The 125,803-nt window shown below is 45.2% G+C and overlaps 2 protein-coding genes and 1 pseudogene across 6 annotated transcripts; 2 read left to right on the plus strand and 1 right to left on the minus strand.

The window, feature by feature from the left end:
- Positions 1–10,209: 10,209 nt before the first annotated feature.
- On the minus strand, positions 10,210–17,380 carry LOC137776173 (thimet oligopeptidase-like; annotated as a pseudogene).
- A 7,438-nt stretch (positions 17,381–24,818) lies between these two features.
- LOC137776849 (unconventional myosin-XVIIIb-like) lies at positions 24,819–99,183 on the plus strand. Of its 5 annotated transcripts, XM_068563547.1 has the most exons (10): positions 24,819–25,138; positions 51,253–51,451; positions 53,476–53,618; positions 54,439–54,536; positions 55,587–55,650; positions 64,531–64,675; positions 77,636–77,741; positions 78,936–79,016; positions 86,895–87,058; positions 97,650–99,183. In XM_068563547.1, exons 1-10 carry the CDS (start codon positions 25,058–25,060, stop codon positions 97,802–97,804), a joined length of 1,236 nt encoding a protein of 411 aa, XP_068419648.1. In that variant the 5' UTR covers positions 24,819–25,057; the 3' UTR covers positions 97,805–99,183. The 5 variants fall into 5 exon arrangements, with proteins under 5 accessions (XP_068419648.1, XP_068419649.1, XP_068419650.1 ...); XM_068563548.1 differs by lacking the exon at positions 97,650–99,183 and having other exon boundaries at positions 86,884–87,036; XM_068563549.1 differs by lacking the exons at positions 77,636–77,741; positions 78,936–79,016; positions 86,895–87,058.
- Positions 99,184–100,074: 891 nt separating this feature from the next.
- LOC137776174 (solute carrier family 5 member 4-like) lies at positions 100,075–110,259 on the plus strand. Its single transcript, XM_068562422.1, has 7 exons — positions 100,075–100,088; positions 101,374–101,397; positions 101,495–101,644; positions 103,775–103,943; positions 105,618–105,833; positions 108,766–108,868; positions 109,253–110,259. Exons 1-7 carry the CDS (start codon positions 100,075–100,077, stop codon positions 109,465–109,467), a joined length of 891 nt encoding a protein of 296 aa, XP_068418523.1. The 3' UTR covers positions 109,468–110,259.
- Positions 110,260–125,803: the final 15,544 nt, after the last annotated feature.

The raw sequence follows: 125,803 nt of genomic DNA on the forward strand, positions 1-125,803 counted from the left end.
GCAGGGGTCCAAGAGAGCGAGCAGGAGTGCTCAGGGCCCCTTGGGACCGAGACTTGGAACTGGCAACGTCACCTCTGCTGTATTCAGTTGGTCACAGCAAGTCCAAGGCTGAGCCCTGACTCACGGGGCGGGAAAATGGCGTCCACTTTTTGATGGGAGAAACTTCCATATCTGTACAGAGAGTGTGGATACGGGGAAGGGGAGAGGTGGCGGTTATTTTCACAATCATTTTTACCGTACTGCCTAAAGGCGCTATTTGGAGCATTTGATGAAGTGGGATAGAAAATGCGTAATCTGTATTAGGCATTCCACATATGGTAGCAGCCATCATATTTTTTTTCCCATAATATTTCACTTATTTCTGATGATCAAAGTAAAACATGTTTTTTATTTAAAAACTGGAAAGTGCGTATAAGTGTCAAGAAGCAGAGAACACAATCTCTTTTAGCCCCACCACCCAGAGGCAACCACTGTTACCACTGTCTGTATCTTATACCAGCCATTTTTCCATATATGGTCTTGTCTACAGATTTCCCATCCATCTGTACACACGAGTTTGTAGTGTTTTTCCTCGTAGCATTATGTTATTCACATTTCCTCACTCCATTCACAGCTCTTAGTAAGGATGCATGTTTGTGGTTATGTCTGATTCTATCTGAACTCTCTTTTGGCCGTCTGGGTTATTTCCACGTTTATGCTGTTATAAACAACACTGTGATGAACATCTTTGAGCATAGCATTATCTGGATGTTTCTGGTTACTTTTATATGCCAACTGTTATTATCCATAGTTTTTTTGCTCCATCCAGCACCCAGCACTCAGCCCAGCACTTATTAGGTACTCAGTAAATATTAGAAAAGTTTGCCCTGAATTATCAGTTCCTGATAAAGCTCTCACCATGATTGCTGACCACCCTGAGGAACAATATTAGGATGTTATTGGGATGCTGGTCTGTATCCTTTCTTCTCACACAAAGGCTAAGGGGTGATGATAAAAAACAAATAAACAAAGAACCCGATTAAAAATGGGCAAAGGGGGCTTCCCTGGTGGCACAGTGGTTAAGAGTCCGCCTGCCAATGCAGGGGACATGGGTTCACGCCCCGGTCCGGGAAGATCCCACGTGCCGCGGAGCGGCTAGGCCCGTGAGCCACAACTGCTGAGCCTGCGCGTCTGGAGGCTGTGCTCCGCAACAAGAGAGGCCACGATAGTGAGAGGCCCGCGCACCGTGATGAAGAGTGGCCCCTGCTCGCCGCAACTGGAGAAAGCCCTCGCACAGAAACGAAGACCCACCACAGCCTAAATAAATAAATAAATAAATAAATTTTTTTTAAAAAATGGGCAAAGGAGTTGAATAGATATTTCTCCAAAGAAGATATACAGATGGTCCATAAATACACGAAAAGATGTTCAGCATCACTAGTTCAGGGAAATGCAAATCAAAACCACATTGAGATACCATTTCACACCCACTAGACTAAAAAAAGTAAGAAGCGTTGGGGAGGATGTAGAGAAGCTGGAACCCTTGTGCACAATAAAAATGGTGCAGCTGCTGTGGAATACAGTATGGTGTTTTCTCAAAAAATTAAAAATAGAACTATCATTTGATCCAGCAATTCCACTTCTGGGTATCTACCCAAAAGAATTTCAAGCAAGGTCTTGAAGAGACATTTGTACGCCCATGTTCACAGCAGTATCGTTTGTCATAGCCAAAAGGTAGGAGCAACCCAAGTGTCCATCAGTGAATGAATGGATAAAGAAATGTGATCTATTCACACAAAGGGCTATTATTCAACCATAAAAAGGAAGGAAATTCTGACACACGCTACGAATGGATGAACCTTGAGGACATTATGCTAAGGGTGCAATAACCCAGTCACAAAAGGACAAATCCTGTACGATTCTGTTCATACGAGATATTTATAGTAGTCAGATTCATAGACACAGAAATAGGGAGAGGGAAATGGGGAGTTAGTGTTTAATGGGTGCAGAGTTTCAGTTTTGCAAGGTGAGAAACGTTTTGGAGATGGATGGTAGTGACAGTTACACAACAGTGTGAATGTACTTTACACCAATGAACCACGCACTTAAAAATGATTTAAATGTTAAATTTTATGCCACGTCCACTCTTACCACAATTAAAAAATAATGATAAAAAATGGCCAAAGTGTGACGATGAAAGTCCTCACTTTTCTTTCCTCCTTCAGAAGTTTCTTCCCCTTCAGCTCATGGAAGGAGCTAACGCTGAACTTCTGTGACTTTCTAGGAAGATGTTGCTGTGCAGTTTGACCTCCCGGAGCCGTCCCTGGGGACCACGGTGGCTGCTGTGGATCAGAGTCCCTCGCAGGTAACACGGCCTCTCAGATGCCGCACGGCCTTTTTAGAAATCCTGGCAGATTTGAGCCTTTGAACTACTAGATCTCAAAGCTGCCTGCACCTAGCATGACCCAGGGATTGTTAAAAACACTGACGCCTGGGACCCACTCCCCGATTCTGCATTGATTGGTCTGGGGGGTGTGGCCTGGGCAAAGAATATTTACATCCCATCAGGTTGAGAATCTGAGTCTGCGTTTTAGAACGCACCCCACACCTGGGCTGTGGTCTGAGCTGAGGGGAGTCCAGGGCCGGTGCCCAGTGGTCTCCAGCCACTGTCACCTGGAAAGATGGGGTGTTCAGACGAAGGTGCTGTGCCCAGCAGAGACTGGGACAGTAGGGGCCCCTGGGGGATGGAGAGTGGGGGTGATGGTGGATCCAGGCTCTTGAGCTCCTTGGAGGCAGACAGGCTTTAGTTTGGGGGATACCTGAGTCTTTATCTCCCTTTCCCCAGCCCCAGAACCCACTGTGCTGACCCCAGATCTGCACCTATGCTCAACCGTCTCCCAGAGCTGCCCTCAGCCATTGCACATCTTGGTGTGAAAATGCTTGGGCCATGGAACTTGCTGGGCTCCGGTCCGATCTTGGTGACCTTGGGCACATCACTTAACCTCTCCAAGCCTCAGCTTCCTCATCACCCAAGTGGGAACGATAGATGGTATAACCTGGGTTGTCGTGAACGCCCGTGGTATCTGGCACGTAAAGCCCCTGCAGGGTGTGTGGCACACAGTAGGTGTCCCGCAGGTTGCATTTCTCCTGCACTTGGACACCTTGTCCTGGTCCCTTGGCTTCTCTGGGCTCACAGCGGGCTGTACCTGCCCCTGTAAAGCTCTCTCAGTCTGTGAGCCCAGCCGGCCCTTCACACCTGCTGCTGCTTCTTGCTGGCACCTCTCGGGCTGGTTCCCCGTCCCTGTCCTGCTTCCTCACCTGGGAGGGGCAGGCCTGAAGGGACCACCCGGGCAGTGCAAGGAGGGAAGGACCATGGTATCCCCAGGACCCCTGGGCAGTGGCTGGAACAGCTACCTTCTGGGGATGGGCTGACTGTAGGTCTCAACCCCAGCAAATAAGGCCAAGGTGAAGATTCAGGATACCTGGGGTCCAGGTCCACTTCTGCCCCTGGGCCTCTCTATGTGACCCTGTACATGTGCCTTCCCCTCTCTGGACCCCTCTCAGTGGGGTGTGGACTAATATTCCTGAATTAGGGTGACCAACTGTGCTGGTTTGCCAGGGACTTTGCTGGCCTCAGCACTGAAATCCTTACGTCCTGGGAAGCCCCTGGCCCCAGGCACACTGGGACCGTTGGCCATCATATGCATCACATTCCCACTTTAACCACTTGGCACCATTTTCAGATGTGTCAGCCCACTGTGGGCCCTCGGGTAAGTCCCGCAGACTCTCCAGACCTCTTTCAGTTTCCTGTATGCAAAGCGTCAGGGTCGCCTGGATGGTCTCTGACACTGGTGGCTAGATTTAGAATTCCGCGTCTGTGCCGCTGAACCAACTTCACCTTCTCTAAGACATGCTTTGGGAACTTTTTTTTTTCCCTCAAGATTTTAGTTTAAAAAAATACTAAGACTTCTAAGAGGACGTGATGCGGATGGGATTAATCCTTTCATGTTTGGCTGTGCACGAATAGACCAGCTGCCTGTGTGGAGCCAGAGATGTGTAGTTTACAGAGTGCTTGCCCTTATTAAACCCTCACGACAACCCTCGGAGGAAAGTATTACCAATCTCCGTCTTGCAAAAGAGGAAAAATGAGGCTCAGAGAGGTGCAGTTAAGTTGCCCAAGGTCACCCTGGAAATGAAGACAGAGGCAGGATCTGGACCCCTGGTAACCAAGAGATTGTTAGTTTTGTGGCTTTGACACTGAGAGTCTTGCAGTGAGTGGGAGTGTGGGGTGTAGGGAGTGTGGATCTAGGCCTGTGGTGCCTGGGAGGCAGGTCCCCCGACTCCCACGGGTGGGAAGAGAAATGGCCTCCGTCAGGGGATCAGGACTCCTCAGGGTATCCTGATCTCCTGCCAGGTCCGCTTGCCAGCCGGAGGAGGTACTGAGGATGCCACAGGCCTCTTCTGGGTCCTGGATGAGGAGGTCCAGGTGGAGGGCTCCGGGGACGGCGTGGTGCTCGAGCGCCTCTGTGCCGCCTTTGAGAAGAAAGGTGCTGAAGCTGAAGGTGAGGGAGCAAGGGGGGGCGGGGTGCTGAGTCCAGCCTGGGGTTAGAATCTGTCTTTGTCAAAGCCCTGACAAGGCGTGCACAGCAGGGTGGGGGAGTCTGAGTGCAGAAACGTCTGTGCATGTGCCTGGGTGAGCTTTCATTCATTTGTGTGTTCATTCGTTCATGTATTCCTCAAGTGTCCTGAGCAGCTACCGTGTGCTGGGTACCATGCTATATGGCGGCAAACGCACTGATGGGATCTGTGTCCTTGCTGGGGGGAGTCGGGGACGGGGGAGATGACAAGCTAACACATAGCGCATGTGTGGCCGCTGAGCCTGAGATGGCAGACTGGGGTTTGGTGGTGGGCAGCAGGCAGACCTCATTCCTCTGGGAGCCGGGGGCCCCCAGGGGGAGAGGCGTGCCGGTGAATCTGACAGAGAGCAGGGAGCGCAGTACAGGACAAGGCGGGAGATGTCATCTGGGCTCAGACCTCAAGCCCTTGCAGGCCTCACAGAAAACGTTGGTCTTAACCCAAGAGCAATGAGAAGCCATGAAGGATTCTAGGCAGCAGGGGGTATGGTCAGATTCATGTCCTAGAAAGTTCACCCAGACTGCAGTGTGGACACACGATAGGAAGGAGGCCAGGGAGGTGAGAGCGGAGCTGCCTGCCCCGGGGAGGTGGGCAGACTCTGGAGGTACCGAGCAGGCAGCGTCCCCGGCACCGGGTGATGGGCTGGATTGGCAGGAGGAAAAGTACGAGGGGAGATGGACACTTCGAGCTGGGACAGTGGGATCAGAGACCACAGGGTTTGGCACGTGTCAGCCTCAAGTTCAAGTCCGGCTATTCGTATTTTCACCAACGTGGCACCGAACAAATCTCACGTAGTCTTGAACAATGGTGTTGGAGCTCGCCCTGGCCTCCCTTTCACCAGAATTTCCGCTGCTGTGATTGGGTGAGAGGATGTACCTGTGGAGCTTTGTCGTCAGCTGCCAGGTGTGATGTCATTGATGAGGCCGAGGCTGTGGATGCGACGAAGAATATCATCCCTGTCGTTCCAGGGGCTGGAGGAATGCTGTCCGCCCTCCACGCAGGGCCCATGCTCTGAGCTTTGTGCAACGTCTGGTAGAATTCTGTCACGTATTTGGAGGTCGATATTCTTACCCTCCAGGATGAGGAAAGTGAGCTCCAGAGAGAGGCTTGTAGAGACGCTTGTCTAAGATCACCCAGAGGGTGGGTGTCAGAAGGCAGATTCAACACAAGCCTTGTCTGGATCTAAACCTCTGTGAGCCCCCCTCACCTGGACGCCCCCAGGCACGTAAGAAGACAAGTACACTCTGAGGTCTTTTAAGTCCTAAGTGACATGGTGGTCAGGATGTGGGCTCATTCATTCACTGGTTCATTCAACAGATATTTCAGGAGCACCTAAAACGTGGTGGCCACTGCCCTAGGCCAGGAAATACATCTGTGAACAAAACAAAAATCTCCACCCCAAGGGACTGACATTCTAGCAGAGGAGATGTATGATAAAGCAAAAAAAAAAAAAAAATCTGTAAGATGTTGAGGACCACAGTTCTGGTTTAGATCACTAAAGGAATGAGGGTTGGCAGTGAAAATGGCCAAGGATTCAGCCCCGGGATGGCTCAGAACCTTCACTGCAGTGGGCGGACTTCTGTGGTATAAGTGTTCGCCAGTCTGTGAGTCACCCACCCACCAGTTATGGGATTTGATTTTACTCTGATTGCGCCCCTCCTACCGTCTCATTGTGGCTTCTCCTTTGTCTTTCGATGAGAGGGTGTTAGAACACATCCCTGGACCCAGGGCAGTACGAAGGTATTATGGTTAGACCCAAGGACTCAGCAGGCCCGTAACTTTGGTCTGTTCGCTCCTGTCTACCTTCCTACGTCCCCAGCTGTCAAGATTTGACAGTCGAACCAGCAGATGTGATGTGTTCAAAGCATTTGCTTCTGATGTCAGATAAGCTCCTTTCCCACATCTAATTTCTCTGTAAAAGCAGAATTGTCGTGTTATTATGTGTATTGTAATAATGCTGCTTAGACTTTTTAGGTTAGAAAACTGGTGGCTTGCCAAAGACCTCCAATATAGAAAATGTCAGTCTCTAGCACTGTCCCATGTGACTTGAGGGGCAAACCTAGATAATACCAGATGGTCACACGCTATCTATTTCATTCCTGCCACAGGATTAGCTGTGTAAGTCGGGAAGTCTGTAGGTTTACAGGTGGGTAGTAAATGCCCTGTTACCTGCTAAAGATGAGTATCCGTGGTTTGCTCTAAGGCAGGGTTTCTCAACCAAGGCATTGACTTTTGGGGCCAGATAAACCTTTGCTGTGGTGTGTGAGTCCTGTGCATCGTAGAGTGTTTAGCAAGGTCCCGACCTCTACTCACTAGGTGCCCGTAACATTCCCTCTCTCTCCTCCCAGTTGTGACAACCAAAATCACCTTCAGACTTTCCCAGGTGTCCCCTGGGGGGCACACTTGCACTCAGTGAGAAGCAATGGACTCAAGGCTACCAATATCTTTGAGGTAGACTTGACGTCCTGTTGTAAAAGACATACTCATTCTCCTGTTTTTATTTTGGAAATTAGATGCCACCGTTCATGATCCTTATTCAGATGTCTGTAATTAAGTTTAGTCAGACTACCCACTCACAGGTGGGACACTGAGACAGAGGGAAACAGCTTGTCCAAGTCACATGGCCACATCCCTTGCCTCCTAAGAAAACATGTCACAAGTGAAAGCAAGCTGGCTCTTGTAATGTTGACAAGTCTTTTTTTTTTAAAACAAATGTGCCAGTTTTAGAGTTGTTCTTTGCCCTCTAACCTTTTGGAGGGCTTACATAGCCTTCAAGCTTCTAAAGAAACGAACTGCGGCACTCTTTCCCAAGCAGGAAGCAGTTTCACTGGCAGTGTGTGAGAGGCCTTGGGGACTTGGAGGATGAACACTTGTCGAAACAGGGTTTATCCCGATATGCTAGAGTAAGGCTCAGTGCACCACACCGGTGTTATCAGGTGGTGTTGGTCAAATAAGTAGTACTACAGAGAGAATCTTACTTTAGCCAATTTAAAGTTTTGAGATCTCACTATGTTTTTTAAAACAGGTATTAAATACATGCATTTGGTAAAACAGTACAAAAGGCTGTTTGTTACATAGCAGCCAAAGAAAAACAATGTGGCTATTCCGTGCTGAGCTATGCTGTGAGCATTATCAAATAGATACTGGATTCTGAGACCTTTGTTCAGGAACAAAAAAGAATATAAAATATCTCCTTACCACAACTAAGGAGCTGGCCTGTGGCAACTAAGACCCGGCACAATTAACTAACTAACTAACTAACTGACTGACTGTTTTTTTAAATCTCATTAATAGGTATTTAATATGATTTTTAAAAATTTCTTTATTTATTTTATTTATTTATTTTTGGCTGCGGTGGGTCTTCCTTGCTGCGTGCGTGCTTTCTCCAGTTGTGGTGAGCGGGGGCTACTCTTCGTTGCGGTGCGTGGGCTTCTCACTGCGGTGGCTTCTCTTGTTGCGGAGCACAGGCTCTAGGCGCGCGGGCTTCAGTAGTTGGGGCACGAGGACTCAGTAGTTGTGGCTTTTGGGCTCTAGAGCGCAGGCTCAGTAGTTGCGGCGCACGGGCTTCATTGCTCCGCGGCGTGTAGGAACTTCCCGGACCAGGGCTTGAACCCTTGTCCCCTGCATTGGCAGGCGGATTCTTAACCACTGCGCCACCAGGGAAGCCCAGGCTCCAACCTTTTTAAAAATGTGTTCCTTCCACCTTCATGGAGCAGGCGTAGGGGATGGGGAGGAGTGAGAACCCGATTGGCAGGGGTCCGGTCGCAACCCCGGAAGGGGACGGGGGAGGATCTAAGAGGTGGCACCGGGCCACAGTCGACCCCCAGTGACAGCTAACAGCTGCACTGCTGCCCCTTCCTGCCCCAGGACCTGAGCTCAGGTCCCGGGGCGGCTGGAGAAACGCACTGTTTTTGGTGAGATGCTCTTACTTACTGTGTGGAGCTGCTCCGGCTGCCCCGGCGCCCACACCCCTGCAGGCCCTGTGCCCGTCCTCCCTGCCCCCTGCCCAGGGCTCGGGGAACAGCAGTCTCTGTGGGGCAACCTGCTTCCAAGTCCTTCAGTGACCACGGAGGACTGGGAACGGGCTGGGCTGCCGGGGAGCCTGGGCATCCAACACCTGAGCTCAGCCCTGGGGGCTCACGTGAGGGCAGGGGCTGGGGGGTGCGGGCGGTGAGCGGAGGGGCCTCCAGCCGGCGTCAGCCTGGGCCCTGGACCCAGGGAGAGGCCTCACCCTCTCAGTCCTGACCTGCCGCTCGGGAACCCTGTGGCCCACCAGCCCAAGGCCTGTGGCGCCCGCCACGGACTGCCTGGCACACGGCTGGGGTGCCAACGCCACACCTGGATTTTGCACGGGGGCCATCTGGGGGCTCGGTGCACGGGAAGACGAGCAGCCCCCAGGCCCTGACACGCCCCTTCCATATCCATCGAGAGGTGCCTGATGGAAGGCCGGCTGTGCTCCTTTTCAAGCCGCAGGGAATTCACACAGACAGCCCTCCCGGCCACGGGGTGCCTGCCCACTGGCTCTGGTCCTGCGACCAGCCCAGAACACAGAAGGCACAGAATTGGGTGCAGGGAGCTGAGCCGGGTCTGCAGAAGGGCAGACATCACAGCCTGGTCCACAACCGACTGGCCTAGGGCGGGTGAGAACGGGCGGGCAGGCTGAGGGGAGGACAGAGCGTGGCACGGCCTGACCGCCTGGGCCACGGGGAGAAGGTCGAGGCGCCGCCCGCGCCCTCGCTCTGCTGCCTGGCGTCCTTTGTGGGGGCGAAGGGCCGGAGGCAGGGCTCCCGAGGAGCTCAAAGGCCCGGGAAGGACACACGGGACGGTCCAGAGCCACCCTACCGCTCCAGTGGTGCAGCACCCTCTCCGAATTCCTACTGCCGCCAAACCGCATCCCTAAGGCCTTTGGGAAGAATCGCTAGGACCCAGGAAGGCGGCCCCTTGCTGTGGTCCAGACTTCAGCAGCTGCCGATGACCAGAGGGAGCCAGCGGGCCGGCCGTGAGCAGGAGGACAGGACACGGGGACAGGGACAGCCACAGCCGGGCTTCCCGCAGCTGTGCCCACCGCCAGAACCAGCTCCAGCCAATCACAGCCCCCGAGATGCCCAACAGTGACGGGCAAGAGGCCGGCAGGAAACTGACACCCCCTCACTGGAGAGCCTGCCCGGCCAGGGTGCGGGGCACCATCCCCGTCTGAACTCACCCCACAGCTCAGCCGTCTCCCAGTGACCCAGACGCGTCACCACGGCCCCAGGGCTGATCCCCAACCAAGGTCAGAACTCCCCCCAGTGTGACGGCCCCCATGCCACTCCTGTGGTGGAAGGGACGGCAGGCAGAGACCAGGAGTAGAGTCTTTTTATTAATGGCTGCGTTTTCAAAGAACCGTTTTGTTACCAGGAAAGCTCCCCAGGAAGGGATTGCATTAGTGCAACAAGGGGGAGCCTTGATGCCAGGCTCTCCAGACACTTCCAGGTGGAGACTTTTGGCCTAGGCCGGCCTCCGGGGACTCAGGGGCTGGGAGGACACGCGGCCCCTCCCCCGCCCCACAGGGCGCTAAGGCACCCGGCCCGCCTGAGGGGGCAAAACCCCGTGCCGTCAGCAGGCTGGCGGCTTGCAGCCCTCAACCTGCAGCCCTTTGCTCAGGAGGAAGGCGTCCTGCGTGGGCTCACAACCCAGGAAGAGCTTCACCATGCCCTTGGCATCCTCGGAGCCCCCTGGCCTCAGAATGCAGCTTCTGTAGTCCATGGCAACCTGAGGAGAGGGGGCGGGGCTGCAGGAGGGTGGAGCACCCCCTTCACTGAGGGTGTGGGTGTGGCCACCTCTGCTGTGACTCAACAAAGGGCAGGGGAGCAGGGGGTCCAGGGCAGGGCCCTCAGAGCCTGGCAGGCCCAGGCGGGCGGCACAAGCATCTAGGCCCAGGCCAAGGACCTCCGTGTTGGTCTGCACGGCAGGCCGGCCTCTCACCTTGCCACTCAGGACGCCCTCCTGCTTGAAACGTGTGTGGACCGTGTCCGCGGAGCACACCTCGCTGCACAGGTAGCCATAGGACTGGGCGTCGTAGCTTCCTGCCAGGTGGCCGAAGGTCGCAGGCAGGTGGGTCCCTGGGACACACGCGGAGAGGCTCCTGCCCGGCCCCCTGGCCGCTCCGTGCCCCTTCCCCAGAGCCCAGAGCTTGGGGCCTCAAAGCAGCCCTGTCTGAGTCCCCTGCCACCAGAGGGAGTATTGGCCCAACACTTCTAGAAAACGGGGACCTTGCTGGCAACTCAGTGGAGGGACACAAATCAATCTTTGCCGACTTTCTGCTGAAGCTCACGAGGGTTCACCCCTAAGCCTCTTACAAGGACAGCTGCCCGAGGCTCCGAGGGATGAGTCAGGGCTCGCCCTCCAGCACGGGGAGGGCGCGGGTTAAAGCGCTCATGAGGGAGTGAGCTGCGTCTCCGCACTGACACGCACGGGCAAACCTCGTCGACGCGTTCCGTCCGGGGTATGAAGCCCTCTCCTGCCTCTTCCAGGCTCTCCAGAAAGCACGTGCAGATACGCCCACCCCACCCTCGGACTCCGCGGGCCACAGCTGGAGGGACCAGCCCAGGAACCCAGGCAGGAAGAGGCCAGAGGTCAGCGGGCCTCGGCCAGAGCCCGTCAGTCGGTCCCCCTTCACACACCACCAGAGGATCCTCTTGACCTGGGCAGTAGCCGCCAACCGACCGCTAAGGTGGGCCCGGCGCGCACTTGGCTACCTGGCGTGGCTGGGACCCCGAGGATCTCTTGGCAGAGGCGGGCATTGTCCTGGGCCGGGTCCGAGGGCGTCTGCGTGTGCAGGGCCTGGTCCACCTTGGCCAGGACGATCTGGCGCAGGTTGAAGAGGCCTGGAGGGTGGGAGGAAGGAGACGGGGGGCTGGCACTGTGTCCAGGCCACGCTTTCCAGCCGGGCGGTCCGGGAGCCCCTTTCCTTTCCCTCGGCCCGGCCGCACCGGGGTTGGCCAGCCGGCAGTTGATGAGCTTGTCCAGCAGCTCCTGGGGGACGGCGCTGCCCGTGCCCCGCCGAGACTGGCAGCAGCGCCAGGGCTTCACAGGGCGCGGCGCTCCCGGCTCCACAGCCTTCCCTCTGGTTCTCATCACCGGCTGTCACCAGAGTCGCAGGCAACGTGCCTTTCTTTTCGTTTGTCTTTTTTCCGGCCCTCAGCCACGCAAAGGTGTGAAGCCCTGACACTCGCTGCCACGTGGATGCACCCTGAGAACGCGATGCTCAGCGAGAGAAGTCAGACACAGAAGGACACACAGGGTGTGACCCCACCGAGGGGAAACGTCCGGAACAGGTAGATCCACAGAGTCAGAGTGGGTTCCTGGTTGTCAGGGGCAGGGGAGGGGAGGGAATGATAACTAAGGGCGTGAGGGACATTTTTGGGGTGAGGGAAATGTCCCAGAACAGGGCAGTAGTGACGGCTGCACAGCTCAGTAAAGTGTCCCCACGCGCTCCAGTGCAGCCTGTGAGAGCATCGCTCTCAGGGCGAAGGGCTGACCGCAGGAAGACTGAACGAGCACTGGGTCCTGGGCCCAGACGCTCAGCTGGAGACCCCCCCCCCTCCGTAGGGAAGTCACTGGGACTTGCTGAGCCTCCATCGAGACTGGCAGCAGCCCCAGGGCCTCACAGGGCGCGGCGCTCCCGGCCCCAGAGCCTACCCTCTGGTTCTCATCACGGACTGTCACCAGACTTGCATGCAACGTTCCTTTCTTCTATTTTGTCTTTTTTAAAGGCAACTCTTGTATTGTACATGTATTTCACTTGCAGGGAACCAGTCCTGACTCCTTGATCTGGGACTTCCAGCCTCCAGAGTCTCGAGGACATCCACTTCCGTTGTTTACGCGCCCAGTGCGTGGGGTTTGATGATGGCAACTGACACCGAGGGCGTCGCCACGTGCGGGGTGACATCAGCGGAAGAATCCCGTGGCGAGGGCCTGCCTGAGGACCACGGGAGAGCCCGGGCCCTCCCCGCCCCCTGCCTGCAGCCCCTCGCCCGCACCCTCGTGGGAGCGGAGCTGGTGCATCGCTTGCCAGAACTCATGGAAGTAGGTCTCCAGCTCATCATGCTGCAACAGGGAGGGCGGGTTGGGCGTAGGCTTGGTGAAGTTGGCCACCATGGCCGCGATGGCGATCTGGCGCCTCCCATCCTGCTGCAGGCAGCCCGGCTGCAGGCCAAAGCAGGCCATGTGCCCGGACTTCCCTTCCCTGGGGAGGGACGCGGGTGAGGCCCCGCTTCCACAGAGGAGCCCTGGCCCACGGCCGACAGGTTCCCCCACGCATGCACCGAGGGTAGAGGTCCAGGTAGAACTTGCTGATGGATGACCTTGCCCGAGGCCACGTCCCGGACCGGGTAGAGCCTCACATCTTCATGTTCGTGACACATGTTGGCGCCTTCCTCCAGGTCGAAGGTCAGCCCCAGCAGCTCCTGGGAGATGCCCAGCCGCCCGCGCGTGACCACCTGCATGGGGAAGGACTCATTGAGCAGGTACTGGTCCACGTGGTAGCGCGTCTCCTCCCCCTGGTTCATGTAGTAGCGCAGGTCCTAGACGTTGATGGGCCCGTCAAAGTGCAGGCCCCGCCTCTGGCACTCAGCCTTCTTTAGCTCCAGGATCACGGCCGCTCCTGCTCCCCGAGGGGCTTCAGCTTCTGGGTCAGCTCATCTGCGGGCGGAGGGGAGAGTCTCGGCTATGTCCCTGTGGCAGCCCCCCAGCTGCCCCCCACCCCACGCCCCTCGAGGCAGAATGAAGGGTTGGGGAAGGCGACCCCCAAGGGCTGACACAGTGGGGTCTCAGGCAGCACCACGTCCAGTCAAGGTCTTCCTGAGCCCCGTCCCCACTGGGACTAGGGGAGGCGGGGTTACCTAGGGAAGTGGCCACCACCTGGCTGGTCTTGGCCGTGTTCATCTCCAGCACGGAGTCGGCACGCGTGCTGAACCCCAGCAGGCGGGACTTCTGAGCCTGCAGCCTTACCAGCTCCCCGAGGATCGCGCAGTTCTCCTGGAACCCAGAGACGGCCGGCACTGGGGACCGTGGGCCATGCACTCCCCGTGGGGCCCCGGGCCAGGTCTCTGTGGGCGGGCAGGGCTCTCAGGCCACTGGTGGGCACAGCCAATCCCCCTCCCTCCTCCTCCTGGCCCGGATTTCTAGACACTTTGGTGCTGTCCTAACACGTGGTCTTTATGAACACAGGTCCTTTTGGAACCAGAAACGGCGTGAACCGTGATGAGCTCTAAGGCCAAGGGCAGGAAGAAATGGGACCAGGCTCTCCAGGAGCCACCCAGGGGCCTCCCCGGGCTCAACAATACAAACTCGGCTGCCGTGCAGACAGCAGCTCATCCCCACGGCGCCCGAACACCCAGCGCCTGGACGGCGAGAGGCCTGTTGCTGCAGGTGGCCCGTGGCTGGCTGGTGAGGCCCGGCCCCAGGCGTACGCCACCTTCTCTGGGGCCACCTCTCCGGGTCTGCGGTGGGGTTCTCCTGGGAGCCCCCAGTCACCACAGGACCAACGTGGCCTGTCTGCAGCCCAAGAAGGTGGGGACACAGGACTGTCCCCCGTGCCCCCCGCATCACCCGCGAGGCCGAGCAAGCACCAGTGGTGTCTGCGGGGAAGATGAAGGGCTCATGCACAGCCCCCAGCTACTGAAGATGCTAAACGGGAGAAGCACAGACTGCAGCCACACGCGGTATGGACCAAACGCAAGTGTCCTTGCAGGAACCGATGTCTGAATGTCAAGGCTGTACCCGGGCCACAGTGAGAAGGCCCAGACCCCACGCAAGGCACAGAGAGGGGATGGGGGGAACATCTGCGAATCTGAGCTCATCGGGCATCACCCCAGAGGGAGAGAGTCAGAAGGAGATACGGAGGGAGAGGGAGAGAGAGGGAGGTACAGACGTCTCTCCCATCCCTGGGGGTTCTCTAGTGCAGCCAAGGCTGAAAACCACTGCATTTCGGGAGATGGGTCCTCGTGGAAAAGTTAAATAGTAGCTCATGGCATTATCGACACATATTAAAAAGGCCCCAAATCTTGGGGAGTCAGGGAGAGGAGCTGGCGGCTGCCTCGTAAACGAGGAGAGACTGGGCGTCAGAGGAGGTACCTGTGCAGCCCGCCGCCGCCGCCGCCGCCGCCGCCGCCGCCCAGGGCCCCGCAGACTTCATCTCCCAGCTGTGGTCCTGGGCTGGAAGGCAGCGGGGAGGTCAGGCCGTCCAAGCATCAACGTTGACTTCAGGGCTGATCTAAAAGGCGCCTGGTGTTTGTTGAAGCAGAAAAAAGAGAAAGCAGTGGGCAGAGGATGGGAGGGGGAGGGAGCCCCCATCAGCCCTTCTCCCTGTCTCCCTCTCTGTCTCCCTCTCTCCCTCCCTCTACCTCCCTGCCTCTCACTCTCCCTCCATCTCTCCCTCTGCCTCTCTCCCTGTCCCTCTTGCCCTGTCCTGTCCCTCTCTCCCTCCCTCCATCCCTGTCTCTCTTTCCCTGTCCCTCTCTCCCTCTCCCTCTATCCGTCCCCCCTCCCTCTCCCCATTTCCCTCTCCCTCTCTGCCTCCCTCTTTCCCTGTCCCTGTTTCCCTGCTCCGCTCTCCCTCTCCCTCTTTCCCTTTCCCTCCACCTCCTTCCCTCTCTGGAGAGGGAGACAAAGACGTCTCTCCCTCCCTCCCTCTATCCCTCTCTCCCTCCCTCTCTCCCTCTCCCTCTCCCTCGCTCCCTCTCCTCCCTCTCCCTCTCCCTCCGTCTCTCCATCTCCTTTACTCCCTCCCAGAGATGGAGAGACGGAGGAAGAGGCAGAGACAAGGGAGAGGGGGAGAGAAGGGGGAGAGAGGGGGGAGAGAGGGAGAGAGAGAGAGGTCTCTTCCTCCCTTTCCCTCTCTCCTCCTTCTCTCCCTCTCTCCCTCTTCCCTCTCCCCCTCTCCCTCTGTCTCTCCCTCTCCCTCCATCTCTCCCTCTCTGGGAGGGAGTGAGGGAGAGGGAGAGACAGAGGGAGGGAGAGGGAGAGAGGAAGGGAAAGGGCGAGTGAGGGAGAGGGAAGGAGGGCGAGACATCTTTCCCTCTCCCTCTCCCTCCCCCTCCCTCTCTCCCTCTCCCTCCCTTCCTCTCCCTCTCCTAGAGGGAGGGAGGGAGAGGGAGAGACAGAGGGAGAGGAGAGGGACGGAGCGAAGGAGAGGGGGAGTCGGAGAAGGAGGTAGGGAGAGGGAGAAGGAAAGAGGGTTCCTGCTTCCCTCTCTGTCTCCCTCCCTCCCTCTCCGTGTCCCTCTCTCCCCCCCTCTCCCTCTCCCTCTGTCTCTCCCTCTCTGGGAGGGAGAGAGGGAGAGGGAGGGAGAGTGAGAAGGAGGGAAACTGATGGAGGGAGGGAGAGGGAGAGAGGGTGAGGGAGAGAGGGAGAGAAGGAGGAGAGAGGGAGAGAAGGAGGAGAAAGGGAGAGAGAGGGAGGAAGAGACCTCTTTCTCTCTCCCTCTCTGCCCCCTCCTTCTCCCTCTCCCTCTCTCCCTCTCCCTTGTCTCTGCCTCTCCCTCTGTCTCTCCCTCTCTGGGAGGGAGTAAAGGAGATGGAGAGACGGAGGGAGAGGGAAAGGGAGGAGAGGGAGGGAGGGAGAGAGGGATGGAGGGAGGGAGGGAGAGACGACTTTCCCTCCCTCTCTCTATCCCTCTCTCCCTCCCTTTCTCCCTCTTCCTCCCTCCCTCTCCTTCACTCCCTCTCCTCCCTCTCCTCCCTCTCCCTCCAACTCTCCCTCTCCCTCCGTCTCTCCATTTCCCTTCCTCCCTCCCAGAGATGGAGAGACGGAGGAAGAGGCAGAGACAAGGGAGAGGGAGAGAGGGAGAGGGAGAGAGAGGGGGGAGAGAGGGATAGAAGGAGGGAGGGAGGGAGAGATGTCTTTCCCTCCCTCCCTCTATCCCTCTCTCCCTCTCCCCCTCCCTCTCCTGCTCTCTCTCCCTCTCCCTCCACCTCCTTCCCTCTCCAGAGAGGGAAGGAGGTGGAGGGAGAGGGAGAGGGAAGGAGAGGGAAAGAGGTAGAGGCACAGCGGAACAGGGAAACAAGGGCAGGGAAACAGGCACAGGGAGAGACAGAGGGAGAGAGGGGGAGGGAGAGACGGAGGGAGAGAGGGGGAGGGAGAGAGGGAGAGGGAGAGGGGAGAGGGAAGAGGGAGAGGAAAGAGGGAGAGAAAAGAGGGAGAGGAAAGAGGCAGAGGAAAGAGGCAGAGGGAGAGAGGGGGAGGGAAGAGGGAGAGGAAGAGGGAAGAGGGAGAGAGGGAAGAGGGAGAGAGGGAGAGGGAGAGAAGGAGAGGAAAGAGAGAGAGGGAGAGGGAGGGAGAGGGAGAGAGGGAGGGAGAGAGGAAGAGACAGGTGGGGAGAGAGAGAGGGAGAGAGAGAGAGGGAGAGGGAAAGAGGTAGAGGGAGAGCGGAACAGGGAGAGAGGGACAGGGAGAGAGGGAGGCAGAGAGAGAGGAGAGGAAGCAGGGAGAAAAGAGAGAAAGAACACACCATCTACATTTCTGTCAAATGACACCAGGGATCCTTACACAACCAGGAGAAAATAACACAGGGAGGCTCTTTCTCAGCTGGAACTGGAACTGCAGACGGGGCCAAACACCACCAGGCTGGCCACACGTGTCCAGCCGCCGCTCCAGCCCCGTCAGCCGTGAGTCCGGTCACCAGGGCTCTGAGTGTCTGCTCCAGGGAGCTGGGGTTCACCCTCTCACCCGGGAGGCCGGGCCGAGACAGCAGGGTCCCGGGCTGGACACATAGGGGGAAACGCATCCCCACAGGACAGCTTGTGCGAGCAGATTCAGCTGCCAGATTCTAGAGGCCCGGGACCACCCTGTGGCCCGTGAAACCCAGGAGCCGCGAGGGTCTTGCATCGTGATTCCTGTCCGTTGGACTGTAAAGTTTATGTAGCGAATCTTGGAAACAGTGGTAACAAGGCTGAATTGGAACGAGCTTTAGGCTATTATGGACCACTCTGAAGTGTGTGGGGTTGCTAAAAACCCTCCCGGCTTCGCTCTTGTTGAATGTGAAGATCCCCGAGATGCAGCCGATGCTGTCCGAGAACTAGATGGGAGAACACTATGTGGCTGCGGAGTAAGAGTGGACCTGTCGAATGGGGAAAAGAGAAGTCGAAATCGTGACCGCCTCCTTCTTGGGGTCGTCGCCCTCGAGATGATTATCAGAGGAGGAGTTCTCCACCTCCCACACATCTCCAAGATGGAGAGCCTTCTCCGTCAGCCAGAGCAGGTTCCTTTCTAGATACAGGAGAAGAGAGAGATCACTGTCCCAGGAGAGAAATCACAAGCCGTCCTGATCTTTCTCTAGGTCTCCTAGCCGATCTAGGTCAAATGAAAGGAAATAGAAGGCCAATTTGCAAGAGGAGTGGTATACAGGCAATAACTTCATTTGACAGGAGTATGTACAGAAAATTCAAGTTTTGTTTGAGACTTCCGAAGCTTGGTGCACTTTTTAAATGTTTTAGTTGTTCACATTTGTTTGCCTCTTGGGACAGTGACACATAAAGGTGTCATTCTCTATGGTTTGAAATGGGTCCTATGAGGCATGTGATATGAAGAATTGTTACCTTACAATGTTCCCTTAAGCAAAATTGAATTTGCTTTGAATTTTTGGTCTTGCCTAGACTGATAATAAAACTCTAACTCCTGCCCACCTAAAGTGTGATGTTTACTATTATGGAAACAACACTGGCAAACATTGAAAAGACTTTCTGTAGCTGGGATATGGTATGCAGCTGTAGTTAAGCAAGCAGTCTTTAAAAGGTGCTGTGAACACAAGCCAGCAGGTAAAATTGAAAGCCGCACCCTTACCCTAGATTAGAGGTTTAAAAATTCCACTAGTCTTCACACCAGCCAAGAGGTTGTCCAGGGAGTTTAGAATCTAAGAAGTTTCAAGGAAGTTAGTTTACCTTTGAGTTAGGTCATAAGTCCCCTCTGTGATTGCTGTACATGAATACATAGCTCTTTGTAATATTTTTTGGAAATTTGAGATTATCAAGATACCAATGTCCTGCCAGATTAAGAGTATATTGTAGAGCTGAACTTTGAGTTACTGTGCAATTTTTTTTTTCATGCTGTCATTTGTAATATGTTTTGTGAGAATCCTTGGGATTAAAGTTTTGGTTGCAAAAGAAAAAAAGAAAAGAAAAGAATCCGCCTGCCAATGCAGGGGACACAGGTTCAAGCCCTGGTCCGGGAAGATCCCAGGTGCCGCAGATCAGCCTAAGCCCGTGGGCCACAACTACTGAGCCTGCGCTCTAGATCCTGGGAGCCAGAACTACTGAGCCCCCGTGCCACAACTACAGAAGCCCACACGCAACGAAGACCCAACGCAGCAAAAAAAAAAAAAGACGATACTGGCCAGGTGATCAAGGGTAAAATCGTTTGTCATAAGTCCCGTTGATGGTGTGTATCCTTGATGTGACCTGAGGAGAATGGCATTTTTATCTCTGTCTGGGTCTTCCGCCCCAAACCCCATAACTCCAGACCAACCATAAGAAAACATCAGAAAACAAACAGACAAACAAATTGAGGGACAAAATACCTGACCAGTCCTCCTCAAAACTTTCAAGGTATCAAAACCCAGGGACGTCTGAGAAATGTCACAGCCGAGAGGAGACTGGGACAGAAAAAGGATGTTAGGGGAAAACAAGGGAAATTCTAATAAAGTGTGGACTTTAGTTAACAACAATGTATCCATCTTTGTTCCTTAGTTGGATAAACATGTCGTACTAAGGTACTAACGTGTTGGAAATAGGGGTACTGGGTCAGGGTCCACGGCACACTGTACACTCTGTACAGATCTTTGCAACTTTTTTGTAACTCTAAGCTATTCTAAAATTAAGCGAGTACGGAACAGAGACAAGAATGTTATTTCCCTGATTTGAACATGCCTGAGTTTCTTTTCAGGGTCACATTTTTGCTATCTGGATGTGTCTTGGAATCAGTAGCAAAGGAGAGTTGCCAGCCCCTGGGAAGATGTGGGTGGTTTGCAGGTGGCTTGCTCTGGAGCTGAAGACCACGGTGGGAAGTCTGCAGCCTCGGGCTGCACTTAGAACCATGGGAGGGGATGGGCCAGCTCAGTTAGGGATGGAACCTATAAATAAAACTTTTTTCTTTTCCATTATGGCTTATCACAGGATACTGAATATAGTTGCCTGTGCTAGACAGTAGGACGTTGTAGTTTATCCATCCTATATTTAATAGTTTGCATCTGCTAACCCCAAACTCCCAATCCAACCCTCCCTCACTGTTTCTCCCCCTTGGCAACCACAAGTCTGTTCTCTATGTCTGTGAGTCTGTTTTTGTTTCGTAGACGAGTGCATTTGTGTCGTATTTTAGATTTCACGTATAAGTGAGATCATATGATACTTGTCTTTCTCTTCTGGCTTACTTCACTTAGTATGATAATCTCTAGGTCCATCCACGTTGCCGCAAATAGCATTATTTCATTCTTTTTATGGCTGAATAATATTCCATGGTATATATGTACCACATCTTCTTTATCCATTCATCCATCAGTGGACATTTAGGTAGCTTCCATGTCTTGGCTATTGTAAATAGTGCTGCAATGAACATTGGGGTGCATGTATCTTTTCTTTCTTTCTTTCTTCCTTTCTTCCTTTCTTTCTTTCTCTCTCTTTCTCTCTTTCTTTCTTTCTTTCTCTCTCTCTTTCTCTCTTTCTTTCTTTTTTCTTTCTTTCTTCTTTTATTGTCACACGGCATGTGAGATCTTAGTTCCCTGACCAGAGATGGAACCCATGCCCCCTGCACTGGAAGCGCGGAGTCTTAACCACTGGACCACCAGGGAAATCCCAAGGGTGTATGTATAGTTTTGAATTAGAGTTTTCTCCGGATCTATGCCCAGGAGTGGAATTGCGGGACCCTATGGCAGCTGTATCTGTTCCTGCACGTCTCACATCAACCACCTGCACTGCAATCCTTGCTCTCAACGTCATCTTCGGGGAACCCAACCTGCGACAGGGACCTTGACAAGAAGAAACGGCTCAGGGAAAAGCTACCTGCACAGGGAGGAGATAGAGGCCATCGCCCCTGGGGTGCGGCGGGGAGAGTGGGCACAGAGATTTGTCATTTCACCCCCGATACTCATCTCAGCCCTCCTGGCTGCCCCACTCTAGGTCACCTCGGGATACAGAGGTGACCCGGTTAGAGTCCCTGCCTGTGCAGGTATCTGGGGGCACCAGCGTGTCTGAATAATATTAGTGCAGGGTCTCCCCCGCGGCACTGGGGTTATTCTGGGCGGGTCATCCTCTGCTGAGGGCCCCTCCTGGGCACTGTGTGGGGTTTAGCAGCATCCCTGGCCGCACCCATTTGATTCCAGGGGCCCCTCCTCCCCAGTTGTGACAACCACAGATTTTCCCCACACATCACGGAAGAACTGGGTGAGGCGGGGGCAGGATGGCTCTGGGCGAGGACAGCTGTGTTGAAGCAACCAGCCTGGCCCAGGGCAAGGTCTGCCCCAATCCCGTCAGCGCCTGCATTTAGAACTGCCCCTTTCCTCTCCCACCTCCCCTGCCCTGCAGTGGTCTCTGAGACATCATCCCCATGTAATAAATCACACCTTCTCAGTTTACTGTTTGCTGCCCTCGCTAGAACGTGAGCTCTTTGAGGACAGGGATGCTGTTATGTCCCCAGCACCTAGAAGAGTGTCTGCTGTGTAGTAGATGCTTCATAAATACTTGCTGAATAAAGGAGTTGAATAAAGGGATGAGTGGATGAATGAATAAAGGTTACAATGGAAGGAGGGGGGAGATTCCCTTTCTGGCTCTCGGGGGTTGGGAGATCAAGTGAAAGATCCGTCCTAAATAGGCTGACCAGCCTTCTGGGGTTCCCCGGGACTGAGGGTTTCCCCAGAGTTCCAGCGCTCAAACCTGAGCGGTCCTGGGCAAACTGGGGGCGGGTGTTGGTCACCCTATCTAAACACAGTAACAATTCCAGCTGCAATAGCAATGGCCAATGACCTCTACGGTCTTATTGACCATGCACAGTTCTTTACCTGGCGGGGAAGGGTGGGCCGGGATTGGAATTCTGGTGATCCAGGGCGGGTGAGGGCACACCCCGGGCTTGTGGAGGGGAGTCCAGGAAGGTTCTGGAGGAAGTGACAGTGACACAGGAGGGAGGGAGGAGTCTAAGGAAGAACGTCCCACATGACAACGTGTGCCAATGGCCCTGGGCCCAAGGTCACACCTGACCAGGGCTTGCTTTTTTTTTTTTTTCTAATTTACTTTTTCCCACATGGATATGCAATTGTCCTAATGCCATTTATTGAAAACTCCTTAATTTCCCCACTTTCTGTCATATCAAGTTCTCATATATCTGTTTCTGGACCTTTATTCTATACCATAGAGGTATACGTCCCATCCTTGCACCACTAGGGCTGTTTCATCACTATAACTTTATTTTTTATTCATTTATTGTTTTTGGCCGTGCCCTGCAGCATGTGAGATCTTATTTCCCTGACCAGGGATCGAACCCGCGCCCCCTGCAGTGGAAGCTCGGAGTCTTAATCACTGGACCTCCAGGGAAGTCCCCAGGGCTTGCTTTGACATCCATCTGAATGGTGGCAGGTGGGCACGGGGAGCAGCTGTCTGTGAGCCATCCTATGCAGAAATGCAGGGTGGAGGGGAGGACAGATGGAGCGGGAGGGGAAGAAGCGGAGGAGGGAGGGAGAGACGGACGGAGGGCGGGCGAGAGACAGACAGAGAGTTTCCGGAGACAATAGCTCTGGCCGTGTCCTAGGGCATGAAAGCTGAAAATAGCTCCTAGTGCCGGGAGCCTTGGAGCCGGAGCCTGGGAGCCAGGGTGACTGGCTCTCCTCCCTGGTGTGTGTGTGTTGCGGGGGGGGGGGGGGGGGGGGTGGGGTGGGTGGGTGGTGGCTCTGGGCTTCTCAGGCTGGGAATGGGGTGCACAGAGCAGGGACGGAGCAGGGACCCTTCTCTCTGGGACCTCGTGGGCCATCCTCGGCTCACAAAGCTGAGCCACTCCTGGCCCTACGAGTGGGGGGCTTCTCCTCCCTGTCCCCTGGATCACACCCCCTCACACACAACATCCCCGTGTGTGTTCCCAGCAACCAAGAGAATCTGTTTTCAAAAGATTTGGGCGAGGGGGGTAACCATACAAACAAGAGCAGAATGGATACTTTTTCAGAATGTGACTGGCTCTGTGTAAGCCCACCCCCAGGGTAACCACAGTCCTGACCTCTAACACCCTTGACGAGTCAGCCTTGGTCTCGGCTTGCGGACCCACGGAAGCTTCCTCATCCCCTCCTTCAGATCCCGTCTCTCCCTCGGCGTCTTTGTGAGAAGCACCTGGGGAAGTGGGACTGCTAGGCTGTACTGCTGCTAGAACTCCACCTGGTCTCCACCAGGCTCCAGCCCCCCGCCCTGTGCACCTCTCTGACCCTGAGGCACCTCAACTGGTAGGAGCCGCATCACCTTCCCTCCTGGGACTTGTGACACTTAAGGGAGACACCGAAAGGACAAGCCTTTGGCTCCCTGGCTGGCAAAGAGCAGGTACTCAGTTGTCATAAGTGTCCGTATCAGTGAGGGTTCTCCAGACAAACAGAATCCATAGGGTGTGTGTGTGTATATACACACACACGTACATATGTACACGCATACAAAAATATACAGCTGTGTACATATGCGGTATGCATACACACATATACACATATAGTATAGACAATACACACATACATATATACACACATATAAAATGCATAGTTTGTATATATACAGTATGTACACACACGTATAACATATGCAATATACACACCTAGGTACATATATATCATACATATATACACACAAAGATATTTAGGTGTGTATATAGACAGTATACATACATACACATATAATATATGCAATACATACACGTACATACATATAGACACACATATACACCTACATATAAAAGCATATAGCATAAAAACATATATGTACTGTATATATAAATTCATCGTATATATACATACATATATCAGATATATAAGATATATACACATACATATATACAATGTATGCACACACATACACACCCATATGTAAATATGCGCATGTACATACACATATAAATACACACGCAAGTGTGTATAAATAGTATATACATATATACATATAATACTTAGAAACATATACACATACAGGTATACAACATATATACACACCTATATATAAATATACACTGTATACATACATACAGTGTACATATACTGTATATATACACACACCCATATATCAATATATGGGTGTGTGTATATATACAGCATGTTCACATTTATAATATGTATACTATATATATACACACAAATATATAGGCTTGTATGTATACTGTATATAGTATTTACACATATACTACAAACACACGCACATATAAACATATGTGTATACATATATATAATATGCATACACACATATACAAATTAATAGGCTTGTATATATTCAGTAATTTTACATATATAGTTTTGTTTTAAGGAGTTGACTCATGTGACCGTGAGGCAGGCAAGTCAGGGCAGGACTCTGGGCTGGAGACACAGGGAAGAGCTGACGTCCCAAGGCCACTGGAGGAACAGTTCCCTCTTTCTAGGGAACCTCATTTTTCTCTCCAGTCCTTCAACTGATGGACGAGGCCCACCCACGCCGCGGCATTGACAATCTCCTTTACGCAAAGTGGACCAATTTCAGTGTTCATCTCTTCTGAAAAATACCTTCCTGGCCACATCTGGAATAATGTTTGTGGTTGCTGGGGCCCCACGCAGTGCGCACATGAGATTAACCATCCCCGTGGCGATGATGACACTTTATTTTCTCCCTTGACCATTGTCACTACTATGCCAATTAAAATGGCAGCGCCATGAGGGCAGGGCATTTCCTTTTTTGCCAGTACTGAGCGTCCAGGGTCTGGTGCCTAGCATAGGCTAAATACACGGCATTTTTGTGAACAGAAGCCGGGATTCCGGCTGTCATATTTAATGAGGAATTACAGTCTTATTATTTGGGGTGGGGGTTGGGGTGTCACGGTACGTCAAGGGCGGGAGTCGAACTCCCCACCCCAGGCCCCGAGGGGTCTCCCCGGGTCCCCACTTCGGGCCGGTGGGGGTGGGCGGGGGCAGCCGAAGACGTGCGTGCGTGCGTGCGTGCGTGGGAGTCCACGGGGCGGACGGCGCTCGCGCCGCGAGTGAGTGGTTCAGCCCGGCCCCGGCTCCTTGTGCTCGCCTCACGCCGGCCCGAGTTGGCGGCAGCGCTGGAGGCCCCGGGCCTGTGACCACCAAGAGGGAGCCGGGGGCCGGACGGGAGCGCGGCGGCGGCGGCGGCTGAGGCCCAGGCCAGGCCCCCTCCCCTCAGCCGCCCGCCCGCCTGCCCCGCCCCTCCCCCAACCGCCAGACTAGCCTGGTGCGGGGGCCGCGCGCGAAGACATGGGGGAGAAGTTAGAGCTGAGGCTGGAGTCGCCCGTGGGAGCCGAGCCCGCCGTCTACCCGTGGCCGCTGCCGGTCTACGTGAGTGCCGCCCGTCCCCTCTTCCCGGACCCCCGCCCCTCTTCCCCCACGGCGCGCGCTGAGCCCACCGAGAAACGAAGCTACTCGAGTCGCCAGACCCTCTTTGGAGCCCCCCTTCCCGCCCCGCCGTGGTTCTCCGCGGCCGTTTCCAGCCCCCGCGCGCAGGGTGGGCAGAGGGGAGCCGGGGTCGGCCGGGGGCGCAGGCTCGGCCGCGGGGACCCCGCGCTTCCGAGGGGCGCCCGAGCCGGGCTGCCGTTGGCTCTGTAGGGCTGGGGACCCCGGTCCCCCCGGGCCTGGCCTGCCGGCGGGCTTGCCCTTCCGTACTTTATGATCTGACACGTCGGGTTTCTTTTTCCTGACCAGCTTTACCAGCGTCCCCTGATAATGTGTTAGATATTCAAGTGTTAGGGCCCGGTCCCATCGCTATGGAATCAGCAACTCTAGTGGGGCTCAGTGATCTCTGTTATAACAGGCCCTCCAGATGATTTTTATTCACCTTAAAGTTTGAAAATATCTGCATTGTCAGCTGGCCAAAGCGTCCACCAGCAGGTGAAGGGGAGTGGCGCCTGGAAAAGATAGGGACTAGCCGAGGTAAGTACAGTAGCATTTGCCGTGGTAGTAATGGAGAATGCCTTTTCTCCACTGGTTGGCACAGACTAGTATCTGGGAGCAGTGGCAGGGTTATTTAGGATGCTTTACATTTCAGTGTAGAGTGACCGCTGTCCTGGTTTGCCAGGGACTTCCCCTGTGTGAGCACTTAAAATCCCATCCTGGCAAACCCCTTAGCCTTGGGTTTGAAAAACTTAGGGCATAACATGAAATTTAGGGGAAACATGATCTAGGTTTTGGGCAAGTCACAAGTGCTAATTAAAGCTAAGCAAGTATGGACAACATCTAGCCTTCTTTACCCCTTTGCGGGGAGGTAAATCTTGATTGGGTGGAAGGACTTATTGTTAAGAGATCTTTGTAGAAACATCCCCTTCTGCTTAGTCCGCTGGTTCTCAGTTCTGGCTAGACATTGGCATCATCTGAGGAGATTTAAAATGATTTTATTGGTCTAGGATGACCAACCGTCGGTGTGAGGGTTTTTAAAAAGTGCTTCAGATGATTCTAATGTGCAGCCAAATTTAGGTGCCACTGCTTAAGCTTTTGAACCGCTGCTACATATTTTCACCTCATCTTCCTATGAGAATATCCAACTGTAGTTGAGGTTTGTTTTTTTTCTTTTTCTTTTTTTAACTGTCTTATTATAAGGTTTACTGTCTTAAATAAGATTGAATGTACAGAAAATCCTGCTAGTCCATCTGGTATAGCTGGATACCCAGAATACTATCGTTAAGATATGTACCATTTAAGTATTGTGACTGGCCTTTTTAAAATTAACATATGCATTAAATTAGTATTGATAGTATAGATCTCTTTCGAAGTTGTCATGTTGGGGAGCTATACCTCTAATCTGCTGCCATTGCTAAATATCTGGACACCTCTTATTAGGAATTGCTTTTAAAAATCTTTCGGGATTAAAACCGAGATTGCTGTATTATTTGTACTGGGACCACAAAAACCTCACAAAGTTCCCCCGCTGTACCTTCTACCCCCATCTCTAACCCTTGGCAACTTCTAATCTGTTCTCCATCTCCACAGTTTTGTTATTTTAAGAATAATATGTAAACATAATCATGAATTACTTAATCTTCGGAGATTGGCTTTTTAAAATTTTTCCCTCGGCATCATTCCCTTGAAATTCATTTCAATTTTTGCATATATTAATAATTTGTTCCTTGTTGTTGCTCGGTAGTATTCTATCATCAGGTTTTATCACAATTTGTTTCAACATTCACCCATTGAAAGACACTTGGGTAGTTGCCAGTTTTTGGCTATTAGAAATAAAACTGCTGTGAACATTTATGTGTAAGTTTCTGTGGGAACTTCATTAAGTTTTTGTTTCTTTTGGATAAATGCTCAAGAGTACAATTACTGCATTGTAGGGTGAATCTACTTTTAGGATTAAAAGAGACTGTCAAGCTGTTTCTCAGAGTGGCTAAACCATTTCATTTTCCCACCAGTGATGTGATGTAATTTTTCTACGTACTCGCCAGCATTTGATGTTGTCACTATACTTTAATTTTAGTTATTCTCTGATATCTCATTATGGTCTTAATGTGCATTTCCCTAATGGCTAACGATGTTGAACATCTTTTCATGTGCTTCTTTGCCATGTGTATATTCTCTTCCATGAAATGTCTGCTCTTGTCTTCTGCCTATTTTCTAGTTGGATTTTTTCAAGTTGTTTGGAGAGTTCTTTGTATATTATAGATACAAGTCATTTGTCTCATGTGGGATTTTCAAATATGTTTTCCCACTGTGTAATTTGAGTTTTCATCCACTTAAAAGGATCTTCTATGAAGCATTTTTAACTCATTTTGATGAGATCCAATTTATCAGTTTTTGCTTTTATTGATCATACTTTCGGTGTCAAGTCTAAGAACTATTCACCTAGTTCTAGATGCCAAAGATTTTCTCCTATTTTTTTTTTCTAAAAATGTCCTGCTTTTACGTTTAAGATTATGATCCACTTTGATTTAATTTTTGTGTAAGGTGTGTAAGGTTTAGGTTAACGTTCATTTGTTGTTTGTTTGTTTTTGTTGAGGGATGTCCAACTGTTTGAGTACCATTTTTTGAAAAGTCTATTCTTCCTTGATAGCTTTTGCACTGCTGTCAGAAACAAGTTAAATGTATTTATGTCAGTCTATTTCTGGGTTCTCTGTTCCATTCCATTGATCTATGTATCTACCCTCCATCATTACTGCAAAATCTTGAAATTGGGTAGATTAATTCCTCCCATTTTAATCTTCCTTTACAAATTGTTTTAGCTATTTTTCAGCCTCTTCTTACCATATAAATCTTAGAATAAGCTTGTCTATATCCACAAAAACCTTGAGGGCATTTTAAGAGTAATTGTGTTAAGCCTCTTAACTTGGGGAGAACTGACATCTTTATTATGTGGTGTTTTCTAATCCATGAACAAGGTATGTCTCCCTATTTGTTTGGGACTTTTAAAATTTTCTTCATCAGCATTTTGTAATTTTCAGTATAGAGGTCCTATAAATGTCTTATTGGGCTTATATTTAAGTATTTATTTAGGTCAGGTGTAAATGGCATCACATATTTTTAATTTAAGCTTCTACACATTTGTTATTAATATATAATTTGATAAAATTGTGTTGATCTTGTACTCTAAAACATTTACAAACGAATATTATTTCTCAAGCTTTTTGTGGATTCCTTGGTATTTTCTCCATTTAGATTATCATCTCATCTTCAGATATAGACAGTTTTACTTTTCCTTATTCAATATAATAGGATATATTACTATGCAGCATTCAGTAGGATATATTCCTTCCTATTCAACATAGTAGCAATAGGCCTTTTATCTTTTAAATAAACTTTTTAAAAATTTAACTTTTAAATTTACGTATTTATTTATTTTCGCTTTATTTTCTTACTAGAACCTCCAGTAATATATTTAATAAAAGTGGTGAGAGCAGATATCGGTGCCTTGTTTCTGATCTTACAGAGAAAGCATTCAGTCTTTCACAGTTAAATATAATGTCGTAATAGGTTGCTTGTAGATCATCTTTATGAGTTTCAGGATGTTCCTTTTCTATTCCTAGTTTGCTTGGAGGTTTTTTTCTTCTTTTTTTAAAATCATGAATGGGATTGGATTTTGTCAAATGCTTTCTCTGCATTAATGGATAGGATCCCATGACTTTTCCCCCTTAATCTATTGGATATGGTGGATTACATTGTTTGATTTTCAAATATTTAACCAACTTTGCATAACTGGAATAAATACCACTTGGTCATGGTATATTATTCTTTTTATATATTTCTGGATTTAACTTGCTAATATTTGGCTGAGGATTTTTACAGCCAATTTCATAAAAAATATTGGTCTGTAGTTTTCTTCTTTCTATACTATCCCTGTCTGGTTTTGGTATCAAGGTAATACTGGCTTCATAAAATTAATTAGGAACTGTTCCCTCTACTTCTATTTCTTATCAAGTCATGTAAAATTGGTGTTAATTCTTTAAGTCTTGGGTAAAAGTGAAACATCTAAGCCTGAATATTTCTTTTGGGAGTTTTTAAATGAAAAATCAGTGTTTCTAATGGTTATAGGAAAATTGAGATTATCTATTTCATCTTGGCTGAGTTTTGGTAGTTTTGGGTGTAGAAGCATTGGTCCATTTCATCTACATTTTTGAATTTATAGTGTAGACTTGTTCATAATAACTTGTCCCTTATTAACCTGCAGGATATGTCATAGGATCCCTGGTTGCATTTCTGATATCTGTGATTTGTGCCAATCTCTCTTTTTATCTTTATCAGTCTTGCTACATCTTTATTGATTAGATTGTTTATTTCAAAGAACCAGCCTTTTGTTTCATTGATTCCCCCCCCCTATTTTCCTGTTTTCAGTTTCATGGATTTTTGTTTCATCTTTATTATTTCCTTCTTTCTGCTTGTTTAGTGTTTTTTCCTCTTCCGTTTTTACTATTTTAATATAGAAAATTAGATTATTGCTTTGAAATATTTTCTTTCCCAATTTAGTGCTATAAACTTCCCTTTCAGCGTTGCTTTCACTTCATTCCACAAACTTTGATCTGTTATATCTCCATTTTCTTTTATTTTATGCATTTAAAATTTTTTCCTTGACTTTTTACCCATGAGTTATTTGGAATTGTGATGTTTAGTTTTCATGTGATTGAAGATTTTCCTGTTGTCTTTCTGTTATTGATTTCTAGTCTGATTCCATTATGGCTAGAGAACATACTCTCTATGATTTTAATTCTTTTAAATCTGCTAATGTTTTTTTTATCACCCAGTGTATGGTATATGAGTGAATGTTCCATGGACACTTGAATATGTATTCTGCTTTTATTGAGTGTGTTCTTTAAATGTCAGTTATATCCTGTTGATTGATGATGTTTTCAGTTCTTCCATATCCTTGCTGATTTTTCTCTCTGGTAGTTCTATAAATTGGTGTGTTGAAGTCTCAAATAATAATTGTGGATTTAAAATTTTCTCCTTTTACCTTTTTCAGTGTTTGCTTCATGTGTTTTGAAGTTCTGTTGTTTGGTGCACACACATTTAGTATCACTAGGTCATCTAGGTGGATTATTCCTGTTACCTTTATGTGATGACCCTCTTTACCCCTAATAATTTCCCTTGCTCTGAAATCTACTTTATCTGATATTAATATAGCCATTCCTGCTTTTTCTGATTAATGTTCATATGATATATCTTTTTCATCCTTTTACTTTGAACTACCTATATCATGATGTTTAAAGTAAGCTTCTTATAGACAGTATATAGTTGGATCATGCTTGTGATTTTTTTCATCTAATCTTTCAATCTCTGTCTTTGACTTGGTTATTTAGATCATTTACAGTTAATGTAATTATTGCTATGTTAAAGATTAGGTCTACTATTTTATTTTTTGTTTTGTCTTTTACCTTAGTTTCTCAATCCTGTGTTTCTCTTATTTTGCCTTCTTGTGGGTTACTTAAACATTTTTTAATAAGTCCATTTTAATCTAATTTATTTATAATCATTTGTGTATACTGTTTGTATAGTTTTCTTAGTGGTTGCTTTTGGCATTACACTATACATATGTAACTTACCATAGCCTACTGTAATCAGTGTTTTATTGTTTCAAGTGAAGTTTCGAAATTTTACTTCCGTTTAGGTCTCTTAATATTCCCCAGTTTTAAAGTATGATTTTCTGTAGTATTTCCTTTATATACATTGAGAACCACATCAGATGGTGTCATAATTTTTGCTTTGACCGTCATATAGAATTTAAGAAACTCATGAGGCTAATGATAGTCTCTTATATTTACCCCATTTGTTTTCACCCATTCCATTGTTCCCCTTTTCTTTCTGAAGTTCCCAGTCTTCTGTTATTGTTTTTTTATGTTTTCATAACAGTAGATGATATCTGGGCTTTCCAGTGCCATTGGATATGAGTTTCAGGAAACACTGAGCCTGGCTCACTTCATGCTACTGAGTTGGAGGGTTTGTATATGTTGGGCCTGTTGGCACAGCAGATGCTAGCAGATTAGACTAATGTTGATGGGACTAGTGCCACAAGAGGATGCATTCCCATTCAGGCTATGCTGCTGCTACAGTAGATCAAATCCCCCTCTACCCCAAGTGTGGGGCAGTGACCTGCTGCTGTCACTGCTTCTTTATTAGGCTGCTTTCGCCTCAGGTGTGTGGTGGGATCCCTTGGAAGCTGCTGCTGCTGTCAATCACAAGGTTAAATTCATTTTAGAAATACTTAAATATAAATATATAGCCTGGCTCTTGTAGGACCTCTGTATTTGTTTTTTATTGCTTTCATACGAATTACCACAAATTTAGTGACTCAAAACAACGTAAATTTATTACCTTACAAGTCTGACATTGGTCTCAATTGAGTAAAGTAAAAGTGTTGGCAGGATCGACAGATGAATGGATAAAGCTGTGGCACATATATACAATGGAATATTAGTCAGCCATAAAAAGAAATGAAATTGAGTTATTTGTAGTGAGGTGGATGGACCTAGAGACTGTCATACAGAGTGAAGTAAGTCAGAAAGAGAAAAACAAATACCGTATGCTAACACATATATATGGAATCTAAAAGAAAAAAAAGAAAAAAAATGGTCAGAAGAACCTAGGGGCAAGACAGGAATAAAGATGCAGACCTACTAGAGAATGGACTTGAGGATACGGGGAGGGGGAAGCGTAAGCTGGGACAAAGTGAGAGAGTGGCATGGACATACATACACTACCAAACGTAAAACAGATAGCTAGTGGGAAGCAGCCGCATAGCGCAGGGAGATCAGCTCAGCTCGGTGCTTTGTGACCACCTAGAGGGGTGGGATAGGGAGGGTGAGAGGGAGGGAGACGCAAGAGGGAAGAGATATGGGGACATATGTATATGTATAACTGATTCACTTTGTTATAAAGCAGAAACTAACACACCATTGTAAAGCAATTATACTCCAATAAAGATGTTAAAAAAAAAAACGGCATCATATAACACGTGGCCTTTTGCATCTGGCTTCTCTCAACATAATGTTTTCAGGGTTCATCTACGTTGTAGCGTGTGTATCAGTACTGCCTGCCTTTCTGTATCTGATAATATTCCCACGTATGACTATGCCACATTTCGTTTATCCATTCATCCGCCGACTGTTTCCAGTTTTTGGCTCTCGTGAATAACGCCCCTAGGAGAAGAAGGTGTTTTTTAACGTGTAATTTGAGCAAGTGGTTCCGTGTTATTAACATGCCCTGGGGGGGGGGTGTGTGTGTGACAGGCCTGCCCTCCCCTGCAGCTCTGGTTCCAGTCTCTGAAATGCATTGAGGATTCTGTTTGAGGATTCTGTCTTCCTTTGTGTTTTCTGCTCCCCACTCTCCCTCCTGTAACCCCTTTCTGCCATCCCCACTCCCCCCACCCCCCCAGTCACACGTTGCAAGCCCCAGACCTGTTTTTTCCGTTGTGATTAAGCCGTCACCTGAAGCCGCCTCCAGGAGCCTCTGATCTGAACCCCCTAGTGGCATTAACGTGGCCCTCATGCTATTAACTTCAGCCTCACAGATTTTCCCCCACTGAGAACAGCTTTGCTGGGCACTGCGGGTCTGTGACTTTTATCTCAGGCCATTAAAAAACTGAAACATGGTTTAGATAAATAAATAACTCCTCCTTCCCTTCCTCCTGCCTCTGAGCTTGGAGCTGGTGAGCTGGCTGGGGAGACGGTCATGGGATGGGGGCTGGGGGATGGGGAGAGAGGACAAGGTAATCGTGCTTGACACGGATCTGTAACTACACGTGGACAGAGCTCTATACTGAACGTATCTGGTCCCTCCTTTGCTCCGAGGGGTTCCCGTTTTCTGGTTGGTGTGAGGGGTGAGGCAGAGTGGAAGGTGGACCAAGGTTGCAGTAGCTTTGTCTGACTCTCTAGGTCTGTGACATCCCCCTTCAAGCGCATCCCTCTTCCCCACTGTCTCCCCATCTCTTCCCTCCGCCCCTTTCCGTGACTGTCTCCCTGTGTTTCCACCTTGTTGCTTTTCTGTGGTCCCTCTGTTTCTCTTTCACCCTCTACCTGTCTCCGCCTTTTGTCTCCTTCCGAACCTTCCGGCATCCCCTGTGCTGCGGTTGGTGCATGGTTTGGGGGATCGCCCTCCAACGCGGGCTGCAGCCGACTTGTCAAACTGCTTTGTGAAACAGAAAATGTAGAAATCTTTCATTTACTTGGCCTCTGAGGCTTCGCTGGGGTGGCGGGCAATTGGCAGACCTGTCGGCTACACCCCACACTGGTCGTTGTTTCATATTCTTAGCTATAAAAGTGGGGATTCAGATGGTACCTGCTTCATGAGGCCGTAGTGAGGATCCAGCAGGAAATGGATGCGAAGCCCTGAACACAGTGATTGATTCTCAGCAGATGCTCAATGAATGAAATCTCTTAAATGAAATCGTTTATTATAAAAATTTTTAGTCCTGGGTAAAAATGGACCAGAACAATGAGCCCCCATGCATATACATCACCCAGATTCGATATGTTTCAACATTTTGTGTACCTGCTTTGTCCATCCCCTCTCTTTGTGGTTGCCGGAATATTTTAAAGCAATTAGCAAACCCCTCATAGCATTTCAGCCCTATGTGCATCTCTAAAAAATCTGAATGTTTTCTCATACAACCTTAAGACCTTTATGCCAGCCAATGAAAATGATGATTCTTAACTTTAATACTGAGTCCATATTCAGTTTTTTCTGATTAACTTTAAATTGTCCTTTTACTCTTGTGTTTTTTGAATCAGGATCCAAATATTGTTCTTGTATTGTAATTGGTAATAACATCCCATTAATCCAGAACAGTCCCCCACCCCACCCCCACCCCCAGGTAAATGACGTATTGAAGAAACTGGGCCGGCTGTAGAGTGTTCCACATTCTGGATTTCTCTGTTTGCTTTTTCGTGGTGTCATTTAAATTGCACTTCTGCTTCCTAAATTTCCTGTGAACTGAAAGCCAGCTCCAACAGCTGGATTAGCGTGCTAGGTTCGGGCTTTGTAGCAAGAGGCACGTGACACGTAGGTGCCGCTCTGCCGTCACTTCTCTAAAGTGGGCTCAGGTGCGGTCAGCTCTCCGGCTCCTCATTCAGCTGTCATCTGCCATTCGTTTCATTTTCACTGACGATCTCTGCATAAATCGATTATTTTATTAGGAAGTTAGGAAGCGGTGAGTTTGCTAATCATGCCATTCCTTCCACGTTGACTGCTTTTACTCATCCACTTGAGCTATGTATTTGCCTGTAAAGACAGTCAGGTGCGGTTGGCAGATTTCTCCCGTGACTTTTAAAAGCCTCCAGGTGTTACTCCCAGGGGTAACCCGCTGATAAGAGATTTTGCAGATATAATTAAGGTTGTGTTCTAGGTGGGTTGAATTTGCTCACACCAGCCCTTTAAAAGCAGAGAATGTCCTCAGGCCGGCATCAGAAGTCAGAGAGATTGAAGCAGGAGAAAGGTGGGACGCACCCTTGCCGACTTTGCAGGTGGAGGGGGCCCTATGAGAAGGATTGTGAGTGTTGTCGAGGAGCTGAGGGTGACCCCTCCTCCTTGGCAGGCAGCAAGGGAACAGGGACCTCAGTCCTACAGCCCTCGGAACTGCATTCTCCCAACAGCATGAATGAGTTTGGGAGCAGATTCCTCCCTGGAGCCTCTAGATAAGAACCCAGGTTGCCAGCACCTTGATTCTGGCTTTGTGAGCCCCTAAGCAGAAAACCCAGCAGAGCCAGCCAGGACTTCTGACCTCCAGAACTAGGAGGTATTTATTAGTGGTGTTTTTAAGTCACTGAGTTTGTGGATATTTGTTACACAGCAATAGAAGACTAATAGAGCAGGATCAATGCTTAACTTCTTTATTTTTTTATTTTTTTAAATTTATTTTATTTTTTAATTTATTTATGGCTGTGTTGGGTCTTCGTTTCTGTGCGAGGGCTTTCTCTAGTTGTGGCAAGCGGGGGCCACTCTTCATCGCGGTGCGCGGGCCTCTCACTATCGCGGCCTCTCCTGTTGCGTAGCACAGGCTCCAGACGCGCAGGCTCAGTAGTTGTGGCTCACGGGCCCAGCTGCTCCGCGGCATGTGGGATCCTCCCAGACCAGGGCTCGAACCCGTGTCCCCTGCATTGGCAGGCAGACTTTCAACCACTGCGCCACCAGGGAAGCCCCTTAACTTCTTTATTTTTAGTTGCCGGTTTCCAGAATAAAAAAGGTTAAGTAAATGACAGCTGCCTTTATCTTCCTCATCCTTACATAGAAATCATACGTCTTAACGGACATCAATGAAGTTGATTCCTAATTTGCCGTCAGTAAAACTTACTCATTTAGATATTGACAAATGTCCTGGGTTTGGCTCATTGAAAGAATGGTTTTAAAGGGATACTGGTTATCAAATAGACAGTAAAATCAATTTGTCGGTTAAAATCAATTTGTATGGTTAAGATGTTTTGCTACCATTTTCTTCTGTGATATACTGAAATAATTTCATCATATGCAAGTGGGGCACATAACATTTGATAAATTCCATCTGTCTGTTGACAATCTACTCACTTCTCTGACTGCATACCCTCTCCTGTTAGAGAAGGATGTTTCCGATTATAAGGAGACTCCAAAATAGATGCTTAATTCATAAAGTATGCAAATGTTCCTCTCATACATAAAGAACATCGTGGTTAAAATACTATGACGTCACATCGTTATTGCCACGGAAGACATTTCATTTTCTCACACTGACTTCAGAGCTTAATCCAGAGTCTGAATATTAATCTTTTTGAATTCGTGTGAGAATTGGTGTCTTTGAAACATGGTTTTGGTCAAAACAAAATTTTGCAACTTTTACTCTTTTTAAAAACAGCTTTATTGAGGCATGATATTACATGTTATAAAATTCACTCATTATGAGTGTATAATTTGATGAGTTTTAGTAAACTCTGAGTTGTGCAGCCAGCACCACAGTCTAATTTTAAAACATTTCCATGTCTCAAAGACTTTGACACCCTGTGCCCACTTGTAGTCACTTCCTGCTCCCATCCCCAGGCAACCAATAATCTGCTTTCTGTCTCTATAGTAATTTTCCTTTTCTGAACATTTCATATGAGTGGAATCTTACAGGCTGTAGACTGTTAGTCTTTTGCATATGGCTTCTTTCATTTAACACCAGGTTTTGGAGGTTGATCCACGTTGTGTGTTCCGGTCTCTCGTTCCCTTTTGTTGCTGAATAATATTCCATTACATGGATAGACCACATTTTGTTTATCCCTTCGCCAGTTGATGGACATTTGAATTATTCCCACTTTTGCTCTATTGCAAACGATGCTGCTGTGTTCACATTCACGTACAAGTGTGGATGTATGTTTTCATTTCTCCTGGGTATGAAACTAGGAGTGGAATTGCTGGGCTGTATGGTGAATTCGTGTTTAACTTTCTAAGGAATCACTAATTGCTTTCTAAATTATACTGTATTTCATAGAAATATTGCTAAGCAATACTATATACATTCTCACCATCATTTTGTGAGAGTTCCAGGTTTGCCATAGCCTCATCAACACTTGCTGTTGTCTTTGATTCTGGCCTTCCTAGTGGGTGTGAAGTGGTGCTTCATTGGGGTCTTGATTTGCATTTCCCTAACAGTTAGTGATATTGGACATGTTTGTGGTGATTAGCCATTCTTATATCTTCTTTGGTGAAATGTCTGTTTAAATCTTATGCCCATTTAAAAAATTGATTATCTTTATTTATGTTATTTATCATATGTATAATTCACAAATACTTCCTCCCAGTCAGTGGCTTCTTTTTCATTTTCTTCATAGTGACTTTTTAAGTACAGAAGGTTTTAATTTTGAAGTCCAGTTTACAAATTTTTAGAATGAGTTTTGGTGTCTTATCTAAGAACTTTTTGCCTAACTGAATTCCCCAAAGATTTTTTTCTCTTTTTCTTCTAGAAGTGTTTTAGCATTTTCGCTCTTAGGTCTTTGTTTGATTTTTGAGTTGTCATGTATAATGTGAGGTAAGGGTCTAAATTCATCTTTTTTTGCATGTGGCTATCTAGTTGTCTGAAAAAAGTTTGTTTTTTTGTTTGAAGAAAAAAACGTTTTCTTCCCCCATTGGATTGTCTTGGCACCTTTGTTGAAAATTAATTGACCATAAATTTAAGGACTTATTTCTGGACTCTTAGTTTTGTTCTGTTGATGTATATGTCTGTCCTTATGCTGGTTCCACACTGTCTTGATTACTGTAGCTTTATAGTAAGTTTTGAAATCAGGAAATAAAAATCTTCTCACTTTATTCTTTTTTTTTTTTTTTCAAAATTGTTTTTGGCTCTTCTGGATCCTTTGCATTTCCATGTGAATTTTAGCATCAGTTTTTCAATTTCTGCCAAAAAAAAAAAAAAAAACCTACTCAGATTTTGGTAGGGATTTTGTTGAATGTATAGATTTGGAGACAACTGTCATTTTAACAACATTAAGTCTTCCAATCCATGAATGAAATGTCTCTACAGTTGTTTACGTCGTCCCTAATTTCTCTCAGCAGTGCTTTGTAGTTTTCAGTCTTATGTGTCTTCTTAAATTTATTCACAATTATTTTAATGTTTTTGATGCTATTATGGATGAAGTTGTTTCTTTAATTTCATTTTTGGTTGTTCATTGCTAGTACATGGAAATAGAATTGGTTTTTGTATGGTGATCTTGTATCCTACAATCTTGCTGAACTAATTTATTAGTTCTAGTAGATTTGTGTATGTGTGTATGTGTGTGAGTTCTTTAGGATTCTCTACATGTAAGATCCTGTCTCTGAATAAAAACAAATTTACTCCTTTCTTTCCAGTCTGGTGCCTTTTCTTTTCGATTTTTACTTTTCACTTTGATTTCTTAAATATTTATTAACGTTGGTCTCAAACATATTTAGCATGATTTCAGAGAACATTCGGGTTGAAAGAATGCATAAATTATATTTGGCATTTGGGGCTAAGGCATAAGAAATATACTTGCCATGGACTTTGGAAAAAAAAGTACGTTTCATTATAAAAAGGATACATTGGAAAGACAGAAATTGCTACCTTACAAAGTTCTTTTTTTTTTTTTTTTTTTAATTATTATTTATTTATTTATTTATTTTTGGCTGTGTTGGGTCTCCGTTTCTGTGTGAGGGCTTCCTCTAGCTGCGGCAAGTGGGGGCCACTCTTCATTGCGGTGCGCGGGCCTCACTATCGTGGCCTTTCGTTGCGGAGCACAGGCTCCAGACGCGCAGGCTCAGTAGTTGTGGCTCACGGGCCTAGTTGCTCTGCGGCATGTGGGATCTTCCCAGACCAGGGCTCGAACCCGTGTCCCCTGCGTTAGCAGGCAGATTCTCAACCACTGCGCCACCAGGGAAGCCCCAAAGTTCTTTTTAAAAGGATTTTCTGAGCAGGCCTGTAGAAAGAAAGATGGACACAGACATGACATAGAGACCTCTTTTTTTAATTTGGTAATTATATGCAAAATACAGGACCACAGAAGTACTGAAAAAAAAATAAGCGACACAGAGGAAAACATTTTAGGATTACTTTTTTGTCAGTTTCAAGGAACAAAGTTACCAGCCTATTTTATGATTATAAAATTATTGCTCGAAGTGCTTTGTGCTTCAAAACATGGTAGATGGCTAAAATCTGCAAATACTTAACCTCTGTGCAACTTCTGACTTGAAGACCAGAGTTAAATGATAGAACATCGAGCCCTTTTGCATGTGGTCGTAGAGAGGGAAGTCTTAACCCGGGAACCCCCCTTCAGGCTTTGTTTTCTCTTTTGTTTCCACCTTTGTTTGGAAGAGTTTGTTTGTGTCCCTGTGCAGGGCCTTCCCCAGACAAACAGCCTCCCTGATTGACAGTCACAGATGGCCGCCGTCCCACCCTGGCTGATGTGTAAAACTTCCTCCAGCTGAGAGCCACCAGCCCCAAAAGAGAAGAAAACCTGAGGCCCCATTCGACCCCGCATCAATTATCCATGACTTTGTGGAGCCTTCTAGTGAGGGAAAGAGTTAAAGATCCATTTAAACTTTCAAACAGCAGAGGTAAACACTTGACTAAGCACAGCTAATTGGATTTTCAATTGGAGAGGCCAGGCAGCCACAGGCAACGGGTGGTGAGGAACCCACAGAAATGATGGACCCAGATTCTGCATTTTCAACTTGCATCTCTAAACAGAAATGCCGCCTAGAGAGGAAAGACCCTGAAGAAGAGGGAAAGGCTGTTAGTCCAAACCCCACTGGTAGGCAGTCCTTTGGGCTGACTCCTTATCTGTGTTGGCTCCCACAAGCCTGGGTATTGGCGCCCCGTGTTGGAGACGCCACCTGCCCTGCCACGCAGCCTCTGCGGCTCTGAAAACTGGGGACATCTGAGAAAATTGTGGCAGCTTTCAAAGAGAGTAAAAAGGCTTAAACCAGTCCTATGAGAAATTTAGTTGTCTTTTTTGTTTGTTTGTTTATTTTAAACCAGTTTATTTGGGCTGGTTTTCCTTTTACAAGACATCATTCAGGTTCTAAGATCAGCCATGATTATCTCTTCCCAGAAAAATTCAGAAGAGCTACACTTTTACTGGAATGGCACAATCCTTTTACATCTGCTAATCACTAGAACTATAGGAACCCTGGCATGTGACCACCAGACCCCTGATCTGCAGGCTGGCAACTCTCTCTCTGATCTTTTAGGTGGTTGCTATTTAATTTTCCCTGAGCTCTTCTGAGCCCGTGGTTGATGGGAATTACTATTGGTTTAAGACAGTGATGGCCACCTGTGTACTAAACACAGCACTAGTGTTCTCTATGCTAGTTAAAATAATGTGACCAAGTTTGCCCATCCCCCAAAAAGCAGAGCCTGAATAGGAGGTAGGCACTTCACAACTGCTATTTTCTGTCTGTCACCAGGAAAAGTTAGTGGGGAAATGAGCACGCATCGGGTTTTTTTTGTTGTGTTTTTTTTAATTTATTTATTTATATTAATTTTTGGCTGTGTTGGGTCTTTGTTTCTATGCGAGGGCTTTTCTCTAGTTGCGGCAAGCGGGGGCCCCTCTTCATCGCGGTGCACGGGCCTCTCACTATCGCGGCCTCTCTTGTTGCGGAGCACAGGCTCCAGACGCGCAGGCTCAGTAGTTGTGGCTCACGGGCCTAGTTGCTCTGTGGCATGTGGGATCTTCCCAGACCAGGGCTCGAACCCGGGTCCCCTGCATTGGCAGGCAGATTCTCAACCACTGCGCCACCAGGGAAGCCCTGGGTTTTTTTTTAATGGAAGTGTAGTTGATAGAATGTTGTGTTAGTTTCAGGTGTACAGCAAAGTGATTCAGTTATATGTATGTATATTCTTTTTCAGATTCTTTTCCATTATAGGTTATTACAAGATATTGAATGTAGTTCCCTGTGCCATACAATAGGTCCTTGTGTTTATCCATTTTATATATAATGGTGTGTATCTGTTAATCCCAAACTCCTAATTTATCCCTCCCCACCTTTCTCCTTCGGTAGCCATAAGTTTGTTTTTCTATGTCTGTGAGTCTATTTCTGTTTTGTAAATCAGTTCATTTGTATCATTTTTTTAGATTCCATGTATAAGTGATATCATGTAATATTTGTCTTTCTCTGTCTGACTCACTTCATTTAGTATGATAATCTCTAGGTCCGTCCATGTTGCTGCAAATGGCATTATTTCATTCTTTTTTATGGCTGCATAATATATCATTGTGTATATATTGATATATACTGCATCATCTTTATCCATTCATCTGTGGACGGACATTTAGGCTGCTTCCATGTCTTGGCTATTGTAAATAGTGCTGGAGTTTGTTTTTAAAAAAACATATAAACTATACAATTCCTAGTTAATATATCATGATACTAAAATCCAGAATTTAGGGGCAGTGCACAGGTCTCTGCTTTATGTGCTTTGTTGAATGAGACATTGAGAATCTAATATATTTTAAGTGCTCCATTGGAAATGTCTTATTAAACAAAAAGGCACATAGGGGAGACTAGAACAGCGTCAGGCCACAGAGGACTTTGCACCTGCCACCAGCTCACTCTGCAAAAGGATGGATGTGAAACCCACAGACCTCTGGCATGCCAGTATCAGACAGCTGTAAGGAGTGTTTACTACTGCCCAGAAGTGTCTGAAATTCTTGGAAGGGGCTACTGGTGATGTTTCAGAGCCATGAGTTTAGATCCCACGGCAAGTGTGGGGAAACCACTCTTAGCCAAAAGGAAAGTCTAGCCAATCAGCCAACATCTGCAACTGACTCAACTTTGTAGCTGTCTCGTTGCCTGGGCCCACATAATTAAGGGAAAATACTACATGCTGTAGCAATATTAGCAAAGCTGGGGTCTTAATATATATTCCTGGAGAGTTCTAAGGACCTAGGAAACATCACCTGTACTGGAAAAGTTGACCGTCAGCTTTTTGAACTGACAGTAGAGGGATGATTGGGCGGTTTTAGGACTTCAGGAGCCCCAAACGCCTGAAATTCCAGGTGGCAGTGCACTGTCATAATATCCCCTGGTTTTAGCTCTTTTGGAAATACCTTTTCTGAGGGTTTTATACATTATCTTTGATTTATTTTAGTATTCCTACTTCTAGTCAAAGTCAAGACCAGGAAATGTAGAGATATGCTATGAGGTGGTTCTCGGGCTTTGTTTGAAATCTACTAAAAATTCAGTCATTCATTCAGTAAATTTCACCGTGTACCATGCATCCGTGAATAGTACTGCTATGGGTGCCCCTATGGAGCTAACATTCTTTGTTTAATATATTTATTTAATTATTTATTTGGCTGCGCTGGGTCTTAGTTGTGGCACGCAGGATCTTTTAGTTGCAGCATGCGAGCTCTTAGTTGTGGCATGTGGGATCTAGTTCCCTGACCAGGGATCGAACCCGGGCCCCCTTGCACTTAGCCACTGGACCACCAGGGAAGTCCCTGGAGCTAACATTCTACCGGGAGCGGGGGTGGCGCGGGAGACAGACCAACGAATACACACTGTCCGCACAGTAGTAAATGTTGTGGAGAATTTTAGAGGCCAGAGGGGGGCAGGGCTTGCCGGTGTGTGCGGCAGTTTCAAATAGGGTGTTTGGAGAAGGCACCACTTATAAAGGGACGGTTGAACAGCGTCCTGGGGAGGTGTGAGGGCTGAGCCCCTGTGTACTGGGGGGAAGTGGGTCCAGGCAGAGGGCTCAGCAGGGCAGAGACCCTAAGACTGGAACCACGTGGTGGAGGAACAGCAAGGAGGCTGCAGCCAAGGGGCTGAGTGCGAGGGACCGCGAGACAGGTGGGGGGTGGTTGGCGAGGCTTTTTAGGCAATCACGAGGATCTCCACTTTTACTGGTCCTGGGATGGGACACAGGAAAGTTTGAGCACTGGGGCGGCACACCCTGACTCAAGTGCTCACGCAGCATCGTCTAGGTGCTGTAGAAGCCAGAAGCAGGAGATGCTGCAGCGCTCAGCAAGAGATGATCCCGACTTTGGGACCAGCGGCCAGCAGTGGAGGTGGTGAGAAGTCATCTGAAGATGGGAAGATAGATTTGCAGTGAATTGTGTTGTGGTACAAAAGCGGATGGAAAAAAAAAAAAGCGGATGGGAGGCACAGGGGCTTGCAGGGTACCATGTGCTGGGGTTCAGTTGGGGCCAGAAGGTGAAAGAAAGGCTCAGGCAAGAGCCTGAGGGTGTAGGGCGATGACTGTGTTCATGCATCTCGGAATTAAGGTGACTTGCTTGCTTTGCACAGTGGGCCATCTGCTGAAGAGTATTGTCACACCCGCTCTGTGTTCTGCATGATGCTTTTAGGTCAGCCTTAGAGTTCAGAGCTTTGTCCCAACTCTGCTCGCTGATGAACAGAGAAGATTCTTGTGATTTGGTTTCCAAGAGAAAATCCCAGCAAAGTGTGGATGGAGGTGGGGGCAGAGAGAATTGCTTTAGTCCCTCAAAGAGACTGTTTATAACAGTAGAACACAGTGAGAGCAACTAGGACAGCTTCTTCAAGAAGCACATATTCTTTCTTCCCTTGTAAGATGCACTTACTCTCCAAAGAAATCTTTTTTTTTTTTTTTCTTACTGGAAATATTTCACTGCTTTGATTTTTTTTTTTAATTCATTGTCTTCAAGGTTTGCTCTTTCAGAATTCATTTGCTTACCATATAATCTATGACTATTTCAGAAGATTGAAATTAGGTTTGTTTTGTGGCTTCTACTTTTTTTTTTTAATTTTATTTATTTATTTATTTATTTATTTATTTATGGCTGTGTTGGGTCTTCGTTTCTGTGCGAGGGCTTTATGGCTGTGTTGGGTCTTCGTTTCTGCGCGAGGGCTTTCTCTAGTTGCGGCAAGCGGGGCCCCCTCTTCATCGCGGTGCACGGGCCTCTCACTATCGCGGCCTCTCTTGTTGCGGAGCACAGGCTCCAGACGCGCAGGCTCAGTAATTGTGGCCCACGGGCCCAGTCGCTCCGCGGCATGTGGGATCTTCCCAGACCAGGGCTCGAACCCGTGTCCCCTGCATTGGCAGGCAGACTCTCAACCACTGCGCCAGCAGGGAAGCCCGTGGCTTCTACTTTTAAACCAAGAAGTGGGTTCAGAATTGGTGATGGAAAAGAACTTGAAATAGGATAGCTTATTGGGAACATTAATTTGGGCCCTTTTCTTCTATTGTTACTTTTTAGCTTATCTCTTTCAGAATATGCCTGATTTCCTTCTCATGAGATACCACATATCTAAGGATCCAGTCGTTACTTAATTTTTCTTTGTTTACTGATAAATATGCTGTATGCTTTTGTTCTTTTAAAAAGCAGTTTTATTGAGGTATAAAACACTCACAATAAAATACATCCAATTTAAGTATAGAGTTTGAGTTTTGACAAAAGTGTGCAGCCGCATACCTGTTACCATAATCCAATATGGACCATTTCCATCACTTTAAAAAGTACACTCTTGCCCGTTTCTAAATAGCTCATCCCAGCCCCAGGCAACCACTGATCTGCTTCTGCGTCCAGTCACAATAGATTATATTTGCCTTTTCTAGAACATCCTATCAATAGAATCAAATCCTATGCACTCTTTTGGGTCTGGCCCCTTTGCCTCAGCACCATGTTCTTCCTTGAGGTTCATTATCATGTTGCTTGTGTCGGGATTTTTGTTTCTTTTATTGCTGAATAGTATTCCAATGTATGGACTTATTAACACACTTCACTTTTCATGGACATCGGGTTGTTTCCAGTTCAGGGAAATTATGAGTAAAGCTGCTGTGGATGTTTTTCATCAAGTCTTGTTGTGAACAAATGCTGTCATTTCTCTTTGGTAAGCACCTGGGAGAGGCATTGTTGCATCTCCTGTGATAGGTACACACAGTTTTTTTTTTGTTTTTTGGTCGTACCATGCAGCTTGTGGGATCTTAGTCCCCCAGCCAGAGATCGAACCTGTGCCCCCTGCAGTGGAAGCATGGACCCCTAACCACTTACCGCCAGGGAATTCCCAGTACACACACATTATGATTGTTATGTCATCTTGATGAATCTACCACTTTTATCATGATGAGAAGTCTGTCCTGGTAATAATATATTTGTTCTGACGTCTACTTTGTCTAATATTGTTATAATCACTCGAGCTTTCTTGATATTAGTGTTTGCATGGTATGTCTATTCTCTGATCTCTGCCTTGTAATTAGACTATTTAGACCATTTACACTTAAATAATTACCAATTTAGTTGGATTTAAATCTCACATGTATTATTTGTTTCCTTGTTGCTTTTTTCTTTTTCAGTCTTCTTTTGGACTGAGTATATCCTAGTAAGTTGTCATCACCACTGGCTTATAATAGCTATATAGCTCTTCATTTCATTTTTTTTTCTGGTGTTTCCAGGCACCGCGTCTTCCGTGAACTCCTGGTGCCTTTGCCTTGGCAGGACCACCATGGCCTGCTTGGGTCCCCCTCCCAGCACCACATTTCAGAAAGTGCCTCCAGGCCAAGAGCTGACCCAGCCTGGGGTCCTCCTAGTTTGCTTCCCTTCTTTCAGGGACTGTAGGCCCTTCTGTGTCTGAAAGCAGTTACTTCATATATTTTGTCCAGTTTTCTGGTTGTTATTGTGGGAACTTAGGTCCGGCTCTGGTTACCATATTATGTTCTGAAGTGTAATTTTATTTTTGAAATAAAGTATTTGGTTCTTGGCAGGAGAATGTGTTAAATATGTGAAATTGGGACTACCTGTAAAACCCTAGATGCATAACACCATTGTTATAACTTCACAAAGTGATGTAAAGATGGTGATGATCAGTTTCTGGCTTACGCATAGCAGCACATGTAAACCTCAGAAGCAGAAGCTTTGAAAAGTTCTATATCAGTACCGTTTGAATGATAACAGCCCATAATCAAGCCCTTAGGTGCTCAGTGTTCTACATACAGATCTTTTTTTAAAAAAATCGTCTTACGTGTGTGTTTTTAACATTTTTTATTTATTTATTTATTTTTGGCTGCGTTGAGTCTTCGTTGCTGTGCACGGGTTTTCTCTAGTTGCGGCGAGCGGGGGCTGCTCTTCGTTGTGGTGTGAGGGCTTCTCACTGTGGTAGCTTCTCTTGTTGCAGAGCACGGGCTGTAGGCACGCGGGCTTCGGTAGTTGTGGTGCGTGGGCTTCAGTAGTTGTGGCTCACCGGCTCTAGAGCTCAGGCTCAGTAGTTGTAGTGCACGGGCTTAGTTGCTCCGAGGCATGTGGGATCTTCCCGGACCAGGGCTTAAACCCGTGTCCCCTGCATTGACAGGCGGATTCTTAACCACTGTGCCACCAGGGAAGCCCCTGAAGTTTTAATTTAATTTTAATTAATTTAAATTTAAATAGCCCCATGTGGCTAGTGGCTGCTGTATTAGACAGCAAAACTCCAGGTAGCAAGGGAGCAGGGGTAGAAAGACAGCCCTGTGATGGAGCAGTCAGGGGAGCCTCCCAGCAAAAGACTGACCAGCCTCTTGCCTCACTGTGGCAGGGGAAGCACCAGGCTGGAAATGGCAAATACTTGGCACAGGCACCACTCCTAGCCATTCCTGCGCCCATGGCAGACATTGCTAGTCGATCACCACACACTTTCTTGCTAGTTCAGCCATAGCTCAGGATCCTTCTCAATACAGCACTCCAGGCAGTCCCCAACTACAGATCAGCAGATGCTAGCATTTGAGATAAATATTACTGGTCATCCCTAGGCCAGGAGGCCCATCTGGGAGGTCCAGGATCTCACCAGGCTGTACGTGGCTGGCAAGGGACGTGTGGCCAACCTGGGTCAGTGAGGCAACCACAGATATGGAGAGTGGAGAGGCAATGTGCTGGAGGAGCCAAGATTTTTCTGTTTCTTCAAGAAACACTCAGAGCATGATTTAGGGAGAGAGGAAGGGGGTGGGGGGAGAGGTGAAGACTTGTCAAAGCCAGCTGATGTGCAAAGCATTTGGAGATTTTTATTGAGCTGGGTGCAGTATTGTGATTTATGAAGAAAAATACATATTTGGTCATTCAGACCAAAACTATATATTTGGTCATCTCCCACATGGCCCAAAGCTTAAAATATTTACATTTTTGCCCTTTTTGGGAAAAAAAAAAAAAATTTGCTGACCCTTATTCTAGAGAGGGTTCTGAATTGCCCACAAAAGTGGACTTGCTGGAGTAAAGGAAATATGCATTGAAAATTTCAGCAGATGCTGCCCTTCATACTTGCACTAGCAGTGTATGAGATTGCCTGTTCCCCAGTGTCCTCACCAACGCAGAGTAATAGCAAACTTTTCCATGTGGCCAATTTGATAGGTGAACATGGTATTTCACTGTAGTTTTAATTGTACTTACCTTATTAGCAGTAAGATTTAGTATTAGGGAGTAGGTATAATAAAATATATATTTGGTCTTTGTCCCTCATTCCTGGCACAAAACTTCTAAAACCCGTGGAATTTCCAGATAGGAATGTCTTTTGATATTCATAACAAAACCGTTTCAACCACACCTGAGTTTGTGTTAATGAGGTGACTTTTGGAAAGCCCCTAAGGAAGGGGCTGGTTGCCAGGGGAACCAACCAGAATTAGAGGATTGGAACTTTCAGTCTCTTCCACCCTCCCCCCACCCCCTTGACGGGGAGAGGGCCTTGAGGTTGAATCAGTTAATCCTGTCTACATAACGAAGCTTCAGTGAAATTAAAAGAATGGGGTTTGGAGAGCTTCTGGATTGGTGTACACAGGGAGGTGCCGGGTGGGACAGCATGGAAGCTTTGCACCCCTTTCCCCATACCTTGCCCTGTGCGTCTCTTCCATATGGCTGTTCCTGAGTTAGATCCTTTTATAATAAACTGGTAATCTAGAAAGGAAAAAATAAATAAAAAATATATATATGTATATATATATGTATATATATATATATATATATATATATTTGGTCATCTCATATATATTGGCTTTCCAAAAGTCACCTCATTAACATAACAAAAGGCACCTTTTTTAAAAAAAATAATTTTTATTCGAGCATAGTTCTGCTGTACGGCAAAGTGAATCAGCTATACATATACATATATCCCCTCTTTTTTGGATTTCCTTCCCATTTAGGTCACCACAGAGCATTGAGTAGAGTTCCCTGTGCTATACAGTAGGTTCTCATTAGCCTGGAAGGGCGACGCTGCACTCTCCCCTCCCTTGCCAGGCAGGCTGTGCTTCTGTTACTGCAGCCCAAGGCCCCCGAGAGCCTGCTCTGGTTCCTTAGGGGCCCCTGGGAGGGGTGTTTGTCACAGGTGTCTCCGCAAGCCCAGTTCTCTCGACCGTGACTGTCCTCGATTGCGGCGTCTGCTACACGGCCTGGGTCAAAGAGCCTAAAAGTGCGGGGATTGGGACCCAACCTGGTAGGAGGAACTTGAGTCCCGTGATCCCCCTAAGCCCCTGTAACCCTGCGGTGGGCATGGGTCCCCCTCAAGTCACGCTGCCTCCCACACCCACAGCTGCCTTCTGTCTTTGGCTGAGTCCCCTCTGGTTCCTCAAATGGCCACCAGGTGGGAGCAGAGACCTGCGGTGAGGCTGGGACTGAGGCCTCCTTGAAGATGGGCTAGGAGGGGTCCAGGCAGGGCTGGGGGCCTCTCTCACTGGGGGTCTGGGCCTGCCGGGTGGCTGGGAGCTGGGTGCGTGCCTGGGGGTACAGGCCTCTTTTGGGGTGAGTGTGCTGTGACTGCATGGGGTGTAGATGGGCACACCTGTCTGCAGAGGCCTCTGCAGCTGTTGGGTGCGTGTGCCCTTGAGCATGCCCGTGTGCAAGCATACAGAGGGGTACCTGTGTGTGACTGCGGGGGCTGGGTCTGCAGAACCCTCCCTGTTCCCCTTGCAGGCCTGAGAAGGCTGACGATTGGGATAGCCTGGCCCTTGAACTTTATGTTTCCAAAGCGGGAGGTGGCTCCGAGGCTCGGACCTCAGGACCCCCTGCCCGCTGCGTTCCCTTAGGCTGTGTCCAGCCAGTGTGGCGGCTTGTCCTACTTTGCCAGCTTTGGGGTCCTGCTGAGCCTTTTTTAGTTATTTATTTTTTTAACATCTTTATTGGAGTATAATTGCTTTAGAATGGTGTGTTAGTTTCTGCTTGATAACAAAGTGAATCAGCTATACATATACATATGTTCCCATATCTCTTCCCTCTTGCATCTTCCTCCCTCCCACCCTCCTTATCCCACTCCTCTAGGTGGTCACAAAGCACCAAGCTGATCTCCCTGTGCTCTGCGGCTGCTTCCCACTAGCTATCTATTTTACGTTTGGTAGTGTATATATGTCCATGCCACTCTCTCAGTTTGTCACATCTTACCCTTCCCCCTCCCCATATCCTCAGGTCCATTCTCTAGTAGGTCTGTGAGCCTTTTGATTTGTGTCAGGGTGGGGACTCATTGCTGTTCCTGGGGGCCTCAGGGTAGGAAAGGCCAACAGTGCACTGGGGGTGCTCCTTAGCCCCAGGCTGGGGGTTCGGGGAGGGGGAGGGCCGCCACACCAGAGTTTGTGCCCCTGGTCCTACCAAGCCACTGGGAGGGTGGATGCTAGCCCACTTGTCACCCGCTTAGCATCCTGGGCTTCCAGGGTCCTCCTCCAGCCAGGCCCGTTTCCCTGCTCCCTTTAGTGCCTTTCTACTGCCCTCACTACCTCCACCGCCCTCTTCCGTTCTCCCTGAAAACCACCAGGCTAAGCAGACATTTGTCAAGGTCACAGTGACCTCCATGCTGCCAAGCCCAGTGGACAATTCTCCGGCCTCCTCTGACTTGACCCTCAGCAGCACTTCAGGGGCTGGTCCTTCCCTCCTCCTGCCATCACTCCCTTCCGTAGCTCAGGAATTCCGCTCTCCTGGTTTTCCTTCTGTCCCGCTGGCCCTCCCTCTCAGCCTCCTTTGCTGGGCCCTGATCTCTCCAAGTCTGGGTGCCCCATCCCTACACCTCTTCTCTCTCCCTCTTTAAACGCCCACTTCCTTGGTGATCTCATCCAAGCTCATGGCTTTAAAATGACTCCCGTTCAGTATAATTTAATTAGTTGGTTTTTTATCATCTGTCTTCTCCCAAATGAAAGCAAGCTCTACAGGCAGGGCTTTTTTTGTCTTAAGTCAGGTTTATTAAGGTATAATTTACATACAGTTAATGTCACCTTTTTTAGTGTTCACTTCTGTACGTTTTTGACAAACACGTATAGTTGTGAAACTGTCTCCGCCATCAATTACAGGACAGTTCCCATCACCCCCAAAAGTTCTCCATACCCTTGTGGTCATCCCCTCCCCCATGTCCCGCCCTTGGCAGCCACTAATCTGTTCTTTTGTCCCTGTTCCCTAGTTGTGCCTTTTCTGAAAAGTCATATAAATGGAATTGTACTGCGTGTAACCTTTGGAATCGGCTTCTTCCACTTATCACAATGCACAGCGCATTTGAGATTCACCCATATTGTTGCAGCTGTGAGCCGTTAGTTCTTTTATTCTATTGTATTTTATTGCACAGCTTTGTTTATCTGTTCAGAGGGGGACCAGTTGTCCTGGTTTCCGTGGGAGGGAATGGTTTTTCTGGGACATGGGACTTTCAGTGCTAAAACCAGGGTGGTTGGTTATCTTAGTTCTTTAGTTGAGGGACATTTGGGTTGTTTCTAGTTTGTTGATGATTTTGAATACCTACTCAGTATAACCAGTGACAGAGGGTTTTTTGGTGAACACAAATGTTCATTTCTCTTGGGTAAATACCTAGGAGTGGGATTGCTCAGTTGTATGACGAGTGTACATATCACTGTAAAAGAGGCTGCCAAGCTGTTCTCCAGAGTGGCTGTATTGTGTAGCATTGTGGGAGAATTCCACTTGCTCTGCATCTTAACCAGAACTTGCTAGTGTGTCAGAAAAATTAAAAACAGGTTTTTTAGCCATCTTAATAGGTGTATAATGATATCTCCTCACGATTGGCAGAGATTTCCTTTATTCGCCTTGAGTAGTGTTGTGCCCCCAGTGCCTGGGTTAGTGCCTGCTATGTAGCAGACACTCGATGAATACTTTCTTTTTTACTGAGTGAATGAATGTATGGATGGATGAATGAATGAAGTCAAAGGGGCTTCCGGTATCTGAATCTGTTATAGCAAATACATAGCACACGTACCGCCAATTCCCCCATGCCCCATTCTGTTTCCATGGCAGACGTCACTCATCAATTGAGCCATTTTATCCACCTGCTTCATTTCAGAGAGGTACGATCCAGTCCTTTGTGTAGCAAGTGAGATGAGCCCCATGAGCTAATGCAGCTCTAGTTCAAGGCTCTCATTGGCTGAAGAAGAGGCCAGGCTCAGAGCAGGGTCCAAGGCTGCCCAAGGACTCACAGCGAGCCAGTGGCAGGACTAGATCTCCAGGCTGGGCTCTCCCCAGAAAAATGCACGACGTCTCTGACAAGGCTGGAGTAGGATGGGAGGCATGGACGTGGATCTGGGCTTGAGGCCGGGTTGGAGCGTTGTGGAGTGCTCCCTGGGCCCCGGCTGGGTGGGAAGGCTGATGCCGGCGATCTTCCTGCAGGTGCCCAGGAGCTGCCGGGATGGCCTACCCGCCCACGTTGGCTCCCTGGCCCAGCGGGCGTACTGGGCTCTGCTGAGCCAGCAGAGGGACCAGAGCATCGTGGCCCTGGGCCGGAGCAGTGCTGGCAAGACCACCTGCTGCGAGCAGGTCCTGGAGCACCTGGTGGGGATGGCAGGCAGTGTGGATGGCAGGGTCTCAGGTACAGTGGTCTCCAGGTGACGTGCAGCTGGGACGTGGTGGGGGCGGTGGCGTGGGGGAAGGGAAGGGAGAGTCGGAGGGGGTGCTGGGCGGCTCTTTCTTCTATCTGCTCAGCTAGCGTTCACTGAGCACCTAGCTGTGTGCAGACCCTGTGCTGGCTTCTGGGCAGGGCCACCCCTAGTCTGTTGGGTACTTTTGTGTGAATTAGAAACAGGTACTCCTTGCCTAAGACACTCACTGCCACATGTGGAACAGTCGTCACACATTGACATTGTTAGAACCAAACACTTGACCACCACGTTCTGGGCCATCATCCTAATAAGTATACAGGCCTATGGCTATCTGATATAAATGCTGTGCCCTTAGGTGTGGTGTCCTTGTGCAGCGCACAGCCCACTGGACTGTGCAGAGGACCCGATAAGTAAAAACAAAGACAAGGGGGCACTGACAGCCGGAAGGGAGACTCAGCTGCACATTTGTGCCAGACTCCAATGCTCTGCACCGCTTGCTGGCCGAGCTGGGGAGGGGAGAGGCGGAGGGAGCACAGAGAAGGGGCGGGGGGGCTTCCTTGAGGAAATGATGTTTGAGCTGGGCATTAAAGAAAGAGTGTCAACATTGTAAATCAACTATACTTCAATAAAAAAATAGTGTCAATTGGTGATAATAATTACAATATTGATGGTGATCGTGGTAAATGCTTGCTGAGGACTTAACGCGCCAGGCTCTATTCCAAGCAGGTTAACTTATTTTTTATTTAAAACATCCCTATAAGGTAGACATTATTATTATTTGAATTTTATAGATGAGGCCATTAAAACGCAGGGAGGTTAACCAGCTTGCCCAAGGCCACACAGCTCATACATCCTGGCACCGAGATTCAAACACAGACAGTTTGGCTCCAGAGCTATTACCGCTGGGCCAGTGTTCTCAATGTATTGTTGCCCCTCTGAGGAGCCTTTTTAGTTGTTCTTTCTCCTAATCATCTCCCACCATGAAAAGTTAATGCCATAGATTCACCATGTATTTGTTTATGCAGTGTGTGTGTATGTGTGTATATATATACAGACACACACAGACATATATATATATGTATCTGTGCTCTATTCTATACCTAAGAAAGGAAAACTGCCCCCATCCTCAAGAATCAGTTTCTGCCCTCTTGGGGGCAGTATTCCCCCTGCTGAGAATATATGGCCCAGGCAGTATTGCTTTTCTAATAATAACAAACAATACTAACACCACCACATTTGGAGCATGTTCTGAGCACTTTCCATTATTAAATCTTTTAGTATTTGTGGCAACCACATGAGGTAAGTAAGTACTATTGTTACCCCCATCTTATAGATGGGGTATCTGAGGCACAGGGAGGTTAATTTATTCGCTCCAAATCAGGTGACTAACAAGGGGGAGAGGCCATATTCAAGCTTGTTTAACCATTGTACTATCCTGCTTCTCCACTGGGGTTATTCCAATGCTTTATTGATCACTTGTTCTGCACCTGGCCCAGGTTAGAGCCCTGTTAGGAGCTGGGGATACAGCAAGGAGAGGCCCTCCCAGAATGTAGTTCTGCTGAAAGTGTGTGTTGGGGGAGTGGGAGTCAGGCTAGGCTGTATCCAGGTGCCTAGCACATAGTGGGTGCTCGTTAAATAGTTATGTTAAAAAGCCTGGGACTGCAGGGCTTTTTGAGCTGGCTGTGATGGGCGTTCCCCGAGAGCAGGTCCAAGAATGTGAATGCCCTGCCCTGCTCCTAGACTCCACCAGGCCCAGGAGGCCCCAGGGCAGCCCTTGTCACTCAGATCGTACCAATCCTAGGTGTGTGTATCTCCCCTTCTGGGCTCACTCTTGCTCCCCCCGCGCCCCTGCTTGCAGCACAGGGCCAGCCCAGCAGCGGAAGAGGTGTGGCTTAGAGCTGAGTTGGGGGAGTGGAGGGGGCCCTGCTGGGGCCTGGGGCCAGAATGGGGTCCTGTGAGAGGTGGGGGTGGCAGCACCCGGGCCACGGGTGATGCCCTGTCTGTGCCCCACCAGTGGAGAAGATTCGAGCCACCTTCACTGTCCTCCGGGCCTTTGGCTCCGTGTTCACCGGCCACAGCCGCCGTGCCACCCGGTTCTCCATGGTGATGTCACTGGACTTCAACGCCACAGGCCGAGTCACGGCCACCCAGCTCCAGGTGAGGCCTCTGGGTGGGAGGGAGAGGGGGCTCTTTGGGGCTGCAGTAGCCTCAGCCCCCCTCAGCAGGGCCCACGCCTCCAGCTGGGACCCTGGAATGTGTCTAAATGGTCATCGCTCCCCAGGCCAAGGCCAGCTCCTCCCCACCTCGCTCAGTGCCCAGACATCTCCTCCCCGAGCACGGCGGCTCGTCTGTGCCTCGGAGTATCACAGGGATGAAATACTCATGAGTAGATACATAATTCAGCCGCTCATTAGCTGGGTCTTAAAAGCGTAAGCTGAAATTAAACAGGCGCTCGCTGGCCTTCTGCGGCAGCCCGTGTGTGACAGGCACATGGCCTGTTTGTTCCTCTCTCTGAAATCACCCGTCTCCTCCCCTTCCCCCCGCAAACATTCTGTTTGAACAGAAAACAGGATTAGGTTATTAGAAGGGTTGTTTGTATGTGGAGCTAGGAGAATACCCAGACTCACTGGTGCACGATAAATCCCTTTCTGTCCCGGCCCGGAAAGTCTACCGTGCATCACCATGTGGGTCAAGTTATTAAGGGCTTCGGTTGCATAAGAGTGTGTTGGAGGGCGGCTCTGGGTTAATTGTTAGTACCCTTGGATTCCTTCATCGGAATGAGCCCGTTGCATTCGTTGATTGCCTGCGTGGACTCTGAATCAGTGAGACAAAGGCCTGGCACGTTTTGATTTGGAGGCATCCAGCCAAGTTGGGGCCTGAGGTGCTGCCTCGAAGAGTGGGCCTGGGGGTTGGTGGGGGTGTGCGGGCAGCCTAGCGGGGCCTCGTGCTGACCGGCGCCTGTCCTCTCCCCTGGCAGACGATGCTGTTGGAGAAGAGCCACGTGGCCCGGCAGCTGGAAGAAGGCAATTTCGAGGTTTTCTCCCAGATGCTAGCCGGATTGGACCTGGATCTCAGGTGAGCGACTGGGCTGAGCAGGGACGGCCGAGGGCAGTGAGACAAGGGGCCTCCGCTCTCCAGGGCCCCAGCCCTGCCTCTGCCCAGAGCTGAGAGGCAGTGGAGCCCAGTGGTTAGGAATCTGGCCTCTGATTCCTGCTGCCTGGTACTGCTCCTGGGCTAGGTGAACCTGGCCAGGTGTCACCTGCTCTGAACCTCAGTTTCTTCCTCTGTAAAGTGGAAATAGTACCTTGACTGACCTTACAGGATTAAGTGAGATAATTCACATATGGCTCTTCATACACGCTGGGGGGTGGTGGTGGATGTCTGCTGTGACGGTGACATTTTGGTACAGGTTCTGACAGCAGCGTGGGAGGTGGGCAAGGAACAGCAGACCCCAAATCTTCCAGAAGCTCCTAAACTCTGTGAGAGCCTTGGGTGCACCTGAGGTAGCTCAGGGCGAGGAGGCACCAGGTGGAACAGCAGAGAAGCCAGAAGACTCATCTGGGAGGGCCTTCTGGGGGAGGTGGCCCAGGGAGTCATCTCTGCCCCTCGCTGACTCCTGGGAATTCTTGGACATGTGGCTCCCTGTCTGTGAGCCTTGGTTTCCTCATCTGTTGAACGAATGAGTAAGGTTCTATCTAGTGAAGCTCCAGGGAGTGCTCACCCCAGGCGAGGGGTGATAATTTTCAGTTTGCCTCTACGTCCCCCATCATTTGTCTCCTGCCTTCCACCCCCGTCTGAAGGGCAGGCCCAACCTGTCCTGAGCCTCCTGGCTAAGGCCAGAGGGGCACCTTACCCTTTGGAGAGAGGGCAGATTAGAGAGGAAACTCCCAGTTTTCAGAGCAGGGTAACTGAGGAGTAAGGAAGCTTCTAGAAGGCCTTCATTTAAGAAGGGCCCATTGAGGGCAGCAAGTGAGGAATATTCGGGAGGCAGGGCCAGGGCCTGAGGCAGACCCCGGGGCCACCTGGGGCACTCTGTGGAGCCCCGTGCCATGATGCCCACCTGCCCTGCCAGGCCACTGGTGTGGGTGGGTCCTCCCTTACTTCTGGTCCCTTCTCTGTTTCCAGGACAGAACTGTACCTGCACCATCTGGCAGACAGCAGCTCCTTCGGCATGGGCGTGTGGCCTAAGGTAAAGAGGAGGTCCTTCTGGGTGTGAGTGGGTGTCTGTGTCCCCATGGCCAAGATGGGAGGGTCCCCTGTGTGGCTCGTCCCTCTGCCACTGGGGTGAGTAGTTGGCAAGGGCTGGTCACGTGGGGGAGGCAGGGTTGCCTTTATGGGACCTGGGCTTGTCAGGGAAATGAGTCTTGTGCTAATAAAGGGAACCAGGAGGTGGTTTGTGTAGAGGTAAGGGCGCAGTCTCCGGGACAGGCTGTCTGGGTTCAAACCCCGGCTCTGACACTTACTGGATATGTGACCTCAGGCATGGACCCTAGCCTCTCTGAAGGTCTGTATCCTCCTCGGTAAAATAACAACAGTAGCTAGCGGTATCTGCCTCATGGACCTGTTGTCAGGCTTAAATGAAACAATGTGCAGAAAGCAGCTAGCACTGGTCTTGGATTACATCAGTCAGTGGCAGTTTTCTTAGGAAATATTGTTGATGATTAATGTGGCTTCCTGGAAGATGGGGCCTGTGAGTAGGGCCTTGAGAGATGGTATTCGGTTGTTTAAAAAAGCACATTGTCCACTTGTTTATTCTTTTATTTATTTTTTTATATTTTAAAAATTGTTTTGAGTCACCCAGCCCCACCCCCACTCCTACCATCACCCCCTGTGCCAGGCCTGTGCTGAGTGCTGGGATTATGGTCCTCATCCCTGAATTTTCACCCTATCAAGAGAGAAAGACTTGGGAATTAATGCAATCGTGTGGGATAAGAAAAATGGCAGAGTTTGTACAACATTCTGTACACCAGAGGATAGATGAAAGCTACTTGGCCTCAGTCAGGGAAGGCTTCTTAGCCAAGGGGACATCTGACCTGGGTTTTGAAGGATGAGTAGGAGCTTACCAGGCAGAGGGGAGTGAATCATTTCTACTCTGAAGCCCTTTTCCAAACATACGTGTCAGGGAAACAAATGGCGCTGGAATAATTTGGTATCGTCATGCAAAAAAAAAAGAATTTCAGTCCACAAATTCACACCATGTACAAAAATCGACCAAAAAAAATGGATCATAGACCTTAATGTAAGACTTAAAATCATAAAATTTCCAGAAGAAAACAGGAGGAAAATTTCTGTAACTTTGGATCGGGCAAAGGCTTCATAGATATGACCCCAAAAGCACAGTCCATGAGAGAACAAATTGATGAATTGCACTTTGTTGAAATTAAGAACTTCTGCTCTTTGCATGTCACTGTTAATATGAAAATACAAGCCACAGACTGGGAGAAAATACTTGCAAATCACATATCTGAAAAAGTCTTTGAATCCAGAATTTATAAATGACTCTCAGAACTCATAAATAACCCAACAAAAAAGATGGGCCAAAGATTTCAACATAGACTTCCCCAGAGAAGATACTTAGATGGCATGTGGAAGTATATTAAACATCCTTAGTCATTAAAGAAATTGAAACTCGAACCATGATGAAATAACTACTACACAATTACTAGAGTGTCTACACTTGAAAAGATTGATCGTACCAATGCTGGTGAGAATCTGGGGTAACTGGAGCTCTCATACCCTGCTGGTGGGAGTGGAAAATAGTGCACCGTCTCGGAAAACGGGCTCTTACAAAGTTAAACATACACCTCCCACGTGGCACGCTAGTCTACTCCTAGGTATTTATGCAGGAGAATGGAAGTGTACATCCGTGCAAAATTTATTTTACATGAAAGCTCATTAGCAGTTTTATGTGTACTAGCCAAAACCTAGAAACTACCCAAAATGTCTATTAACAGGTTAATGGATGAATTCATTATAGAAAACCATAAAGGTAGGATATTACTCAGTAATAACAATGAACTGCTGATACATCCAAGAACATGATGGCTCTCAAAATAATTGTGCTGAGCGAGAAATCTCAGATGAAAGAGTACAACCATATAATCCCATGTATTTGAAACTCTAGAAAATGCAAACGAATCTGCTGTGACAGCAAACAGGTCAATGGTTGCCTGGGGTTTTGGTTGCAGGAGGAGGGGAGAGAGGATTATGAAAGGGAATTTTTGCGGGTGATGGATGTGTCCATTGTCTTGAGTGCCGACGCTTTCACGGGTGTAGATGTCAAAGCTTATCACACTGTACTTGTTAAAGATGGGTGGTTTATTTTTGCCAGTTACACCTCAGTAAGGCTGTCTCACACTCTCTCTCTCTGCTGGGTACTATCCACAGAGTTACTGATTAAGTAGGTCTGGGCTAGGGCCTGAGGATCTGCATTTCTCACAAGTCCCCAGTGGATGCTGAAGCTGTGGGTCCAGGGACCCCGCTTTGAGAACCACTGTAGGTGAGTCTGTTTCGACAGTGAGTGGAGTGGGATGGAGTGGGGTGGTGCGGCTCCCCCAGCTTCACCTGCCTAACACCCCCCTCCACGGGGTGGGGGGGGACTTGCAGTATGTTCTTCTTTCATGCCTCTTCTCCCCCTGGTTTCCGCGGCGCTAGGAGCCCAGACTGGCCCCAGCACGGCAGGGGATGCGAGGCTATCCCAGTGCTGCGTTTTCTTTAATGAGGTTGGGCCACATGTATCCATTTGAATCAGCAAGAGCCTTGTTTGTTTTCTTGGTTTTGATGAGGAGAAGGGCTCAAGCCAGGCCCTCGTGAGCATCCCAGCCTGACCTGTTTGTTCACAGTCTGCATACAGGAATGGGGCACAGTGTGAACCCAATCGAGGAGGTGTTTGAAGTGGCTTTCTTTTTCTGTGTGTTTCTGGGGGTTGTTTTTTTAGACCAGTTGATCTGTGGGAACTGGTAGGGTATTTCTTTGTTCTCACCCTGCTACCTGGCAGGTATGGAGAGTGTTTTCTTTGTTCTCTAAGAGCAAAAATACAAGCTGGAAATTCGTCGGTCTTTGATAGAAGCCTGGGCTAGTTTTCTGGGATTGGGCCATCAGGTACTGACTCAGTGAAGGAATTTGGTGGTCAGGAAATCACCCCAAGAATGAGAGTTGCTAAGTACAAGCCCCCGAAGTCGCCAGAGTCAGCAAATAAAAATACGGGATACCTAGACCATATTCATCTTGTAACTGATCTAACAGCATGGTGACTGTAGTTAATAATACTGGACTTACTGTACATTTGAAATATCCTGTGAGAGTAGAACTTATGTGTTCGTACCACACACCAAGAAACGGTAACTATGTGAGGTGATGGGTGTATTAATTAACTTCATTGTGGTAATCATTTTACGATGTTTATGTATATCAAATCCTCACATTGCACACCTAAAAATACACAATTTTTATTTGTCAATTTTAATTCAGTAAAACTGGAAAAAATACACGATGCCCGGTTAAATTCGAGTTTCACATAAACATCGAATACTTCTTTTTAAGTGTGTCCCAAATATTACATGGGCAGGCCTGGAGGGTTGAAGTTGTATCAGAGAGGGCTACCTGGAGGCGGTGAGTACAACCTGGTCTTGGACTGTGAGAGAAGTTAGGCAGGTGCAGTGAGGCCAGCCTTCCTGCTGCACCGAGCTCCCGATGCAGAGGCAACAGTGGGGGAGAGCCAGCAGTGCAGTGGTTGCAGAGCACAGGTTGAGGGTGTGGGCCCGGGGGGCTGTCAGCTGGAGCGGCGGGGCCAGGTCGTGGGGAAGCCGGCCCTCGGGGTGGTGCTGGCCCTCCGTGGCCACCTTCGCTCGCTGATGGCCAGCTTCCCCTCCTTGTCCCTGCGCTGCGTCCTCCCTGCCTGCCACATTTCAGCTTTTACTTACTTACTTATTTATAAAATTTATTTATTTTAGTTTTGGCTGCATTGGGTCTTCATTGCAGTGCGCGGGCTTCTCACTGCGGTGGCTTCTCTTGTTGCGGAGCACGGGCTCTAGAGCGCAGACTCAGCAGTTGTGGCGCACGGGCTTAGTTGCTCCGCAGCATGTGGGATCTTCCCTTCCCGGACCAGGGCTCGAACCTGTGTCCCCTGCGTTGGCAGGCGGATTCTTAACCAGTGTGCCACCAGGGAAGCCCCACATTTCAGCTTTAAATGGAACTTATTTGAGATCTGTTAGGGCACCAGGACACATTTGAAATCACAAAGCTTTCATATTATCTTCTCCTCTATAATTTATTTTTCCTCAACCTAGACTGATGTTTTAAAAAAGTACCAGCAGCAGTGGTCATAATAATAACAATAATCCTTGCCTCCCAGCCGTTTGCTTCTGGCTGGCAGCAGCCAGGCTTTGGCCAGAGGCACATTTATTTTTTATGACCCAGGCATCAACTGTGGAGGAACGGGCTCCAGACAGAAGGATGGGGGATCAGGCCCTCCTGCCAGGGGCTCTGCCAGGAGCTTTCTCTTACTTGATTCTCCTGAGGACCCTTTGACAGAAGGGATTATTATCACATGTGTTGGTTGGGAGGAGTAATCAGGCTCAGAGAGGTGAAACTACTTGCTTAAGGGCACACAGCTTTGAAGTGGCAGAAGCAGGGCATCCAGGTTGGCCTGACTCCACATTGTCTCTCTTGTTCGCCCCTCGCTGTCATCTCAGGTCTGTGCCCTGGCTGCAGACCGCGTGCTCTGGGATGTGCCCCAGTGTGCAGCCTTGGGTCACTTCTCCTCTCTCAGCTTCAGTTTCTCCCCCTGTGGAGTGGGTGGAGCAACGCCCTGACCCTCGGTCTGCCCGTAGGGTGGGCGCTCAGTAGAGAATCTGGCGTATAGTGGCTCCGTCCCTCCCCAGCTGCGTGGCCTTGGACAAGTGCCTTAGCCTCTCTGAGCCTCAGTTTCTCCTCTGACAATTGGAGAGACTCACAGCTGCCTTACAAGGTAAAAGCACCTAGTGCAGCATTGTAGGTGCTCAGTTAACCCTTCTCTTCTCCCTCCTTAAATGGACTTGCAGTGCCCGGAGAGAACGTGGACCCGTCAGTGTTGAGGTAAAGGGAGCCCTTGGCTCTGGCTGGACACCTGTCCTGCCCTCCCCGTGGTCTCCGTCAAGTTCACCCACCTGTGCAGGCACCCACGTTTCTTCTGCAAATGAATAGAGTCAGTGTTCTGCATTTCCCTCCCAGATCCGGCTCCAGATCCAGGGGCTGGAACCGTGGGAATCCTTCCAGGCCTGGGTTGGTTGGTTGGTTGGTTGGTTGTAGAGACACAGGGGTGCCCACCCTGGCCTTGGAGGAGGGGGTGTGGTTAACATCCCCGTGAAGCAGAGTGCGACCCCAGGTCCGGACTGTGCTTATAACCAGGGGCAGAACTCCAGGGGCCGGTTCCCTCGGCCAGGGAGGCCCCCGGTGCCGCGCCCTCCACCGGAGAGCAGCGCCCAGCTGCAGACCGTGGCTCCCTGCGGCCCTGCACCCTGTGAGAGAGGCCTGCACGTGCCCCCTCAGGGGGCTTGGCACCTAACGCACCATGCCTTCCAGCCCCTTGCCCTTCTGCTAGGAGACGCTGCCTGCCTGCCTGCCCGCCCAGCACCCGCTTCTCCTGCTCGTGCTGGTGGCTTCATTCAGTGCTTCTTCCCAGAAGTCGGCTCCTTACCGCTCCCTGGAGCCCCCCAGGCCCAGCACTCACCCTGTGCTGTCAGTGTCTGTCTGCACATCTGTCCCCCTTATTGGACTGGGAGACCCTCAAGGACGGGCCACGCCTGATTCACTTGCCAGGGACTGCTGTGCAGCAGCAGGGAAGGTGTCCCTGGAAGGCTTGACAGCCTGGGCAGAGGCATGGGGTCGAGCCCAGCATTAATTGAGTGCCACTGTGTGCCGGGCACTGTGCTGGTGCTTTACGCACTTCAACTCATTTAATCCTCACAGTGGCCTGGGAGGAGGTTTGGCTGTTATTTTCATTCTACAGTGGTGGAAACTGAGCCTCCAGCGGAAGGGCAAGAGATTTGTGCAGTCACACCGCAGGGACGCAGAGCCGAGAGAACACGCGGTTCTGTCTGCCTCCAAATCCAAACCTGGCCTCTCTCTGCATTGTCGGAATCTCCTGGGTGCTCTAAATGCAGCCCGGTTGAATGTGGAGAGAACATTTTGGATTTTATTTTTTGCACTAAATTACCTGCCATCTTGGGTTAACCTTGCGTCTTTAATTGCATCAGACAAAGCCTGGGTATCTTCTGAGTCAGCTTTTACTTTTTCACTTTCTTTTTTTCAATTCAGTTGAGACATACAGTCAGGTGTTTATGAAAGCACTAATTTTAAGTGTACAACTCAGTGATGATTATATTCTCACACGCACCTGCAGCCCCACACCAGCTCAACATCTAGAACATTCCTCATTCCAGTAAAGGCTCCCTTGAGTCCCCACCCCATCAGAGGCATCCCTCCCACCTGAGTCATCATCCTAACTTCTCTTCCCATAGGGGAGTTTTGCCCACATCTGGACTTCATGTAACCAGAATCCACAGTGCGTGGTCTTTTGTACAGGGCTCCTCTGTCTCACGTGGAATCTGTGGGGTTCATACATGTGCTTGCATGATCAGTGACGTGATCTTTTTCATTGCTGCATGGTACCCCATCACTGTGCCCTGGCTGGACCACCCAGTGTTTATCCAGTCTCCTCTTGGTAGACATTTCGGCCGTGAGTTGATTTATCCCACTGATCTGATTTCTATTTTCGTGATTTTGAGGCAAGGACTGGCTTTTGTCAGGGCATTATGCAGAGGTGTCTGGCTCCCTAGAAGTTTAGGGAACTGTAAACATCCTCGTGATTCTAATTGCTTTAGATCAGAAGCATATATATTCATCCCTCCGTGTCTTCTGTTGCAGCAGAGACCGGGGGAGGCGGGGAGGAGAGAAAAAGAAGCAAACAAGCTTTAGTGGAAGTTTTCTAATTCTTCTGTTCGTATGAGCTAAGTGGCAGATGATGGGGTCTGCCTGTAATTTAAAGTCAAATGCTCATGGCTGACAGTGGGAGCCATAATAAATGTGTTGCCACTGTCCTTTTGGTGTCCTTTCTCTGCTACTTTGAAATCTCATAAATAACCAAGAGCATGTTGGTAAGATGCCTTCCTCTCCTCCGTTTGCTCCAGCGGAGCAGCTGCAGTTGCTAGGTTGAGCTCCTCGTTGCTAGGGTTTTTGTGGTCCTGTGGTGCCCCAGAAATATGATAGATCAGTGGAACATGCTTCTGCTATTAATTGAAATGTTCCCACAGCGAATCTCTCAGTGTCACTGCATGCGTTGACGTTGTCCCAGTAGGTCGATGATCCTTGCAGGTTTCTTTCCCAGTTAGAAGAATTGGCTTGAGTGGAGGGGACAAGTGGCCTGGACGGGGAGTCAGAAAGCCTGATTCTAATCCTGTATCTGATACTAACTTGCTGTGTGACCTTGGGCAAGCGTTGTCCCCTCTCTAAGCATTGGACTCCATAAAATTCAAGGACCTGCCAGCTTTGACAGCTTACAGTTCATCACCCAAGCTCTGTAAACAGGCCAAGTGCAAATCAGGTCCTCATTATCTGTTGGAGGATTATTGACAGAAGAATTCTCATCCCCAGCTCACTTCCTCTCAACCCAGCAGGCTTCTGGGTCGCGTCTCCTTGGCCAGATGGCGTGTGTGGAGTTAGGAGTTTCAGACTAATTTTAATATTCAATCAGACATAATTGGGGGGACTTCCCTGGTGGCACAGTGGTTGAGAATCCGCCTGCCAGTGCCGGGGACACGGATTCGAGCCCTGGTCCAGGAAGATCCCACATGTCGCAGAGCAGCTAAGCCCGTGCGCCAAAACTACTGAGCCTGCGCTCTAGAGCCCGTGCTCTGCAACAAGAGAGGCCACCGCAATGAGAAGCCCGCACACCGCAACGAAGAGTAGCCCCCGCTCGCCACAACTAGAGGAGGCCCATGCACAGCAACGAAGACCCAAGGCAGCCAGAAATAGATAAATATATAAATTTATTTAAAAAAACAAACATAATTGGGATCATAAATCTGAAGAAGGAAAAGTGACACCCTACAACCCATAAACATCTGGTCATACTATTTTCTCTTTCCTCCTGCTTAAAAATCTTTGGCAGTTTCCCTCTGTGTGCCCTGGGGATGGCAGACAGGGTCTCTTTCAGTTGCTGAGGCAGATCATTGGGTGGGGCTGCAAGGGGGGACATCCTGAAAAGAATCTGGACTCGCTGGTTTGCTGTGGGATCTTCATCGATCGGTGTTGTCTGCCACGGGTCCAGGAGTGTAAATAGGGATGCGTGTTTGTCCATCGTGGCTGGAGTTTTAAGCCTGTTCCCTTTAATATTGTGTTTGAGGCCTCCTCCATGGCACCGGCCAGCTTCTCGTGCTTATTTCCTCCCCCCACCTCTGTCTGCCCCACCTCCAAAAATACCTGCTTCTCTGTCCACGTTCAGTTGAGCACCTGTTGTCTCCAAAGATGTCCTTTGTTCCCGTTGTTCCCTCTGCCCGTCAGGCCTCTATTCCATCCAGTTGGTCAGCTCTGCCTATTTGTCTTTCAGACTTCAATCACAATCTTGTCTCATCTCCTGCAACATTCTCTTTGACTCTCTCGAGTGGGATTAATCGGCCAGGCCCTCCTCTGAGATCCCACAGTCCCCCACTTAGCCAGTTTCACACTTAGTTGTTTTTACGTCTCTCTCCACTTCTAGCTTGAGAGGTCCTCAAAGTCAAGTTCTGGATTTCGCTCATCTCTGTCTCTCCAGAGCCCAGCACAGTGCAGAGCCTCAATAAATCTATTGAATGAACACACGAATGAATAAAAATCATGTCGCCTTCCAAAGTCAGATAGACGTGATTTTTATAACTTTCCCAGCAGCCTGAGTTCTGTGTGTCAGTACTCCCTAGCTTAATCGTGGGTAATTGACCATGTGGTCATAAAATGACCACACATTCCCCCCAGACCGAGCCCTGCTTCCACTTGCAAGTTTGCATTTCCTCCACCGTGACGGCCTGTTTGTCTTCCTCTCTCCCCTTACTCTCAGCCTGAAGACAAGCAGAGGGCGGCGGCTGCCTTAGCGCAGCTCCAGGGCGCCATGGAGACGCTGGGCGTTTTGGAGAGCGAGCAGAGGGCCATTTGGCGGGTGTTGGCAGCCATCTACCACCTGGGTGCGGCGGGGGCCTGCAAAGGTACGTGCCTGCCGCCGGGCTCACCTGGGCTGCCGGCTGTCTCCGCCAGCAGGTGCCTGACAAGGCCCTTCTTTCCGTGAGGTGGGACGGGGTCAGCCTGTCATCTTCCACATCTCTGGGACTGCTCTCGGGGGGGCTGCCGAGCCAGGTGTGCCGAGAAGGAAGCGGGCTGGATGTTTCAAGCAAACCGCGTCACCCAGCGCTGTCCAGTGGAGCTTTCTGTGATGACAGGGGGAGGTTCTCTGTCCAGCAGGATGGCCGCTAGCTGTACGTGGCTGTCGAGCTTTTGACATGCAGCTGGTGCAACCGAGGCGTTGACTTTTTCATTGCATTAAATTCTAAGTAACGTACATTTAAATAGCCACATGTAGCTAGTGGTTACTGTGCTGAGAAGAGACACCCTGAAACGGGTGAGAGAAGGCTGGGTCCACGCACTAAAGGTGATGTTTTCTGTCTGGACATCTTGGCGATGCTCACGCCATATGCTCTGGAGCTGACGCAGCTCTCCTCCTCCTCCCAAACCTGCTCGCCATCCTTAACTGTCTGTTTGCTTATTGTCCCTGCTTCAAGTTGGTCTCCCCGAGTGGTTCTCATCGTCCCTCTCCCTCCCCCATCCCTATCCAGTCGTTGACCTTGCTCCTTAGATACTTTCTGTGACAGCATTTCTGTCCTGACTTCCCTATTCTTACTACTATCACCTTAGACTAAGTATTTGCTAATCCTTTTTTTGCTTGGACTATTGCGGTAGCGTCACTACTGATGGCTTGGCTCCACCCTCACTGTGACCACTGGGCTCCTTTCTAAAACGTAGACCTGTAGTGCCATTCCCTGCTTAGACTCCTCCCGAGGCGCTCTCTTGTCTGCTATGTCAAGTAAAATGCCTTGGATTGGCATTCAAGGCTCCTCGCTTCCCTAACCAGACTCTTGTGCCATTGCTTTTGGCACTGCGAAAGGTCCCAGGGAGACGGTCAATATCGAGAGCAGTGTGGCTCCTGCCTTCATGGGGCTTATGGTACCTTATACTGTGATTGTGTCCTTGTCTAACTGTTTCCTGTAGAGAGTGGCTTCCTTTGGGCCCAGAACATAGAGTTGGAATTTACTTTTTGAGTGGACACACGTGTTCATGGAGGTCTGTCCTCTGGAGCTATGTGTTGACTCTGGCTGACATTCTGGGCCATTCCTCTGTGGGGCAGCAGACTTCTTTGGAATATGCTGGCATGTTATTCCTGCCATTCCCATACCCGTGGGCCTTGTGGCCTGTTCTTTTGATTTTCATACACTTAAGCTGCATTGGTCCACTGATTTGATTTTGGACATTTCTAGAAGTTATGCTGAGTCAGAAATAGGGAAGGTAGGGAGTCCACAGTTGGTCCAAGCCAAGGGCAGACATGCTTAACTGGGCAAACATGGAAAAATCAAATGCCACTTGCCTTTTCCAAAAATCAGCCGTGGGCCATGCTCAACGCCCTGACCATTTGGAAATCAGCCAGCTTTGTAAATGGACGGGGATTGGGGATGTCATTGCACAGTTCAGATCAGAAAAGCTGTTGAAGGTTTAGAGTTGGGGCACAGGCATCTGTAGATTGGGGATGCGTGGAAGGAAGCAAACGTATTTTACCGAATAGAAAACTGAGGCTCAGAAGGTCTAGGTGCAGTAAACTCCAGGCTGGGGCTTCCCTGGTGGTGCAGTGATTAAGAATCTGCCTGCCAATGCAGGGGACACAGGTTCGAGCCCTGGTCCGGGAAGATTCCACATGCCACGGAGCAACTAAGCCTGTGCACCACAACTACTGAGCCCGTGCTCTAGAGCCTGTGCTCCACAACAAGAGAAGCCACCACAGTGAGAAGCCTGCGCACCGCAACAAAGAGTAGCCCCTGCTCCCCGCAACTGGAGGAAAGCCCACGCAGCGACAAAGACCCAACGCAGCCCCCCAGAAAAAACTCCAGACTATGGGCGCTTGAGGGAGGCAGATTTGAGTTCAAAACCAAACTTCTCTGAGCTTCAGAGAGGCCTCCTCTTTCATTGGGCCAAGACTGGGGTTGGTGTGAGGATTAAATGGAATAAAGGAGAGAAAGCTGAATTAAGCTGCTTTCCCCGGAGGCAGACCCTGAGACAAAAATTGCATGTAGGCTTTGGGGGAGGGGGTATCATGAGGAACCAGTAGGGAAGTGAGGGAAGAAAGGCAGGTGATGCTGGGGCCTTAAGGAGTGGATTAGCTCTGGGAAGTGGGGGGCCAGTATCTCTGGGGATCTCTGGGAGACTCTGAAGAACATGTCTCCTCATCGTGTATTACCCGAGGGACGAGGGAGCCGGGATATTGATCTATCGCCTCCTGCTTCTCCCTGGTTGAAGGTTGCTCCTGGGGAGCATTCCCCCCTGCCCTTCCAGCCTGCCCCATACATGAGCTGAGCATGTCCGGCAGCCAGGAAAGCAGAGAGGCGCAGACAGGTACCTGTAGTGACAGGCCAGGGACACGTGTGGGGTGGTATGTACGGAATGGCCAGGGCGAGGGGTGGTGGACAGGTCATCCATGCTTCTAGCCCCAGGCAGTCCCTCAGTAGATTGTGTTGTTGAGCCTGGGTTAGGTGACTCTCCCAGGGTGTCACAGCCACATGCCTCTCTGCTTTGCTCAACTCGAATAGTCTTGTTCCCTCCCGGCACTCAGCAAAGCCTAGGGAGAGGACAGGGCGGTTGGGACCTACCTTCCGATTTCCATTGTCACGCTTGAACCCTCTCTGCCTCGGATGCGACAAAACAGAGGCTAAGGGAGCCCCCAGTCTATTGACCTGTCACCAGAGAAGTTCGATGCCTGACTTTCTTCTCCTGAGGCTCCTGGGGCACCCCCTCTGATGGGGGCTCAGGACTCATACCTGTAGCTGCCTGTAACGATAAAAGAGAAAGGCACATTTATAAATATTTTATTAGTACATGATTATGGCAATAATTCCTCCCAGCCTCCCCCTACACCACCTGATAAATTATTTTAAGAGGAGCTGCTGTCAGTCTGCCTGAGAGGCCTGCTTGATGATTTACTTACTATATATTCTGCTTTGGAAGATTTCATAATAGGTTGCTCTAAAATCAGCTATTAAGAATTTCAAAGTCATATATAAATGTCTTTGCTTTGTGTCATAACAGATCATTTTGAAATATATTAAGAATCATTTCCATTAATAAGGGTTTTTTGGTTTTTTTTTCATTAAAACGATGCTCTCCTCCCAGCGCACCCAGCTTCCTTAACTTATTTTGAAAGTCCTGATCCTATTTTTAAAGACCAATATCAGTCCCTGTGGGGAGATTTCAGACCTTATAACTGGACTTAGGATTTTTGAACTGTTTCAGCAGTAACGACAACCACCACTAATATTGGTTTCGCGTTTGATGGTTTCAAAAGCACTTGTACCTCTCTTGTGCCTTTTGATCTGATTGGATTCATACAATAACCCGGTGAGGAAGGATAGCGCCATGGGCAAGAGTCAGCCTCCTGGCTTGGCTTCTCTGATCCTCAGTTTCCTCCTTTCTAAAATGGGGCTAATGATGGCACCCACTTTGTAGGCTTGTCATGAGGATTAAATGAGTCAGTGCCAAACGTGTGAGCACAGGACTTGGCTCACGGCTTTATAAGAGGAGGAATGCGGTTTACCTGACGTCACACAGCTAGTATGTTCCAGAGTGCAGTTTGGAACCACGGCCGGTCTCCCTGCAAAGATCACTCCCCTGCCCTAGACTTTGCAGAGGGCTGTTAGGGTCATTCCTTGCTGGAGAATTGACCTGTTTTCCTGGGCCCTGTGCTGAGTGCTTACAGACGTGATGTCACTGCACAGCCTTAGACTAGCCCAGGAGGAGCGAGAACTATTAGATGCCCATTTTACAGATGAGGAGACTGAGGCCTGCCAGAGAGGTTCATCCTCATCCCCAAGGGCACACAGCTAAAGCCAGAGGTGGGATTTGGACCCAGGTCTGCCCAGGCACTGAGCCTAACCTCTGAGACGACACCTCTGGCCTCCCTGGCCCTGTGTGCCGCTGCTTCTGGCCTCACAGGCTCCAAGGGCTGGTGATGTCACTTTTTCACTGGGGTGCCCTGTTTTTACTCATGACACTTCTGGCACCAAATGTGTGGGGTTTTCCTTACACCAACCAGTCCTCTGATTCTCCGGACACCAACTGGGTGTCCTACAATTTAGTCCACTCCTGATACTACTTGGAGTTAGTGCAGGTTACGGGCTCGGTCCCACAAGACTGTACCACTTCAGACATTGTTCATAAGTTTGGGCCACCTGTACTTCTGATGGACCAGCTATAAAGTTGGGCTCCCACAGACCCCTCCTTGGTTTGATAATTTGCTAGAATGACTGACAGAACTTAGGAGGGCTTTTACTTACCAGCACCTGTTTATCGTAAGGCATACAACTCAGGAACAGCCAAACGGAAGAGATGCGCAGGGCAAGTTATAGAGCAAGGGGCTTCCCTGCCTTCACTGTGCGACCCTCCCGGCACCTCAGTGTGTTCAGTGACCTGGAAGCTCTCTGAGCCTCATCGTTCGGGGTTTTTGGAGGTTTCATTACACAGGCGTGATTGATTAAATCATTGTAATCAATCACAGCCCCAGCACACTCCTGGGGGCCCCTGAGTCTCCTCTCTTGGGGGAGTGGCATTAGGCCCCCACTGACCCCTGAGTTCCTGCAGGGCACTGCCACCGTGACCTTCCCCCACCACCTTCCGGGTCCCTCCAGCCCGTATGACTTGGTGTTCTTGACCCCAGGAGGCTGGCTGCCTGTGGGGCTCTGGATCACCCTGTCATCAGCAGTTCCCTGGGCAGCGTCGGAGTCAGAGAGGGCACCCCCCTAGAATGTGGCAGAGCAGCGACACGGGCGTCTCGAAGTTAGCTAGTCCTGGGTTCAGGTCTCAGCTTGGCCTCTTACTTAGCTGTGTGTGACCTCCGCCAAGTTCCGGGGCTCACCGGAGCCTCCTCTGGAAGAGGGAGAAAGGGCGGCGGAGAGCTGACTGGGGTCTCACGCACGGCTGCGGTGCTAGTAATGCTTTCGCTCTGGGCTGCGTCCCATGGGCAGGCCCGGTGGCTCCTGGCTCGGCCGGCCGGCCGGTCATAAAGAGGCCGCGTTCTTCCTTCTGTCTGCACTGTCTCCACCTCCTTTCTGTTTCTCAGGCTCACTGTCCCTGCTGGGTCCCTTGGGAAGGCCGTGGGAGGGGGCCCTGGGGGCTGCCTCGGTATGGCAGGCAGAAAACCCTGGGTGATTTGACGCGGGATGGTTTGCTGTGAACCAAGACTCATGGCCTGGGCCGTCCCTCAGGAGCCATCAGGGAACCATTTATCCAGCCTCGTGTTCCTTTCCTTTGGCAAAATGTGGCCCATGGAAAAATCAGCTGGCACCCATGGGTTTTGAATGGCAGCAAACAGTTGTTCTGTGGAGCTCACTTGACAAGGAGAGGGCGGGGGAGGAGGGACACGCTGGGCTCTGCAGTGGGCAGAGCCGGCCTTGACTTCAGGCTCCTCCACCTCCTGGCTGTGTGATTTAACCTGTGCAAGAGATTTCACCTCTCTGGACCGCAGCTTCCGTGCCTGTAAAATGGTAAAACTCTGTCTACCTTCTACATCGTTAGTCAGGTAATGGCTGCATCCCACCCACCTGGCACATGGGCAGGGTTCAGCAAGCCCTGACTCTCTTTTCTTTGCAAAGTGCTTTTTGTTATCTGTTGGCTCTGTTGGCATCAAAGCCTGCCCTGACATGGGCCGGGTCGGGGTGGAGAACTCAAGCCTCCAGGGAATGCAGCTCATTGCTGAAGGGCACATGGTGAAACCTCTGTGCTAGTGAACGGCAGCTTCAGAACCGGGGTCCAGTTCCGGACTCTCAGTCCAGTGCTCTTTCCACAGCTTCGAGGAAGGTTCTGAGGGCCAGGGAGAGTGTGGGGTAGTGGTCAGAGCAGTCAGGAGTGACACGGTCTTGTGCTCAAGTGGAAGTGAGGATTCCAGCACTTGCTGGCTTTGTGACTGGTCATGTGACCTTGCTGCCATGTTGACCTGGCAGCCCCATGTTGTTCCGTGGCTTGAACGATGATCATTTTATTATCTCCCAAAGCTCCTGGGAGTCTGCAGTTTGGAAGGGCTCGGCTGGGCTGCGGTCAGAGGGTGGCTGACCCAGAAACAGTGGGGCTGGAGTCGCCGGGACTAGCCGGGCACCTCCGTCTCTCCGAGTCTCAGATCTCGGGTCCCAGCGTGGGCCTGATCGGGCTTCCTTGTGGCCTGGCGGCTTCGGGGCTCCAAGGAAGCTTCCAGAGAGCAGCATGGAAGCTGCATCACCTCTTCTGAGCTGGCCTCAGCTATCATGCAGTGTCACTGCTGCCATGCTCTATGTCACAGCTTCAAGGGCCAGGCAGTCTAGACTCCAACCCTGGATGGGGGAGTGACGAGGTTCGAGAACATGTCGGGTGAGAGATACTGGTGTGGCCATATGTTGGTCTTGAGCAAGGAACTTAAGCTTTCTGAGGCTCAGTTTTCCGACCTATACAATGGGATTGAAAACAGTAGTGACTTCACAGGTCTGCTAAGCAGATGCAGTGAAATGTATGTCAAGGGCTAAGCTCAGTGCCAGGCACTTGTCAGAGCTGCTGTTGTGAATTAGGGCGTCACAAAGCTTGGAGATACTTGCCGGCTCCCTGCTGGGATGGCAGGAGGATGCTCCTGGGATTTCTGCTCCCTACTTTTATTACCAGTGCCCCCCAGTATCCTCTGATGCCCCTAAAGACCCTTTTCCCACAGGAGAGTAAATCAAGGAGGAACTCGGAGCCCTTTTTGCAGCAAGAAACAATTCTCTTGTCTCGGGACCTTTTGGCTGCGTGAGATTAAAACCAGTCACGACCCTCTTCTCAGGAATGTTCCCTGAACAAAATCCTCCCGGGGTCTTGCTGTCCTGCATGTCAGCCCAAGGCTGGGAGTCACTTAACCTGTGTTCTCTCCTCTAATTCCCACGGCAACCGTGACAGGTAGGGAGGGAATTCCCGCTTGGCAGTTCAGGCTGCTGAGGCTCAGAGAGGTTATGTAACTTTGCCGAGGCCAAACGGCACCACGTGGTGGAGCCAAGGTTAGAATCAGTGCCTGTCTGCCTCCAAAGCTAGTGTCCTTCTCCTCTGTGAGGCCGCTCATCTGGCCCAGTCCTTGGGTGCATTTTGGGTGCTCGGACCTCCACCTCCCCTCTAAGAGCAGCTTCTCAGCTCCGTCCCCAGTCTCCAATCTCCGTTCCTTCATCTGGAAGGGCATCCGCTAAGCAGAACCAAGGCAGGAGAGCTCGGAATCGAGGCTCACAGCATGGGCTCTGGGGCCAGGCAGCCCTGTGTTTCACCCCAGTTCTCCTGTGTGATCTGTGACTCTTTTCACCTCTGAGGCTCAGTGTCCTCATCTGTAGACTGGGGATAACAGTCCTTGGGAGGCTTAAATTATTCAGTTTGAATGTGTAAAGCTCGGCCACCCTTGTTGTTATTGCTATTATTATTGTTAATGGAAAATCTGCCCACCATCCAGGCATTTCCCCGGCAAAGCTTTGAGTCTACAAAGATGACTCGGGCTGGTCTTTAATCCTCTCCAATCCCCGTGGTCCCGTAGCTGTAAGAGACGTACACCCTCCCTAGAAAGTCTGAGGCTCTTTGTCACTCTGCCCGCTGTCCCTCATTACTCCATAAAAATGACAGTACTGTTCAGAATCCAAAATAACAAGGATGCGGTATCTGCCTTGATGGCCAAGTTGCTTTGCTTTCCTTTGGCTCTGAAGGCTGATGGGAGGTTTAATTTATTTGTCTTTTACTAAATTTGCCAGTCTACTTGTTGCTGACCCCATTGCCTAATATATGATGCAGTCGGGCCCATGTATAACCCGGGGGGGGGCCTGTAATGGAGTGATGGAGGGAGGCTGCCCGTCGGCCACCACTCCGCGCCTGTTCTAATAGAGACATCAGTCCCTGAATGGATGGGGCCGTAACTCAGGGAGCCCGGAGGGGCCCGCAGGAAGAAGAGACGATTGTAATGATGACGGGAACCCAGCCCCCTATCTTCTGCTGGGAACCTCCCCCCACCCCCGACACCTAGCAGCCAGGGGAGTCCGTCCAAGGATAGGAGGAGGTGGCCTGATGCTCCCCAAGCCCGGATAAGACCCTGAGCACAGAAGGCCCCGGGGAGTAGCAACAGGGATGCTGTCAACGCAAAGCAATCACCATGTATTCACGCACTTTACTCTTTTTATTGTTTTAAAATAACTGCACAAATGATACTGTAAAGTTGTCTTCCTATGAAAAATGGAAACAATACAGACGAACACAGAATGTCGAAAGCAGGTCCCCCCCACTCCCTTGATCCTCCTGACCTCAAAGGTGACCGTTGTTAAGGTGCAAAGGTGACATTTATTACAACTGATGAACCAATACTGATACACTGTTATTAACCGAAGTCCCCAGTTTACCTTGGGGTTCGCCCTTGGTGTTGTACATTCTCTGGGATTTGACAAGTGTGTCATGTCATGTCGTGTGTCCACCATGACCGTGTGATCCAGGCTAGTTCCACTGCCCTAACAGGCTGGCTTTTTTTTTTTTTTTCTCTTAAACTTTTTGATTTGAAATCATCATAGATTCATAAGTAGCTGGAACAGTAACACATCGAGTCCCTGACCCCTTCCCCCAGCTGTGGCTGCGGACGTGGCTGCAGTCCCTCTCAAAAGCAGAGAGTGGCCGTGGCTGTGTCACTGTGTCCCCAGTGTAGGCCTCACCCTCAAGCCTTTTAGACTGAGCACGAGCTACACCTGTGCACGTGACAACTACGGGGGTGGCTGGCTGGCGCTGTTACAATATAAACAAGTTCACACCGGCTCCACTTCCACGTGCTCTGCTTCTCCCCGTGCCGGCGCGGCGTGGGCCTCTCTGCCCGTGGCTCACAGCAGCGCCCCTTGTTCTCTCCCTTAACTGCAGGGCTTGCCCGGCGAGGGGGCCTCAGTCGATGTCGCACTTCTCCAGCTGATGAGCGTTTGGGCAGTCTCCTGCTTTGGGGGGTTCTAAACAGCGCCACGTGGGCATACATCCGTGTATGTGGAGGCGGTGCAGGGGTGAGCGTTCTGGAGCCATGGTGGCCTGGGCCTGGGCCTGCTGGACCAGGGGGCGTGTTTGAGGTTGAACATTTCCATGGACACGGCTCGATTCCCCTGCCTGTATTCACAAGGGTCAGCTCACTGCACAGCCGACAAGGGTCGGCTCTCCTTGGTGTAGGAATACACACCACAGAACTCATGCATGTGTTCTTGGACATAGCTTACCATCTTTGAGGGGGTTCTGCACAGTTTCTGAGGCCCAAGAGTTCCCCTTCTTGCTTTTGATAATATTATATAAATGTTTATTTATATAATAACATTTATATGTTATATATGTTTATAAGTATATGTTAAATAAATGTTCATTTAACATTCTTTTATACTGGGGGAGATGAAATCATGAGCTGAAACTACTATGAAGGAACCAGAAAAATGCACCTTTTAAACTGATCACATAGCTAATCTCGTGTTTCGGTAATTATAACCCCAGATTTTTCTCTACATAAAAGTTAATATAACTCTCTTCTTTTCAATAAGGACAGTCACGTAAATATACACCTGAATATATATCTGCAATTTGTTCAATTATCAATTTATTATGTAACCCTAATTATGGTTCATTATTTATATTGTTTTTGCTAGACTGCAACATTATTGGTGAAAATACTAAAAATTATTTGTTGAGTGTCTACCGTGCGTTTGGTGTTGTGGTAGGTATTTTACATCTCCCTTCATATTAAAGCCCCACTTTACAGATGAGAATACAGAGAGAGATTGTCATTTGCCAGAGGTCACGTTTCCAGTAAATGTTGGATCTGGGAACAGATCCCAAGATTGCCTGATTCCAGCGTCTGTGTGCATTCCAGCCTTGCTGCTTTCCCAAGGGGCTGTGCCTTTCTCACTTGTGTCTTCCCAAGGTGCCATACACAGTTACCTGCCCACAGGTGCTTAATGTAAATGTTGAATGAGCTGAATGTGCTGGACCCTGAAGGTGAATCCCTGCTGATGTCTGTCTCTGAAGCTGATGACCATGCCAGAATATATGAGGAAGCGGTTTGGTGGGAAGCGACTCCATAGCTACCTCTCCATGCTCTCCCTGTTCATCTCTGTGGCTTTGAGACTCTCAGTGAGTTCAGCGCCCTGCTGGCGGTTTAGCTTCACGAGCGCTGAGAGTGCTAAGATCAGAGAGCCTTTAAAGGTCAAGCCATATAGATGTTTTAAAACCACATGGGGTCTCTCTACCAAGATTTTGCGCAAAAAAAAAGGAACTTCAGAGACCCTGCATTTGTAGAGTAAAAGAATTACACGTCACGAGAGGCTCCAGGGCGTAGACCCACCCTTTCATTAAGGATGTGAAAAAAAGTGGACGTACAGAAAGAACAGAATGCCTGATTCAAGTGGCACAGCTACTTAGTAGTAGAAACGAGAAGGATTCTCTGGCACCCTGGCTCCCCCCTGCACAATAACCTTTTTATTCTCTTTGTCAAGGCCAGTTTAGGTTTACTTTTTCCTTTTCAGCTTGATTATCTGACGTGTAGACCAGAAGGAAAGTGTTTCGTATTATTATACTGGCTTTGCTTAAAGGTACCCTGTTTTATCTGAGATCGCCCCTACAAAACAAATGTCACAAATAAGTGTTAAAAGAATTCTGGAGAGGGTGTGGAGAAAAGGGAAGCCTCTTGCACTGTTGGTGGGAAGGTAAATTGATACAGCCACTATAGAGAAGAGTATGGAGGTTCCTTAAAAAACTGAAAATAGAACTAACTACCATACGACCCAGCAATCCCACTACTGGGCATATACCCTGAGAAAACCAGAATTCAAGAAGAGTCATGTACCACAATGTTCATTGCAGCTCTGTTTACAATAGGCAGGACATGGAAGCAACCTAAGTATACATATTTACCACAATAAAAAGTCATTAGTGGGACTTTCCTGGTGGTCCAGTGGTTAAGACTCTGTGCTCCCAATGCATGGGGGCCGGGTTCGATCCCTGGTCAGGGAGCTAGATCCCACGTGCCGCAACTAAAGATCCCTCACACTGCAACTAAGACCCTGTGCAGCCAAAATAAATAAATAAATATTTTTTTTTTAAAAGTCATTAGCAATATAAGCTGCTTATTTACAATTTCAAGACTATCAATTTAATGCCTTACTTGTACTATAAAGAGAAACCAAAGTCAAGGAATTCATAATACAGTAATGTGTGTTTTAATATGTAAATAATTATGCATGAGTACACAAGTCGTAATACTGTGGTTAAATAATTGCCCCCCCCCCCCACACATGTACATTGGTATGAATGTGACAGCCATAAATGCAGACAGATGCAGGTATGTTTCATGGCAACTCAAATACAATGAGTAACAACTCAGTAGGTGATATCTTTTCTGAAATGATAGACTTTTTGTAACTATTAAATTATGAAAAAAGTCCAATCTTCCCTCAATTTACACAGTAATTGCATTCCTTGAAAACCCAGTGATAACAACGTTGCAGAAAGTACTCTGGGTTGGTAACACAGAGTTAGGCTCTAGGCTCAGATCATCAAGAACAGGCTTTTCACCAAGACGAATGTCTGGTGAGATGATAAAATACCAAGTTTTATTTCAAACTTCATGGGGGAAAAAAAAGCAACCATCTCCTATTACACACCTTCCAAACCCAAGTTCTACAAAGAAACCTACCTCTAATTCTTCTGATTCTGAATCCTGCCGCCTTATCCCTTGCCCTGACCTCACTCATGCTTTCCTTTCCCTTAGATTCCACGATGCATCCTTATAATCACTCTTTAGCACATAGCCTCAGTTTCTTTGCCTAGCTCCACTTTCACTGAACTCCCCTAGCAAGAAGTCCAACCCTGGTTGAATCCAGCTTCCCCCTGACTCTGTTCCTGTACCCAGAGATTTTATTTCTGTGTTTCTAACATGCTTACATCCTATTTCTCAGGTTTTTGTTTCGGTTTGGGTTTGGTTTTTGATAGGAAGCCTGGGAGGATCAGAGTTGAAGAAACACCTGTTGTGTTGAAGAAAGATCAGAGAAGCTGGGAAGCACAATTTGGGCCTATAGGGGTGCCAGTAGAGCTGGGTGGACATGACCTTGCATCTCAGGATCCCTCTGCAGGACTCCCTGCTGGCTTCTAAACCTCAACCAATAGTCCTTTTATCTGTGTTTCTTTATGATTTTCCCCCTGGTCCTCTCAATGACTATTCTAAACCATCCACAATGTTTTTACCTCCTGGACCTCTGCCTCTTATCAGAAAACCTCATCTCTCACTTTATCTGGAAAATTTAGGTGTGAACCAACCACTCATCCCTCCTCCACCCAAATAACCTTGTTCTTACTTTCTTCCCACTACTCTGAGGATGAGGAGTCTTTCTTTTTGTCAAAGGCCAACCCCTAGACCTCTGCCTACTCTTGATCCCATCTCTTCTCAGTGCCTCAGGCTATTTGCTTCATAATTACCCTCCTCCCATCATATTTTACCTATTACTTTCTATTACCCCAAGCATGCTCAAGTATCTTCCTTCCTGGCCATAACCATTCCTCTATTCTGTATCCCCTCTATCTACTAATCTAGTCTTTATTGTTGTTTCTCTGCTGACCGTCATTAAAGAGTAGGCTACACAAGCTATAGTGCAGACATTTCTCATCTTCTGTTCACTCACTCATTATTAGCCTCGATGGTCAGTCCAGTAATTGATCCTCTGAGGATGAGATCTGGCTTCTAAGGAGTTCATAATTGGATTGTAGAGGTGACATGTATACTATAGTAAATATTAGCGACATGTATACTATAGTAAATATTAGTCATCAGTGAAGAGCTAAGTGACGCAGTGCATGTTTCTTTTCCATCCTGGATGTTCCCTCTTTAGTCAGACATATTTTCTGGAGCCATATTCATCACGCTGGCCTTGGGATTGGACCTTTATCTGGAGATCTTCATCCTCTTGGCTATAACTGCTATTTACACACCCACTGGTGAGTCCATTGCACGTTTGGCTCAGTCATGCTACTTCTGCTGATCTCACCCCAACCTGCCATTAGCATCCTCAGTGTTAGCCTTGTCACTGCCATGTAAGGATATCCTTTTATTTCCATTGTGAGATTCAAGCACAGACCCAGAAACACAGCTAGAGCAAAGAAAACAGAATCCTCAGTATTTGGTGTGAGCACCTAATGATGTGGTGAATGGGATGGGGTAATGGTGACTTGGCCCAGCTATGTGTTTGGTACCCAGAGTGGCATTTGGAACCCAGTGTATCACACACATGGGAGGTCAGGATAAAATAGCGGCTTAGACCTGAGACTGGCAAATCTAAGGCAGGGCCCAAATGAATACACGATGCCAGGGCACAGAATCAGGAAAGGAAAATTGGGGCAGTGGGTTGGTTGTGGGAGGAGATGTGTGGTAATAGTTCAAGCAGGCTTTCATGAACAAGATACGTTGGTGTAGCACCTCATGCATACTAACTGATGAAAATTAAACTATACCAGCTCAGTTGGAAAAATAAAGAAAAAGTATAGCTGGAACAATAAAGATAGTCCTGAAACCATTTTAATACTTTGAGCATGTATTCAGAGTAAGTGAAAGTTAAGGGCATAAATCTCCTATTTTCAGTATCCATCTTGTTTCCCCATGACACTCTCATGAAGGAAATATCTTGTTGACTGAGACTCTGTGAGCCTAGAGTTGAAAGAGAAGTTTTTGTTGTTTGAACAACACCGCAGCAAAACACAAGTCAACGACGATATCTAGTTCTTGACTAATGAAACAATGAAGTATTCTGACACTAGAGCAAAAACGGCTTTGCCCAGTTTTTTGAGAGCAAGTCTACTGTGCTAAATGGAGTGAATTGAGGGATCATTAAGGGAAACTTTCATGGTATTAAAACTTCGCCTTTTCCCCTATTTAATATCCAAAACTCACACAAAGATGGAACTCCACTATAATTCATAGAAACTTTGAGTCAAGGCAAGGCAAGGGAGACAGGAGAATCAATGAGAGACCTAATTACTAAGGAGATAAGGGGAGCTTGTGGCCCATCCAGGAGCTTTTGATACGTTTTTTGTTGAGTTATTTCTAGGGTTTGGGTGGAGGAGAAAACAGAGGTGACAAAAGATAGATGAGGACACATGAATAAAATGTCCTGGTTCTTTTCTTTCTCTCTACAGGAGGCTTGGCCTCAATTATTTACACAGACACCCTCCAAATGATCATCATGCTGATAGGTTCTTTTATTCTCATGGGGTTTGGTAAGTGATAACAGTGTGAGCAGTGCCCTGGGGTTAGAAATCATGGGACTTGGCGTCTGTTCAGTGTGACTGCTCTTGACCATTGCCTCCCAGTTCTATCTGTCACATTTTCCAATCAATTATATAATTCACATCATTGAAATGTCTAACTTCTTTCTTACTGTACTAACTTAGCATGAGGAAGTAACAGAGAAGAACTTCACCTCCTTTAAAAAATTATTGCTTAGATAAATTATTTTGTTTAATCTTAATATCTTTGTGTTCAGAATGGACAAAATTAGTACCATTAAGTTGACAATTTTATGAAAATATTGGTGCATTGGATTCAATGCACAGAAACCTTTCATTTACATAGAATCCTCATTAAATGAAGGATTAAATGTTAGGAAAATTTTAGATAACTTAATATTAACTTCATTATGACTGTTTTAGATGGAAATTATTAAAGTACATTACTTATTCTATTGTTATGAGTAACAAACATAGGTTGGATTTTCCTTTATGACTCTCACTTATTAGTATCATCAGTTACTTATTCTTTTAAGTCATGCAGTAAGTACTATTGATGAATCTAATTTACAGCTCACTAATTTTGGTTTTCTTTTATTATAGTTTTTGTTTTTCTTTGCATAGGAAATCCATCCACACAGTATAAAGGATATAGGGTGAAAACAAATGTCTTCATCCCTTCCCTGTCCAGCAGCCACCCTGCTCCAACACCCACTCAAGTTGCACTGAACAACGTTTCCAAACCTAATCACAGAAGATACATGAGACAAAAACTGATAGAACTACAAAGACAACAAATCCACAATGATACTTGATGATTTTGACAGAATATGGATGCCATTAACCACATGTGGCTATTTAAATTTAAATTAATTAAAATTAAAAATTCAATTTCTCATTTGCCTAGCCATATTTCAAGCACTCAATATATGGCTAGTGGTTACCATATTGGACAGCACAGATACAGAACAGTTTCCTCATTGCAGAAAGTTTTATTGCACAGTGCTACTGCAGAGGTAATTGCTGGTACCAATTCCTTGTGAACTTTCTACTTAGCCAGAATTTCTGTTATTCTTTTTTTTTTTTGAATTTTTGAATTTTATTTATTTTTTATACAGCAGGTTCTTATTAGTTATCCATTTTATACATATCAGTGTGTACATGTCAATCCCAATCTCCCAATTCATCCCACCACCACCACCCCCACCACCACTTTCCCCCCTTGGTGTCCATATGTTTGTTCTCTACATCTGTGTCTCTATTTCTGCCCTGCAAACCAGTCCATCTGTACCATTTTTCTAGGTTCCACATATATGTGTTAATATACGATATTTGTTTTTCTCTTTCTGACTTACTTCACTCTGTATGACAGTCTCTAGGTCCATCCAAGTCTCTACAAATGACCCAATTTCGTTCCTTTTTATGGCTGAGTAATATTCCATTATACATATGTACCACATCTTCTTTATCCATTCGTCTGTCGATGGGCATCTAGGTTGCTTCCATGACCTGGCTATTGTAAATAGTACTGCAATGAACATTGGGGTGCATGCATCTTTTTGAATTATGGCTTTCTCTGGGTATATGCCCAGTAGTGGGATTGCTGGGTCATATGGTAATCTATTTTTAGATTTTTAAGGAACCTCCATACTGTTCTCCATAGTGGCTGTATCAATTTACATTCTCACCAACAGTGCAAGAGGGTTCCCTTTTCTCCACACCCTCTCCAGCATTTGATGTTTGTAGATTTTCTGATGATGCCCATTCTAACTGGTGTGAGGTGATACCTCATTGTAGTTTTGATTTGCATTTCTCTAATAATTAGTGATGCTGAGCAGCTTTTCATGTGCTCCTTGGCCATCTGTATGTCCTCTTTGGAGAAATGTCTATTTAGGTCTTCTGCCCATGTTTTGATTGGCTTGTTTGCTTTTTAATATTGAGCTGCATGAGCTGTTTATATATTTTGGAGATTAATCCTTTGTCCGTTGATTTGTTAGCAAATGTTTTCTCCCATTCTGAGGGTTGTCTTTTTGTCTTGTTTGTAGTTTCCTTTGCTGTGCAAAAGCTTTGAAGTTTCATTAGGTCCCATTTGTTTATTTTTGTTTTTATTTCCATTACTCTAGGAGGTGGATCAAAAAAGATCTTGCTGTGATTTATGTCAAAGAGTACTCTTCCTATGTTTTCCTCTAAGAGGTTTATAGTGTCTAGTCTTACATTTAGGCCTCTAATGCATTTTGAGTTTATTTTTGTATATGGTGTTAGAGAGTGTTCTAATTTCATTCTTTTACATGTAGCTGTCCAGTTTTCCCAGCACCACTTATTGAAGAGACTGTCTTTTCTCCATTGTATATCCTTGCCTCCTTTGTCATAGATTAGTTGACCATAGGTGCGTGGGTTTATCTCTGGGCTTTCTATCCTGTTCCATTGATCTATATTTCTGTTTTTGTGCCAGTACCATATTGTCTTGATTACTGTAGCTTTGTAGCATAGTCTGAAGTCAGGGAGTCTGATTCCTCCAGCTTCATTTTTTTCCCTCAAGACTGCTTTGGCTATTTGGGGTCTTTTGCGTCTCCATACAAATTTTAAGATTTTTTGTTCTAGTTCTGTAAAAACTGCCATTGGTAATTTGATAGGGATTGCATTGAATCTGTAGATTGCTTTGGGTAGTATTGTCATTTTCACAATATTGATTCTTCCAATCCAAGAACATGGTATATCTCTCCATCTGTTTGTGTCATCTTTGATTTCTTTCATCAGTGTCTTATAGTTTTCTGAGTACAGGTCGTTTACCTCCTTAGGTAGGTTTATTCCTAGGTATTTTATTCTTTTTGTTGCAGTGGTGAATGGGATTGTTTCCTTAATTTCTCTTTCTGATCTTTCATTGTTAGTGTATAGGAATGCAAGAGATTTCTGTGCATTAATTTTGTATCCTGCAACTTTACCAGATTCATTGATTAGCTCTAGTAGTTTTCTGGTGGCATCTTTAGGATTCTCTATGTATAGTATCATGTCATCTGCAAACAATGACAGTTTTACTTCTTATTTTCCAATTTGTATTCCTTTTATTTCTTTTTCTTCTCTGGTTGCTGTGGCTAGGACTTCCAAAACTATGTTGAATAATAGTGGTGAGAGTGGACATCCTTGTTCTTCTTCCTGATCTTAGAGGAAATGCTTTCAGTTTTTCACCATTGAGAATGATGTTTGCTGTGGGTTTGTCATATATGGCCTTTATTATGTTGAGGTAGGTTCCCTCTGTACCCACTTTTTAGAGAGTTTTTATCATAACTCAGTGTTGAATTTTGTCAAAAGCTTTTTCTGCATCTATTGAGATGATCATATGGTTTTTACTCTTCAATTTGTTAATATGGTGTGTCACATTGATTGATTTGCAGATATTGAAGAATCCTTGCATCCCTGGGATAAATCCCACTTGACCATGGTGTATGATCCTTTTAATGTGTTGTTGGATTCTGTTTGCCAGTATTTTGTTGAGGATTTTTGCATCTATATTCATTAGTGATATTGGTCTGTAATTTTCTTTTTTTGTAGTATCTCTGTCTGGTTTTGGTATCAGGGTGATGGTGGCCTTGTAGAATGAGTTTGGGAGTGTTCCTTCCTCTGCAATTTTTTGGAAGAGTTTGAGAAGGATGGGTGTTAGCTCTTCTCTAAATGTTTGATAGAATTCACCTGTGAAGCCATCTGGTCCTGGACTTTTGTTTGTTGGAAGATTTTTAATCACAGTTTCAATTTCAGTGCTTGTGATTGGTCTGTTCATACTTTCTATTTCTTCCTGGTTCAGTCTTGGAAGGTTATGCCTTTCTAAGAATTTGTCCATTTCTTCCAGGTTGTCCATTTTATTGGCATAGAGTTGCTTGTCGTAGTCTCTTATGATGCTTTGTATTTCTGTGGTGTCCATTGTAACTTCTCCTTTTTCATTTCTAATTTTATTGATTTGAGTCCTCTCCCTCTTTTTCTTGATGAGTCTCACTAAAGGTTTATCAATTTTATCTTCTCAAAGAACCAGCTTGTAGTTTTATTGATCTTTGCTGTTGTTTTCTTTGTTTCTATTTCATTTATTTCTGCTCTGATCTTTATGATTTCTTTCCTTCTGCTAACTTTGAGTTTTGTTTGTTCTTCTTTCTCTAGTTCCTTTAGGTGTAAGGTTAGATTGTTCATTTGAGATTTTTCTTGTTTCTTGAGGTAGGCTTGTATTGCTATAAACTTCCCTCTTAGAACTGCTTTTGCTGCATCCCATAGGTTTTGGATCATCGTGTTTTCATTGTAATTTGTCTCTAGGTATTTTTTGATTTCCTCTTTGATTTCTTCAGTGATCTCTTGGTTATTTAGTAACGTATTGTTTAGCCTCCATGTGTTTGTGTTTTTTATGTTTTTTTTCCCTGTAATTTATTTATAATGTCATAGCGTTGTGGTCAGAAAAGATGCTTGATATGATTTCAGTTTTCTTAAATTTACCACGGCTTGATTTGTGACCGAAGATGTGATCTATCCTGGAGAATGTTCCGTGAGCACTTGAGAAGAAAGTGTAATCTGCTGTTTTTGGATGGAATGTCCTATAAATATCAATTAAATCTATCTGGTCTATTGTGTCATTTAAAGCTGTGTTTCCTTATTAATTTTCTGTTTGGATGATCTGTCCATTGGTGTAAGTGAGGTGTTAAAGTCCCCCACTATTATTGTGTTACTGTCGATTTCCTCTTTTATAGCTGTTAGTAGTTGCCTTATGTATTGAGGTGCTCCTATGTTGGGTGCATATATATTTGTAATTGTTATATCTTCTTCTTGGATTGATCCCTTGATCATTATGTAGTGTCCTTCCTTGTCTCTTGTAACATTCTTTATTTTAAAGTCTATTTTATCTGATATGAGTATTGCTACTCCAGCTTTCTTTTGATTTCCATTTGCATGGAATATCTTTTTCCATCCCCTCACTTTCAGTCTGTATGTGTCCCCAGGTCTGAACTGAGTCTCTTGTAGACAGCATATATATGGGGGTCTTGTTTTTGTATGCATTCAGCGAGCCTGTGTCTTTTGGTTGGAGCATTTAACCCATTCACGTTTAAGGTAATTATCAATATGTATGTTCCTGTTACCATTTTCTTAATTGTTTTGGGTTCGTTGTTGTAGGTCCTTTTCTTCTCTTGTGTTTCCCACTTAGAGAAGTTCCTTTAGCACTTGTTGTAGAGCTGGTTTGGTGGTGCTGAATTCTCTTAGCTTTTGCTTGTCTGTAAAGCTTTTGACTTCTCTGTCGAATCTGGATGAGATCCTTGCCGGGTAGAGTAATCTTGGCTGTAGGTTCTTCTCTTTCAGCACTTTAAATATATTGTGCCACTCCCTTCTGGCTTGTAGAGTTTCTGCTGAGAAATCAGCTGTTAACCTTATGGGAGTTCCCTTGTATGTTATTTGTCATTTTTCCCTAGCTGCTTTCAATAATTTTTGTCTTTAATTTTTGTCAATTTGATTACTATGTGTCTCGGTGTGTTTCTCCTTGGGTTTGTCCTGCCTGGGACTCTCTGTGCGTCCTGGGGTTAGGTGGCTATTTCCTCTCTCATGTTAGGGAAGTTTTCGACTATAATCTCTTCAGATATTTTCTCTGGTCCTTTCTCTCTCTCTTCTCCTTCTGGGACCCCTATGATGAGATTGTTGTTGCATTTAATGTTGTCCCAGAGGTCTCTTAGGCTGTCTTCATTTCTTTCCATTCTTTTTTCTTTATTCTGTTCCATGGCAGTGAATTCCACCATTCTGCCTTCCAGGTCCTGGATCATCTTCGCTATCATTATTCTGAATTCTTTTTCTAGAAGGTTGCCTATCTCCACTTCATTTAGTTGTTTTTCTGGGGTTTTATCTTGTTCCTTCATCTGGTACTTAGTCCTCTGCCTTTTCATTTTGTCTCTCTTTCTGTGAATGTGGTTTTCCTTCCACAAGCTGCAGAATTGTAGTTCTTGCTTCTGCTGTCTGTCCTCTGGAGGATGAGGCTATCTAAGAGGCTTGTGCAAGCTTCCTGATGGGAGGGACTGCTGGTGGGTAGAGCTAGGCCTTGCTCTGGTGGGCAGAGCTCAGTAAAACTTTAATCCACTTGTCTGCTGATGGGTGGGGCTGGGTTTCCTACCTGTTGGTTGTTTGGCCTGAGGTGACCCAGCACTGGAGGCTACAGGCTCTTTGGTGGGGCTGATGGCCGACTCTGGGAGGGCTCAAGCCAAGGAGTACTTCCCAGAACTTCTGCTACCAGTGTCCTTGTCCCCATCGTGAGCCACAGCCACCCCCCGCCTCTGCAGGAGACCCTCCTGCACTAGCAGGTAGGTCTGGTTCAGTCTCCTATGGGGTCACTGCTCTTTCCCCTGGTTCCCAATGCGCACACTACTTTGTGTGTGCCCTCCAGGAGTGGAGTCTCTGTTTCCCTCAGTCCTGTCAATGTCCTGCAATCAAATCCCGCTAGACTTCAAAGTCTGATTCTCTGGGAATTCCTCCTCCTGTTGCCAGACTGCCATGTTGGGAAGCCTGACGTGGGGCTCAAAACCTTCATGCCAGTGGGTGGACTTCTGTGGTGTAAGTGTTCTCCAGTTTGTGAGTCACCCATCCAGCAGTTACGGGATTTGATTTTATTGTGATTGCGCCCCACCTACCATCTCATTGCGGCTTCTCCTTTGTCTTTGGATGTGGGGTATCTTTTTTGGTGAGTTCCAGTGTCTTCCTGTTGATGATTGTTCAGCAGTTAGTTGTGATTCCGATGTTCTTGCAAGAGGGAGTGAGCACATGTCCTTCTACTCCGCCATCTTGAACCAATCTCCTGTTATCCTTGTTCATGGTTCTTTGGTTTCTGACCTCAGTGATGCGCACTCTGGCACCAGCCTCTCTAAGACTCACTTCTCCTGTCCTTATGGGAGGACTTTCTCATCTCCTAAGTCCTCCATGTATTTTTGGTACAAACCGTATTTCCCTACGAAAACAATTTCCTTGTATTGTCTACATCTTGCACTAGGTTGAGTTTCTGCCTTGCCCATTCATTTTGCACGTAATCCCAGCACAATGTTTGGCACACACAAACATGTTAGTGCTAAATTAAATAACTAATGAAGAAGTAAATTGTCAACCTCAACTCTGCAAATGTAGAGTTGTAATGTCTACCACTCTAAAATTTACTCTGATGAATTTTGTGTCATTTGACCCTATATAAGTTGTCCCAAATGTCTGGACTCATCTTTCTAGGGTTTCCATCCGTTATGGTTCTTTTCTACACCTGACTAGCTTTTTCCAGGCTCTCCCAGCAGGCTGAGTTTCACTGTTTCCCCTCACCACACATAATCTGCTGTCTCCAATTTCTGCTCCTTATCCTTCCAAATTTTTATTGTAACATAGAATACAGTATTGCTTCAGAAAACCAAAGTGTCCATAAGGTCTGACCAGCCAGGCTCTGTATCAGGAAGAGTGACCATGGCTTCTGGCCCTTTCAGATGAGTTGTGGCTTTCTGATGACTAATTCTGTTAGGCTCACTCTGTTAGCTTATCTTCAGGTTCATTTCTGCTCCGGGTGGTTGTGAAACATCAATATCAGTCTGTCGGATAGCAGTTTAATTTTTACCACAGGGCTAGACACTAAATCGAAATCTTCAAGAGCACCATGAGAGGAAAAGTTAATGGATGATTTGCTTTATGTACTTTGTGAAGGGAAATGTGATAGCATGGCTAATGCCAGTAGAGGTACTAGAAAGACATGGTCCTGGGAGAAGGACACTGAGGATTTGACACGACTGATTGGGGGTTGTTGGATACTTCCACCACAAAGGAATAATTATGAACACCAGGTGTCTTAGATTTCTGTGAAACATTTCATTTTATCCAGTGCCTTTTCAGCTTTTGCCGAAGTCAAAGGCTACACGAGTTTTACAGAGAAGTACATGAATGCCATCCGATAGTCGAGGGGGACAACCTGACAATCAACCCCAAGTGCTACAATCCTCAGGGAGACTCCTTCCATATTTTCCGAGATGCTGTCACTGGAGACATTCCATGGCCAGGTATGATATTTGGAATGACCGTCGTAGCTGTGTGGTACTGGTGCACAGATCAGGTGAAGTGTGTGTGGCGGGGGTGGGGGTGAATATGTTTATGTTGTTCTATCTCTTCTCATAGAAAAACATCTAGTTTCTATTTCATACACACGTATGCACGTCATTTAAAGAGCCAAACATTTCTACAAGGCTTATTATGAAAAATAGCTGTCTAGTGTTCCAACTTCCTACCCTATTTCTTGTCTCTCAAAGGCAGACAACTTCAGCTGCTTCAGTTAAGTATTTTGGTATGTATTTCTATTCTCTAAATCCTCGTACTCAGTGTATAGTTCGTGAACAACTGGCATAGATATCACCTTGGAGGTCATTAGAAATGAATGCTTTTAGATACTACCCACACCCATTGAATCAGAATTTGCTCGTAAACCTGATCCCCAGGTGATTCAAATAAATGCTTGTATTGCTCCCTCTTAGTTTTCCAGTTTTAGGGTTTTTCTATTGGCTTCCCATAATGAGAGAAGAGGGTTTAAGCTCTTTCAACTTTCCACCCTCAGTCCCCCACAGGCACGCCTCCTGTTCGTCCATCCTCCCAATAGATCCAATTCACAATTTTGGTGAGATCTGCATTCAATGCTAAAATTTTTTTGACTACATAAATATAACTCACAGCTGAGCTACATGATATTCTCTGATTGATTTTTCTCTAGCTTTTTATTTTCCCTAAAATAAATAATTCTAAATTCTTTCTTTTAAATTTTCTTGTTATTACTCATTCAATAACAAACCCTCTGCAAATTGCCTAAATCTCCTCTCAATTATAGCAAACGCATCAAGTATTCTATGAGCTCTATCCCTTGTTTTCTCCCAAAACCTTTTACCTCTCACAAATGGTAAGGTTGTACTCTATGCTTGGTGCCCATCCTAACCCAGAACCCCCTTTACTACCATATTTGGGATTCCCTTTGCTTCATTCTTGGGTTGTATTTCCTATTTCCAGTATTCCACATCATTGTCTTTCTTTGATAATTCTTATTTCTGAGCAATTGAATTCTCCAGCTAGTTCCTGAGAAAGAGAGGAGGTACGTTTATTGTGAATTTGCATGTTTGAAAACATCTTCACTGCAGCTCTTCCTAAATTGATCCTCTGGCTATGTACACATTTGTAGGTTGGAAATAATTTCCCCAAAGTCATAGATTGATTGTATTTTGACTTCCACCATCACTGGTGAGAAGCCTGGAGTTATTCTTGATCTTTTGGATGTGACCTGCTTTTCTCTCTGGAAACTTGTCTTTCTTTTGTCCTCAGCGTTTTGAAGTTTCACCACAATGTACTATTGTGTGTGGATCTATTTTTGTCCATTATCATGGGCCACTGGAGACCTCTTTGATTGGGTAATTGATGTCTTGAATAATTTGGGGGGATTCTTTCTTTGATGCCTTCCATTCTGTTTTCTTCTATTTGGGACCTTCTATTTTTGGATGCAGGTCTTCCTCAGCTGGTTTTCTAGTGTTTTTACCTTTTCTCCCCTTTGTCCATCTCTTGGTCTTTTGCTCTACTTTCTAGGAGACTTTCTTAATTTTATCTTCCAGTTTTTCTTTGTATTTACAACTTCCGAGACCTTATTTTTTGTTTTCTGGATGCTCCTTTTTATAGCATGTGAGTTTGTTTTTTGTCTCGTTTTTTTTTTTAACATCTTTATTGAAGTATAATTGCTTTACAATGGTGTGTTAGTTTCTGCTTTATAACAAAGTGAATCAGCTATACATATACCTATATCCCCATATCCCCTCCCTCTTGAGTCTCCCTCCCTCCCACCCCTCTAGGTGGTCACAAAGCACCGAGCTGATCTCCCTGTGCTATGTGGCTGTCTTCCCACTAGCTATCTATTTTACATTTGGTAGTGTATATATGTCTTGTTTTTTAAAGTTTTCTTCTCCCTCAATAGTCTCTGTCAACTCAAGCTTATATTTCACAATTTTAACTCACTTTGAATCAATGGTCATATGCGATGTTAGTGTTAGTTTGCTTTTTCTCTATATAATAAACTGATTTTCTCAACATATCTGCCAAAGAAAGCATCCTTTCACCATTGATTTTTGGAACTATCTTTATTATTTGTATTTTGCCTCTGACTCCCTGACTTGCTTCCTATAAGTGGCCTCACATTCTTCCTTAGATCTGGGGGCTGAACCTGCTTGTCCGCTGACAGGGCTCCTCTCCTCACCTGTAATTTGTGTTGCCCCTCCAACCATCAGCTTACAGCCCTCTGTCTAAAAATATCGCCTGCTCCACCAGCACTAAATAACACTGCTGCTATCCCTAACAGACTTGTCTCTCCAAACAGACTTAAGCAGAAAAAGACATCCCTGTTTTATGACATTCCTTGAGGAGAAAAATGTCAAGAAGTTATGGGGGCTTCCCTGGTGGCACAGTGGTTGAGAATCTACCTGCCAATGCAGGGGACACGGGTTCGAGTCCTGGTCTGGGAAGATCCCACATGCCGCGGAGCAGCTAGGCCCGTGAGCCACAATTACTGAGCCTGTGCGCCTAGAGCCTGTGCTCCGCAACAAGAGAGGCCGCGATAATGAGAGGCCCGCGCACTGCGATGAAGAGTGGCCCCCACTTGCCGCAACTAGAGAAAGCCCTCGCACAGAAACGAAGACCCAACACAGACATGAATAAATGGATAAATAAATTAATTAATTAAAAAAAAAAAAAGAAGTTATGGAATTATGGTTAGAAATTCTGCTGTGCTAGGAAATTCTTAATCAAGAAATTGCACAACTTAAGTAGAAATTATGAAATTATGTACATTCATTTTCCCAGGACCATCATACTTGATTCATAACTCAATGAGGTCCTCAGAATGGTCTGAAGAAATCTAGAGATGAATATCTCAGAGTTCTATTCCAGTGGCTGCCTGACTCTGGTGTTTCTATGTCAGTGAGCTTGATTTCCCATAGGGACAATTGCCTGATAACAGTAGAGAGAGGGGGGAGGAGAGAAGATGGCAGAAGAGTAAGACGCGGAGATCACCTTCCTTCCCACAGATACAGTAGAAATACATCTACACGTGGAACTGCTCCTATAGAACACCCACTGAACGCTGGCAGAAAACGTCCGACCTCCAAAAAGGCAAGAAACTCCCCCCGTACTTGGGTAGGGCAAAAGAAAAAAGAAATAACAGAGACAAAAGAATAGGGACGGGACCTGCACCAGTGGGAGGGAGCTGTGAAGGAGGAAAGGTTTCCACCCACTAGGAAGCCCCTTCGCGGGCGGAGACTGCGGGTGGCAGAGGGGGGGAAGCTTCGGAGCCGCGGAGGAGAGCGCAGCCACAGGGGTGCGGAGGGCAAAGCGGAGAGATTCCTGCACAGAGGATCGGCGCCGACCAGCACTCACCAGCCCGGGAGGCTTGTCTGCTCACCCGCCGGGGCGGGCGGGGCTGGGAGCTGAGGCTCAGCTTCGGTTGGATCGCAGGGAGAGGACTGGGGTTGGCGGCGTGAACACAGCCTGAAGGGGTAAGCGCACCACAGCTGGCTGGGAGGGAGTCCGGGAAAAAGTCTGCAGCTGCCGTAGAGGCAAGAGACTTTTTCTTGCCTCTTCGTTTCGCGGCACGCAAGGAGAGGGGATTCAGAGCGCCGCCTAAACGAACTCCAGAGACGGGCGCGAGCCGCGGCAATCAGCGCGGACCCCAGAGACGGGCGTGTGACGCTGGGGCTGCTGCTGCCGCCTCCAAAAAGCCTGTGTGCGAGCACAGGTCACTCTCCACACCGCCCCTCCCGGTAGCCTGTGCAGCCCGCCACTGCCAGGGTCCCGTGATCCGGGGACAACTTCACCGGGAGAAAGCACTGCGCGCCTCAGGCTGGTGCAACGTCACGCCGGCCTCTGACGCCGCAGGCTCGCCCCGCCTCCATATCCCTCCCTCCCCGCGGCCTGGGTGAGCCAGAGCCCCCGAAGCAGCTGCTCCTTTAACCCCGTCCTGTCTGGGCGGGGAATAGACGCCCTCAGGCGACCTACACGCAGAGGCGGGTCCAAATCCAAAGCTGAACCCCAGGAGCTGTGCGAACAGAGAAGAGAAGGGGAAATGTCTCCCAGCAGCCACAGAAGCAGCGGATTAAAACTCCACAAACAACTTGATGTGCCTGCATCTGTTGAATACCTGAATAGACAACGAATCATCCCAAATTCAGGAGGTGGACTTTCGGAGCAGGATATATTAATTTTTCCCCTTTTCCTTTTTTTTGTGAGTGTATATGTATATGCTTCTGGGTGAGATTTTGTCTGTATAGCTTTGCTTTATAATAGCTTTATTTTACTTCACTATATTATAGCCTCTTTCTTTCTGTTTTTTTCTCCCTTTTACTCTGAGCCGTGTGGACGAAAGGCTCTTGGTGCTCCAGCCAGGCATCAGGGCCGTGCCTCTGAGGTGGGAGAGCCAACTTCAGGACACTGGTCCACAAGAGACCTCCCAGCTCCACGTAATACCAAACGGCAAAAATCTCTCAGAGATCTCCATCTCAACACCAAGACCCAGCTTCACTCAACGACCAGCAAGCTACAGTGCTGGACACCCTATGCCAAACAACTAGCAAGACAGGAACACAGCCCCATCCATTAGCAGAGAGGCTGCCTAAAATCATAATAAGGCCACAGACACCCCAAAATACACCACCAGACGTGGACGTGCCCACCAGAAAGACAAGATCCAGCCTCATCCACCAGAACTCAGGCACTAGTTCCCTCCACCAGGAAGCCTACACAACCCACTGAACCAACCTTAGCCACTGGGGACAGATACCAAAAACAACGGGAACTACGAACCTGCAGCCTGTGAAAAGGAGACCCCAAACACAGTAAGATAAGCAAAATGAGACGACAGAAGAACACACAGCAGATGAAGGAGCAGGGTCAAAACACACCAGACTTAACAAATGAAGAGGAAATAGGTAGTCTACCTGAAAAAGAATTCAGAATAATGATAGTAAGGATGATCCAAAATCTTGGAAATAGAATAGACAAAATGCAAGAAACATTTAACAAGGATGTAGAAGAACTAAAGAGGAACCAAGCAGTGATGAAAAACACAATAAATGAAATTAAAAATACTCTAGATGGGATCAATAGCAGAATAACTGAGGCAGAAGAAAGGATAAGTGACCTGGAAGATAAAATGGTGGAAATAACTACTGCAGAGCAGGATAAAGAAAAAAGAATGAAAAGAACCGAGGACAGTCTCAGAGACCTCTGGGACAACATTAAATGCACCAACATTCGAATTATAGGGGTCCCAGAAGAAGAAGAGAAAAAGAAAGGGACTGAGAAAATATTTGAAGAGATTATAGTTGAAAACTTCCCTAATATGGGAAAGGAGATAGCTAATCAAGTCCTGGAAGCACAGAGAGTCCCATACAGGATAAACCCAAGGAGAAACACGCCAAGACACATATTAATCAAACTGTCAAAAATTAAATATAAGGAAAACATATTAAAAGCAGCAAGGGAAAAACAACAAATAACACACAAGGGAATCCCCATAAGGTTAACATCTGATCTTTCAGCAGAAACTCTGCAAGCCAGAAGGGAGTGGCAGGATATACTTAAAGTGATGAAGGAGAAAAACCTACAACCAAGATTACTCTACCCAGCAAGGATCTCATTCAGATGTGATGGAGAAATTAAAACCTTTACAGACAAGCAAAAGCTGAGAGAGTTCAGCACCACCAAACCAGCTTTACAACAAATGCTAAAGGAACTTCTCTAGGCAAGAAACACAAGAGAAGGAAAACACCTACAATAACAAACCCAAAACATTTAAGAAAATGGGAATAGGAACATACATATCAATAATTACCTTGAATGTAAATGGATTAAATGCTCCCACCAAAAGACACAGGCTGGCTGAATGGATACAAAAACAAGACCCATATATATGCTGTCTACAAGAGACCCACTTCAGACCTAGAGACACATACAGACTGAAAGTGAGGGGATGGAAAAAGATATTCCATGCAAATGGAAATCAAAAGAAAGCTGGAGTAGCAATTCTCATATCAGACAAAATAGACTTTAAAATAAAGACTATTACAAGAGACAAAGAAGGACACTATATAATCATCAAGAGATTGATCCAAGAGGAAGATATAACAATTGTAAATATTTATGCACCCAACATAGGAGCACCTCAATACATAAGGCAAATACTAACAGCCATAAAAGGGGAAATCGACAGCAACACAATCATAGTAGGGGACTTTAACACCCCACTTTCACCAATGGACAGATCATCCAAAATGAAAATAAATAAGGAAACACAAGCTTTAAATGATACATTAAACAAGATGGACTTAATTGATATTTATAGGACATTCCACCCAAAAACAACAGAATACACATTTTTCTCAAGTGCTCATGGAACATTCTCCAGGATAGATCATACCTTGGGTCACAAATCAAGCCTTGGTAAATTTAAGAAAATTGAAATCGTATCAAGTATCTTTTCCGACCACAACTCTATGAGACTAGATATCAATTACAGGAAAAGATCTGTAAAAAATACAAACACATGGAGGCTACACAATACACTACTTAATAACGAAGTGATCACTGAAAAAATCAAAGGGGAAATCAAAAAATACCTAGAAACAAATGACAATGGAGGTACGACGACCCAAAACCTATGGGACGCAGCAAAAGCAGTGCTAAGAGGGAAGTTTATAGCAATACAAGCCTACCTCAAGAAACAGGAAACATCTCGAATAAACAACCTAACCTTGCACCTAAAGCAATTAGAGAAAGAAGAACAAAAAACCCCAAAGCCAGCAGAAGGAAAGAAATTATAAAGATCAGGTCAGAAATAAATGAAAAAGAAATGAAGGAAACAATAGCAAAAATCAATGAAACTAAAAGCTGGTTCTTTGAGAAGATAAACAAAATTGATAAACCATTAGCCAGACTCATCAAGAGAAAAAGGGAGAAGACTCAAATCAATAGAATTAGAAATGAAAAAGGAGAAGTAACCACTGACACTGCAGAAATACAAAAGATCATGAGAGATTACTACAAGCAACTCTATGCCAATAAAATGGACAACCTGGAAGAAATGGACAGATTCTTAGAAATGCACAAACTGCCGAGACTGAACCAGGAAGAAATAGAAAATATGAACAGACCAGTCACAAGCACTGAAATTGAAACTGTGATTAAAAACCTTCCAACAAACAAAAGCCCAGGACCAGATGGCTTCACAGGTGAATTCTATCAAACATTTAGAGAAGAGCTAACACCTATCCTTCTCAAACTCTTCCAAAATATTGCAGAGGGAGGAACACTCCCAAACTCATTCTACGAGGCCACCATCACCCTGATACCAAAACCAGACAAAGATGTCACAAAGAAAGAAAACTACAGGCCAATATCACTGATGAACATAGATGCAAAAATCCTCAACAAAATACTAGCAAACAGAATCCAACAGCACATTAAAAGGATCATACACCATGATCAAGTGGGGTTTATCCCAGGAATGCAAGGATTCTTCAATATACGCAAATCAATCAATGTGATACACCATATTAACAAATTGAAGGAGAAAAACCATATGATCATCTCAATAGATGCAGAGAAAGCTTTCGACAAAATTCAACACCCATTTATGATAAAAGCCCTGCAGAAAGCAGGCATAGAGGGAACTTTCCTCAACATAATAAAGGCCATATATGACAAACCCACAGCCAACATTGTCCTCAATGGTGAAAAACTGAAACCATTTCCACTAAGATCAGGAACAAGACAAGGTTGCCCACTCTCACCACTATTATTCAACATAGTTTTGGAAGTGTTAGCCACAGCAATCAGAGAAGACAAAGAAATAAAAGGAATCCAAATCGGAAAAGAAGAAGTAAAGCTGTCACTATTTGCAGATGACATGATACTATACATAGAGAATCCTAAAGATGCTACCAGAAAACTCCTAGAGCTAATCAATGAATTTGGTAAAGTAGCAGGATACAAAATTAATGCACAGAAATCTCTTGCATTTCTATACACTAATGACGAAAAATCTGAAAGTGAAATTAAGAAAACACTCCCGTTTACCATTGCAACAAAAAGAATAAAATATCTAGGAATAAACCTACCTAAGGAGACAAAAGACCTGTATGCAGAAAATTATAAGACACTGAGGAAAGAAATTAAAGATGATACAAATAGATGGAGAGATATACCATGTTCCTGGATTGGAAGAATCAACATTGTGAAAATGACTCTACTACCCAAAGCAATCTACAGATTCAATGCAATCCCTATCAAACTACCACTGGCATTTTTCACAGAACTAGAACAAAAAATTTCACAATTTGTATGGAAACACAAAAGACCCCGAATAGCCAAAGCAATCTTGAGAACGAAAAATGGAGCTGGGGGAATCAGGCTCCCTGACTTCAGACTATATTACAAAGCTACAGTAATCAAGACAGTTTGGTACTGGCACAAAAACAGAAATATAGATCAATGGAACAGGATAGAAAGCCCAGAGATAAACCCACACACATATGGTCACCTTATCTTTGATAAAGGAGGCAAGCATATACAGTGGAGGAAAGACAGCTTCTTCAATAAGTGGTGCTGGGAAAATTGGACAGGTACATGTAAAAGTATGAAATTAGAACACTCCCTGACACCATGCACAAAAATAAACTCAAAATGGATTAAAGACCTAAGTGTAAGGCCAGACACTATCAAACTCTTAGAGGAAAACATGGGCAGAACACTCTATGACATACATCACAGCAAGATTCTTTTTGACCCAGCTCCCAGAGAAATGGAAATAAGAACACAAATAAACAAATGGGACCTAATGAAACTTAAAAGCTTTTGCACAGCAAAGGAAACCATAAACAAGACCAAAAGACAACCCTCAGAATGGGAGAAAATATTTGCAAATGAAGCAACTGACAAAGGATTAATCTCCAAGATTTACAAGCTGCTCATGCAGCTCAATAACAAAAAAACGAACAACCCAATCCAAAAATGGGCAGAAGACCTAAATAGACATTTCTCCAAAGAAGATATACAGATGGCCAACAGACACATGAAAGAATGCTCAACATCATTAATCATTAGAGAAATGCAAATCAAAACTACAATGAGATATCATCTCACACCGGTCAGAATGGCCATCATCAAAAAATCTAGAAACAATAAATGCTGGAGAGGGTGTGGAGGAAAGGGAACACTCTTGCACTGTTGGTGGGAATGTAGATTGATACAGCCACTATGGAGAACAGTATGGAGGTTCCTGAAAAAACTACAAATAGAACTACCATATGACCCAGCAATCCCACTACTGGGCATATACCCTGAGAAAACCATAGTTCAAAAAGAGTCATGTACCAAAATGTTCATTGCAGCTCTATTTACAATAGCCAGGACATGGAAGCAACCTAAATGTCCATCGACAGATGAATGGATAAAGAAGATGTGGCACATATATACAATGGAATATTACTCAGCCATAAAAAGAAATGAAATGGAGGTATTTGTAATGAGGTGGATGGAGTTAGAGTCTGTCATACAGAGTGAAGTAAGTCAGAAAAGAAAAACAAATACAGTATGCTAACACATATATACGGAATCTAAGGAGAAAAAAAAAAAAAAAGGCCATGAAGAACCTAGTGGCAAGACGGGAATAAAGACACAGACCTACTAGAGAATGGACTTGAGGACATGGGGAGGGGGTGGGGTGAGATGTGACAGGGTAAGAGAGTGTCATGGACATATATACACTACCAAAGGTAAAATAGATAGCTAGTGGGAAGCAGCCGCATAGCACAGGGAGATCAGCTCGGTGCTTTGTGACCACCTAGAGGGGTGGGATGGGGAGGGTGGGAGGGAGGGAGATGCAAGAGGGAAGAGATATGGGAACATATTGTATATGTATAACTGATTCACTTTGTTATAAAGCAGAAGCTAACACACACACACACACACAAAATGTCAAGGAAACATGTCTTAAGCTAGAATTTAATTTTTAAATGAATTTCTTGTGGTTATTCCAGAGATAAGTAAAATCTATAAAACTCAAAAAAAAAAAAAATTGAAGACCTTGAACAACAACAACAAAAAAAAACAGTAGAGAGAAACTGATGAGTATATGACTTATTTAGTGCCTACGACATCAAATGCACAACTTAAACACACAACTTGTGGCAAAAATCAGTAGTGACAACTTTGTACCTGGAGGAGCACACGGCCATGGTTGCAATACAGCCTGGGCGCTACATTAAAACATGTTTACTTGTTTTAATAGTAGTGATGCGTATTGATTTCTATATACCAAGAGTCTTACAAACATACCAAATATTCAGGATGCCCTACAAGAGATAACCCTACTTAGAGATGAGAAACCTGAGACTCACAGAAGTCAAACACTCATGTAAGAGGAGCAAGGATTCAAGTTCTGATTTTACTCTGAAGCCCATTATTTTTCACTAGTCATGACTCTATTTCTTATTGTAACATTAATTCTGAAAAGAGGCACTCCCCTTCTTTGAAGTCATCCTCTGGATTTTTCGTGACTACATCGTGTTTCCCTGGCAGGTCATTTTGCAGTGCTGCCTATCGGGCAAGGACATGTCTCACGTGAAGTCCACCTGCGTCATGTGTGGGTACCTGAAGCTGCTGCCCGTGTTTCTCATGGTGATGCCAGGGATGATCAGCCACATTCTGTACACAGGAAAGTCATGAATCCGTAAATTCTCTTTTTATTATGCTTGAATTTGAGTAGTGGTTTTAAGATATATCAAAATTTTGATAAAGTAGAAAACCCATTACATGTGAAAGTAAAAACAGAATCCAGAGTGGAGAGAACAGCTTGTACAGAGGGCTAGAAGCAGGAAATTTTGGCATACTTGACATTCTGTTCTCTTATTTCTTTTGTACTGTGTGCCTGTCTCCTTGCAGATACTTGAGCTTGTGAGTCCTGTTTTCATGAGTGGCTTGGATTTAAGCTAGTCTAGAGGATAATGCAGGAGGATGAGGTAAACTGGGAAAACATAAGTTGAGTGAGCTGTGATGGTTGAGTCCAAGACATTTCTGACTGGGAAAGTCTGTGAGATTCACTGTCACTTCTTGGTTCTTCCAAGATGGTTGGAGAACTGGACTGACCTTCATTGCTTTGGAATTGGGTTGTTTGGGTACTCTAACTTCTGAGTCAGCTGAGAGTAACTACTGATGTTGAAAATCTTCCTAAAAAATCAGCTCTTTATTATGAAGGGTGAGAGAAATATAGCTGAATATTTTTTGGCTAATCAAGGCCTCTGGTTTCTAGTGGGGAAATCCATCATATAACACTGAATCCACTTCATGTTTTCTCAAATGGGCATCAGTTATTTAGCTAAAATTTTGTTAAAATGAAAATCACCTTTTTTTTTTCAAATGATACATTTTATTGTAAATGGCTCCTCCTAGGTATTCCTTGTGCTTCAATCCCCACCCACCCTTATTTTTTTGTTTTGATTTATTTTAATGATGTTTATTTCAGAGCTAGTGTTTCCATGTGGTGTGGTGTTAAATTGAAATGACTCCCCTGCACAGCAGGAGTAAAATGTTTCTTTGTTCTTAACTGCAACTTTACAGTGTTGTCTATAATAGTAAAGAAAGTGTAGATATCCAACAAGTAGGGAATGGCCAAAGAAATTATTGTATCCCTCTTTATAGAAAATTGCACACAAGAGACTGAAGACTATCTCAAAACTTAGGAAAATGCTGAAGTTATTATGTTAGAAGTAAAAAGCAGACTACAAAATATTACCTCAACAATTACCATAGTTATGCAAAAAAATATATATTTCTTGGTGGAAAAGGATTAGAGAGGAATATTGAAAAACTAAAAGAAGCTAAAGTGCTAAGGTATTGGCATTCTGGGTAGGGTTTTTTATCAAGTTTTTCTGTCTGCTGTCATAATATTGCTTAAGCAAAAAAAAAAAAAAAATCAAGATATTGTGCAAATGCCACAGTGAAGTAAGACATCATCCCACAATCCCACATGGGGCAGTCACCCCAGCAACCATAACAGGTGACACTTCTTCTTAGGCATAGGTGCAAAAACACTGGCTAGGTGACTGGACATAAGACCAACTTCCTAGGTGTTGTGGTCGGGGGGTCGGGGGGGTGAGGGTGGGAGTAGGGGTGGGGGATGGTTTCATCTCTGGAGTTCTGTGCTCCTTGGAGGATTTATGCTCTTGCAGCTTTGTTGGAGAATGGATCAGCTCCCTCTGTTTGCTCTAATGCTCTAACTGGGCCACATCCCAAAGAAGAACCCTGCTCCTTAGGTCAGTGCACAGGGAGCTACAGGTGTGAGATACTTAGGAAGTCATATTCTAGGCAAAAAGGGAGCAAATCCATAGTGTGGAGTTCAAAGTTGAATCTAATTTCCAGGCAAATGTTATTCCTCTCACCCATGATCTTATGACTTGTCTCTATGTCCAGAGGTTGTAGATCTTACCTGTTTGGGCCCCACTCACTGAACCCACTTATCTGAATCCCCCCTCAGAGAAGGTGGCCTGTGTTGTACCTTCTGAATGTGTGAAAATCTGTGGCACTGAAGTCGGCTGCTCTAACTATGCTTACCCAATGCTGGTGATGGATCTGGTGCCCAACAGTAAGAAAATGTCCATGCTCAGATGACTGGATAAAGAAAATGTGATGCTAGGTAGAGATGGATAGATAGATACGTAGGTAGGTAGGTAGGTAGGTAGGTAGATAGATAGATAGATAGATAGATAGAGGTGTAGATAAGGGGAAAGTATTCAGCCTTAAAAAAAGAAGGAAATCCTGCCACTTGCAACAACATAGATGAAGCTGGAGGATATTACACTGAGTGAAATAAGCCAGGCACCTAAGGACAAATACTGCATGACATCACTAATATGTGGAAACTAAAGAAGTCGAACTTCTAGAAGCAGAGAGTAGAAGGGTGGTTGCCAGGGGCTGGAGGGGAGGGGTGTGGGGGCATAATGGGAAGATGTTGGTCAAAGGGTACCAACTTTCTGTTATCAGATGAATAAGTTCTGGAGACCTAATATACAGCATAGAAACTATAGTTAATGTATTACTTACTTGAAATTTGCTAAGAGAATAGAGCTCAAGTATCATCACCACAAAACAAGAATATGGTGACTGTGTGAGGTAATGGATATGTTAATTAGTCTGACTGGTAACCATGTCACATCACGTTGTACACCTTAAATACATACAATTGTTATTTGTCAATCATACCTTGATAAAGCTGGAAAAAAAAATCTTCGTGCTGGGACTGCCTCAGAGTTCAGGTCTATAGATGGGTCATGAGAAAGTGTTATGGTATAATCCTTCATAATTCTTACCTCCATTAATGCCATTGTCTTCATCAAACCTCTCTTGAGCACATTCCATAGGCTACCAGCCCTGTTCTTGGCCTGGGGAATACAGAAATGAAACAAACATAATTCCTATTAGAAGAACGCCTCTGGATTCAAGACTATGATCAAGGTAATCCATCAATGATGGATTTATCAATAAAAGAGTTTCATAGCAATAAACTTATAAATTTAGAGGACTAGAGGTTAACTATTCATCCTGCTTTCTTTAGACCAGTGATACCCAAATAATAGACCTCAATCTATTTAACTTAACCACTGTTTATTCAGTGCCTACTATGTGCCAGACACTGTGCTCAGAAAACTTCAGTGAAGTAGGCACAAAATCCCCTATCCCTTAAAACTCACATTCCAGTTTCATGAGATAGAAAACATGTGAAATAAGTAAGTTATTAGGATGCTAGAAGGTGATCTGTGGTGAACAAAAACAGAGTAGGGTAAGGGGCTCAGTAGTGACCAGGTGACCTTGTACCTTAGACCCATCAAAGACTGGCTAACACTTCTGTGACCTTTCTCCTCCCTGACCCACGTGAGCATTGTCAGGAGGAAGGGAGCACGACCCACAAGTGACATCACCCATCCACTCCCTTCCAGACTTTGGGAGGTCTATGGGGCATTACTAATAGGTAGAGGCAACTGAAGGGTGAAGTTGCCACAATATTTCAAAACTCTGCTTTGCCCACCAAAGACTTCTTCAACAGAACCTCCTACTAGGCTTTTCCCTCTCCAGTTCCCCAACCTTCAGGAAGACAAGAGTTCCTCCCCAAAGAAAGATGGTAGAACACTGTTTCCTCTCTTTCAAATGATCTCTAAATTTATATTTATAACTAAAATTCTATGCTGGATTATTGTCTAATCACCAGGAAATATGCAGGAAATGCCATGTAATGACGTGTGTCGACAAGCACACCAGTCAGTGAATGTTCCAGGTGAGACTTTATCTTTGAACAACTCTGGTTTGGCAAGGCCCTCGTAGATCACGGTGTCCAATTTCTAACTAGTGACTGCACCCTCTCCAAGCCCCAGGGTTGCACGGCCTGATGCTGTCGGTCATGTTGGCCTCTCTCATGAGCTCCCTGATCTCATCTTCAATAACGCCAGCACCCTCTTCACCATTGATCGCTACACCAAGATTAGGAGGCAGGCATCAGAGAAAGAGCTCCTTATAGCTGGACGGTGAGACATTCCTTGTTTCTGCCTAAAATTTCTCTGGAAAAACGCAGATATAGAAATGAACAAGAGCCTCCTCATCTTTGGGTTCGGTAAACTAGTCATAGAGTTCTAGCGTGGGGGAGAGAGACATTAGAGGACATTTAATCCAACTTTATCTTTCTAGATACAAAATTTGGGGCCATATTTTAAATGAAATAGTTGCTTTTTCCAGACTCTCAAATGCCTCTGTTTCTTATTTCTTCCTCTCCTCACACCATCTCCCAACCACATCTTCATGAAACTCTTATCAGTGTTTTTCATGGGATATAAACTTCCCGCTTACTCTGATAGACTAATGTATTGTCTCTAGAAGTTTCCATGAATATCACATGAAGGAAGTAACAGATTAAACCATCCACACACTACTACAGAGGAGTTTATCAACTGCATTCATTAAGAAATGGGGTGTCAGGAGAAACTGACCACCTGTTTAAAAGATTGTGCATTGTTGAATACAGTTACAGTTGCTTTAGTAAATTAAGCACTTGAGGGGAAAATTCCAAGGGCTTACATAGTCCAGATCTTGACTCTGGACAAAGGAGAGGAAGAAAAATAAGATATCTGTGCTGTTGTGGTGGAGAAAGTATTGGACTAGAATTCATCAGGCCCAAGATGCAGTGGTCCACTAAGAAGAATATGGTCTTGGGCATCAGTCTCCTTTAAGTTTCAATGATAAATTAATGAGTTTTTCTTTTTCTCTCTATTATTAAATGTCTACTATATCCCAGAATACAAATGTGAAAAAAGGACATATATGTGAAAAATAATTTCCCGCTTTGTGGGATTTATGCCTTTGTGGGGACGGTAAACAATAAATATATTCTATACCTGATAACAAAAAGTGTTAGGTAGAAAAGCAAAACAGGATTAAAGGCTGGTGGCTACTTAAGACAGATGCTCAGGAAGTCCAGTCTTGAGGAGGTAACATTTGAGCACAACCCTGAAAGAAGTGTGGGAGTGAGTTGCATGGCTCTGTGTGGACAGAACAGTAAGTGCTGCATTCTTACAACAGTCATGTGTGTGGTGTGTGTGAGGACCACAAGGGGTGAGGTTGGCACGTGAGGTGCAGCTGGGAGAGATAGGAAACACAGTCAGAAAGGTAAAGGGAGGTGAGGTCATGCAGGGCCGTTTAAGCCATAACAAGACTGGATTTCATTCCATGTGTGATAGAAATCAATCAAAGATAAGAGAGCAAGGGAGGCATGTGATTTGCTTTCCAATGATGATAACTAGAATAGTGGTGTTATCTATTGAATCCTTACTGTGTTCTAGGCATCATGCTCAGACTTCCCACGGTTTATCACATTTAGTTATTGCAAGGTTGCAGAGGTTTTGTAAAGATTAAATGAGATACTTGTGCCTCAGTCTCCTGCCCAAATGCTTGCCCCACTCTTCTCCCAATCCCCAGCTCTCTGTTTCAGGTGAGCACAGAGTAGTGATAACCTTTTACAGAAAGTCCAGTAAATTATGTTTGTTTGCTTACTTACACAACAAGCCTAAGAATCTTGTGGAGTTTAGAAAATTTAATCAGTCATGACCCCTGGACCCCAGGAGCCTCTAATAGGTTTTTACTGCTTATCAATATTTTAACTAATTTTCTCTACCTGTCAAAGTACTCAAGTAGTAAAATGCACAAATTAGCATTTCTGGCCAATTCACTAAGCATTCTGCAATAGAGGGTGTTTTAATTCTAACCTATGCAAACTGACTTAATTTCTCTCAAGCTAGGAAAAAAGACCAAAATAGGAGTCTGCTTTCTTTATCATGCAAATAATTGCTTATTAACAGAAATAGTGTGTTGCATTTTTAATTGATATATTGCATAAATCACAGTACAGATTTATCAACTGCTGACATCTGAATATTTAATCTCATAGTTGAAGATATTATGACTAATTATAGATAAGCAATTGCTTTATTAGAATTTTACTAACAGATAATCACTAGGCATAGTATGGCTTCATGTGAGGTCAAGGAGCTTGATTTTATTTGGAAAGTCAGTGAATGGCCACAGAATGAATTCAAGAACTAAAGCATAATGGAAGTACCAATAAGCTTTTGTTTAATATTTAAATCATTTTGTTTTCTTCCCAGGCTATTTATCATGCTATTAATTGTAATCAGCATTGTGTGGGTCCCATTAGTACAGGTTACTCAAAATGGACAACTGTTCCATTACATAGAATCCATTTCTAGCTACCTTGGGCCTCCAATTGCAGCTGTCTTCCTGCTTGCCATCTTCTGTAAAAGAGTCAATGAACAGGTAAGTGAAGATCGGGAAACTTTTCCCCTGCTGGAGTGAGAAAAAGTTATTTCATTCACTGGTGAAAAAATGCATTCTTTCCACCCTGTATATACAACTCAAGGCCCATCTCAGTTTCAGTTGTGGTCAACCATAATTCCTGATTCTCACTAAAGGGTGTTGATATATAGTGCACACTCATAGTGTAGTCTTTATATATCTTACAACATAGTGTATACATCCTTGGCACAGAGCTGAGAAACACAACTTTTGGAGTAAGACTGCCAGGGTCCAATCCTGGCTCTACCACTTAACATCTTTTTGATCTTAATCAAACCATTTGACTTTCTGTAAAATTAAGATAATCACAGTGCTTACCTTAAAAGATTGCTGTGAGGATTAAAAAAGATTTTTAAAACATGAAGTACTTAGAAGAAAATCTACCACATTCATAAAGATTCAAAATATGTTTATATTATGATGTATATAATTGATTGACTATTATGGACCACGTACATTTAATCGCTTACTTGTTCCCAGGTATTAGCCTTATAATCATAATTTTCAAATGAGGAACAGGTGCAGAGAGGTTAATACATATGTGCTTTCCATATGTTACTTAATATTAGTAAGTGGGATCTTGGGATTCAGACTAAGGTCTTCCTCCATCCAAAGCTCATACTCTTAATCTCTATGCAATACTGTTTTCCCTAAACATTTTTTTTAAACATTTTTATTGGAGTATAATTGCTTTACAGTGGTGTGTTAGTTTCTGCTTTACAACAAAGTGAATCAGTTATACATATACACATCTCCATGTCTCTTCCCTCTTGTGTCTGCCTCCCTCCCCCGCCTCCCTATCCCACCCTTCTAGCTGGTCACAAAGCACGGAGCTGATCTCCCTGTGCTATGCGGCTGCTTCCCACTAGCTAGCTATTTTACATTTGGTAGTGTATATATGTCCATATATACACTACCACTCTCTCACTTTGTCCCAGCTTACCCTTCTCCCTCCCCGTGTCCTCAAGTCCATTCTCTAGTAGGTCTGCGTCTTTATGCCCGTCTTGCCCTTAGGTTCTTCACGACCATTTTTTTTTTTTTTTTTTTTTTTAGATTCCATATATATGTGTTAGCATACAGTATTTGTTTTTCTCTTTCGGACTTACTTCACTCTGTATGACAGACTCTAGGTCCATCCACCTCAATACAAATAACTCAATTTCATCCCTAAACATAATATCTTGATCAGGGGAACAGGGATACGTGTTTCTACTCCCACCAACTTCTCAGAGAAAATAAATGCTTTTAATTGTCAAAAACGTGATAGAGCTGTCAAACTAATACCAACTCTTTAAATTGTGTAACATAAAGCATAGTTATGTTTACTCTCCAAAATAAATCACAAGTTTTAAAATCTACATATAAAATCAAACTCAAAGAAAACTTCAGTTTGGGTCAGGCAGTAGTGTCCTGGAGTTGGAGAACCAACAGTGGAATGATATTTCAGAACCACAGAGAGTGACAGCCCACTGGGGACACACGTATTTTCAACTTTTCCCTGCTTTGATAACCTTGTGGTCAAGGTTAGCCATTTGTTGGCCCTTAGTGGAGAAAGCAGACAGGATGATAATTATGACTTACTCGAATGAGTGTCTCATCTTTTCTAAGTACAATAATTTTATTCTTGTTTCTCAGGGAGCCTTCTGGGGTCTAATTATTGGATTTGTGAACGGCCTCATTCGTATGATCGCAGAGTTTGCTTATGGAACAGGGAGTTGCCTGGCTGCCAGTCACTGCCCCCAAGACATCTGTGGAGTACACCATCTGTACTTTGCCCTCATTCTCTTTTTTGTTTCCATACTGGTCATCCTGGGAATTTCCCTATTAACAAAACCCATTCCTGATGTATATGTGAGTAATGAGTAATAGATGTGTTCATTTTAAAAGAATTCTTTGCCTTCTAAAGCTTCGACTGGTGTCCAGGGCCCATGCAATGGAATCATAGGACCACTAGAGCTAGAAGGAACCTAAGATATTATCATCCAGTCATTCCACAAAACAACAATTTGTACCTAGTATGTGCAAAGCACCAATGAATTAAGAAAGAAATAAGGGATTATAAAATGGGCTTCATTTTCAAAAAAAACCTCACAATACAGTTGGGAGGTAAATCTATACCTCTGTTATAGGGTACCAGGAGGACAGTAATTAGTGTTGCCTAAGAGACTGGGGAAGACGTCACAGCAGAGCTGTCATCTGGGCTGGGCCTGTTTGGGAGTGAGTAGAATTTAATATAAGCACAAATACTGGCACAGAGATTTCTTTTTTAAAAAGCACATGATACCAGGGAGCAGGAAAAAGAAAAATAGAACAAGACGAATTTTTTGGCCTTTCAAATTGGTAAGAAGATTTAATATGAATAATGTCCAGTATTGGTCAGGAGGTGGGGAGATGCCCACTCTCCAAAACTGTTGGTGAGTATATGAGTTTTATAATTTGTAAGAAGGCAATTGGGCAATATTTATCTGTTTTAAAATGCTCATACTCTGTGATTCAACAATCCCACTTTTAGGAATTTATTATGTAGAAATACTTGTACAAGTATGAATTTATATATATTATAAATTTATATGTATATATAAAGATTTTTCTCTGCAAAAGGTCTCTAATAGAAAAAGATGGAGACAATCCAAATTTCCATTGCTAGTGGAATGGGTACACAATAAAACTACATTGACTGTATGTAGCTGTTAAAGAACCTGAGGAGCTCTATTTTTTTTTTTTTTAATGTCCATGATATGGTTAAGTGGGAAAAACACTTGCAGAACAATATAGTATTGAACAATATCACTTTTCAAAAATAAAATACATGTAGGTGTATATATGTTTGTCTAAGCATAGAAAAAAATCCTAAAGCATAAACTTTTAATAAGAGGTATCTGTGGGGGAAGGCACCATTGAGGACCAGCAAATATTAGTCATTTTTTAATTTAAATGTTTCTTATATACTGATATGGTTTGAATTTATTACTAATGTTTATAACTTTTATGTTTTGCATTTATCACTCAATCTTTGAAGCAATACTTACTTGCATATTTCCTCGAGGAATGCCCAGTAGACTGTGGATGTAGAAACTTGAGGCACAGGGTGGTTCAAATTACTTTAGCAAAGACAGGTCACCAGGACTTAAAACTAAATATTTATGCTGAATATATGAAAGAACACTAGAAGACACATCATAGTTTTAAAAGAAATAAATGTAAATGTTAAACACTTTCATGACAATAGATATGACCATCATTTATTTATTCACATTTAGAAAAAGAATTTGTCTGAAGGACCAATGAGACCATTTATCTAGCTTATGTTGTTGTTTCAGTAATATACTGTGAGGTTTTAACTTTCAAAATGAACTGATAAAAATCAGTAGTCATTTTGGAGAAAGCTGTGAATAGTGAGTGTGTTGACCTAACCTAGCAGTGAAGTAAAGAAAAATCTCAGGGTGATAGGTTTTCAGCAAGACTAGAAAGCACCTAATCCAAGTTAGAACAGGAATTCAAGGAGCCCCAATAGGAGAGTTTTTGCAAAGAAAATGGCTTTTTATACTAAAATAATACTATGATTACGAACCTTATATGAAGCTGTTAGGAATCGTAGTGATAGGGTGGAAGCATATGCGTGTATGTCAACAACAAATAAGAAAGCCAATTACAGGGCTTCCCTGGTGATGCAGTGGTTGAGAATCCGCCTGCCAATGCAGGGGACACAGGTTCGAGCCCTGGTCTGGGAAGATCCCACATGCCGCGGAGCAACTGGGCCCCTGAGCCACAACTACTGAGCCTGCGCGTCTGGAGCCTGTGCTCCGCAACAAGAGAGGCCACGATAGTGAGAGGCCCACGCACCGCGATGAAGAGTGGCCCCCGCTCGCCGCAACTAGAGAAAGCCCTTGCACAGAAACGAAGACCCAAGACCGCCATAAATATATAAATAAATAAATAAATGTATTAAAAAAAAAAAGAAAGAAAGCCAATTACAAATTCTAATAACAAGAAAGTCACGAGCCAAATATGAGGACAGTTAAAATTAAGCATGACTTTGAGCAGATGATGGATTATCATTTTAAAAACTCATTTGACACTTAGAACAATTTCCTTAGAATGACCTAGAGCTGGTATTTATTCATGTGTCCAATCACTTCTTGGATGTATGGCACACAGAAAATTACATCATAGCATAAATGCTAGCCATTTACTTTCAAAAATTTTAATCAACAGTAAGCATGGAAATCTTAAATATATTCACAGAAAGCAATTAAAATTCTATAAAGCTTAACTGTTTTAAAATAAAAGTAGTGCTGAGAGAAGTTTGGAGGTTGGAAAAGGAACGTGTAAGGGTATAAATTGCTATCAGAACTTAATAATAGCACACAGATACTATCTAAACATGATGGATCCAGAGAGAGTGTGAGATATTTTAAAAATTGAAAAAGTAACCGCTCAACAAACTGAAAGCCTGTAATAGTTGAGTGATAGGGACAATGAGTGAAGCCAGAGTCTAGCAAAAATTAGATAAATCTTCGAATTTACGAAATTGTAAATCCAGAAATAGGGGTTTTAAACGTATTATTGATGATTTTTAATAACTACCAGAAAAATTTTAACAGAAATAATTTTAAATGGTAAGTGTTGTTATCGTGGGTGAGCGTGGTGGAAGATCTTTTCTTTGTTATCTATACTTTTCTGTGCTGTTCGATTTTTTGCACTATACAATTAACAAATGTATCATTACGTTATTGTAAACACTTGCCTATCACTAATGTGCTTGTCTCTGGTCTCTGGTTAGCGGTATTGCCTGTGCTGGGCTCTTCGGAACAGTACAGAGGAACGAAATGATTTAGATTCAGAAGAGAAAAGACACGAAGAAGCTGATGATGGTGTTGATGAAGGTAATACCTGGTTTACATTTGGTTTTCACATAGAAACTCTATGTACCTGGCTTTGTTTAGGTTTTTCGTTTTTTGTTTTAATTCCATGAAATTCGGCTTCTGAAGAAGCTCTTAGATTTATGGTAAACTTAAACTTTGAAATATCACTTTCCCAACAACCAAGACAATTTATTACATATAAAATCCATCCCTTCATCCACTTGTCTGTCAGTCTGTCTGTCCATCCATCCACCATCTATCCATGGATCTGTTTGCCAGCTTTTTCTCAGGGATTCCTCTAACACTTAGAAGTGGCTATAATCATTCTTTACAACCACCTGTACTACATTGACAGGAATTTTATTTCGCATGTTTTGTGATCATTTGTTCATTTCTTCATTTCAGATAGTCCTGAGGAAACTCATGGATGTCTCAGGAAGGCTTATGACTTGTTCTGTGGTTTGCAGAGGAAAGGCCCCAAGCTGAGCAAAGAGGTGGAAGAAGCCCAGAAGAAGAAGCTGACAGACACATCTGAGAAGCCCTTATGGAGGACTGTAGTGAACATCAATGCCATCATCCTCCTGGCAATGGCAGTCTTTGTCCATGGCTATTTTGCCTGAACTCTATCTGAGTTACTAGAATATTTATTAAGCAAGGGATAATTTTATTGATTTTCCACTTGTATAGTTTTTTGTGTTGCAAAGGCAGATAAGCAGTTGGTAATTTTATTGAATGAAATGACTATAGACCTGGTTTTTAGCTTTTGTTGTTCCTTTGTGTCAGTAAAGAAAAAGAAACAGTTGATAATTTAGAAAGCCAGTGAGTTGACTCTATGTGTACATAAACTGGAAGCTCTGTGTCTAAATTTTTTTTTATAGCTCACCAGGCAGATTGCCCTACCTTACACTTGCTTTCTGCAATTTCCAGAGATTTCCACTTAGAAGGAATGCCTCTCCCAGCTCTGCCTCACATAGTAACCTCCTCATCTGTAAAAGTGAACTTCCCCTCCTGTCTCCCCTTCATTGATCTCAGTGAAAATAGAAATACTTCCTAATAGTTGAGGGGAGGTGAGCTGAAAATCCAAGTTGTAAATATGTTTATGAATTTACTGGATATTATTAGCTTATATCTCAAATAAAGCCATCCCTCACCATTTAAATGTTAGCATATCCAGCCATTGATTTTTGACTACTTTTTTTTTTTTTAATTTGGCCACACCACGCAGCTTGTGGGATCTTAGTTCCCCAACCAGGGATCGAACCCAGGCCCTGGCAGTGAAAGTGCTGAGTCCTAGCCACTGGACCACCAGGGAATTCCCATGATTTTTAGACTATTTTTTAAAGTAGGCTAATTATATTTTTCTTGATTTTTAGACTACTTTTAAAAAATATAATTCACATAATCTATTTAAAGTGTACAATTAAGTCTATTTTAGAATAGTCACAGAGTTGTGCAATAATTATACAATCTAATTTTCTATATTAACATTAATTCTTTATTTGCATTGTTACTTGAATATATGTCTTTCTCTGTCTTTATTTCTGTTTTATTTTGACATTATGTGTTCTGTGACTGGATTTTCCATATAAAATTTATCTTGGAAATCTTCACCTATCAGTACATATAGGTATCCCTCATTCTTTTTAGTTGCACATTATTCCATAAAATCATTTACCATAATTTGACCATTTTTCTACTGAGAAACATTCACATTGGTTTCAGTTATTTGCTATTATCTACAATATTTGACTAATATACCTGTATATTCACCTTTTGGCACATTACATAGCTTTATTTTCCTTAATGTTTGATGCCTAACAAATAGAATACTGAGTCAATGGGTATGAGCATTTAATATTTTGATAAAAATTAAAAATTTGTGTTCCAAAAAGGATTCACCAATTTATATTTTCACCATCACTGTATGAAAGTTCCTATTTACTCATATCCTTAATTACAGAGTAACATATTATAAATACTAATTAATGTTTGTCAACTTAAAGATTGAAAATAATTTCATTTTTGAAATTGGGCTTTCTCCACTTATTAGTGAGATTGTATATACTTACATATATTTTCTACTTATTCATATTTTTTCTGTAAATTTCCTGATATATTTACCAATTTCCTAATTCATTAATAGACATTCTTTAGATAATCTATGTTTTTTATTACTTGCATATAAATTTCAAATATTTTTCTTGAAGTCTGTGCCTTGACTTTTAACTTTATGTTGTTTTTTGTTGTACAGAAGCCTTAATTTTTTAAATTAATTTTTATTGGAGTATAGTTGATTCACAATGTTGTGTTTCTGCTGTACAGCAGAGTGAATCAGTTATACATATATCCACTCTTTTTTAGGTTCTTTTCCCATATAGGTCATTACAAAGTATTGAGTAGAGTTCCCTGTTCTACACAGTAGGTTCTTATTAGTTATCTATTTTATATATAGTAGTGTGTATGTCAATCCCAATCTCCCAATTTATCCCTCCCCCCCTTTCCCCCTTGGTAACCGTAAGTTTGTTTTCTACATCTGTGGCTCTATTTCTGTTTTGTAAATAAGTTCATTTGTACCATTTTTTTAGATTCCACATAGAAGTAATATCATATTTGTCTTTCTCTGTCTGGCTTACTTCACTTGATATGACAATCTCTAGGTCCATCCATGTCACTGCAAATGGCATTATTTTGTTCTTTTTTATGGCTTAGTAATAGTCCATTGTATATGTGTACCACATTCTCTTTATCCTTTTATCCGTCGATGGATATTTAGGTTGCTTCCATGTCCTGGCTGTTGTAAATAGTGCTGCAATGAACATTGTGGTGCGTATCTTTTCAAATTATGGTTTTCTCCAGATATATGTACAGGAGTGGGATTTCTGGATCATACAGTAGCTCTATTTATAGTTTTTTAAGGAAGCTACATACTGTTCTCCATAGTGGCTGTACCAATTGACATTCCCACCAACAGTGTAGGAGGGTTCCCTTTTCTCCACACCCTCTCCAGCATTTATTGCTTGTAGATTTTTTGATGATGGCCATTCTGACCACTGTGAGGTGATACCTCATTGTAGTTTTGATTTGCATTTCTCTAATAATTAGTGATGTTGAGCATATTTTCATGTGCTTTTGGCAATCTGTATATCTTCTTTGGAGTAACGTCTGTTTAGATCTTCTGCCCATTTTTTGATTGGGTTGTTTGCTTTTTGATATTGAGCTACAAGAGCATTTGTATATTTTGGAGATTAATCCCTTGTCGGTTGAGAAGCCTTAATTTTTATTTAGTCAAATTGTTTCTTCTTTTACCTATAGTTTCTGGGTTTTGTGAATTACTTTCAATGGTTTGTCCTTTTGTGGTTTTGTTGTCATTATTTGGTTTTGTTTTGAAGACTATACTCAAATTCTACATTATTTTACAATTTACTTTTCTCTTTTATAGTGAATGGTGGACGTCATTAAGCCCAGCTAATGTAGATCACATGAATTCATTTCAATTTCTACCTAATAATTTATAATACTAGACATATTTGTTTTCCTTAGCAATTCCTCTTTAGATGGATATTCTGGCTGTTCAAATATTTTTTGCCACCACAAATAATGTTGCATAGATCCCCACTGATGGCTTTAGTTCTACAGAGTAGAATCCTCAAAGTGCTATAACTGAGCCATGGATACATTTATTTATATTTTTAAGATACTGACAGATTACTTCCCCAAAAGTTGAGGCAATTCACATTCCTACCAACAACAGGGAACAAATAGACCTGTTCCCCTGTGAGCTTAGTAGCATTAAAAGTTGTCGATTTTTCAAAAATTGCTAATCTGATTGGTGAAAAATCTTATAGGAGCTCTAATTAATCATCTATTTTAACTTCAGTGAGTTGCCTATTTATGACTTTTTTCTACTTTTCTATCTAGCAGTTTACAGTGGGAGACATTCTTAAGCAAAACAGGAGACTGAGAAACCACAAAAGATGAAAATACCTATTTAAATAAACTATTGACATTTTTTATATCAAAAGGTAGTCCAAACACAGGTTAAAACATGGAGCCAAAAAGATATTGTGACATGAAAAAAAGAAAGAGCTCCCATAAATAAATGAGAAAAAGACAAACAAGCCTGACTGTTGCATCTGGAAAGTAAGGGACAGACTTAGGCTTCTCTGCATGTGATGTAACTCTTATAATCTAGAATATAGTCTAGAATGGACGATAAGCACATGTCCAAAGAATCTAGCCTCACAAGTTATTCCAAGAGGATTCCTCCTTTGATGTATGATGTTTGTTTATCCCTGATTTATATGGAGAACTTCTATTATGAAACCATTAAAAATTATTTAATTTTTAAAAATTTTTTATCAGGTTTAGGAAGTTCCTTTTAACTCCTAATTTACTAAGAGGTTGTTTTAAAATCACAAACAGGTGCTAAATTTTACCAAAATTTTTATTGAGTTAATAAAGATTTTTTTCTTTAAATGAATCACTGAATTACTGTTTGGAAATATTGAACTTTGCCTCACATTATATGCAAAAAGTAATTGATTTGTGTCACAGCCCTAAATATAAATGCTAAAATCATAAGGATTCTAGAAAAATTATAAAAGAATATCTTCATGTCCTTGGAATAGCTGATGCCTTTGTAGAGAGGACACACAAAATAATCATAAGAGAAAAAATAATTAACTACATAAAAACTGAAAACTTTTTTTCCAACTTTATTGAGATAGAATTGACATACAACATTGTGTAAGTTTAAGGCGTACAATATTATTATTTGATACACATGTATATTATATAATGTTTACCACAGTAACATTAGTTAACACATCCTTCACCTCATGTAACTACCTTTTTGTTGTCGTTATGGAGAAAACATTAAATCTCTACTCTCATAGCAACTTTCAACTAAACAATATAGTATGTTAACTACAGTCACCATGCTGTACATTAGAATCCCCAGAACTTGTTCATCTTATAACTGGAAGTTTGTACCCTTTGACAAATATCTCCCCATTTCCCCCACCCCTCACCACTGGCAGCCTCCATTCTACTCTCTGTTTCTACAAGTTCAATGTCCTTAGATTCTGCGAATAAGTGAGATCATCCACTATTTGTCTTTCTCTGACTTTTTTTATTTAGCATAATGCTGTCAATATCCATCCAAGTTGTAGCAAATAGGAGGGTTTCCTTTTTTATGTCTGAATAATATTCCATTATATATATATATATATATATATATACACACACACACACACACACACACACACACACATACATACGTGCATATATATACACACCACATTTTCTTTATCCATTTATCCATCAATGGATGTTTCCATGTCTTAGTTTGTTTCCATGTCTTGATTATCGTGAATAATGGGAGTGCAGATATTTCTTCCATTTTGCCTTATGAAAGCTTTCATAGGAACACTCTACTTTTGGATAGCAGGGGAAACCTGTGTTAACCCCTTATCAGATGTGTAGTTTGCAAATATTTTCTCCCATTCCATAGGTTGTCTTTTCATTTTGTTGACTGTTTCTTTTGCTGTGCAGAAGATTTTTAGTTTGATGTAGTCCCACTTTTGCTTTTGTTGTTTGTGCTTTAGGTATCATAGCCCCCCAAAAAGTTACCAAGACCAACGTGAAGGAGCTTTTTCCATTTTCTTCTAGGAGTTTTATGGTTTCAGGTCTTATGTTTAAGTCTTAATCCATTTTGAGTTAGTTTTCGTGAGTGGCGTAAGATAGGGGTCCAATTTCATTCTTTTCCATGTGGATATCCAGTTTTCCCAACACCACTTATTGAAGGGACTATCGTTTCCCCCATTGAGTGTTCTTGGCTCCCTTGTCAGATATTAGTTGACCATATATATATGGGTTTATTTCTGGACTCTTGATCATTTGCCATAGGTCTATGTGTCTGTTTTTAACCAGCACTATACTGTTTTAATTACTATAGCTTTGTAATATATAGAGCTTGAAATCAGGAAATGTGATGCCTCAAGATTGGTTATTTTTGTTTTTCAAAATTGTTTGGCTATTTGGGGTCTTTTGTAGTTCCATATGAATTTTAGCATTGTCTTTTTCTATTGATGTGAAAAATGTCATCAGAATTTTGATAGGGATTGCAGCAAACCTATAGATGGCTTTGGGTAGTATGGACATTTTCAAAATGTTAACTCTTCCACTCCATGAACACAGGATACCTTTCCATTTATTTGTGTCATCTTCAATTTCTTTCATCAATGTCTTACCGTTTTTGGCATATCGATTTTTCACTCCCATGGGTAAATTTATTTTTAAGTATTTTATTGGTTTTGATGCTATTGTAAAAGGGATTGCTTTCGTTATTTCTTTTTCACATAGTTCATTGTTGGTGTGTACAAATGCAACTGATTTTCATTCTTTAGTTTTGTAACCTGAAGCTTTACTGAATTCATTTATTAGGTCTAACAGTTTTTTGGTGAAGTCTTTTGGATTTTCTATATACAAGATCATGTCATCAGCAAAGAGACATTTTTACTTCTTCCTTTCCAAACGAGCAAACAAACAAATGTGATACACCACATTAATAGAATGAAGGGAAAATATCATAATCATATAAAAATATGCATACAAAGCATCCCCACTGCCACCATATCCACCACCACCACAGCTGCCAGCAAAGCCACCTCGACCACTGAAGTTTCCTCCACGACCAAAGTTATTATTCCCACCAAAACCACCTCGACGACCAACACTGAAGTTTCCAGAACCACTTCGACCTCTTTGGCTGGATGAAGCACTAGCTATCTCTTGCTTAGATAGGGCTTTCCTTACTTCACAATTGTGACCATTCACAGTGTGTTATTTCTGAATGACAATCTTGTCTACAGAGTCATGATCGTCAAAGGTTACAAAAGCAAAGCCTCTCTTTTTGCCACTGCCTCAGTCAATCATGATTTCAATCACTTTAATTTTCCCATACTGTTCAAAATAATCTCTTAGGTGATATTCTTCAGTGTCTTCTTTAATGCCACCAACAAAAATCTTTTTCACAGTAAGCGGGCACCAGGTCTTTGAGAATCTTCTCTTGAGACAGCCCTCTTTGGTTCCACAACTCTTCCATCCACATTGTGTGGCCTTGAATTCATGGCTGCATCCACCTCCTCCACAGCGGCATATGTGGCAAACCCGAAGCCTCTGGAGCACTTGGTGTTTGGATCCCTCATTACCACACAGTCTGTGAGCGTTCCGCATTGCTCAGAATGGCTCCTCAGACTCTCATCAGTTGTTTCAAAGCTCAAACCTCCAGTGAAGAGCTTCTGCAGCAGTTTGGGCTCTTCGGGAGACTCTGTCTTAAGACATGATGGCAGTGGAGTGGGGTGGGGGAGGACTTTAACTATGCTTACTCTGCGCTGTCCATGGGCAGAAAGCTGGTTTGTATATGTTGAAACATATGCATCACAGGGATAAATCCATTTGATCATGTGTATGATCCTTTTAATGTGCTGTTGAGTTTGGTGTGCTAGTATTGAATATTTTGTTGAGAATTTTTGCATATTATGTTCATCAAGAATATTAGCCTGTATTTTTCTTTTCTTGTAGTATCTTTATCTGGCTTTGGTGCCTGGGTAATGCTGACCTCTTAAAATGAGTTTGGGAGTGTTCCCTTCTCTTTAATTTTTTGTAAGAGTTTCAGAAGAATTGGCATTAATTCTTCTTTATATGTTTGGTGAAATTCACCTGTAAAGCCATCTGATCCTGGGCCTTTCTTTGTTGAGAGGTTTTTGATTACTGATTCAATTTCCTTACTTGTTATCATTCAATCTTTTTACTTGTTACCAATAACAAATAAGTCATCCTTAGCAGGTTGTATGTTTCTAGGAATTTATCCATTTTTTCTAGGTTGTCCAATTTGTTAGTGTATAATTGTTCATAGTATTCTTGTATAATCCTTTGTATTTCTGTGGCATCAGGTGTAATGTCTCCTATTTCAGTTATCATTTTATTTATTTGAGTCCTCTCTCTTTTTTTTCTTGGTAAGTTTAGCTAAAGATTTGTCAATTTTGTTTACCTTTTCAAAAAACACAACACAATTCTGTTGATACTTTCTACTGTTTTTCTATTCCCTATTTCATTTATTTCTGCTCTGATCTTTGTTACTGCCTTCCTTCTGCTAACTTTGGGCTTAGTTTGTTGTTTGGTTCTTAGTTTGTTCTTGTAGTTGCTTGAGGTATAAGGTTAGGTTGTTTATTTGAAATATTTCCTTTTTTAATGTAAGCATTTATTGCTATAAACTTCCCTCTTAGCACTGCTTTTGCTGCATCCCATTAGTTTTGGTGTGTGTTTCCATTTTTATTTGTTTTAAGATTTTTCAATTTCCATTTTGATTTCATCTTTGACCCATTGGTTGCTTAGGAGTATGTTATTTAATTTCCACATATTTGTGAGTTTTCCAATTTTACTCCTGTTATTGATTTCTAGTTTCATACCATTGTGGTCAGAAAATATATTTGGTATTATCTCAATATTTTTAAATTTGCTGAAACTTGTTTTTGACCTAGCATGATCTATCCTGGAGAATGTTCCATATGTGCTTGAGAAGAATGGGTATTCTGCTGCTGTTGGATGGAATGTTCTATATATGTCTGTTAAGTACATTCGGTCTAAACCATTGTTCAAGTACAGTGTTTCCTTACTGATTTCTGGTCTGGATGACCTATCCATTGTTGAAAGTGGGATGCTGAATTCCTCTACTATTACTGTATTACTGTCTGTTACTCCTTCAGATCTGTTAGTATTTGCTTAATATATTTAGGCACTCTGATGTTGGGAGTATATGTATTTACAATTGTTATGTCTTTTTGGATGAATTTACCCGTTTATCATTATATAGTGACCCTCTTTTTATCTTGTCATGGTTTTTGACTTGAAATCTAGTTGTCTGATATAAATATAGCTGCTCCATTTTGATTCCCATTTGCATGGAATACCTTTTCCCATCCCTTCACTTTGAGCCTATGTGTGTCCTTGAAGTTAAAGTGAGTCTCCTGTAGGCAGCATATAGTTGGGTCTTTTTTTAGTCCACTCAGCCATTCTGTGCCTTTTGATTGGCAAATTTAATCCATTTATATTAAAAGTAAAATCCAGGCAGGGCCCTGACTACCAGCATACTCTACCATGGCTGCTAGGTCTTGCCACAGTCACATGGAAGTAGAAGCTCATGTTGGGAGATAGGTTAAGTGTATAAAGTTGCACAGCTGGAGGGGCTAGCTGCAGGGGAGTCTGGTGATACAGGCTAGTGATAGGAAATCGGGCCGATCCAGGCTCACAATGATCTGGGGGGCCCTAACTGTCAGCATGCACTTCCGTAGCTGCAGGATCTTGCCAACAGATGCACATATGGCAATGGAGGTAGGTGATGGGCATCAGGCCAGTGGCATGCAAGTGCATAGCTGGAGGGGCTATCCCCAAGCACACACACTTAGGTGGGGGTCAGCTGCAGGGAACTATGCTAGTGTCTTGAACTCACACACAGCCACAGAAGACTGAGAAGGCTGCCAGTGTGGGTCCTGGGTTCCCTCAGGGGTGAGGGGGAGAGCTGGGGGAGACTCAGGCGGCTGGCATCAGCGAACACAGATACCTGTGGGGGAAAACCGGTGAAATCTGCAGGAGTCTGAGGCAGCTATGTTGGCCGTTGGTTTCTTCAGTAGGGAAAGCTGCTGGGGTGGTCTGCAGAGCATGTCACTGGGAACCACCACTGTTTTCCCGACAGTGTGGCTGAAACTGGTAGCCTCTTCATTGTTCCTAGCCATCACGGCTCAGCTCTGCTGGTTTCTGGATGGGGTGAACTCAAAGTGGTTCACTCATGCAGTGCCCTCAAAGGCTGAGGAAGCTGGTAGCTCACCCCACTCTCCCTTTTCCAGGGAGGAAACTCTTTCTAGCTGGGGATATCCCTCAGCACTGAGCAATGCTGGCTTTGGGGGATACATTTATATAGGCAAAATGAAGCTGTTCTTCCTTCCTTTTTTGTGCAGTTATTCTCAGGGTCTTTGTCCCACCATGTTGCTAAAGTTTTTTAAGTGTACTCCAGAGCTCTCCAAAACTGTTTTTGTTTGTGAATAGCTGTTTAATTGTTGATCTTTGTGAGGGAACTGGAGGCTGCCGTCTCCTACTTCACTATCTCAATGATGTCGCTCTTCTTCCCTTCTCTGTTCACTTTTCTTCATTCTTTTTTCTTTCTGTTCCTCATACTTGACAGTTTCAACTGTCCCAATTCAAGTTTACTGACTCTTTCTTCTGCCCACTCAAATGTGATGTTGAACCTTTCTAGTGAAATTTTTATTTTGGCTATTGTGCTTTTCAGCTCCAAAACTTTCATTTGGTTTCTTTTTATAATTCCTGTCACTTAATTGATATTCTCACTTTGGTCACACATTATTTTCCTTTAGTTTTTTGTTCTGTTTTGTTTTGGGGTTTTTTTGGTCCATGTTTTCCTTTACCTCTTTGACTATATTTAAGGCAGTTGTTTTAAAGCTTTTATCTATAATTTCAAAGTATGGACTTCCTCAGGGAAAGTTTCTGTCATTTTTTCCCTTGGAATGGGCCTGTTGCTTTATATGTCCTGTATTTTTTTTTGTTTTTTACAAAACTGGACATATGACTATTATACTGTGGTAACTCTGAAAATTAAATTCTTCCTCTCCCTGGAGTTTACTCTTTTATTAGATGTTGAAGGATGCAGAAGTCCATTTGTTTAGTGACTTCCCCAAACTATTATTGCAATGGCCATATTCTTTATTGATGTGGCCACAGAAGTCTTTGTTCCTTAGCTTCTGTTCAGCTGCTGTTTTGATAGAGATTTCCTTGAGTGACAGAAGCTCTCCCAGTCTTTTAAAATTGACTGTGCTGGGGGCCTCCTTCAACTCCTAGCCAGGCTTGCACTGGACCTGACCAAAGTGAAAGCTTAGGGTCTTCTCAGGTCTTTTCTAAGCAGGTGTCTTACCCTGGTCATAAATATGGCTTTCTAAATTCCCCAGTATATACGGTTGTTTTTGAATGTCTTAATTTCCCAGAGACACTTTCCCCAGATTTTGCCTTAGGCAGTCTGTTGTGTTTTGACAACACAAGAGTCTTTGCAAGTTTGGCTTGCAGTGTTTTCAAGCTTTTCCCAGTCTGAGTTCAGAGTTAGGTGAAACAGAGCTGCACCTAGTGTCAGTCCTTCAGGTAGCGCCCCAGACAGGTTAGAAGGGGCACACACAATAATTTGTGAACGTGGTCTGCTCTGCTCCCTCTGGAACTAGGGAAATGGTTCCACACTGGGGACATGAGCTACCCCTACTTTAAGACTAGTGCCAATTTATGACTGGTGCTGCTTTAAGACTGCCACCACACAGCGAGAGGTTAAGGGAAGGGCAGTAAGATTGCCACAAAGTCGTCCTACCATTTTGTAGTGACTTTTCCTTGATTCCATGCTTGTTTGGTTGCTATAAACTTTTATAAATCATTTTCCATAATTCTCACAAAATTGGTTCCGACAGTTTCTGCTCATTTTTCTTTCTTTTTTTTTAAACATCTTTACTGGAGTATAATTGCTTTACAGTGGTGTGTTAGTTTCTGCTTTATAACAAAGTGAATCAGTTATACATATACATATGTCCCCATTCTGCTCATTTTTCAATGTTTCTATTGGAGGATGAGAGTTTGGAGTGGCCTACTCCACCGTATTGCAGACAGCATCGTTTTTATGATCTCCTCCTGATTTCTTTTTCTTTGAAGACTTTTTATATTCTTTGTCCTTTTTCCCTAATAGTTTCCTGCTATCTTTTCCTTGTTGATTCGCAGGAATTCTTGGAATAGTCTACCTACCAACTGCTTGCTATTTTTTGTATTACTTCCTCACTTCATGTTCTGCCGACTCTCTTTCTGGAACTTCAACGAGATGAATGTTGGCCTTCCTGGGTCCATGTCTTCTGAATTTTATTTCAACAGTTTCTATCACTTTACCTCTTTTTAGTACATTTTAGGATAATTCATGGGCTTCATATTTCCATCCACTAAGGTCAGTTCTGTCCATTCTGCTATTTAGCCCATCTTCCAAGTATTCTGTTTCAACAAGTTAAATTTCCCTTTTCAATATCTTTGGGTAGATAGTATAGTGCGATATTAACAAACTGGAACTCAGAAGTCAGGACCCTGGCCCTGGAGCAGTCAGAGTTGTGGTGTGAGAATGAGAGAAAAGGAATGTAAGCCTGTAAAGACAGCTTGTGCTAACTAACATCGTGGACATGGTGTGAAAACTTGTTCTCTAAAATCATAGACTGAGAAGCTTGGCTATTTGAAACGATACCAGTGAGAATGAAATAGCTCACTCTTGCCTGATGGCTCTGAGTCACACGGGTCACTAACAGAGAAACAAACAGCCTCACTTTCCAACCCAGGCGCAGAGCTTCAGATAAGGGGTCTTCAGACATAACATTCCACATTTATCTTAACTTTGAATTTCCAAGATAACAGGAACCCTGGGCCTGTTTCTTAGACCAGCCTGTATATTAACCCCTTTACACACTCTCTCTGTTTTACTTTGAGCCAAACACAGTCTCACCTAAATTTTCCCTAAACTCCACACTTCCTCCAAATCCCATGGTAACTCTATCTCTTCCTCTATTTGGTGAGAAGCTACACTTCTGCTTGAATGCCTCCCTTGCTGAAGCAAGTTGAATCAACTTAGCTTTGTGGGGCCATAGGTGTGTTCCTGGCTTCAAGAGGGGTCAGAAATGATGAAAAGTGATGTTGGGTTCACTGAGTAGAAAAAAATGGAGTCTGCAAGATGGCTGAACCAGGTGAATGACTACCGAGGAGACAAGAATGGAGACAGAGAGAGAAGAAGAAGAGAGGGTGAAGAAGAAGAGAGGGTTAAGAAGAAGGAAGGTTGAGAAGAAGACAGATAGTCTTTTAAGGAAATGGAAATGCAATTCCTGATCAAGAGTCTGTGTGATGGTGCCCTATAGACCTTTGAGACAGCTATGAGAAGTGGATCTGTTCTAATAATGTAGGTGTGGGGTATGGTATGGTGAATTTGGTGCAGCCACAAGAGAAGAGAACCAGGCTTGAAAGGCAGAAGTTTATTATAGTCACAGATCCCAGAGAGGAGGGCACTGCATGCCATGCAGGGCCACAGGGGGAAGCACCACTGTCAGTCAGAAGGCAGAAAGGAGCAAGAGGAAGGCCTAGGCCACAGACTTTACTGGGGTTTCTGCAGGAAAGGCAAGGCAGGGCAGGTAAACAACTTAGGATTGGCCTGGATGAGTAATTCTGGTGCGCTTTGGGCTATTGAGGTGGTCTCTAATTGCCAAGTACCTGGCCCTGGGATGATTTAGGACAGAGGAAATATTGCCTTGGTGTGTGAGAGTTAGATAAGGAGGTGGCTGGTGTATAGACATGATTGGTTGGTCAGTTTATGACAGATGTGATCCGGAACAAGCACTTTGCCATCTCTCCCCAGTCTGCAAGGCCTCCAAATGCCAGAGTATCAAAGTACAGAAAATAGGAAAATATAGTTAATATACTTGACCCTGTGATAAATGCCTATCAAACTGACAAATACAGAATCTAAGAAAACGCAGAACAGGATCTAATTCCCTTACAGATTATATTAGTTTGCTAGGGCTGCCATAACGAAGTACCACAGACTGGGTGGCTTAAACAGCAAAAATTTATTTTCTCACAGTTCTGCAGGCTGGAAGTCCAAGATCAAGGTGTCAGCAGGGCTGGTTTCTTCAGAGGCCTCTCCCTGGCTTATAGATGGGCAGTCTTCTCCCTGTGTCTTCCCATGGTCTTCCCTCTGTGTGTACCTGCATCCTGATCTCCTCTTATAAAAATATCAGTCATATTGGATTAGGTCCCACCCTAGTAATCTCATTTTAACTTAATTACCATTTTAGGGAGCCTATGTCCAAATACAGTCACATTCTGAGGTACTGGGGGGGGGTTAGACTTTAACAAATGAATGGGTGGGAGAAGAGAACACAATTAAGCTTATAGCACAGGTAAAGTTAGTTCTGCATCTTATGGATTTCCAAGTCATGGGTTCCTGTGGAAGAAATAATCTAAAGTGGATGTCATGCAGCAAAAGGAAACAGAATTACAAACTGAACATATAGGGCCTGAGGGTGAGGGAAGGCAGGTGGGGCAATGCCTTTGGGTGGCTGGATCACAGAGGTTTTCAACAAAGAGTGAATGAGAAAGCATCTGCTGCTCCCAAGACTCAGGCACCTTGACTCCTGGACTATCAGAAAATAAAGCGAAGCACCAGCATTCTAATTTGAATTTTCTCCAATCTGAAATATCTAGTGTTTAGTTTGACAATTTGGTCTTTGAGTGTGATGTAGGAATGCAGGTCCACTCAAGGACCAACTTCTCTCAAGCTGGGGGTGCCCTAGAACCAGAAAGCATCATTATCCATGTCCTGGGAGTCTTGGAAGAGCCCTCATAGAAGAGCAGAAGCTCCTCTGACAGAAAAAGCCGGCTGGGTCAGGGATGCAATGTGGAACTCGGGGACTGAACAACACTCACCTGAATCCTCCAGAGCCAGTCAAATAATGCTGCCCCATTAACCTCACCCACATCTCCCTAATTCCATCCCCACCAACCCATCAATGCAATGGCACCTCATTCAAACAACTTGGTTCACCGAAATCCAACTTGGAGGTTAAAAGGAGTACTCTTCGGGCTGAGTTGGGGGTAATGTTAAAAAAAATCTCTCTCCTGCAACTAAGCACACACATGTTTTTCTCCCAAGGTTTGCCTTCATGAAGCAGAACAAGCTGTAGCATATCTTTTAGGAAATGGTGATTTCGGTACTAGGAAAAAGTGGGTTCTAGTGAGTTTCAGAGGTAGAAATTTTTTCATGTATACACCAATGCCTGACTCAGTTATATGGAAGTAAGAAATGCTCTCAGGTATGTCAAAGGCCCCAGGACCAACATCACTCTACAGAGAAGGAGCTTTATCTTCTCATTTTGAGAGATTCCTTTTAAAATGGTCATCCATACTTAAAGACGCTTTCTTCCTGACAGGGCATGGTTTTTCAGTTCTAAAAACTAGCATTAATGAGCAATCACTCTGCACCATAACACACACCTTCCATCTGAGGAAAAGAATAGCTCTTTCCTGCATCCCTGAAATTATTCTAGTACAGTTTATCACTTACTGGGCCCTGGTTACCCAAGTGGTTCAGTCTGTTCTAATGGGACATTGTGCATTGAAGGTAGAATTACTCACCTCATGTTTACTAGCGGTTTTCAAGTTGAAATCATCTCCAAACTTTGCTACTTGTTGTTAAATTGTTCAAGTTGTTAGATTCTATTCTCAACTGTCCTGGCTCCTGCTTCCTAATCCATATCTTGTACCAACAAATGCTCACCACAGACAAGGTCAGTATTTGTCTAGAATCTCTAGAAAACAGGAAATCAGGATGTTATGTATGGTTTTTTAATGTTTTTATTTTTTACCAAAGTAATAAATTTTAATGTACGGGACTAAATGCAGCTTAATATTACATCTGCTTGGCATCTTTCATGTATGTATCGCTCATTCTCTTTTCAAAGTGACCTCGTCACACCCAGAGGAGGTAGGTAGATGCTAGGAGCACCAAGGTCCCATTTTTCAAAGAGAAAAATACAGAGTTGAGACAAAATAATTTACCACAATAAACATAGTGAATCATTGACAAGGTCAGAAACAGAATCTAGGACAATCTAGATACTTTATGCTGCTCCATCCTCTAGCTTTCAGTCCTCTCCTTTAGCCTCTCAAAGCTCAAAAATATCACAAACTCCCCACAAAACTGAGTACTCTGAGTAATACTAGCCATGTGAAATTCTCCACTTTTTCCTGTTCTCTGCCTAGCTTAAGGGGAATATGAGGGCACATCAAATATTTTCTTTTCCTTTCACAAGAAGAAGCCATTCTTTACCTGTCGAACCATTTTTATACCCAAGGAACCACTCTCAGCTCTTTTCTAAGCTAGCCTGAAATCAGTCAATACTAACATCATGACTTCCACAGGATTATATTACAATATTATTAAGATTCCACAGGTGGAACTAAAAGAAATAAATTAATTAAATTTAATTTTAATTTAAAAAATTTCTCCCTAGGAAACAGGTAAAACAAGAAATAAAAGTGTTGAGTGCTACCACCTGGAACAGAGACCACCCACCCCAAACTTGGTCAATGGATGACCACCAATCAAGACACCTAATAAAGGAAGAGCTGTGGTCACATGGACTCACAGGGAGGAGGATCTCCGGCTAAAAGTTTCAGTGTTTCAGGAGAGTGCGGCTGCTTTGAGATGACAGATGCCCCCAAGAGGCATATGTGCTCTATTTTGTGACACTGAGTCAGTTAGTAAGCCTGTATGTCAATATCAGCACCATGAGGAAGAGGAGCCTCTGGAAAATGCACCCCAATTCATTATAGTCACCAGAGGGTGTACTCTGTGCAGCCACAAGGTTAACCAAAAGTAAAGCAAGCATTTATTAACAAATACCCACATCATTCATTCAGTCCACAAACATTACTGAGTGGCTAAGACAGTCCAGGCACAGGAAATGCCAAAATGAATGAAATCTCAACACAAAGAACTGACAATGGACACTTTTAAGAAAACCAGAAAATCCCCTTGACTTGGAATTATCTGCTTTCCCCACTGGCCTGAGGCTGGAGCCTAGGTCCCTCCCTTTGGTGTTAGTACTGCCATGTCCAGGCCCCTCCTTCAAAGAGCAAACACCCAGGACAGGGACCCCATCAAGCTCACATCCTCAGCTTCAACGTGTTCATCAGTTTATCAGATTGATCTTTCCTGTGCCAGGAAAACCTTGACAGGGATATCATGAGGAGGGGGGAGTTTTTTCTTTAAAAAAAAAAATGAAGGGGGAAGTTAGATAGGGAAAGTGGTAGGAACCAGGGAGACCA

The sequence above is a fragment of the Eschrichtius robustus genome, chromosome 14 (assembly GCF_028021215.1).
Source record: "Eschrichtius robustus isolate mEscRob2 chromosome 14, mEscRob2.pri, whole genome shotgun sequence".
Taxonomy (NCBI): domain Eukaryota; kingdom Metazoa; phylum Chordata; class Mammalia; order Artiodactyla; family Eschrichtiidae; genus Eschrichtius; species Eschrichtius robustus.

Bases quoted from the DNA above. Each gene is read 5' to 3' on its own strand.
- LOC137776174 (XM_068562422.1), top strand. The intron at 103,944-105,617 runs GTAAGTGAAGAT...CTTGTTTCTCAG, and splicing joins GTAAAAGAGTCAATGAACAG to GGAGCCTTCTGGGGTCTAAT. The intron at 108,869-109,252 runs GTAATACCTGGT...TCTTCATTTCAG, and splicing joins TGATGATGGTGTTGATGAAG to ATAGTCCTGAGGAAACTCAT.
- LOC137776849 (XM_068563547.1), top strand. From the start codon at position 25,058: ATGGGGGAGAAGTTAGAGCTGAGGCTGGAGTCGCCCGTGGGAGCCGAG. The intron at 51,452-53,475 runs GTACAGTGGTCT...GTGCCCCACCAG, and splicing joins TGTGGATGGCAGGGTCTCAG to TGGAGAAGATTCGAGCCACC. The intron at 87,059-97,649 runs GTATGATATTTG...TTTCCCTGGCAG, and splicing joins TGGAGACATTCCATGGCCAG to GTCATTTTGCAGTGCTGCCT.